Source organism: Callorhinchus milii, unplaced genomic scaffold (genome assembly GCF_018977255.1).
Source record: "Callorhinchus milii isolate IMCB2004 unplaced genomic scaffold, IMCB_Cmil_1.0 Scaffold3, whole genome shotgun sequence".
NCBI classification, from domain to species: domain Eukaryota; kingdom Metazoa; phylum Chordata; class Chondrichthyes; order Chimaeriformes; family Callorhinchidae; genus Callorhinchus; species Callorhinchus milii.
The window spans coordinates 78,486,693-78,604,296 of NW_024704744.1; the positions used below are offsets into that span (position 1 = coordinate 78,486,693).

Genomic DNA, 117,604 nt, shown 5'->3' on the forward strand with positions numbered 1-117,604 from the left:
TCTGCGCGCACCAAAACACCCATGATGAAGCTGTTAATAAAAAGCCAATGCTTTGCCGTTGACCTCAAAATGTTGGCAGATGAGCACAGCGCTCACTTTTTATTATCTCCTTCTCTTCTCTTCCTCTTTCACATGTCTGCTCTCTTCTCTCACTCAGCATCTCTCTGAAGTATTTATCAGGTTGAACAACCTGGTAAAATAACACTCTGAGAATAAAAAAAAGTGCGTAGACACTACTGCGGGCGAGGAGCGGGGTGAGGGAGTGGGGTGGGGGGGGGGGGGAGAGGAGGGGGAGGAGGAGGAGGAAAAGAAAACCAGATTCCAAGTTTTTAAAAAATCAGGACTTCAGTTCCAGACGTTCAACCTGGGTCCTGTCTGTATCTGTTCCTACGGATGTTAAAGATCTTATTGGAAAAGAGAAGGGAGTTTCAGTCTCCTGGTGTCCTGGCCAACATTCCTCTCCCATCCCCCACCCCACCCCCCACCACTCCCACCACCAGATAATATTGGTTATTGGTTATTCACTTTGGGACTGGTTGTGGGACATTGCTGCTTTACATTTTCCAGTGAAATTCTGTGAGCGTTTTGAGACATTTTGATGAAGGCTCTGTATCAAATTAATATATCTCATGCAGGGATATATTATAACAAATGATCATTGAAGAATATTTGAAGAGGATTCAGAAAAGAGCAACCAGGATCATTCCAGGACTATATTTAGAGAAGGGCTCGAAGAGGATGCCACATTTGCCCACAAAGTACACGGTCACTACGCTTCACAGTAAACCCCTGTAAAGCGCTTTGAGATGGCCAGACAACATGATGAGGCACTGTATCAAATGCAGAGATTATTTATTTATTATTTATTAAAGATAATTATTATTATAAAAGGAGCTAGGTGGCTAATGATCACAACAGTTTCTTATGGGGAAAACGCAAAATACTGCAGATGCTGGAATCTGAAACAAAACCAGAGAGAGCTGGGAAAACTCAGCAGGTCAGGCAGCATCTATAGAGAAAGGAAAGTGAGTCAACGTATCGGGTCCACCACCCTTTGTCAGAACTGGGGCAAAAAAGAAGACAAAGGAGAGAATGTGTTAGTTGAGGAAACGGTTGATGAATGTGTTAGTTGTCCATCAACTAACACATTCTCTCCTTTGTCTACTTTTTTGTCCTCGTTGTCGTCCTTGTCCTGCCTCCCCCCCCCACTCAACTTGTCCTTAAAAACCTCTCCCTCTCAACATGTCCCAGTTCTGACGAAGGGTCGGGAACCCGAAACGTTGACTCAGTTTCCTTTCTCTATAGATGCTGCCTGACCTGCTGAGTTTTCCCAGCTTTCTCTGTTTTAGTTTCTTATGGGGTATCATTGGAACTAGATAGATATCTAAAAGGGAGTAAATTGCAGGAGGCTGGGGGAAAGTCCAGGTAATTGGGACTGAAGGGATTTTGGTTTAAAACAACAACAAATTACATTTGTATAGTGCCTGTCACATCGGGAGGACTTCCCAAAACACTGTACAGTCAGGGATTTAGACCCGAGTTGGGATCATGAGGGCTGGAGGGCAGGAAGGGTAGGGCAGGCGCAGTCAAAGAGGAGGGTCTTGAGATGGGCCTTGAAGGAGGTTTTCTGGAGCACTTTTAGTAACCTGAGAGCGAGTCTGTGACGTGTTTGTCTCTTATTCGTTTGGTTTAACACGGCGATTAAATCTAAACCAAGAGGGTTTCACTGCGTAAACTGAAACCAGATATGTTCTAACAGCAACGCACGAAGGAACAACCAATTGCCACAATAATTTTTCAACACCCACACACACTTTCTTTCTCTATTCCCCAACATGGGAATGTTATGTGACCCCCCCCACACACCATTGGTTTGCAACCTTATAAGGTCACTCTCTGGCTTGCCCACAAATACGATGGAGCAGAACTTGCCAAAGCAGAGACTTCACGTAAAGCTGAAATTGATCCTAGCAGGGATGTGGGCTTTTCATTACCACGGATCTTCTTAAAAGATTTATTGTGAGTTGCTAAGACAAGACATGTGTTCCCTTGCAAGTGCAGTGTCATCTGAACTGTGAGCTTGAAAGGAGAAAAAGATACAAAACATAAGCACCTCGATGGCATCAGTTTATTTTCTCTCTCTCTCTCTCCCTGAGAGCACTTGTTTCCTTTCTTTTTAAAAAATGGCAACGTGACTAAAGAAAGCTAAAGTCAGTTTGGCATCTCCGTTTAAGATCGCACTGTATAACGTACTTGTGCTTGCCCCCAGCAATAACTGGGCTTTAGAGTTGAGCCACTGCGAAGGGCCTGAGTACATGAAACAGAAAATAATAATAATAATCCTTTCATGTCGTCAAGACGTCTCAAAGAGCTTCGCAAGATATACTGTAAAGTGGTTTGACTGTGAAAAGCGGCTGACAGTTTGCGCACAGCAATGTCTGACAAACAGCCATGGAGTGAGTGCATGCCCAGTTTTATTTGGGGGAATATTGTCCAGGACATCAGAAGAGAGAAACTCAAGATCTTCTCTTTTTGAATAGTGCCATGGGATCTTTAACATCCACCTGAACAGGAGATGGGTCCTCGGTTTAATGACTCAACCGAAGCATATCACCTCCAAGAATGTAACGCAATCGCAGCACTGCATTGGAGTGTCAGTTTAGACTGTGTGATTCGAAGTGCTGACCTGTGTCTTAAACCCACAACGTTCTGACTTAGAAGTGAGAAGCCTACCACTGAGCTCGGCTGACGCACAATCCACTCGAGAAAAATCCACTCAAGCTCTTCAATTAAACACAGCAGGAGTACCGAGCCGGTGCCTATGCAACAACAACAACCACAAAATTACATTTATAGAGCGCCTTTCACGTCGGGAGGAACGTCCCGAAGCGCTGGGACAGAGGGCAGTACACCATCAAAGCTTGATTTATTAAAATAAATCTAGGATAGGGTGGTGATGCATTAGCTAAGAATAATCATTTTTTTTAAAGTTGGTATAGATATTTGTGCCTTTTGCTTTAGTCACTCACTCCACTACTGTTTGTGGGAAACTGCTATGCACAATTGAGTGTTTTAACTGTATATTCTGCCATGCAGAAACAAACTATAATATTATTTGATAAATTCCGAAGAGCTACTATTACTTTAAGGGACTCGGTGTGGTTTGGAGACCTCTTATGCTGGCTCTCCCAGTCAGAAAAGAACTATTCAGATGACATATCCCCCAGCTTTTATATGCATTTTAAGCACTGGGTGAACCTCAGATGTGTGAATCAGCTTAGTCCCCAGTGCTTTCATTCACAAGAGGACAAGATTGGTTTGGACATTCTTTTCTCAACCACCCTTTCTGGCAATCTCTTCCAGTCATTAATTACCCTCTAGGCAAAGAAATACTTTCTGGTGTCTGTCCTGAAATTGCCCTTTATTTGCAACTAAGTCTGTATCCTTTTGTTCCACTGTCTTGGTGCATCGTAAAGTATTATTCAAGATGTCTATATTCAAGATTGAAGAGGCATGGCTTGCCTAATCATTGCTTGTAGCTTAATCCTTTGACACTGGGGATTATCCTCGTTGCTCTCCTGTAAAACCAGGAAAAGGTTCTTCAATGGGTTGTGAGAACATGGAGTGCGACAATGTGGAATGCGCCATCCTGAAAGGTCATAAGTACTGTTAATAAGTCGATGCTTAAAAGGGAGATTGAAGTGTAGAAGTATTCAGTAGGAAAGATCAATAGACACTTGGAAATTAAGGGTGTTGGTAAACGGGAAGGATCGGGGGATTTGCAATTCCTGGTTTTGATTCCCTGGCAGGGCGAAACGTTAGATGAGTTTCCTTACTCCACATGAATCTGTTTACCTTGCAGTAAGTAGGACCATGGTTGTTAGTCAATTGGCGGATTGCTTTCCGGGGCTAATAAACCCTCCTAACAAAAAAAATTGGTTACACAATCTATGACTGTTTGTGTTTTGTGCATGTTTTGCCCACAAATTACATAGTCAATCGACTTTACAGAATATTTACATTAAAGTTATGCAGCAAGCTAGGCATTGCGGAGAGTGTACCCTTTGTTAGGTCCCATCTTCGCATTGATGTTCGCGAAGCTGAGTTGCTTCCGGACGTATAAACATAGCATTAGTCAGGCTTTCAAAAACAATTAATTTCATTTTTTCCAAAACAGCAGAGAAATCGGGTCAACTTTGGGACATCTTTAGGCTGATGAGAAAAAAAAAGTAGCATTTCTCTTTCCATATTGCGGAGCAACAGAGCCAGAAACTGCTCAGGAAAAAGAAACAGATGAAATCAATCAAGCATTCTTTTATTTTTTTATATGAAGAATTTCACATCATAACAGAGATCTTTGATGCTGTCAATGCAAAAAATTACCCAGAGGGTGCAGCTCTCCATATGTCAAGCAACAATGGAAAAAGAAAATGTAAAATTCACCATCAGAGAGAGAAAAAAACCCTCTAACTATAGTCTGGTCAAAAATTTTGCAAAAGAAGGCCAACCAGTGCCTTTTTACATATGAAGTAATGGAGTGGGGAGAGAGGAGGCCAGAAATATATCTTTCTGACCTCCTCTCCCTCCATCTAATGCCATTGCTGGCCTCCTTCTTGCCCCTTGTCCCCTCCGTTCCACCATCAGAGCCACATTTCAACCACTACGCCTCGAAGCTTTGGAACTCTCTCCCCCAGTCCCTCCGCCTTGCCCCCTCCTTTCCCTCTTCGACTGTGCTTATGGTCACCCACCCCTCCCTCGTTCTCCCTCAGCTCCCCATCAGGCTCTGCCACTGTTAAATGCTCCAAGACGCTACCCCATCTGAAGGACGCTATATAAAATGCAAGTTGTTGTTATTGTAAAGTATCATTAGAAGTTAGAATTGCCTATTAAATTACATTAATTATGCCTCATTCCATTTTACGGATTATAGGAAGCTGCAGAAAAACTTTACAGTAAACAACATTTTTATATATGCTATTTCAGATCCATGCTGTTCTAACTTGGCTGTAGTGTTAAGCTATTGGCCAGCACCCAACTCTGTACTTATCAAACCTCCGACCAAAAATGTATACTATTTGACTCTTGGCTCAGAATTTTTGTGAACTTGTCAGTCTTATCTTTTATTTTGTCAAATTAGACTGAATTGCTCCCACAGTGGAAATGTGGCAAACCGAGAACCATCTGGGATATTATTAAACTGCATTGAGACAAGTACTTTAGGTGTCAGCCGGGCTCAGTCGGTAGCACTCTCACCTTTCAGTCAGCAGGGTTTGAGTTCAAGCCCCATATTGGGACTTTGAACTCATATAGTCTAGGCAGTGCAGCCAATTTGCACACAGAAATTACCCACAAACAGCCGTGAAATGAATGACCGATGGGGGTTTGTTAGCTAGAACATCAGGAAAAAATTCCCTTATCTTTATGAGTAGTGCCACTGGATCTTAACCATTCACCTGAACAGGCAGACGGCCTCAATTTAACATCTGACCTGAAGGACTGCACCTCCAACAATGCAACACACCCCCAGCACTGTCGTGATTCCGAGTCACAATATGGTGCTTGAACCCACAACGTACTGACTCAAAGGCAAGACACATACCAGCTTGACACATGAAGGGGTATTTCTAGTCTTAACAGCAAAGAGATCACAAGAATCGCTGCACAAGTGGAATGGAAAGCTGCAAGCCAGCTTGATTTATTCATTATTGAAATGACTGCATTAATATTCCTTCTCAGCATGTAAACATTATAAATCAAATTTATTTCAAGGTTAAGAATTCCACGAGGAGCTGCTTAGAACATCAATATCACTAATAATTTTGTATCCCTCTATTCTCGAACCGTTTTTTTAAACTGTTAATGGAATACTCTTACGCTAACCTGTCGTGCTTCAAATCCCAGGGCAGCTTTACAGCCCGATAATCAATTAAAATCTCTCGTTCCATTTCACGTGGATATGTTCCCAAGATTATATGATGATATACGGTGTGGCAGCCTGGCTCAGTCGGAAGCACTCTCGCCTCTGAGTCAGAAGGTTATGGGTTCAAGCCCCACGTCGGGACTTGGAACTCATCCAGTCCAGGCTGACATTCCAGCCCGATGCTGGGGGAGTGCTGCATTGTGCTGTTCTTTGACAAGACTTTAAACCAAGGTCCCGTCCCGTCTGCCTATTCAGGTGGACGTAAAAGAACTCATGGCACTATTTGAAAAGAGAAGGAAGCTCCTCCTGGCCATTTCTCTACAATGCTTCCAGTGGTCTTCGTGAGATCTGACAAATGCTCTTTCTCAGTAGAATTTTACAATGACCAGATTTGGCAAATTGTCGAATTCAGCCTTAACTTGTTTTTGCATTCGGTTTCCTCTAGTTCCTACAGGAAGCTGCAAAGCGCTATGAGACGTCTTCCCAACGTGAAAGGCGCTGTGTTCAAATGCAAGCACTATTATTTCTATTATTATTATTTTTATATTGTTAATATAATGTACACAATTATTATTATATAATAACTATATACAGGGAGGAGGGGTAGTGCTGCTTTGCCGGAGGTGCTGTTCCTTCAGATGAGAAGTTTCTCCCGGTGTCCTGGCCAACAATCCCCCAAATAAAAAAATAGTCAGTCACCCCATGGCTGTTTGTGGGACAATGCAGTTTGCAAATTGGCTGCTGTGTTTCGCCCACAAAATACACAGCCACTGGACTTTACAGTCTACGCTGAGAAGTGCTTTGATACGTCTCGATGACGTGATAAGGTGCTATATCAAATGCAAGGAGCATTATTTAGTATTAAAAAGGGAATCCACCAACACTGGTTACATTTGATGCCTCTGTGTTATTTATAACACGCATATCACAGTGCAATATCTTTCTGTTTCTCACCCAAAATAAAACAGCACACGAATGAATCCATTGTATAAGACCTCGAGAGAAATAAGATGAGCTCCTTTGGCAGAGAATACTTTTTTTTAAAAATTCCTATCATTTCTTTAAAGCTTTTCAGTGGCAGTAAATTCAAAGTTGTGCTTTCCTTTCTGGCATATGCAGTTCTATTTGCGTAGCAACCATATTCCAAAGCTTTGACAGCATTTTCTTTTATCCTTTGCTTTGCTTTCATTCCAGAATGTGTTTTCGGTAAACTATGTAGACCCTTTTGCGATGGGGAGGTTGACTGGGGTTAAGAGAATAGCAATGTGTTGCTTATTATTGCTATCTACAGTTTCACAACGTGGGTTATAAATAATTAGCAAAGGATTTACAGTAGAAGAGATAAAAACTTGCCCTGATTTGGATGACACTACACACACATAGAATTTTCCAGCTATCAATTGTAGATCTTTGGAAGACGGGAGATGTAGATGGATTGTGAAATCTGCAGGCAAACAGAAATATTGTCCTTTTATGGTCAATTTATCCAGCCTGCATGGCAGATCCGTGTGTTGTGACTAATAAGGAAGTAAAAAAAATAGCACCAGGACCTATCTCTTTCAACGGGACTGAGTCAAATCTGTCATGGTTTTAGAAGGTCTCTGTTTGTTCTGACTTCACACACGTCTCACCTACTGTTAATCGGCTTACTTTGTTTTTGGCTATCGGTGTCATAGCAGAATCTGAACCAGGCTGAGAGCTCCACCCAAAGCTGGGAAATTTTCCTGTGTCTAGATTGGAATCCTCATCTAATTCCAGAGAGTACTAGGCATAGGTTGGCAAGAGCTGAAGCTTGGGTACCCCAGAATGTGGGTTCGGGTACCTGTTGCAGTTTAAAAACAATAATCCGTTGCGTTGGTTATAGCGCATTAACACGTCATTGAGATGTCTCAAAGTGCTTCATAGGATATATTGTACAGTGGATTGACTGTGAATTTTGTAGGCGAAATGCAGCAGCCAATTGCGCACAGCAATGTCCCATAAACAGCCATGGAGTGAGTGACCAATTTTATTCAGGGAAAATTCCCTTTTTTGGAATAGCACCACGGGCTCCTTAACGTCCACCTGAACAGGCAGACGAGACCTTGGTTAATGTCTCATCCAAAGGACAGCACCCGCGACAATGCAACACACGTCCCAGCACTGCATTGAACTATCAGCTTAGAACTATGTGATTCCAAGTCCTGACGTGGGGCTTGTATCCACAACCTCCTACTCAGAGGGAAGAGTGCTACCACTGTGCCAGGCGTAACCAGCTAAAACCACATAGCTCGCCATGGAGAGCATGGGGGCAGGTTTCCCATTGCTTGTCCAGCGAGGACCATCCCACCCATTGGGGATTTGGCTTGTGTTTACAATTAACATGTCCTTTGAACTATTATCAGTATTACATTTATCTGAGAATAATTGCACAGCTCCTTGAAGTGTAAAAACTTTGTTTCAGCAGTAACTTCCTCGTGATAACACCGAGGTCAGTCTGGTAACAAACTCCGATGAGTTTAACACATTTGGGAAATGTGATTTTGTTGCAGTCATTATTCTGGTAGCAGAAAGTGATTTTATCGGAGAAAAAATAAAGCATTGGACTGAAAGACTTGTGTGGCGGGATTTTGGGTGGGGGGATACACAATCCAATATGATTTACATTTATATAGTACCCTTCACTTTGGTGGGGACGTCTCAAAGTGTTTAACACTGCTAGTTGGGCTCCGAGCTAGAGCTATAGTGGAGTGACGATGCTCCAGTTTGGAGGATTGAAGGAGCACTTTTTCCTTCAGCTCAACGTGGCTTTTCTGTCTGTTTTGCAAACGAACGTTTCGACAAATTTTAACTTGTGAGAAAAATTGGCTGTGTCACTAATTTGTGTTATTATTTGTGGCTGTAAATGCACAACTCGAGAGCATCAGACTGGCTCAGTCAGTAACACTCTCTCCTCTGAGTCTGAAGTTTGTGGGTTTCAAGCTGCACGTCAGGGACTTTGAACTCACACAGTCGAGGCTGACATCCCAGATGAGACACTAAACAGAAATCCCGTCTGCCTGTTTAGGTGGACGTCAAAGATTCTGTGGCACTATTCGAAAAGAGGAGTTTCTCCCGGTGTCCCCACCAAGCAATTCTCAATTTAAAATCGATCATTCATTTCATGGCTGTTTGTGAAACGTTGGTGTGTGAAAAATTGTCCCGCCTACAAAAGACAGTCACTGCACTTTACAGAAAAATCCTGTGAAGCGTTTTGAGATGTTTAAAATATACATACATACACACACACATACATATATATATATACATTCATACGTACATACATATTTGAACACTCAATCCACGACTCTTTGTGGGACACTGCTGTGTGCAATTGCCTGCTGTGTTTCACTCACAAAATAAACAGTCGATTCATTTTGCAGTATATTCTGTGAAGCGCTTTGAGACGTCTCATCAATATAAGGCGCTGCATCAAATGCAAGGATTATTACTTTATTATAACTCTACACCTGCTTCAACAGTTCCACTTTCTCAAGACCATTTCCTAAAACCCAAACCTTCAGTTTTTCATAAAACCTAGTAATATGAAGCAGCCCAGGCCAATAAAATGGATGTTCTTTTTCCTTTTCAAAAACATTTGGTGGCTAAAAACTAAACACTTTCCTGTGGATTTGACCTGTTAGAGACTTTATTGCGTTTCTCATTACAGCAATAAATTGCTTCCTTTTGAGCAATGGACAGCTCTTAATAACAGCCTGGGTTAAAGGAAAAGTGAAAATGCCTTTTCTTGCTGTGAAACTGACAAAGAAATTGCTGTTATTCACTCAATATTTCGGTGAGTTTAACCAGTTGTGGCTGAGCCATAGAGACCAATGTTCATGCCTCCTTCATACTCTAACATTTATTTCAACACTTAGAATAGTGAAGAGAAAATCAGCCAGGGTTTCTGATCATTCATCTAGCAATTCATCCTTCTCCCTGGCTCAGTCGGTCGCGCTCTCACAGAATATACAGAATGTACTGTAAAGTGAATTGACCGTGTATTTTGTAGGCAAAGTGCAGCTGCTAGGTAAACACAGGGGTGTGAAGTAGGGAAACTTGCCTAAGGTTTTTCCGCGCAAGGGAATCAAACCCGGGTCCTCTCGCTTGCAGGGCGAGCGTGTTAATCATACGCTAGGGCTCTCCACAAAAATATATATCATGAAATAAAAGACTTCACTTTCTAAGAAGTAAACACACTGACACGATTAGTGTGAAATGCTGTTACTCAGAAACACAGTGATGAGGTTTGTGACGGGTCAAACAGAACAGAGTAAATGGTGTGTGGGACATTGTATAGAAAATCCTAGAGGAAGAATACCACCCGGTTCCAGATTTACTTTAGATTTATTTATGTGGCATTTCAGAGTGTGCGGTTTACAGCAAATTGTTAAAAATGCACTTAACTTTGCAACCGTCAACTTTCAGCCAATTTTTTTTAATCTTTCTATATTACGGCTCCAGCTCCCAAAACATAATACCGTATTAATAAAATAATAATAATCCTTGCATTTGATATAGCACCTTTTCACATCGTTGAGATGTTTCTAAGTGCTTCACAGGCTTCACTGTAAAGTGGATTGGCTGTATATTTTGTGGGTGGAACGTAGCAACCAATTGAACACAGCAGTGACCCACAAACAGTCATGTAGTTAATCTAATTTGGGGGATTTATTGGCCAGGACGATGGGAGAAATTCCCTTCTTCTTTCAAATAACGTCATGGGATCTTTAACATCCACCTGAACACCTTATATTTATGTCCCTTGGTTCCAGAATCCCCAACAAGTGGGAACAGCCTATTTAGGCTAAAATATTTGTTACATTATTAATAGTAATGATAGTAATAATCCTTATATTTGCTGTAGAATTTTGATGATTGGAGAATGGATGTCTCGCAGTGCTGACGAGGATTTTCTGTGATGTGCAGTGTCCATGTAGTTTGCAGGCGAACGTCTACAGACTCCATGTTAAGTGAACACGGGAAGCCTTTCTTGTCCTGCAAGCACAGCTTTGGCTGTGGAAGACTCGATAAAATACCTTCTAGCAAGAAGCTCTAAAGAAATGTCGACTCAAGTCACCGAGCATAGCGGCACATACTGGGGTGAAAATTGCAATGTGTGATATGTTAATTAAAGCCGATGGTCCTAAATAATAGTTTTTCGATGAAAGCAACCCGAGGATAATTAATACATCAACTGGTCCTTGGGTGTACTAGATGTGCCCAGCCCACCCTTTTTAACGCATTCATTCAGTCACTGGTCGGCATACGTTTGATGTATAATAATGATAATCCTTGCATTCACTGTTGTTGAAACATCTCAAACCACTTCACAAAATATATAATGACGACAATAAATTGCATTTGCATTGTGCCGTTCACTCAGGGTAGCATCTCGGAGCGCAGTCAAATATAATGTAAAGTGTAGTGACTGTATATTTTGTAGGCCATCAATAAATGCACAGCAATGGCTCACAAACAGCCGTGAAACGAATGACCCGTAGCATAGTGGATAGCTCGCTCGCCTCACATGCGCTTTGAGACATCTCAATGATGTGATAAAGTGGTATATCATATGCAAGGATTACTATTATTATAGAATTACTATTGAAGGCAACACTGAAATCCTTAAGCTAACCCGAAACGGAAAAAACAATTTGCCTTTGGACTGTCGCACTAGAGCGAGTTGTGCTAATTGAACCTACTTTGCATAAGCAAACACGAGGCATCAGAAGACAGCAGGCCTTGACTTTCAAAAGTGTACGTCACTCTACTACACAGATAACGTGCAGATTAAAGCTACCACCTGCTGCTAGCTGTCACACTGCTGAACAAATGAATGTCATTTGCTTGGTAAGGAGCTCTTCACTGCTGGGATTTCTGTCTGACTGCACGCTCGCCTCTGAGCCAGAAGGTTGTGGGTTCAAGCCCCCATGTTGGGGTTTGGAACTCATATATCTAAGGTGATACCTCAACACACTGCTTAGGATGTACTGCATTAATAACAATGATAATATTAATAATAATATCCTTTCATTTGATATAGGGCCGTATTACGTCATCGAGATGGCTCAAAGCGCTTCACAGAATATACTGTATATAATGTGAATTGACTGTGTATTTTGTTGACAAAACACGGCAGCCAATTGCGCACAGCAGTGTCCCACAAACAGTCATGGATTGAGTTACTATATTATTATTTTTTAAATTTGAAGGAATTATTACACCCAAAAAGTGATCTGCCAATCGACTAACAACTTGGTTCCTACTTCGTGCTAGGTAAACAGAGGCGTGTGGAGTAAGGAAACTTGCCTAAGTTTTCGCACCGTGCCGGGAATCGAACCCGGATTCTCTCGCTTGCGAGGCGAGCGCGCTAACCGTTACTCTGCAGGACTCCACATGTCGTTAGCTAATGGTTGCTGCAGAGGCCTGCAGGGTCATTGACACGGCTGCCACTAAAGTTGTAAACCGGCCACCTTCTGATATCAGCAGCTGCTCGGCAGTCTCAGGTTTCACAGCCTGTGGCCTTTGCTGCAGCCTCTCAGATCCGTCCACTCAGCAGTTGTTTCAAATCTGGCTCCGCTGTGAACAAGTGGTCAATAACCATGAGGGGTCCCATGTATAGAAAGTGCATCAGGACCACTCAACACTGTACGTGGAGTCCTGTAGCTCAGTGGTTAGATCACTCGCCTTGCAAGCGAGACACCTGGGTTCAATTCCAAGCAGGGTGAAACCTTGGGCAAGTTTCCTTACTCCACACGCCTAATAATAATCCTTCCAAAACAAAACAATAATAAAATTGGTCATTTTCAATCCACGACTGTTTGTGGGACACTGCTGTGCGCAATTGGCTGCCGCGTTCGCCCACAAATATACAGTCAATTCACTTTACAGTCTATTCTGTGAAGCACTTTGAGACGTCTAGAAGAAGTGAAAAGCGCTATATCAAATGCAAGGATTATTATTATTATTATTACGAGGGGCGACCTCTGCAATCAATTAGAGTAAGTGTCCCATGAATTTGAGACGCACCCAAGACCCTCGTCCACGCTTTTGTCACGTCCTGGCTCAATTATGGATCAACTTCAAGATCATCTCACTCATCTACAAATGGCTTTACCCGCTCCCCACATCCCGATCATCCCAATCCACTACCCGCCTCCTTCGCTTAGCTGGCATCGACCTTCTTCCCCATTTTCAGATCGCACCTAGAAGACCTTCCTCTTCGACCGTGCTTAGGGTGTCTTCCCCCCCTACCCCCAGCTCGGTGATAGGCTTAAGTTCTCCAAAATGCTACCCCGCGTGAAGGGCAGAATATAAATGCAAGTTGTTGTTGATATAAATGCAAGTTGTTGTTCTTCACTATAAAGTGCAGTGACTTGTTATTTTTGCACATGAAAACTGAAGTCAATTTGCACACAGCAATAGCCCACAAATGGCCATGAAGCGAGTGACCTTTTTTAACTCAGGGAGGGGGTATGGAACTTATCGGCCAGGGCACTGGGAGAAACTGCCTTCTCTTTTCCAAAAGTGCAGCGGGATCTTAAACAACAGAGCATAGACAGGACCTGACCTTGGTTTAATGTATCAGTTGAAAGCCGGCACCTCACCCAATACAGTGACGCTCCCCCAACAAAACAACAAAACACAACAAAGGATTTGGACCTGAGTTGTGGGTTGGGATCAGGATGGGTGGAGGTTCAGGGAGGGTGACCAAAGGGCTATTGCACATTTGTTGCTTTTTTTCTTTTCCTTTGGAGGTCAGGGTGATTATGATGGCCCACGATCTCATTTTAACTGTGCTGAAAGTCAATATGTTAATTGTTGGGCCTCATTTATTGTTCTTCATGAGTTGTTTTCTGAAGAACCCTGTAGCAGAGCTTCTTGGCAATGTTCTGTCATTAGATCCCCAATGCTTTGGGGAACAAATTATCTCCTTCTTCATCTTTAAGAAGTCATGAATTAGATAATTTGATGGGGTATCAGATGCAATGGTTGATATAAGAGCTATTATAATAATAATCCTTGCAATTCATATAGCGCCTCAGCAGGTCGTTGAAACGTTTCAAAACTCTTCACAGAATATACCGTAAAGTGGATTGACTGTGTATTTTGTGGTGAAAAGCGGCAGCCAATTGTGCACAGCAGTGTCCCATAAGCATTGGTGGATTGAGTGACCAAATTATTATTATTTTTTGCAGGGATTGGAAATAATTAAGATAATTGGCAAAAGAACCAGAGGGAGATGAGGAGGAGTTCTTTTTTTTTACACAGCGATCTGGAATGCACTGCCTGAAAGGGTGGTGGAAGCAGATTCAATAATAACTTTCAAAAGGAAATTGGATATATACTTGAAAAGAAAAAATTGCAAGGCTATGGGGAAGAACGGGGAGTGAGACTAATTGGATAGCTCTTTCAAAGAGCCAGTAGAGGCACGATGGGCCGAATGGCCTCATTCTGTGCTGTAGGATTCTATGATTCTATTAATACGCCCAAAAAGCAATCTGCCAATCAACTGGATTCCTACTTACTGCTAGGCAACCAGAGGCACGTGAAGTAAGGAAACTTGCCTAAGGTTTTGCTCTGCCCGGGAATCGGATCCGGGTCCTCTTGCTTGCGAGGCGAGCGCGCTAACCACTACGCTACAGGATTCCTTATGGACAGATTATTATTATTATGTTAGAGGTGCTGAGTCAGGATATCAAATCAATTTCCCACCTGTGCCTGTTCGGACGGATGCTGTGTTAAAGATCCAAAGTGGTGCTTGAACCCACAACCTTCTGACTCCAAGGTGAGTGTGCTACCGACTGAGCCAGGCTGATTGCTGTGTTGCACCTTTATCAAATAAACCCGTTGGGTTAAAATGAATGTGTGCATTCTTTAACCAAAGCTTGTTCTCACTGCCTTCCTATGGTGCACTGCAGGTCGCAAGCTATCAATTGAGATTCCAGCATTCTCCAGTTGAGTTGATTAAGGATTATGCTTTCACCATGAACTCCTGAGAACTGACATGTCTGCTACCGTGTCAGTACCTCCCACAGAGGAGGCAAATTGCCAATGGTTTGTTCTCAAAGCCCTGGGTGATGTGTATCTAGTTTCTCTTGACAATTTGATTGCTCAACCGAGCACAAATCAAAGTTACCATTAATGGCAAGTGGCCTTTAGGAGCAGAGGAAAACAGGAATGGGGAGGGAATGGAAAGAGAGGCCATTCAGCTCATCAAGTCCATCCCAGAAAAGTGTAAATACATTTTAAAGGAAATTCACTGCAATCCAGAGGGATACACGTGACAGGCTGGCTCAGTGGTAGAGCTCTCACCTCTGAATCTGAAGGTTGTGGGTTCAAGACCCACATGGGGACTTGGAATCCTATCATCTAAGCTGACATTTCCAGTGTAGCCCTGCTTGTGTGTTGCATTGTTGGAGGTGCCGTCCTTCAGATGAAATGTTAAAGCAAGGTCCCATCTGCCTGTTGAGGTGAATATTAAAGGTCCTATGATGTAATCTGAAAAAAGAAGAGAGTTTCTCTCTCCCGGTGTCCTAGTCAAAATCCCCCTTTACATTTCAAAAGGTATCCCGCAAATATTACTGATCGCTCGTTTCATGACTGTTTGTGGGACATTGCTGTGTGCGAATTGGCTGCGGTTTCACCCACCAAATACACAGTCAGTTGACTGTAAATGATAGCCTGTGAAGCACTTTGAAATGTCTCGATGACATGATAAGGGGGGATATCAAATGCAAAGATTATTCTTATTAAAGGTGAGGAACGAGAAGGCTGATTTAATTGTGTATAATCTGGAGGGTGTTTATCACTGACCTGTGCAAGCCTAAGGGAACAATTGATGTTGAAGTCTTGTGGGTGCGGGGAGAAGGCGGTGGGGGAGGGGGTGTTTGGATGGGTGCCGAGCCCGCCTCATTCCAGAGTCTGCACCTGTGCTGGGAAAAGGGAGCTCGGAGGAGGGTGTACGCTCACCACAAGATGGGTGAGGAATGGTAGATTATGTAAACAACTTGTCCAGTTGAATGAGTTTCCTTGACAGGTCCCACATAGTCAAATGGCAATTGCAATACCTTGCATTTCAAAAGACACGGCTGACCGATTTCGTCTAAAACCCTCTGGGTAATTGTAGCCTTTTTTGAGGTTATGATATCTCTGGACGGAATTCAATAAAGTCCTTTTTTTTGGAATTGAAACCCAGGAATGCTGCCAGGCATGTTCCGATGCAATCAGCCCAGAGAGAATTGGATTTATCCTGTTGCTTATAACCTACTTCCAAGGTAACACATTTTTTTTCTATTTTAGAAGCTTTAGAACTGGGAGTTTTAAATGTGTTGCCAGAAAATAGAGCGAACCGGGTGAACAGCATGTGAAAAACAAAAGGCAATGGGAGGCCCAATACTTTGACCTGTGTTGAATGAAGCAGTGACAGATATTAAAGCTAATATCATGGGCTTCTTTTAAAAACTGTTGGAGGAATGATACTGTGTGATTTACACCAGGCAGTTCACTATTACCTTTTTGCAAAGGTCCTCCGGATCCAAGATTAATATATATATATATATAAACAGCAGAAATAAACTCAGAGGTAGGATGAAAGGAAGGGGGGGGCCTTATCAGGTCGTTGAGACATCTCAAAGAACTTCACAGAATATATTGTAAAGTGTAGTAATAAATGAAATAATAGTGAATACAAGCCTTATGGCTGAAAGGTTTGCTTTATGCCATTGTCTAAAAAAATGTAAATACATACACACACATAAACACATGCACATACATGTGTATATATTGTTACACTCACTCCATATGTCTATTGTCTGTAACAATTATTTATAATGATATATATTCTCCCAGATCAAACTCCCAATCCCCTCCACTCCACCATCAGCGGCCACGCCTTCACCCACCGCACCCCTAACCTCTTACCTCACCCCTTCTATCTATCTTTAAATTACACCTACGCCCTACCACTTCCACTGCGGTAAGCTCATAACAAAAGTGAAGTGAATGACTTTGTTGGGGGGAGAAAGTTGGAAGGGACTTCGGGAGAAACCTCCCTTCTCTTTTCTTTTCAAATCATGCCATCTGATCTTTAACATCAACCTGAACAGGGACTAACAGGACGAGGGCTACAATTCAACCCACCAACTGAAGGGCAGTACTTCCCACAATGTCTGCTCCCCCCCAGCACCACATTGAAGTGTCAGCCTGGACAATAAGCTTAAAGTCCTAATGTGGGGTTGGCTGACACGTTTGCCTATTATGCACAGCAGTGTCCAACAATATCATTCTAAATAGTTTTATAGTGATCAATCTTGCCAGTTATAAATGTTACTCTTAACTCTTCCCTCATGTTGACCGCTCCTTTAGCTTGACTCACAAAATGCCCGGTTACTGACTGAGCCTGTGTTCTTATCTGATATCTCAGCCTGTGATGTTATGTTCTATACCGGGTCATAATAATCAATGTAAAGCTTCAACTGGTGAGTGGCACATTTATATTTCTAACAAAAATCACAGCAGAAGTAAGCGCCTCTGAGTCAGAAGGTTGTGGATTGAATCCTCCACGTCAGGACTTTGAGCTCATGTAGTCCAGGCTGACACTCGAGTGCGGTGCCAAAGGGATTGTCAGAGGTGCCGTCCTTTGGATGTGATATTAAACCGAGATCTTGCTTGTGCCTGCTCAGGTGGATGCTAAAGGTCCTATGGCACGATTTAAAAAGAAAAGGAGTTTCTCCTGATGTCTTAGCAAAAAATCCCCCAAATAAAAATTGGTCCCTCACATCATGATGGATAGTGGTACATTTGTGGTTGAAAAATTGGCTCCTGCATTCGCTTACAAAATACAGTCATTATACATTACAGTAAATCCTGTGAAGTGCTTTGCAGTACAATTCTATGAAAAGCCTTGAGATGTCCTCCCGACATGAATGGTGCTGTATCAAATGCAAGTCTTTTTTATTGCTGTGTTATTGCTAGGACATTCTAGCTCCTTGGGACGTCCTCCAGACGTGAAAGGCGCTTTGCAAATGTAATTTTGTTGTTGTTGTTGTTGTTATCAGCTTGTTTCCTCTTGTGTAGATTTTTTAGGGTCACCAGGGTGTCTGGCACACGTGGAAACCATCACCATGCTTAGGAGTCTCCAGACCAAACTACTAAGAGTTCGCAGATGTCTGTTTGACTGGCATGGACCCCCAGAGGGTTGTTTGCATATAGAATGTCACACCTGGAACTGTGGTTGAAGCAAAATCCATATTAGCTTTAAGGAGGGAATTAGATAAGCATATTAATAACCTTTGCATCTGATACAGAGCCTTATCACATCTCCTTATCATGTCTTTACTATGAAGTGTAGTGAGTGTGTATTTGTAGACAGAGCAGCCTATTTGTACATAGCACTGTCTCACAAACAATGACCAACTTTATTTGGGGGACTGTTGGCCAGGACACCGGAAGAGAGAAAGTCCCTACTCTTTTTGAATCTAGCCACAGGATTGTTAACATCCAAGTTGAACAAGCAGACGGGACCCCGGTTTAACATCTCATCCGAAGGACAGCACTCCAACAATGCAGCATCTCCCCAGCAATGTATTGGAGTGTAGCCTAAACTATATGACTTCCCAATCCCGATTTGAACCCAGACCTTTCTGAGTCAGAGATGAGAGTGCTACCAACTGAGCCAGGCTGACACTGCTGACTGAGTAATGTGGACCCACAAGGCTCACTGAGACCAGCACAGAGGATCCACTCGAGTCTGGTCTTCCAGTGTCTGGTGTGTAACCTTGGGGCCAACTCAGGTTCCAAAGAGTCATCGTTTACCTCACCATCTGTTCTTGACTGCAGACAACTCCTCAGCGGGCGTTCAGAGCAAACTGGTAATAATAATAATTATTATTAATTAATTATTATTATTAATGACAATGATAATAATACTACTATTTCACGTTGGGAGGGCTTCTAAAAGCACCTCATGGGATTTATTGAAAAGTGTAGTGACCTTGTGTTTTGAGGAAGATTGTGGAAAAATAAATAAATAAATAATTTGTCACTCAATCCACGACTGTCTGTGGGACATTGCGGTGCACAATTGGCTGCTTCTCCCACAAAATACACAATCAATCCACTTTCCAGTATATCCTGTGAAGCGCTTTGAGATGTTTCAACAACATGATAAGGCGCTATATTAAATGCAAGAATTATTATTAATTGTTAGGCAACATAATCATCAAATCTGACACAACCTTCCATGAACTGGGACCTTAAACCGAGACGTATAATGTAAACCAGGGCTTTTTGAAGTACAAGTACTGTATATCTGGGCTTTGGTAAATATGGGCGAACCCAAGTGTGAAATGGTTAAATGAGATTTAGCTTGAAAAAGGGAAGACAAATATGGAAATTTAGCAAAACGGCAGCAGTGTAAACAGTAGGTCGGAGGCCAGACATTCCACCCTAGTTGTAGCCCGCAAGATTGTTTGTTTTACACAATGTAAGAATTGTGGGAGGAAAAAAAAATCTTAAATTCAGTCTTAATTTGGAAGCCTTTATTTTGTCTGGTGGGAAAACCGTTTCTCGAAACTGAGGCTGAATTTAAGAATTTTCCACCATTTTAAATTTTAAGACAAAACATTAAGGACCAGGTGGAATCTTTAAAGTCCACCTGAACAGGCAGATAGGGCCTGAGTTTAACGTCTCATCCGAAGGACGGCACCTCCAACAATGTAGGTTAACCCCCATCACTGCACTGGTCATTCACTTCATGGTTTTTTGTGGGACATTCCCATGCGCAAATTGGTTGCTGCATTCATCCACTAAAAACACACAGTCCACTCTACAGTATATGCCCTAAAGCACTTAGGAACATCCGCCAATGCTATCCTTAAGCTGTAAGGATTAATATTATCATTAACTTCCTTTAAATCCCACACCTTCACTGCCTTTTAATTTCTGTTGACCATCAAAGCACAAGACCAACTAGTTACAATCCTCCCTGGTGATGAAAGAGATGTAAGTGAGGTCTCCTTGTAGCTGAACTGCCTCCAAGGTGACATACCTGGCATTGGAATGTCTTGTTTGAGCCAACCCTCTGGGGTGGTCTCAGTAGTCCAATTCCTGAGCCAGCGAGTCTGCAGTATTCCAGGGGTCCACTGCTCCAAAAATAAATTTTCCTCCCTGCTGATTCCTTACACGTTGACAGATATTTTAGTTATCCTGCATGCGTGAAAGGTGCAGACATTTTATAACACAGTTATAAAAATCGATTGGCAGATCTGGGGATAATAATCCATCCACCAAAAGTTCACTCAATCCACAAATGCAATGATTATAAAAATGATTTTAAAAACTCTAACTTGGCGTGGTTGCTATTTCCAAGTGCTTTGAGATGTCCTCCCGAAGGTCATGTCAATTGTATTGCGTTTTTACTGTGGGTTAATAGCACACAAAATGTGCAGGATCGCGGTAAACATATCAGTTCTCCGTTTGCCACTTTGTTATGAATAGATGATGGTGAATCTCTGGAGAGCGGTCGGCCATTTTCACACGTCTCATACTTGATCCTTTGGGGCTCATTAAGTATTCTTTCATTCCTTCTCAAAACAGCTGGTGGCGGGGACAAAATCCAATTCCCACACATCTGGCTTTAGAGATCAACGGCTCAGAAAACTGTTGCTATTAAAGTCACCCTCTCCCCTTCATTTCTCTCCCCGTCAATCCTCCCCAGGTAAAATTGATCAATCCTTCACTTTGTGCTGTTTGTGGGCCATTGCTGCACCACAAATTGGCTGTCACATTCGCCTACAAAATACACACTCACTGCACTTCACAGTAAAACCCTGTGAAGCGCTTTGAGACATCTCGACAATGTGACAAAGTGCTGTATCGAATGCAGCCTGGCTCAGTGATAGCACTCTTGTCTCTGAGTCATACGGTTGTGGGTTCAAGCCCCACATCGGGAAATGGAACGACAGTCTAAGCTGACACTCCAGTGCAGTGCTTGGGGGAGTGTTGCATTGTCGGAGGTGCCGTCCTTCAGATAAGATCTTAAACAGAGGTCTCGTCTGCCTGTTCAGGTGGAAGTTAAAGATCCCGTGGCAATTTGAAAAGAGAAGTTTCTCTCTCCCAATGTCCTGGCCAACAATCCCCCAAATAAAATTGGTCACTTAATCCGTGATTATTTGAGGGACATTGCTGTGCGCAAAATGGCTGCCACGTTTCACCCACAAAATACATAGTCAATCCACAGTATATCCTGTGAAGCACTTTGAGACATCTCGACAAGGTGATAAAGCGCTATACCAAATGTAAGGATTAGTTGTTATTAAGTAACAGTCATCCTAGCATTTGATGCAGCATCGTTCATGTCGGGAGTTCGTCCCCGAGCGATTCACGAGTGTTTTTCCTCTGAAAGCTGTAGTGACTGTGTGTTCCGTAGGCGGAGGCAGCATCCGGTTACGTCCCACAAAGGCAACCACGAAGTGAAAGCAATAATAAAGAGTGACTGAGCGAAATTTTTTTTTAAAAAACTGTAAGATTTCCTAAATGGAAGCAGCGGCTGGTTCCTGACAGAAGATTAATGGGCAGTAATTTGATCTGAACCAATCCATTTGCCTTCCTTTTAAAAGCAGCTGAAACGAGCAAGATTCAAATGTAAATATTTAGCAATGTAAATGGTGCAGCCAAGCACCACAGTTCATCCATTATATTTAGTCATGATTTGCACAAGCAGAGAGATAGGATCGGGAGATGTGTGCAAAGTACAACCTCAGAGCAGGGCTGTTTTATGCAGCCTATTAGCTTTGATTTGGTGTCTGCAAAGGGAGAGATATATCAGCTACAGTTTAAACTCAAGTGTACCTGCTTTGAATGCCAAAGATGACAAGTCTTGTCAAAGATTAGGCCCTGATAAAGTAAGATGTTTATGTTAGTCAGTCATAACTGGTCAGACTTGTATTGCGCTAACCTGCACACTGCCCACCCTTATTGCAATCACAATGATACAAGAATGAAGGTAGCTTTTCAACAAGTGTCAGCCTGGCTCAGTCGGTAGCACTCTCGCTTCTTAAATCAGAAGGCTGTGGGTTCAAGCCCCACGTCATGACTTTGAGCTCACAGTCTAGGCTGACACTCCAGTGCGGTGATTGGGAGCGCTGCATTATTGGTTTAACGGCTTCAGATGAGACGTTAAACCAAAGCCCCAACTGATTGTTCAGTGGATGTTAAACATCCCGTGACACTACTTGAAAAGAGAATGGAGTTTCCCCTGGTGTCCGGCAACAATCCCTCAGTTAAAATTGGTCACTCACTTCATGCTGTGTGCAAATTGGATGCCGTGTTTGCCTAAAAATACAGTCACTATACTTCACAATAAAATTGTGTGAAGCGCTTTGAGTTCTCTCGACATGTGACAAGGATGAAATCCAAGGATAATTATTATTATTATTAATGTTATTATCCAGTATGATAGTAATAATCCTTGCATTTGATATAGAGCCTTATCACGTCTTCGAGATGTCTCAAAGCGCTTCACAGAATATAATGTAAAGTGAATTGACTGTATATCAGTGGCGAATTGGCTCCCCCAAAAGGGTTTGGGTTTCTGATGTAAGAATAATAATAATCCTTGCATCTGATAAAGCACCATTCACATCATTGGGACGTATCAAAGCACTTTATTTTCTGTAAACTTGTTTTGACTGTATTTTGTGAGTGAAATGCAGCAGCCAGTTGCATACAGTAATGTCCACAAACAGCCATGGAGCGAGTGACCAATTTTATTTGAGGGATTCGTTGGTCAGGACACTGAAGAGAGAGAGAAACTCCCTTCTCTTTTCGATGATAATGATGATAAAATTATAATTATAATAAAATTACTATTATTACCACCAAAGCAGCTGAGGGGCTGAAGGACACCTAAAGCAACAGCCTGGAAAATTGACGCTGGTTCAGTGAAGCTAATGCAAGTTTATAAGTGGAGCAGTCGGGGGAATATTTTCCACAGAAAACGCTCCCCCCAGACTTTGCTTCCCTTTTAATGCCAGTAAAACCAAAGCAGGTTGGTCGAAAGACAGGGGCAGGCACATAATTCATCCCTTCCCACAGCCCTCTTTTGACATCTTGGATTTATCACCACAGAACTTGTGACAGCCTGATTACACATGTTTGCATAAGCTCGAGTTCTGACCTCATACCAAATCCTTTAATAAGTGAATAGAGAGAAGACTCACACTGCTAAAAGCGTCCAACATTTGGTCCTTTTTGTGTGTGCGTGTAGATGAGTCATGCTGCCTGCATTCTGCACAGTGCTCTTTTACATATCACTTCCAGAGTGATCTTTGACACCTGTCTCAGCCCCACTGTTCATCAGCCAGCTGTTTGCTACTTTAACCCTTACTCCAAGGCGCTGCTGATGCCAGCACAGTCCAGCCTGGCTCATCAGCAGGACTTGGAAGGGCAGACTAGTTACTGGGGGGGCAGGGAGTCATCTCACTCAGCCACTGTTAACCCTGCAAGACAAAGCCCTAACAGGTCGGGTGATCCTCGCTGGACAAACAGTTAGAAAGCTTGCCAGACAGTGATATCAATGGCAAGCTATGTGATTTCAGCCAGTTAGACTCCAGCAGTTACCCCAACGCACACTCTGGGGTCCCCAAGCCTTGGCGCTTGCCAACCTGCGCCTAATACTTTCCGGAATTAGGTAAGCGGGGTGTGTCCCTCCCTCCAGGGAGAGAGCGCGCATTCCATTCCATCAATCTATCGCTGGAATTTCCATGATGCGTAGGTGGGAGGCATGAAATTCTCAGTTTGGTTTGGGTACTCTTAAGCACGGTGATGAGTTTTTGCATGTGTCAGACACCCACCCGTCTGACCAAAAAAAAAACAACTTTTGACTCCGCAAGGGCTTTGATAGCTCACCGAACACCCAGACTTTTTTCTGTGCTTGCTCTGTTGAGACGTCTTGACACCCCTTCATCGGATGATCATACATTCAAATTTTACTTGAAAATATGCACCCCGAAGCCAAACGTTAAGTAGTATAATCGAAGGCGGTGACAAATTTAATCTCAGAGGCAAAACGGAAAGTGTGCTTTTCGCTCCAGCGCCAGACAGCCGACATCAATATTCCTCCAGTTGAGATGTCACATCATCTCAAGATTTCATTCGCCTCTGTGTGACTTGTCACTAATTTTAACTGTCGTTTCAATTCACAACGCTGCCAGCTGATGGGGCTCGCCGCGTCAAAAACACATAATGCGTAAAAATAATAATAAAAGGCAAACCCATCAATTGGGCCGCGGAGGCACGAGTTAATGCATCCCATTTTCTGAGGGTCGAAATCAGTTCAGTTCGGTTTGCACTCACCGATCAAGCCACCTGCTCATTAAACTGCTTCGCAATGAAACCTTTACCCTCACTCCCTCCCTCCCTCCTCCCCACCACCCCCACATCCTTCACTCAGTCGCTTAATTCTTCTAAGCCTAACTGTTATCACAGAATCCCAGGAAACTTATGCGCCACCAAGTGTGCATGCAAACTGGCAGACGGGTCCTCGGTTTAACATCTTGTTCGAAGGACGGCAGCTCCAGCAACGTTGCCCACCCCACCACTGCATTGGAGTGTCATCTTAGATCATACGAGTTCCGAGTCCCAACATGGGACTTGGACCCACAATCTTCTGACATAGAGTGCTACCCCACACAAGCACAAGTATAATGAAAGGTTAAACTGAGCTCCAGTCTGCCTGTCCAGGTGGACTTTAAAGATCCCATGGCACTATTCGAAAAGAGAGGATGGTTTCTCCCGGTATCCTGGCCAACAATCCCCCAAATTAAATGGTCGCTCACTTCACAGTTGTTCATGGGATATTGCTGTGCGCAAACTGGCTGCCGTCTCAACGGATTGGTATGGAGCTATATCAAATGCAAGGATTATTATTATTCATTCTGCTTCAAAGCGTGCTGTAGCTGATCTGAGAATAATAATATAATAATAATCCTTGCATTTGTTGCAGTGCCTTATCATGTGGTTAACGTGCCTCAAAGGATACTCTGTAAAATGGTGTGATTGTGTACTTGTTGGCAAACCAGCAACCAATTTGCACACAGCAGAGTCCCACAAACAGCCAAGGAGTGAGTGACCCATTTTATTTGGAGGATTGTTGGCCAGGAGATAGGTAGAAACTCCCTTCTCTTTTCGAATAGCAGCGTGGGATCTTTAACGTTAGCCTGAACAGGGACAGATGGGGCCTTGGTTTAACGTCTCATCCGAAGCAAGACACCTGCGACAATACAGCGAATCCCCCCCCCCCACCCCACCAATACTGCACTGGAGCATCAGCCTAGATTGTGTGGGGCTTGAACCTTTTGATTGATTACTCTTCCGATTAACATCGCTCACAAAACAATGAGCACAGAATTCACAATTCAAAAAGAACTCCGCCGGTCACGGATGACAGAATGGGCAGCCCTGATACTTCAGCCAATTTAATTCCTAAATCGGCTGTTTAAGTCTTTTTGTCGCTATTTAATTAATTAAAAAGCCTTTCTTGTTTTTTTCCTTCCTTCTTTTCAGGTCAATGGTCTCATTGTCAGAGAAAACACCTGCAGCCTCCCAGGAATGTGACCTTATACACACACAGAGTGTCGCAGTACAAGGCGCTGGGTTAATTTTGTCGAACTACAAATAACCGATTGTGAGAACCTCAGCATATTTCAAAGCCTTTCTGCCCTCCCGGTTTGGCTCCTTTCCCATAATTCTCCATGGTTGGCCACCAGCAATGTTTACCCGACTGCCGAGTGAGTTAGCAAGAATTTTTATTCAGACTTCAACTTGTCCGCTTAATGGAGTCCTTTGAGTCCAAAGTCGAGAGGATCCGCTCACCCATCTCTGCCATTCCATCCGCTACACCGTCCCGATCTCGCCCTCCCACCCCGGCCCCTACCCATTTCTCCCTCCACACCTTCAAACCTGTCTCCCACTCCTCTCTCACCACCACTATAACACGCATGAAACTGACCACCTGCTCTCTCCACTCCATCCCTACCCCTCTCCTTACCTCCCAGCTCCACCTTCTCGCCCCTCTACTCGCAGACATCATAAATCACTCCCTGTCCACTGGTACTGTTCCCACCCCATTAAAAACTGCCGTCATCACTCCTATCCTTAAAAACCCTCCCTGGACCCATGACTGCTCTCAAACTACCGTCCCATCTCCAACCTCCCTTTCCTCTCCAAGGTCCTGGAATGAGTCATTGCTTCCCAGCTTCGCTTCTTCCTCTCCCGTCACTCCCTTCATGAACCCCTCCAATCGGGTTTCCGTGCTGCCCACAGAACAGAAACAGTGCTGTTCAAAGTGACAAGCAACATTCTGTCCATCTGCGACCAGGGCTCCCTCTGCCTCCTCGTCCTCCTTGACCTCTCTTCTGCCTTCAACACCATCAACCACTCTTTCCTCATCCACAGTCTCTCCTCTCACCTCAATCTTCACGGCTCTGCCCTTGACTGGTTCAGATCGTACTTCTCACACCGCCTCCACTTTATCTTCACAAACAGTTTCTCCTCTATTCCCTGCACTGTCTCGTGCAGTGTTCCTCAGGGCTCTGTCTTTGATCCCATCCTCTTCAATATCTATATGCTCCCTCTTGGTGACATCATCCACAGACATGGGGTCAACTTACACATGTATGCGGATGATACCCAACTCTATCTCTCTATCTCTACCCTTGACTCCAGGACCATTGCTGTCCTGACAGAATGTCTGTCAGACATCAAGTCCTGGATGAAAACTAACTTTCTTCAGTTGAATGTCAACAAGACCGAGGCTCTCCTGATTGGCTCCCGTCAGTGCCTCAACACCTCAGACACTGACAGCATCACCATCCACCTTACTAAACCAGTCTGAAACCTCAGGGTCTTGTTTGACCCTCAACTATCCTTTCTAGCCACATCTATGCCATGACCCGCTCTGCCTTCCCCCACCTCCACAACATCGCCCGGCTCCGACACTGTCTCGCACTGCAGGCTGTCGAAACTCTAATAGGCGCTTTCATTACATCAAGGCTTGACTATGCAAACTCCCTGCTTGTCGGCCTCCTCAACTTCTCCCTCCATAGGCTGCAGATCATCCAGAATTCTGCAGCCTGTGTCCTCTCCCGCATCAGGCTCTGTGACTCTATCACCCCCATCCTCCCCGACTCCACTGGCTTCCCATCACACAGAGAATACAGTTCAAGATCCTTGTGCTCACCTTCAAAGCCCTCCATGGTCTTGCTTCCCCATAACTCTCTGACCTCCCAACCACCTACCATCCTGCTCGCTCCCTCCGCTCAGCGGGCTCCGGCCTGCTTCATGTCCCCTGCCTCGCTCGCCCCATTATCGGCGATCCCAACCCCCAGCTCGGGTCCGAAACTTTGTCTGTCCAGTGCTTGGGACATCCTCCCGACGTGAAAGATGCTATACAAATGTAATTTTGTTGTTGTTGTTCAGTGTATTGGTTTGAGCACTCGCCTCGCAAGCAAGAGGACCCGGTTTGATTCCCGGGCAGGGCGAAACCTTAGGCAAGCTTCCTTACTCCACATGGCTCTGTTTATCTAGTAGATTGTTAGTCAATTGGCAAATTTCTTTCTGGGGGTAATAAACCCTTTTTTTAAAAAAAAATTGTAAAATAATAATTTGGTCACTTAATCCACGACTGTTTGTAGGACACTGCTGGGGCAATTGGCTGCCACGTTTCACCCACTAAAATAGTGAATTCACTTTACAGTATATTCTGTGAAGAGCTTTGAGACGACTGAATGACGTGATAAGGCGCTATATCAAATGCAAGGGTTATTATTATTATTCCAACAATTTACCGCTGGAATGTCTATGTGTAGGCGGGATGCATGGAATTCTCAGCTTGGTTTGGATAGCCTTTAAGCACGGTGATGGGTATCCGCATGTCTCAGACACCCGGCTGACCGAAAATACAAAACAAAACAAAATTAGTGTGAAGATGCGGGATGCCCATATCATATGAGCAAGTAAAAGCCGGCAGTAATTTTAGTGTGGGAGGATTTGCAGGGCTGTGCCTAGCGTGAGTTCATGGTCCCAGTGCTTTTGGCTGAGGTGTCGAACATGAATTGCAGTGCACTGCGAAATTTAACTCGCACCTGGGAATGTGGTGCCATGATAAATTGAGATTCCTAGCTACCAGAGCACCTCCGCCACTATTTACACACACTTCTGTCATAATAGAAATCTTTCAGCGGCTTGTCAAAGCAACCGCTGCGAGGTCCAGAAAATGATTGAGGAAATAAATGTGCCTCGGTTTCTTTTTTTTGTTGCTAATACTGTGCTCTTTGTTAATTTGGTGTGACAGAACATCGATCATCGCAGACGTCAACCTGGAAAAGTTAGCAATTGTGCTTTTCTTTGCTATTACAAAATAAGCTTCACGTTTGACTCTGTGCCTTTGATGTTGGAAGGACGCCTCAAAGCGATTCACGGGATTCACTGTAAGGTGTGGTGTGTGGGTGTAGTCAAGCCTGTGTGAGTTCAAACATCACGGGCGTGTGGAGCTTGCAACCCACAACTTTGATTCAGAGTTCTTTGGAAGCCCTAATAAAGTTTTTAAACACGTGGAGGTTTGATGGGGAATTGGTGCCCTCCCCTCCCATGACTCAATGGCCCCTGGGAATCGCCATCCCCATTTTAGGTGAAAATGGTCTGTTGGATGAGACGTTAAACCGAGGTTTCATCTACATGTTCAGGTGGATGTTAAACTATTTGAAAAGACAAGGCAGTTTCTCTCTCCCAGTGTCCTGGCCAACAATATCCCAATAAAATTGGTCACTCACTCCATGGCTGTTTGTCGGACACTGCTGTGTACAACTGGCTCCGCATTTCACCCACAAAACACACAGTCACTCCACTTTATAATATATCCTGTAAAGTGCTTTGAGTCATCACAACAACATGATTAAGTGCTGTACCAAATGCAAGGATTATTATTATGATGATTATTATTATGATTATTATGATTAAATCCTGAGCCCTTTCAGGAAGCCAGTCTGCCACTGTTCAGAGGCGAGAGAGCTGCCCACTGAGCCAGGCTGAAGTACATACACTGCGTGGATTACATTGGGTGGGATATTGAGGAACAATAGGCTTCATTTTATCCCTTGTCTGACACATCTAGGCTTGCGTGATCATGGGATATAATCTTGTTTTACACCCCCATCTGCATTAAAAAAAATAGCGCGCCATGATAACTCTACGGGTTTATTTCCGAGTAAACCATTTTCTAGAGCAGAAAATACCAGCACTATAACTGGCACTGCCCTAAGCTCTCATAGACACAATAAGCCCTGTAGCTCAGTGGTTAGAGCGCTCACCTTGCAAGTGAGAGACCTGGGTTTGATTCCCGGCAGGACAAAATGTTGGGCAAGTTTCCTTACTCCACATGCCTCTGTTTACCAACAGTAAGTAGGAACCCAGTTGTTAGTCGATTGGCAGATTGCTTTTCAGGGGATAATAATTCTTCAAAAAAATGAATAAATAAATTGGTCACTCCATCCCTGACTGTTTGTGGGACACAGTTGTGCACAATTGGCTGCTGTGTTTCACCCACACAATATAGTTAATTCACTTTAAAGTATATTCTGTGAAGCACTTTGAGACATCTCAAAGATATGATAAGGCGCTATATCAAATGCAAGGATTATTATTAGTATAGGTTAAGGAGAGAATGCTTCCAATGTTTCACAAGATCTGGTCACTCACTTCATGGTTGTTTGTGGGATCCTGCTATGTGCAAATTGGCCGACACTTTTCCCTACAAAAACACAGTTACTTCGCTTTACAGTAAATCCTGTGAAGCGCTTTGAGACGGTCCTCCTAAGGTGAAAAGTATTGTGTCTAATGTAAGGATTATTACAACAGCTTGCATTTATTTATATAACACCTTTTACGTGGAGTAGCATCTCGGAGGAACACAAAAATATTTTGACGTTGGACAATTTTACGCTGATTGATTGTGAGATCTTGGAACAAACAAAGCTCCTTTGCTCTGTCCTGAGCATTTATATACTGAATAGCAGTGTTGGTTGAATGGCTGTGTGTTGGAGACATCTGCTTTGGTGGTTCTCCAGTGAGTTGAAACATCCATTTCTCTGGAAGTCTTCCAGTGTCCTCTCCACGGCAGCCTTGCGGATCTATACGTCCCAAGCATCAGTTTCCCTGCGAACTGGCTCCTATTTGTGCACGTTATGTACCCCGGTGATGTTGGCTTTGTGCACCATTTAGTGCTAACTTGGCTGTCGCATTCTCCCACAAAACGCACAGTCACTGCGCTCAAGAGCGAATCCCGTGAAATGCCACGTCGAGAGGATACCAATAATACGTGCAGTTGTTACAGCATGTTTTACATCAGGGTGATGCCTCAAAGCGCTTGACAGAATTTACCGTAAAGTGTAGCAACCGTATTTTGTTGGTGCATGTGGCAGCCAATTTGCACGCAGTAATGTCCGACAACAATAACAGCAACTTGCATTTATGTAGCGCCCTCCACACAGGGCAGCGTCTCAGAGCGCTTGTCCCACAAACATCCATGAAGTGAGTGACCAGTTTTTATTTGGGGGATTGTTGGTTGGGACTTTGGGAGAGAGAAACTCCCTTCTATTTGGGGATCTTTAACATCCACAGGAAGAGGCACAGGCAGTAGCTCGGTTCAACGTCTCAGCCGAAGGAAGACACCTTCTAAGTCAAGAACAACAACAACAACTTGCACTTATGTAGCTCCCCTCCACGCGGTGCAGCATCTCAGAGAGCTCTGTCAGAGTGGTAGCATCTCACAACCGCACAGACAAAGTCAATCCTAGTTCAAGCTCTCTCCTCCCTTCGACTCTTCCACTAACTCCCTCCCATCACTCCCTCCTTGATCTCTCTCTCTCTCTCCCTTTCTTTCTCTCTACCCCCTCCCGCCCCCAGTTCCCCCCGCACCCTCCCCCCCACACACAAACAGACACACTACACACACACCAACTGGTGGCAGCTGTTTGTGGATAAGAAGCAGAGGCTAAGAAGCTACCAAACGGTCCCCCTGACCCTTTGTAGAATAAAATCAACAGCTAATAAATTGTGTCCATGTTTACTGAATTCCTCCATTATCTTTGTGTGTACACTGGGCATTAGGCAGAAAGAAAGCCCTTCAGTGAGGGATTAAACAGGCTGCAAACCACCTGTTTCGCTGAACCTTTCCTTAAGTAAATGAGCGCTTCTGCCCTCAGCGTGCACAATGGTGCAAGGCACAAGGCTTTATTTCCCCAGTTCTCAACCCCTGAGGGCACAGCAGTGTCCCACAAACAGTCATGGATTGAGTGACCAAATTTATTATCATTCGTGGAGTCCCGTAGAGTAATGCGCGCTCGCCTTGCAAACGAGAGGACCTGGGTTCGATTCCCGGGCGGGGGCAAAACCTTAGGCAAGTTTCCTTACTCCACATTCCTGTTTATCTGGCAGTAAGTAGGAACCTGGTTGTTAGTCAATTGGTGAATCGCTTTCCGGGGGTAATAATCCCTGAAAAAATATATGTTCACTCAACCCACGACTGTTTGTGGGACACTGCTGTTCACAACTGGCTGCCATTTTTCACCCCAAAATACGCAGTCAATTCACTTTACAGCGATGGGCTTTGAGACGTCTCAATGACGTGATGAGGTTCTATATCAAATGCAAGGATTATTATTATTATTATTTTCGTCATTAACATCATTAACATGTACACTGGAGTACTGTAGCACCGGAAGGTGGCCCTGTAGTTATTTGACAGATGGCTATTGTATTGTCACAGGGTAATGCCGTGTTGCTGAATAAAGTGGGTTGTCATTCAGCTAGTGCGTGTGCGTGCATGCGTGTGAGGGTGTGTGTGTGTGTGGGGGGGGACATTCACCCACAAAATACACACTGTCACGTCACTTTACAGCACATCCTGTGAAACACTTTGAGCCATCTCAATGACTCTGATAAGGTGCTCTGTCAAATGCAAGGATTATTATTGATATTATTGCCGTGCGCAAATTTGGCTGCTGCCTTCGTCTGCAAATTCACGGTCACTACACTTCACAGTAAATCCTGAGATGTCGCGGGGGTGTGATAAGGCGCTGTATCGAATAGAAGGATTGGTATTATTATTATTATAATGGTTGCACGTCCAATACTCAGAGACATGCTATTTCCTTTTTTTCCTTTCCTTTGTCCCATTTTCCTTTGGCCACTGCTCTCAACATTATGCAACACCCTGCCCGAAATTGAAAAACAACTCCACTATTATACCAACAAATAAAGTGTTTTATAATCCCACCCGTCTTGAACAGTCTGACAGGAATTAGAGTGAAATACTAACGATAAATCCTTGCATTCAATACAGAGCGCCTTTTCACATCGTCTCACTCTTCACTCTCAATATTGACTGTGTATTCCGGGGGCAAACAAACACAGCAACCAATTTGCGCACAGCAGCATTGCACAAGCAGCCATGGAGTGAGTGATTAATTTTATCGGGGGATCGTTGACCGGGAGAAACACCCTTCTGTTTTCCCATAGTGACAAGGGAATGCCACCGAGGTAAGATTACTACTGAGTGAGCCAGGCTGACACCTAAGTAATTGACTTAAGCTTTTATAACCATTATCTAAGTATCTTTCACTTTTCTACCAACCCGCAGGACAATATGCTTAGCGCTTATTTAATCCTGCATCAATTTTTCAAAACTGTGAACTTAGGACAAATACAGCAATGTCACCATCTCCGCTTTGAACATTCTGAGATTCCATAATAATTATCTTCACAAGAAGCACGGAGCAAACAGGCTCCACTGAGATCCTGGCCCTACACGAGGAGTTAAGATCACCTTTGAAGCTTCAATATTGTACCGAATGTTGGGTAGTAATAATAATAATCCTTACATTTGGTACATCGGCTTTCACATTGGGAGGACATCCCAAAGCGCTCGACAGTCTATGCTGTGATATAAAACAAAAACAGGAGTCGCTGGGAACACTCGACAGGTCAGGCAGCATCTACGGAGAAAGGAAAGTGAATCAACGATTCGGGTCCACACCGTTCTGACGTAGGGTCGTGGACCCGAAACATTGACTTACTTTGCTTTCTCCGTAGATGCTGCCTGACCTGCCGAGTGTTCCCAGCGACTTCGGTTTTTGTTTCAGGTTTCCAGCGTCTGCAGTATTTTGCGTTTTGTTTATACTGTGATATACTGTCACATGCAGTGACTGTGTGTGTTTTGTGGGCGACGCAGCAGCCAATTTGCGCACAGCAATTTCCCCACTAACAGACATGAAGCGAATGATCAGTTTTATTTGTACGATCTTTGGGCGGCACGTGGGGAGAGAGAAACTCCCTTCTCTTTTCCAACAGTGCCGTGGTCGCTATAACCTGCACAGGCAGCCAGGGGTCTCAGTTTAACATCTCATCCAAAGGACTGACGAGTAAAAGTCAACCTCGTATCCCTTTCGTTTTGTTCGCAACCGATTGGAGTTCATCATCGCAGTAACTCTTTTCTGTTTATTCAAGAGAAAACCATTCCACGAGTCACAAGGAATCAAAGGCACATAACAGTATCTGGCAAATGAATTACTGTAGTTTTTTTACACTCATCTGTTTGCAGAAAACACTGGCCAAGTCTATGAGGGGGGGGTGGTCAGAAGGGTCGCATGGGGTTTCGGAAGTATTCAGTCCGGGCTAGGTTCCCCGGGTCTCAACACCTGTAGGTAATGGTTTGCACATCTAATACTTGTTTTCCTTTGGTCGTCACTCCCAACATCAGGAAGGCAGGCTGCCTGAAACCACAAAACAACCCAACTGTTTTTGCCAAGAACAACAATATAAGTATTTTAAAATTACACCCCGAACTGTCTCGAACCATTTGATGGGAATTACAGTACAAAGCATTTTGCTTTGGCTTTCACAGCCACGATCCGAGTCTCTTTCCAAGCAACTTTCAGGAATTAGCTGGTGTCTCAGTTAAAGCACGACAACAGCAATGTTTGCTCTTGACAACAGCAACTTGCATTTATATCGCCCCCCCCCCTCACGCCCGGTAGTGTCCCAGAGCGCTTGACAGTGGCGGATCATGGCTCCGAGCCGGGGATGGGTGGGAGAGGGTGACCATATATAAATAAATTAGTAAGTAAATGGTAGACGGTAGGCACAGACGAAGAGGAAGGATTTCAGGCACGACTTAACATTGGAGAAATAAATTTATTTAATAATAATAATAATCCTTGCATTTGATATAGCGCTTTTCACGTATTCTAGACATCTCAAAGCACTTCACAGAATATACTGCAAAGTGAATTGACCGTATATTTGTGGGCAAAACACGGCAACCAATTGCGCACAGCCGTGTCCCACAAACAGTGGTGGAATCAAAATGACCAATTTATTTTTATTTTGTTTTGGAGGGATTATTATTTCTGCCCCTCCCCCCACTCTCTGCCCAGCCCCCAGGGGTGACCAACTCTGGTTAGATGTATTCTGGAAGGAATGGTTGCTATCGTGAAATAAGACAGCAATTACTTTCCAGTAGCATCGCAAAGAGTCGTAAAGCCTCTACGATGTCCCTAAGTCCTGCGAATTCCCTGCGATATTTCTCCTGAGTTCCTTGCAGCAGTTTCTGGAAGATTAATCTTTAATACATGGAGACTCCAGGACACTCCAGGAGGGTTGGCATCCTTTCTCTCCCCCCATGAAGATCCTGGACAATATATTTTAGCAACAAATTTTGGAAAGGCATCACTCACTGTCCTATGCTGCCATCTCGTGGCAAGCAACAGAACTCGCGTCATGACTTCAAATGCTTTTGCCAGCACCCAAGATCACTCGATAATAATCCTTCCTTTTTTTTGCATTTGATATATCACCGCATGACATCGTTGAGACGTGTCAAGGCGCTTCACAGAATATATGGTAAAGTGGATTGACTGTGTAATTTGTGGGCAAAACGCGACAGCCAATTGGGCACAGCAACAGTGTCCCACAAACAGTCATGGATTGACTCACCAATTTTTTTTGAGGGTTTATTACCCCAGGAAAGCGATCCACCAAACGACTCACAACTTTCTAGTTACTGCTAGGCAAACAGAAAAGTATGGAGTAAGGAAACTTGTCTCAGGTTTCGTCCCACCCGGGAATGGAACTCAGGTCCTCTCGCTTGTGAGGTGAGTGCTCTAAACAATATGCTACAGGACTCCACTAGATGGGTTTGGGTTGAAGAAGGTCCCTTCATCCTATTTGATATCATCCTTCCAGTGTCTCCCACCTTACTATCTTTCTATCACAATGGTATATAGCCCATACCCAATTTTAAAATAATAATAATTTGTGTATACTCTACAGCCCCCAGATAATAATAATAATCCTTGCAGATCGCCCAAACGTTTCTAAACGCTTCATAAGATTTACCATGAGTTGTCCTAACTGTGTACTTTTAAGTGAACGCAGGATACACAGAGATTCTAGTGCACAGAGGAATATCCCGCTTAAATTATGATCTACTATATAAAAGTAAGTTGCTGTGGTTAAGTGGATTCCTTCCTTTTTGACTTTTTGCAGTTAATTCTGAACATTATTGAGACAGTACTTGTCGAATATTGAGCCATGATGTACAATTTTCCATGCTTTCTGATGCTATTACTTAGATGTTTAACAATACACAAGGAATTCTTTAGAACCATAGAAAATTGCAGCACAGAGAAAGGCAATTCAGTCCGTTGTGTTTGTGCTGGTGCTGATAAGAGCAATCCTTTCAGTCCCAGTCACCTGCCCTTTTTCTGCCCCAAACCCCAGTAGTTGACTACTTTGGTGTGATCAGTAAACATAAGCTGTGATGTCAAATCACCTTCCTTCATCGTTACTATATCAACTCTCCACCTCCAACTGGAGCACCAATGGTCTTGCCTGGCTTAGGATCACCTCAGCCTGGGAATAGGACCAGGTCTTTATGGCTCACCAAAAAGGAAGTTGAAATGTTTGATATTTCCAATTCAGCCCCCATATCTGCACTTAAATCTTTGCGAGTCCCTCTTGGGTAGCCCATATTCTTCATGTTATTTTGTGACTGCACGTTGGCCAAACTATCCACAAGATCAAAAAAGATATTGGGATGAAGAAAGCTCTGAGGTCCACTTGACCTCATCCTCCCATCACAACATCAAGTGATTCTTAAATGAGTCCAGCGTCTTGACCTCAACCATCCTTCCCTCTTAAGCCATTCCAGTCATTAATAACCCTCTGGGTGAAGTAATACCCTATGGTCATGATATTGCCTCTTGCAAACCCTGAACAGGTTGTCCTCTTGCCCTGCTGCCTTGGCAAATCCGAAAGGATTGTTGTGGGTTTCCCTTTTCAATCCCATTTAAAGCCTTACATACACCTCTATAAGGTCCCCTCTGAGACTTCTCCTTTCAAGACTAAAGTGCCCCAGCTTGTCTCATTGAAATCGGATCATCATGCTGAAAACAGGCGAGAGACACAATAGTATTGTAATAAACCGGAAGGCTGGTTCATAAAAATGTCAGTTTTATTTCCTTGTATTCACTGCTGAAGACTTCTACTGTGTCATCTCCCCTTCCCGTTACTTTGCCTGGTAAATGAGAAAATGGAGCTATGCAAGGTCCACTGAGACCCAGCAAGTAATAATATCATAATCCTGTAATCCTTGCATTTGATATAGCACCTTATCACGTCGTTGAGACGTCTCAAAGTGACAGTTAACTAAACACTGAAAGTTCCCAGGCTGACCCATCATTCCAGAAAAAGAGGCTGAATGGAGTCGAAAGGAAAATATTTCTCTGTTCTTGATCACCATAGCAAACCTGTCCTGTTTAAGCACTCCGAGAGGCTACCCCACGTGAAGGGCACTATATAAATAGAAGTTGTTGTTGTTGGCCTCAGTGAGAACTGACCTCTCATTCCCTTTCTGTCAAAAAGATCCACTTTTAACCAAACCAGTTTGTAAACTGTGCAGTTGATAAAGGGCCTTTTGCGTTAGAAACAACATCTCAAAGCGCTTCGCTGGATTTCCTATAAAGTGTAGTGATTGTGCATTTTGTAGGCGAACACGGCAGCCAAGATTTGCAAAAGCATGCAACCCGGATACTTCTTAAGGGGTCTGAAGAAATGGCAGCGTAAAGGCGTTAGGGAACCTATCATGATCTAATAAACTGACACAGCAGGCTCGATGGATGGAATGGCCTCCTGATCCAACCGACCAGAGACTCCGGCTGAGCATGTACACCTAAAAATGCACAAGCGAGGACAGGCGCAGCTGTTACACCTCCCACAACAGTAACAAAGAATGACATTCGTATAGCACCTTTCATGTCAGGAGGACGTCCCAAGACGCTGGACAGTCGAGGATTTGGACACACTGTACATGCACACAAGTCGAAGGCTTTGTTTTATATGTGGACCAAATCCACTGTTGCTTCGAAAGTTTTCTATATTCAGGGAATTTTTGCTGTGGTAAGCTTTGTGTTGGCGGAGAGGAGAGCACCTACCCGTGTTTAACCTGCCTGCCGCCAGCGGCAAAAGGCAGCAGCAATTTTGCACACGCGATCCCACAAACGGCTATGAGGTAAATGACCAACTTATCTGGAGTGATGGTAGCCAGGTCAGATGAGGGAGAAACTCGCTTCTCCGTTCGAAAAACATCACGGGATCTTTCACGTCCACTTGAAGAGCTGGTGTGGATTTGAGATCTCAACGATGACAACAACTTAAATTTATATAGCGCCCTTCGTGCCAGGTAGTGTCCCAGAGCGTTTAATAGTGGAGGAGTCTGACTCCGAGCCAGGGAGAGAGGGAGGGGGCGGGAGGGGGTGACCGTAAGCACGATCAAAAAGGGAGGTCTTTAGGCGGGATTTGAAATTGGGGAGGGAGGTGGCAAGGTGGAGGGATTGAGGAGAGTTCCAAAGCTTCACGGCCGAGTGACTGAAAGCACGGCCCCCAATGATGCAGTGGAGGGGGCAAGGGACGAACAGGAACTCCAGTATTGCGTTGTAGTTATCGCCTGGAGATCTTCGAGCAATGCCTACGGTCACCTTTCCTCTCCCCCCGACTCGGCGTCAAGGTCAGCCATTGTCAAGCACTCTGGGACTCCACCTTGCCTGAGGGGCGCTGTATAAATGCAAGTTGTTGTTGTTGTTGAGACTCAGAGCTCAAGCCCCCACAATCTCCTGCTTTAGGAGGAAGAGCGACACCTATCTGAACCAACCAACGCAAATCATCTATTGCACAGTAAACTGAACAAAGAAAAAGTGTCCCCAGCACTTTTTCGCAGAAACAATCACAACGCTTCCCAATCAACACAGTAAGAACGAAAGCCCTAGCACCTCGCACCAACCTCACACACATCAGTCTAACAATTATTGATCCGCACACAAAAAAACCAAAGACTGCGCAAAATTTAATCATCGCAGAGTAAGTGATCGAAACGTGATAGAAACAGGAAACACTGCGAGAAGCAGGACATGAAAATTGCTTCCACTCCCGAGTCACGCCACATCTGGTCAGAGCAAAAACCTTTAATTTATGACGCCTCGATCACTGGGCTCGGGTTTGTCTATCCGTTTCCTTATGCTGTAGCCCATTCAGCTTTAAAGAAGTGACACCAACAAGTGGTGAAGTCGTTCGTCTCAAGGCGTTATGTCAATTGCAAGGATTATTATTTACCACTTCTCTGTTTCTATCTCTCACTCTCAATTTGTGTTGCCACAAAAAGCCTGACTTCCCTGTTTCAGAGGGAAATGCGTGTGTGTGTGTGTGTTGGGGGAGGTGGGGAGTGGAGGGAGAGGTGGGGGGGGGTGGAGGTGGGAGAACAGGAATGAGAAATCATCCATGGTTAACTACACCTGACCCCTATCTGCTTTGGGACGTCCTCCTGATGTGCAAGGATTATTACTTGATTCTTATCCGCTGATCCCAGCTGGAAGGCACATATATATGGATGTGGGGTTCACCGACAAATACTGCAAGTCACTGCACTTTACAGAAATCCTGTGCAGCGCTTTGAGATGTTTTAAGGCTATGTATCATATGCAAGGAATATTACTGCACAACAGATCGTTTGAATGAAATTGAGCATTTACACTTTACCATATATGACGACTGGGTGTGTGGGAGTGAGGGTGGGTTGGCCAGGATACCCTTTGCAGCCAAAAAATGTCCAGGCGGAATCTCGCAGTCTATTGCTCACACTTGAAGAACGATGAAAGTGGGAGAGGTGCCAGAGGGCAGTGGAATGTATCCCGACACAGAGCCTTCGGGAGAGAGAGGAGCAAGGGGAGGAGGAAAAAAAATGAACATAAGAACTTTTAAGGATGATTGAATAAGAGTTAACGTATTCCAAATGTATCATCTTGCCACTAAAGATAAGTCCAGAGATTTATAGATTTCATTCTTTGAGCTTCTTCTCCTCCTCTTGGCAAGACAATACCCAGCTGCCCACTATAGCTCCATTATTTATGCTTGAACATTAAGGGGAAAAAAAACAATAATTTTTAACTCCCTCTCAAGGGACTTGACACCAAGCTCAGCAATTGGTTCGATCGAAAACCTCTAAGAAGCTGCGCTGAAACTTCAAACTATTAGTTGAAACTAATAATAATAATCCTTGCATTTGCATATATCACCTTTTACGATAACAAAATTTCCATTGAGACGTCTCAAAGCACTTCACAGAATACACTGTAAAGTGCATTAACCGTGTATTTTATGGGCAAAACACGGCAGTCATTTGCGCACAGCAGTGTCCCACAAGCAGTCTTTCAAATTTAAAATTTTGTGAGCCAAAAACCCACCCTGAGTTTAATTTTTAATTTTAATCTTTTTTTGAAGTGTTGACTTTCCACGTTATGTACATTGGGTTCCTTGCGCATGTCATCTCACACGCTCTACTCAAGATCAAACCCCATCGCTCTACTGTCACTGAATTTGCTCTCGTTGACGACAGGCAGCCAAGCCTTTGAAAGGGCAGCGATTTCAATCGGAATGTCCAAAGCACTTACCTTATCTCGTTCAGAAGGAAATGGTGGATGACAAGATATCATTAACATTCTCAGCAAATGCGCTCACTAATTTATGTGGACTCGATCCCTCAACCCCTCCCGCCCCCCAACCCATAAAATGTCAACGTGCTATCATGTATGTGAAACAAATTGAAACGCTGTCAAGGTTGTGCATTCCTAAGAAAACAATACAGAGATAAGAGCAATGAGTCAATAGACTATCAGTTTTAATGCATCTGTCCAAAGCGCCTAGGTTCATGATGAGGACTTAGATTCCCTGAGGACCACAGTCATTACTGTGGGGGCAGCAAATACCCATAATGTTCCAGTCATCCTTGCATTTGATATAGTACCTTATGTCATCAAAATGTTTCAATGTGCTTCACATTGACGTTTACCAAAAACAATAATAAATTGGTCATTTTCAATCTATGACTGTTTGTGGGACATTGCTGTGCGCAATTGGCTGCCACGTTCGCCCACAAATATACAGGTAATTCACTTTACATTGTGTTCTGTAAAGCGCTTTGGGATGTCCTCCCGACATGAAAAGCGCTATATCAAATGCAAGGATTATTATTATTATTATATTAGTGATTGTGTTTTGTGAATAAATGCGGCAACCGATTTGCACTCAGCAATGTCCCACAAGCAGTCGTGAAGTGAGTGGCTGATTTTATTTGGGGGACTGTTGGGCAGGATAATGGCAGAAACCTTCTTCTCTTTTCATAGAGCCATGGGATCTTTAACGTCCACTTGAACTGGCAGAAGAGACCTCAGTTTTGTTTCGCCCACAAAATATACAGTCAATTCACTTTACAATATATTCCGTGAAGTGCTTTGAGAAGTCTAGAAGACGTGATAAGGCTCTATACCAAATGCAAGGATTATTATTATTAATGTCTGATCTGAAGGACTGGTACTTTTGACAATGCAGAGCACACCCCCCCCCCAAGCAGAAGTGTCAGCCCGAGGCTATGAGCTCAAGAGTACTGATATGGGGCTTGAACCCACAACCTTCTGACTCAAGAGTGCTTCCAGGTTGACACCAAATAGTAACCAGGCAGTTTACCGGCATAAAGCACACATGACCGGAGATTCATTGAGTAGGCAGATAGGCTGGTCAACTAACAATACCTCAAATGACCTTGAACTTGCCAGTACAGCCCCAAGGATAGCCCTCTTATTGCAACCCCCACCCCAGGAGATTTGAAGGTCTTCCAGATTTTATTTTGACCTTGAAAGGATGAAGCGCTGAGAGGATAGACTTGCCATCCAGCATGAAAACAATCCATATGGATGAAGAAATGGAACTGTGTTGCACAATCTTTTCAAATGCAAACTATTTGGGGAGTTGCTAGCTCCTGTCCTTTGCTGATGCCTGAATCAAGAAAGCTGGATGACTCACCATATATTTCATGCTAGTAAAGGTTAGAGGTTTGGCACAGAAAAACAGAAATGTTTCTGCTTTACATCAGGGAGGAGCAGAACACTCCCAAATGTGTTACACTGTAATAATAATAATAATCCTTGCATTTATAATAATAATAATAATCCTTCCATTTGATATAGCGTCTTTCAAGTCGGGAGGACGTCCCAAAGCGCTTCGCAGAACACACTGTAAAGTGAATTGACTGCATATTTGTGGGCGAATGCGGCAGCCAATTGCGCACAGCAATGTCACACAAACAGTTGTGGATTGAAAATGATCAATTTATTATTGTTTTTTGTTTTGGAGGGATTATTATTAGGCGTGTGGAGTAAGGAAACTTACCCAAGGTTTCGCCCTGCCTGAAATTGAACTCAGGTCTCTCGCTTGCAAAGCGAGTGCTCTAACCACTGAGCTACATGACTCCACATTTGATACAGCACCTCATCACGTCTTCAAAACATTTGAAAGTGCTTCGCACAATATACTGTAAAGTGAATTGACTGCGTATTTTGTGGCAAAACAATTCATGAAGGGAAATCTCAGTCCTGAACAACAGGAAAATGCCTGCTGAGAAAGACATGCTTTGGTGACACAGTGGTCAAGCCCAACCTTTTAAGCGACTCTCATCCATGAGAAACCATCCTGCCACTGGGGCAATTTCCAAACATCCATCCCAGGCAAAGAGTTCATGCTCAGTACCAGCTAGGACTGGGCATCGATGGGGGGGAGAAGTTTACCTGGGTCGAGACTTCATTCTTATTTACGTGTGGTTTTAATGTCCAGAATTTGGCAACTTGTTAAGTTGTCTTAGCTTTGAAGTCGGTTTTCTGTAGTTCTTAAAATAGTAATCTTTGCATTTGATATTGCTCCTCATCACATCTTTGAGACGTCTCAAAGTTCTTTACAGAATACACTGTGAAGTGAGTTGACTGTATATTTTATGAGCGAAATGCGGCAACCAATTGCGCACAGCAGTGTCCCAGTCTTGGATTGAATGACCAAATTATTATTTTTTTAAACTTTTTTTGAAGGGACTGTTACCCCTGGAAAAGAGATTCACCAATCAACTAACGACCGGGTGTGTGGAGTAAGAAAACTTGCCCATTTTGCCCTGCCTGTGAATCAAACCCAGTTCTTCTTGTTTGCGAGGCGAGTGCTCTAACCGCTACAGGACTCCACAAGACACGTGTCATGTCGGGACTTTGAATTCAGTTTAGGCTGACACTCGGATTATTCTTTTAAATCGAAGTCCTATTTGCCTGGTTTTGGCAAATATACGACTTGATACAAGAAGTGAGTCTCTCCCAGGGTCTTGGCCGACAATAAAATTGGTCAATTCACTTCACAAATGGCCAAATGTGGAGTATTGCTGTGCGTAAATTGCCAACAAATACCCAGTCATTAAACTCTACAATAAAATCCTGTGAAGCTCTTTTTGAGACATCTTGACATGAAAGGTGCGATCTCAAATCCCAGAATTATTCTTTGCTTTGATTTCCCCGCTAAAACAAAATTACAGAACTTTAACACCTGCCCAGGAAACCATTTGTTTATAACATCTACAGATGAAGGTTATTGTCAGCTAGCCCAGAATTCCTCAATACATTTATGTAACCGAATTGTGTGCGTGCGTGTAATAGACTTTAAGTTGGACATCTTAATACTTTTTGTTGAGCTCTACTGGAATCGTTTAAATATAATAAAAGTAGGGGAGAATTTGCGCCACAGTAAATTTCATATCCTTACATTTATCTCCATCCATTCTCCAGTTACAACCACCTGACTTATCCAAATTCCCTCTTTCCAACTATGCAAAAACAGCATTAATTTCCCATCTCAAAGTCAGGTCGACTTGCCACATAGGTCGGCATTGCCATTAAGTGCTAATTTTATCTTTTGGATGAGTTTTTTTTTCCAGTTATGATATCCAAAAACAGAATTCATTTATCCAAAAGCACTTAATATGTCGAGGGAAGACATAAAATACAGTGCCTCCATTTGGGATTATAATGAAAGGCAATGCCTATACAAAAGCTTCCAAAAGTAGATTTTTTCCATCTTGAGCTAAAATTGCATTTTCCCCCAGGTTTCTACTAAGGCATCAAGCAGTGGTAAATATGAATCTTAATCCAGTAATCACAATGGATGCATTTCCAGTATTTCTTCAATGTGAATGTGCTGCTGAGTATGAAGCACTCGTGGAGTCCCGTAGCATAGTGGTTATCGGGTTTTGTTCCCATGTGAAGTACTTCACATGGGGTCACAAAATCCTGGAAGGGAATATTATTTGAACGGAAGGAAAATAATATGTATGGAAAATGAAAAGGACCTGGGGATCCTGATTGACAACAAGTTGAAGTTCTCCCAACAATGCTCTGTGGCAGTGAGTAAAATAAACCAGATGTTGGGATGTATCAAAAGATCAATAGCATGTCAAAATAGTGGGGTAATCCTGCCACTGTATAAATCATTGGTGAGACCGTACTTAATGTACCACGTACAGTTCTGGTCGCCGCAGTACAAAAAGGATATTAAAGAAATCGAGAAGATACAGAGGAGGGCAACCAAAATGATTGAGGGAATGGAAGGACTGGACTATGAGGAGCGACTAAGTAAATTGGACATGTTCACACTGGAAGAGATTGAGAAGAGACATGATTGCTGTCTTTACGGTTTGTGACAGGCTGTTTCAACTTGTCCAGAATAGTAAACCAGAGGACACGGCCTTTGATTGAAGGGGGTAAATTCAGAACGAATCTACGCAAACACTATTTCAGTGAGCGAATAGTGAACCTGTGGAACAGGCTCCCTTGGGAGACGGTTGAAGCAGGAAGTGTTGATTCTTTTAGGAAATAACATTATGTGATATAGTACATAGGTAGTTTGGGATATATGTGCATGCTACCATCATAAAGGTGAACTAGGTGGACCTTGGTCTTTTTTCGACTAGTATTTTCTCAGTTTTCTCAGAAAAATTTTTTGTCACTCAATCCACGACTGCTGTGCGCAATTGGCTGCCGCATTTTGCCCACAAAATACAGTCAATCCATTTACAGTATATTCTGTGAAGTGCTTTGAGACATCTCAACGACGTGATAAGGCGCTATATCAAATGCAAGGATTATTATTATTATTGCACAAACATTGTTAGTCTGGACACACATGCAGACCCATCACTATCCATTTGTTTGATATGGAGTACTCTTCCCCTTCAGAAATGCACGTTTATTACTTAATCTCAAGAGATTTTATTTAGATACGGGACCAAAATGTGTACTGGGGCTATTGCTGAAACTCAACCAGCTAAATCCGTGCAGATGCGTCAGGCTGGCTCAGTGGTAACACACTCACCTGAGTCAGAAGGTTGTGGGTTCAAGACCCCACGTCAGGACTTGGGACTCATATTCTAAGGTGACACTAAAATGCAGTGCTGAGGGTGCGCCATGAACGTTGCGATCCAAATGTAATTTGCTGCTGCTGTTGTATTGTCAGAGATGCCATCCTTGGAAGGTGGGGCCTCGGTTTAATGCCATCCATTAAACCGAGGCCCCACCTTCCTGTTCAGGTTGACATTAAAGATCTTGACAATATTCAAAAAGCAAAGGGAGTTTCTCCTGGTGTCCTGGCCGACAATCCTTCAAGTAAAATTGGTCACTCGCTTCATGGATAGTTGTGGGACTTTGCCGCAGAATTGACTGTCGCGTTTACCAAGAAACAGTCACTCAACTTCACAGTAAATCCTGCAAAGTGTTGGGTACGATCTCCCCACTAGAAAGGCGCTATACCAAATGCAGGGTTTCTTATCTTCCATTGCAATCACTGGCAAACTTCCAACTGCGTTCCCAGCGCACTCAGATTTCTTTAATTGACAAGGTGAACAGATGGTCCACTGCTTATCCCTGTTGTCAGATGAAAGCCCAGAATTCACCTGAGGCCGATAATGCAAATGCAGTTTGGAAAATGAGCTGAATCAGGGCAGCTCTACATACAATTCAGGGAGATTGTCCTCAATTCAGATTGTCACTACAATGATAATACTTCCATTTGATATAGCACCTCATCATATCATTGAAACGTCTCAATCACTTCACAAGATATAGTGTATTTTGTGGAGGAAACGCGGTAGCCAGTTTGCACAATGTCCATCAAACAGCTAAGGAATGAATGAGCAATTTTATTTAGGGGATTGTGGACCAGGACACTGGGATAATTCCCGTCTCTTTTCAAATAGTGCCATGGGATCTTTAGCTTCCCTGTGAACAGGCAGACAGGACCTGGGTTTAACATCTCATCCAATGTCCATTATGGCAAAAAACACAATTTACAAATCTTGGCAGCGACACAATGAAGCCAGTCAGCAATGAGTCTTTGGCCCCAACTTAAGGAAGGTGGCGTTTATTGGTGAACCTTCTAATACAAGTTTAGCTCTGACTACTGATCATTGTGATTTATACAACGCAACCCGCTCACACATACTGCAGCATAGACAAAATCCAAATTGCATGTTACAGTATATAAAAAAAGTATAATGGTTAGGGTAAAATACAGCGAGGAACAAATAAAATTAAGCAGTTGTGTTAATACTGTATTTGTCGTCTCATATAGTGGCACAGAGTAAGGACTAGATCTGACCGTTACTTTATTCCACCAATCACTGTGCCCCAAATAGGCCATAGCAGCACTGGATATGGAGAAATCTACTTTGTGCTCCGCAGGCGAATTGAAACACCAATTTTGGGGAATTTCATAACATTTCTTGTGTCTCAAAAACAAGGACCCCAGCACACTGCAAATTCTGTTGCAAGTCGTGCAGTGACACTCAAACACATTTCCAAAATCTCCCAGTTCCCGACTTTCACAAATTTAACCCACTTTCTGCAAGGCAGTAAATCTCCAATCGAACAAACCATAAATTCAGTGGTTATGTCCCATCTAAAAGCACAGCAATATTATAGGAGTCAATGATATTGGCCAAACGCTTAAAAGCCGGTGGTCATGGCCAGCTTGTTGAACCATCGCAGGCTGCCAGTTCAAGTAAAGTACCAGTCACCTGGAGGAGGCACTCAATCGTGTCTACATTTAAAGAATGGCACCAGAAAAACTGTGAAGGAATAATATTGTGGTGCTTCTACATTACAAGTTTACATCCAGCGACAATGCTAACACTGGAGGTAACCCGCATGAAAAACAGCCAGTTTCCCAGGTGCTGAATTGTAGCAGATCCGATTCAGAATCAGACCAGCTGTTCTCACCATGTAGAGCTATGCTTGAAGAACCACAGCTCTGCCATGTGCTCAGTCGCTGACGTCCTTATTTGATGACAAGCTTTAAACCATCTTTCAGCAGTTGATGAACAGGCCTTTCGTGAGCACTGCCCCCACCTTTGAGCATGAGTTTCCTCTCAAAATATACAGTAAAATCACTTTACAGTATAAAGCACTTTGAGATGTCTCAACGATGTGATAAAACGCTGTACCAAATGCAAGGATGATTATTATTATGTTTGCGGTTTTAGATCACTGGTAAGTGAGGTTTTGTTTATTTATACAAATTATTTCGTTTTTTTAAGCCTTTTTTTAAAAAGCAAGGGAAGCTCCCACTCTCAGCCCACTTCATGAGAACTTTTAATTAAGTAAAGGTAAAGCAAAAGGCAAAGCTGGAAAAGCAGAAATTGCCTGTTTGTATTTCTAAACTGCAATATAAAAAACGGCATTAAAAGTGAGCAATTCAATCTTGTATCAACGACTATAAAACTGTGATTCAATGTCTAAAATTGGAAGTGAATTGGGTTATTTTGCCTTCTCAGACTTAAGATAGAAAGCTTTTCAAACACAAGTTTAAGATCGAGATCACCTTAAGGTCTTGCAACCACCAAGATCATTCCTCCCTTGACCAACACAGAATTAAAGCCATTTCAAAGTATACGAACATTACCTACCTCCACTTTCAATTTAATTTCCTTACAAAATTAACATCTCGCAGCATAATCAAAAGTGTTTCATTACGACACATTGCATAGCTTTTTTTAAAAAAAATAAACAATACTGACACCCAGTGGCACACCAGGTGGATTAATAAAGATGCTCTCATTGTTAGAATTTTTTTTACATTTTATTTTTTGCTTTTTGAATGTGGCAAAGACCTGGGTTTCCTTTTCTGCCCCCCTTCTGGCTTTGCTTCCCACAATGCATTTCGGACAATTCTGGATGCCACTCCCTTGTCAAGCCTGGAGGCCTTCTTCCTGTCGGTTATTTCTTTTACTTTATTCATGTACGTCCTTATCCGCTCCTGCAAAAACAAAGGCCATGAGAATTACGCTTTAGAGATACTGTTCTATCTAGAATCATGAAAGCAAGGATGTGGGTACACACCACACCCATTCGCACGGACTAGCTTTCTGCAAAAATGACCTTCCAATAGTATTACTCGTATCAAACAAGTCATTTGCATTACATGTCCCCTCTATCCCATGCAAGATTGTTTGCACCCTAATTAATTGTAATCTTTATCACAGTTTAGTCTCTCAGTGTTATTGCACACAAATTGTGAAGCCTGGAAAGATGCACCATATTGATTTATTTCAATGGATTGATGATTGAATTTTGCCATTTTATTGAACCAGATTCTACTATTGCAAAAAACACTTACACAAATACATAAACCTGTCGTCAATTGTGTGGGAGAAGAGAGGAGTAAAACATGAATAAAGAGACACCCATATAAAACTATCAGTAACAACTATAACCGCTTTCACTTTTATTTTTTGAAATGAGCTTTATATATTGAAATGCCTGGACACAAGGGTTTAGAATGAATACAGTATAAAGCAACAGTTAAAAATATATATTTTGAAACTTTGTTCTTAATTTCTCAAATCACCTGAACCTTTTGTTGAGATTCCTTGGACTCAATGACTTTCACTTCGATTTACAATGAGCACATTCTTCATGAAATGAAGCCTAATTTGATCTTCTGCTGTTTCAAGCAAAGGCAGTTTTTATTTTTCTAAAAAAAGGATGGATTCATATTTCTCACTCTTTATTGGGACTGAGGAGACCTCTGAACATGTACAAATCAAGTCATCCTCAGGCCTCAAACTGACCAGCATTTATTTTTAATACGATTAAAAGTACAATGGCAACACTTAAAAGTGGTTCAAAGGGCTACTGTAAAGCTGCAAAGGGCCATTTTTGGGCTGGTAACAAACACTGCCTGCATTTATATGTCAACACTGTCAATCAATGTTCTGTCCAAAAACAGAAGGTATACAAATGCAAGGAGCTGGGACAGGGAGTGACATTAAAACACAAAATATTCATTGTAAACTAACCCAATGCACCCTTGGAGCTTCGAACAATTTTACATGATCCCTGTGGAAAAAAACTACTTTGAAAACAAAGAGATTAAGTTGAATAGATCAGTTGGTTGCCTTTGGGGTGTTGGGGGGGGGGGGGGGGCAGAATGTTGTGGGTTTCAATCCTGCAAGGTCTATTCAGATCTTCTTTTTGAGACAAAAATAATAATCCTTGTATTTGATACAGTACCTATGACATTAAAACATCACAAAGTGCTTCACAGGAAATTACTGTAAAGAGCAGTGACTGTGTATTTGTAGGCAAACACAGGAGCCAATTTGCACTCAGTAATGTCCCGCAAACAACTACGAAGTGAATAACCAATGTTATCTGGGAAATTGTTGGCCAGGACACCAAGCAAAACTCTACTCTTTTTAAATAGTGCCACAGGATCCTTAACGCAAACCTGAGCAGACAGGCAGAACCTCAGTTTGATGTACTCACCCAAAGGATAATAATAATCCTAGCATTTGATATAGTGCCTTTTCACTTTACAGTATATTCTTCGAGCCGTCCCAAAGCGCTTCACAGAACATACTGTAAAGTGAATTGACTGCATGTTTTGTCGGGAAAACGCAACAGCCATTTCCGCAAAGCAGCGTCCCATAAACAGTTATAAAAATTTTTTTGGGGTGGGGGGATTATTACCCCAAAAAGCAATCCGCCAATCGACTAACAACCAGCTTCCTACTTATTGCCAGGTAAACAGAGGCGCGTGGAGTAAGGAAACTTGCCTAACGTTTCGTCCAGCCCGGGAATCAAACCAGGGTCCTCTCGCTTGAGACTCGGGTGCTCTAACCGTTACGCTACAGGACTTCATAGGATGGCACCTCTGACAGTGCGGCACTCCCACAGCACTGCATTAGAGCTTTGATTATGAGCTGAAAGTCCCGATATGGGGGTTGTACCTACAACCTTCTGAATCAAGAGATGAGAGTGCTTCCAACTGAGCCAAGCTGACATGTTAAAAGTGCCAACAGATTGCAGAGAATCACAAAAATTCAGCAAAAACTCCCGAATGTGATAGAAATCTACAAATACCAACTTTTCATTATGATGGATACTAATACTGGGTAAGGACATCACTCCAAAGAATTTAAGGCCTGAAATTTCCCCCACAAAGATACTATTGTTTATGAAATGTGTCCTTTTAAAAGTAAAAGTTAGGATGTAGTTGAAAGTAATAACTTACAGCATACGCATTAGAGTAGGAAAATCTGCAGAAAAGCACCGGTAATTCAATAACTTGTTAAATTGGAACAATTTGATCAATATTATTCAGAATGTATGGTCCTTCAATCATTTTAACTTGATGCATAACATATAAATGTTAAAGCATAACCATACCAAAATTAATTTAATAACCAAGCAATTGTTCAGACATAAACAGACAGTACTGGGTTTGACTTTTTTTTCCAAAATGTGCATTCTGAAATATTCAATCGAGAGACATGTTGTCTTAAAGTGATGAAAACCAGATGAAAATGTTGCTTGAACAGGTCAGGACAAGCATGCTGAACGCCAAAAAAGCTTTCAGCTTAAGTGCTGAACTAGATACTTTACAGCAGAGGAAATAAATATATGAGGGAGTGAAAAAGTCGCATCTGGAATAAGTAGTAGTAATTATGGCTATGTTGTACTAGTAAATCATTCACAACATGGTTTTCATCTTACTTAGGTCACTGAGAAATAAGTACAATATGAGCCTGATATCCACAAACTGTTCCAAAGTTACATTTGAAAATTATAAATTGCACTGCAAACTCCTATGTTTAGCCCATTTCATTAGTCTTCTCTCTCTTTTTCTCTCCCTCCCACTGATACTTTTATCTTCCTATGCTTCAGGGAGTCAGGGCTGTGTCAAACAGAAGTATGTCAGTCCTGGCTACAATTCTGAAACACCTGGCAGTTTTAAATTGCAATCATTATCAAAATTAAAAAGAATCTGAGCCAATGTTCCGCTTTATAATCCCTTGAAATAATCCATAAAAGTGGTTTTGAGTTCTCCCCTTCAAGGAATTGAATTTGAATCACAAAACTAGACTCAAAGAAAAAAAGAAATTAGTTTCCATAAATCCCGCAATTTCTACAAGAGAAATTAAATTCTGTACATCAAGAAGTGATGCCAACAGAAAGGAAAAGTCTTTTTGGTGAAAGTTTCCATTTAATGAATAGATCATCAATGCAAAATGGCCACAAGTTCAGTATCTGATGTCATGCTAACCAAGGTCTTATTTTTTCTTGGAGCCTAGCCAAACAAAATCCTAACAAAATTTCACGCTCTATTCCGGAAGTATACAAGAAAGCATTTAAGAGTGGGCACCGTAGGGTAAGCTAGCTCCATGCAAGCCTGCCTCGGTTCGTCAAATAACACTTGATCTGGGGCCGTGGCACTTTATTCTAGTAAAAGTTATCACACACCAACAACAGGTAGCTTTAGGTGGGTACAATGCAATGATGTGATGTAATTGAGTTTAACTAAATAATAATAATAATAATCCTTGCATTTGATATAGCACCTTATCACGTCTCCGAGACGTCTCAAAGCACTTCGCAGAATATACTGTGATAATAACAACCTGTCCAGAATTGAGCTTCCGACCGAACCAATGGAGGCAGCAAGCCAAATAATGCAATTCAACCCTCCGGCAATACCAACTACCGTCAATTCCTGGCTGCAAGCAGACAGAGATCAGATGCAGGTTAGCAATGCAGCTTTGCTTCACTGGTCTGCAAGACTTAGGACTAGGTCACACTGCTTGTGCAAGAGTCTCTACTAAGAGTCTCAGGACAATTGCAGTGCAGCTTACACCTTGTTTTGCCAGAAGTAGATGTCATAACTGATACTAACCAACCGACATGTTCCTCACATTTAAAATACAATGGGCTTTAATTTTTCCCTTACCAAGTATTAGATTCAACAGGTATTGAGATGTAGTGAAAGCCAGCTTTGCTCAGTTGGGCAGCACTCTTGTCTCTGGGTCAGAAGGTTGCAGGTTGTGCCCTACATTGGTACTTGAGCTCATATTCAAGGCTGACACTCTCGGGCAAAACTTCAATGTCAGAGTAATGTTAATATAATGTCAGAGATGTCAAACCGAGATTCCATTTAGCGTTAAGGTGAATGTTCTCATATCACTATTCAAAAAGTGAAGCAAGTTTCTCTTGACATCCTGACTGACAATCCGCAAGACAAAATTGATCCTTCATTTCAAGGTCCCGGAACCTTGCTGTGTGCAAATTGGCTGCTGAGTTTGAAATGTTTCAACATTAAATGCACAATCTCAAATACAAGAGTTATCATCAATATTAAGACCAGCCCACTCAGATCAACAGAAAAATCAGTATCCAAGTGTTTTTAATCTTAGAAGGTCAGCTGGAGACACAGGAGATTGGCAGCAGGACAGTCAAGAATTTACAAGAATTGATAAATTCTTTTGAAAACCTTACAAATTAGACCCCCGATCAGAAGAATTAATGACCGACATAAAGAGTGCAGGTCTGAGTGACAATTTATAGTGCACATGATCATCAGGCTTTCGGCACATTTGATCTCATCCTTCCAAAATGCCAAACTTGTTGTGTTTCCATTAAAGCGCTAAGTGGTTTCTTAAATTGGTTCAGTGTCCTTGTCTCACCCACATTTCGTGACAACCAAAACACTTCATTGTTGTTCTGGGTTTACGTTCTCTTTCCTGTTGAGCATTTTGTATCTCTTTTGAGTTTTCAAGAGCCCCAAATCTCCAGCTTCTCTTATTGTTTCTTATTGCTGATCCCCTTAAACGCTGAGAATGCTGATGGACAAAAAACAGGCCAAGTGCATTTCCAAATCATGAAGTCATTACTGCAATATCCAAATTATTCCTGTAAACTCAAGGCTTTGTAACCCCAGACCAATAGTTCCACATTTCCTAGCCATGATTATCTTCGGTTTCCAATTTCTAATCATCTCACTGCAATCAATTAAAACCAACATGGTTTCTGGTGCCAGTGCAAACTACAGCACAGATGACAACAACTTGCTTTTATATAGCGTCCTTCATGGGGGTGGCGTTTGGGAGTGCTCAATTTTTCTGACATGCAGAATGGGGAGTGTTGCTATCTTTAAACAATCTTTATCTTCAATGGCTATAAAATATATCACACCCATTTTTGCAGTAATTGTCTACTTATCATTAATAGTTCAGAATTCAAATACTGCTAGACCAAATGCCTAGTTTACATTGTCAACCCTGTTTTAATGACTTCTTAGGCATTCTTGGGTATAGGGGATTATATGATTTGTACAGATCATACTTATGCAAGGTTTACTGTATACACCTTAGTGTTAGATTGTTTCAAGTCATTTCAACAAGCTTCACAACTTCACAATTGGGGAAATTAAACTCGCTGCCTAAAACCCAGCTCTTCCATCACTTAGTCCTACACCAACTAACCGATTTATGGAAATGCTGGAATATTTTATAAAGCAGTACAGTATCTTGCTTGATCATCTTTCATCCCTACATAAAAAATGTGAATAATATACTTTACATTAAAATTCTACAGTTTTGGTGGTCGTGGAAGAGAGGAAATATCTACATCTGGAGATATTTCTAAATAAAACGTTTATATTACATTCAAACTTGGATGCTTGCTTCCTCCTGAGTTACTGCCTTAAGTAAAATGTTCTTCCCCCTCACAATAAGTAAGTTTTACTGAAAGCTGAATGTGTCATGGTAAGAACCAAGACAGGTGATGTCTCACAAGCCTGGGCACTATGATTGTGAATGCATCCATCACAGTTAGTTATCGTGTCTGCTGACTTTGAAATAAGTTTGACCATCTCAAGTCAGTACCTAATAGTGGAGTCCTGTAGCTCAGTGGTTAGAGCACTCGCTTTGCAAGTGAGAGATCTGAGTTCAATTCCAGGCAGGGCGAAACCTTGGGCAAGTTTCCTTACTCCACACGCCTAATAATAATCCCTCCAAAAAACCCAAAACAATAATTAAATTGGTCATTTTCAATCTACGACTGTTTGTGGGACATTGCTGTGCGCAATTGGCTGCCGCGTTCGCCCACAAATATACAGTCAATTCACTTTACAGTGTGTTCTGTGAAGCGCTTTGGGACGTCCTCCTGACGTGAAAAGCGCTATATCAAATGTAAGGATTATTATTATTATTATTATTATAATAGGTGTCAGAACAGACCAAGGAAAGAGTTGGTACTGTGGAAAATGTCACAGTGGTTGAGTAAGAGGAATTCTCTTCTGAGCCACACTCATAAAGGGAAATTTACTTTGGCTTAACTATGCATGCCTAAATAATTCCACCCACACGTTTAAACCACAGACAATTCTCTTCAAATGTAACATTGTATAGAATTTCCAAATTAAGAAGTATTCAAATTTCTGTACTTAAATTTTATTTAAGGTTAAGTCAGTCATAAATCGTCAGGAATAGTAAGCTGTTTTATTTCACAGGACTAACATCCTTTGCACTCATGAACTCATAGAACAAGAGCTGTCATAAAATGTATAGTTTTATGCTGACTTGACAGGCACCAATGAAGAGCATGTCATGGTCATGGTGCCAGCCTGGATAAATTGGGAGCACTCTCGTTTCAGAGTCAGAAGGCTGTAGAAACAAGCCCAAATCAGGATTGATGCTCCAATAAATTGCCAAGAGTGCGCTGCATTTTCAAACGTGCCATCCTGCGGATAAGACATTAAACCCAGGTCCGGAGTCTGTCTGCCTGTTCAGGTGCACATCAAAGATCCCAACGCACTATTTGAAAAGAGAAGTGGGGGTTCTCCCTGGCCAACAATCCTCCAAATGAAAAAAATGGTAATTCACTTCATATTAATAATCGAGGCATTTCGTATAGTGCCTTGTTGTTGTGGAGTCCTGTAGCTCAGTGGTTAGAGCACTCGCTTTGCAAGCGAGAGACCTGGGTTCAATTCCCGGCAGGGTGAAACCTTGGGCAAGTCTCCTTACTCCACATGCCTGATAATAATCCCTCAAAAAATAAATAAATTGGTCATTTCAACCAGGACTGTTTGTGGGACACTGCTGTGCGCAATTGGCTGCCGCATTTCACCCACAAATATACAGTCAATTCACTTTACAGTCTATTGGGTGAAGCGCTTTGAGACGTCTAGAAGACGTAAAAAGCGCTATATCAAATGCAAAGATTATCATTATTACATCGGAAGTCTCAAAGTGCTTCACAGGATTTACTGTGAAATGGTCTACGTATTTTGTAGGCAAACACGGCAGCACAGTTGCACACAGTAATGTCCCACAAGCCATAAAGTGAATGACCAATTCATTTTTATTTGGGGAATTTTTGGCCAGGACATCAGAAGAAACTCCCTTCTCTTTTTGAATAGTGCCATGAGATCTTTAACATCCACCTTTAAAATCTCATCTGAAGGAAGGCACCTCCGACTTTGCAGTACTTCATTGGAGGGTCAGCTTAGACTATGTGAGTTTCAAATTCTGACGTTGGACTTAAACCAATAATCTTCTGACTCAGAGGCGCGAGTGCTATCACTGAGCCAGCTGTTATAAAAGTTTTAATGAAAATCAGTTTTAATGAAAACTGAATGTGCCATAGTAAGAACCAAAAAAAGACAGCGTGTGTCTCACAAGCCTGGGCACTACACTGTGCGCAAATTTGCTGGGCCGTTAGTCTACAAAATGCAATTTAATGCAAACATATTTTCCAGTAAATCCTTTGAGGTACTTGAAGTCATCCTCCTGACATGAAATGTAAGCATTACATTATTACTCACCAGCTCCTGTTTGACAGCGTGCTCTTTGGGGTTGACTCCTCGTGTGATTAGATAAACTAAAAGACAAGACACAAGCTATTACAATAATGTCGGTTTACAACAACAAAATTATATTTGTACAATGCCTTTCATGTTGGGATGACGTCCCAAGGCGTTGGTTTATACAGAAAAGGGAAAATAAAAGCAACACATTAACATCAATGACAATACAGAGAATTTAGAAATACTCACTCCAAAACATAGAATTGAGTGTGTAAGCAGAAGCCAAATCCAATTTGGCTTGCTCAACGGGGTCCAACTGAAAGAGAGGGACAGAAACATGACGCAACTCATTTTACATCACAGAAAATGTTTACCATGAAAAAATAATCATTAGGTTTTGGAAATATGTTCAAACAGCACAATTCAGCTGAGATTGGAGTATTTTTCCATCAATTCCAAAAAAGATCCACAGATCATTGTACAATGCTCACACATGAAGGCCACATAGATAAGATTCTGGAGGGCACCTATACGCTAGCATCCAGAGGTCAGAACTTGAATGTCAGCTGGAATCAGCCCAGACAAGTTTTGGTCAACTGAGCGTCTGATACACAAGAAAACCCATCAACATGCTTAAAGTATCCAAACCAAACTATTGAGAGTTCTATGTATGAATGGAAATTTCAGTTTGTAGGAATGAAAGTGTACGTTCGCACCTTGGAAGGATGCATCCTGTACATCCAATCCTGGAAAGTGTTAGGTGCAGGATGGCAAGAGCCAGGACTTAGGGACCCCAGTTAGCACATTACCCTGTGCTTCAGAGAAGAGACTTCAACTGACATTTTGTCTGCCTGTTCAAGTGGAACTTTAAAGGTAAGGACAGAGGCGAGCAGCCATCAGATGATTTTTTTTGGGTGGGGGTGGGGGGTCATCCGAGTGACTGATACATTGCACAAACTCATCACCATACTTAATCATACCGGATTGAATTGGACTGAGAGCTCCAGATATATATGCAACTATACATGGAAATTTCCGTGTTTGGAATGGAATGCACTGGAGATATGTACTCTGCTTAGCCAATTCCAGGCGTAGGTCCGGTTGATGAGACAAGACTTGGGGACTTGGGGACTCCCAAGGAAGCAGCATCTCTTCTCGGCAGCTCTGGCTCCAAGGTCACGTGTTTGACGATGCAATGCCGGAATCAAGCTGATCCTCTATCAAGGTATCGGTAGTCCAGTTCCCAAACCAGGTGCGTCCACAGCCCTCCAGGGCACTGCTGAGGAGAGACTAACCATCCTGGCACGTTGGAGGGGCTTGGAGGCACAGACCAGTCCCAAAGGCCAGAAACTCTTCCCGCTTAGCTTACGTTAAAGCTCACGGTGTAAAGTGGTCCCGGCTGGACCAGGTGGGAACTACCAGCCACTACGCTCCAAAGCTTTGGAACTCTCTCCCAATCCCTCCTTCCCATTTTGAGATCACCCCCGAAGACCTTCCCCTTCGACCGTGCTTACAGTCACCTCCCCCCGGCTCGGCGTCAGGCTCCGCCACCGTTAAGCGCTCTGCGCGTGCCCGCGCGCGTGCGCGGCTGTATAAGTGTCAGCTTATTGCACGTCTCTGTTCACCGAGCGGCAGAGGAGGAACCCGGTCGCGAGCTGATTTGGCGGATCGCTTTCCGGGATGTTAACGCCCACCCCCGCCCCGCAACACAAAAAAAATGGGTTCGCTCAACACCCACCACCGCTTGCGGGACGGGACGCCCGCCCGCCCTGCGCCACTGGCTGCCCCCCCCCTCCCCCCCACCCCCGCAGAATACACCAGTCACCCCACTTTGCAGCGTATTCCGCGAAAGCGCTTTGAGACGTCTCGGCTCCTCGCGGTGAGGAGCAATACCGAATGCGAAGAGGATTATTATTATCATTATTAATTATTTTTATTATTTTTATTTAAAAACTGCTGTTGTTGCTGTTACCTTCTGGAGCAGCTCGCTCCTGGGCACCGACATGAGGCTCCTCAGCGCACCCTCCGCCGACTTGAGCGACTCCTCAAACGCCGCCAGGGGCTCCTGGATTTCGCTCGGGAACTCTTCCCGGGGCGCCGCCATCGCCGAGCCGCCCAACCGCCGTCCGCGCGCGAGGAGAGGAGAGGAGGGGGAAACCGAGGAGGTCGCGACCGGAAGCGGACGTCGGCCTGCCCGTGCGCGCCTGCGCGGCCCTCCCGCCCTCGGGGCATTCTGGGTGTTGTAGTTTCCTCCAGCGGCAGCCAATCGCAACGGCAGCCTGAAACTACAAATACATCCACTGACTGGTGGCTCAATGAGGCGATGAGGCGCTAATAATAATAATAATAATAATAATAACATTAGTAAAAAAAAGGAAAGAACAATCCGTCGCAATATTTGCAAATTCCTAACAGGCCATCGAAAGAAAGAGAAAAAGGAAACACAGACTCGCAACGATCACCGGCGGTAATTCCAGCACCGGCGCCCCCCTCGCGCGTGCGCCCTGCGTCGCTCCCGCTGGTTACCATGGCAGCCCGTTGCCATGACAGCAGCTTCGGGCCTGTTGTGAGGGTGCGAAGGGGCCCGGGCCTGGGGGGGGGGGGGGGTTGGGTGGGGGGAAAGGAGCCGCTCTCTTCCAGCCGGCTCTGGTTTGGGAGCGGCGGCTGTCTGTCTGTCTGTCTGTTGTCTGTCTGTCTGGCCGTTGAGGGATAGTAATAGTAGTTGGCAAACGCCGGTAGTAGAAGCTATGGATGACTGCACCTTAAGGAAATTGACCATCTCTCACGGGAAGCTGGACCCTCCCTTCACGCCCAACTTGACCTCCTACAAAGTGGTGGTCAGCAGCGAGATCAAGAGGATAACGCTGAACCCAGTGACCAGCGACAGCGGCGCCTCCTACCAAATCATTGTAAGCCTCCCTCCCTCCCTCCCTCCCTGGCTTTTTTTAAAAAATTAATAATAATATTAGTAATGCTTATTATCGCTTGCAGTCAGTGGGGACCCGACTGTTAGTCAGTTGGCGGATCGCTTTCCGGGGGGGAATAGTGATCCCTCAAATAATAAATGGGTCACTTCAATCCACCGCTGTTTGCGGGACGCTGCCGAGCGCAGTTGGCTGCCGCGTTTCGCCCACAAACTATCCAGTCAATTCACTTGACGGTATATTCTGCGAAGCGCTTTGAGACGTCTCGACGACGCGGTGAGGAGCAATACCAAATGCAAGGATTATTATTATATAATATTCCCCATTCCCTGCCCTCTGTTCTTTTTTAAGTAAGAACATCAGAACATAAGAATTAGGAGCAGGAGTAGGCCATTCGGCCCCTCGAGCTGCCCCGCCATTCGATAAGATCGTGGCTGATCTTCAGACCTAACTCTGATTACCTGCCCTATCCCATATCCCCTAATCCCTCTGTTTTTTAAAAATCTATCAGTCTCAGCCTTGAAGATGTTCAAGGACTGAGCATCTACAGCCTTCTGGGGTAGTGAAGTCCATCAATTCACTACTCTCTGAGTGAAGAAATGTTTCCTCAACTCTGTTCTAAAAGGCTGACCCTTAATTTTAAGACTGTGACCCCTGGTTATAGATTCTCCTACCCGGGGAAACAGACCCTCAGTGGCTGCTTTATTCAGCCCTTTAAGAATCTTATATGTTTCAATAAGATCTCCCCTAATTCTTCTGCACTCTAGAGAATACAGCCCTGGTTTATTCAGCCTATCCTCATAGGTCAGTCCCCTCATCCCAGGAACTAACCGAGTGAATCTACGCTGCACCCCCTCCAGGGCAAGTATGTCCTTTTTTAAATAAGGAGACCAAAACTGCACACAATACTCTAGGTGCGGTCTCACCAAAGCCCTATACAGTTGCAGCAAGACTTCCCTACTCTTGTACTCTAAACCTTTTGCAATGAACGCTAACATACCGTTCGCCTTCTTAGTTGCTTGCTGCACCTGCAAACTAACTTTTTGAGACTGGTGTCCAAGGACACCCAAATCCCTCTGAACACGAATACTATCTAATCTCTCCCCCTCTAGAAATTTTTTTCTACCTAGGTGAATAACTTCACACTTCCCCACATTAAATTCCATCTGCCACCTACTCGCCCACTCCCCTAGCCTATCTATATCCCGTTGCAATCTTTTTGCATCATCCTCAGAGCTTACTCTCCCACCTACTTTAGTGTCATCCGCGAATTTAAATACGTTACATTCAATGTTCTCGTCTAGATCATTGATGTCAATTGTAAATAGCTGAGGCCCAAGCACTGATCCTTGTGGCACTCCACTAGTCACATCCTACCAATTCGAGAATGACCCGTTTATCCTTACTCTCTGTTTTCTACCCTTTAGCCACTCTTTAATCCATGCTAAAATGAATACATTTATTTTATTTATTTCATTTATAAAATTAAATTGAATTCATTGTTGTTTATAAATTGTTTAAAAAAGAAAATGTAAAAAAAATTGTTTTAGTTTATGATTAAATAAATGGTGTCTGTACCCACACTCTGGAACTCCATCCCACGGTCCCTTCGCCTCGTTTCCTCCCTCAAGACCCTTCTCTTCGACCGTGCCTTTGGTCTCCCTCCCACCTCTCTGCCTTCCCTCACCCCTATACCATTCCTCCCCATTCTCAGGCCCCGACATCTGACTGTTCAGCACTTTGGGACGTCCTCCCGACGTGAAAGACGCTCTATAAATGTAATTTTGTTGTTGTTGTTGTCGAAGACACACCTATACTCAGTAGTAATAATTTGGCCACTCAATCCACAACAGTTTGTGGAACACTGTTGTGCGCAATTGGCTGCTGTGTTTCGGTCACAATCAATTCACTTCATAATATATTCTGTGATATTTATAATTTAAACTGTAATTTGATTTAAATCCTGTGGTTGAAGCAAATGGCATTAATGTATTTAAGAGAAAACTTGATGCACACAAGAGGGAGAAGGGATTTGAGGGGTATAGGTGTGAGGAATGGAGGACTCGTGTGGAGAATATTGTGTGTCAGCCTAACAGCACTGTGATCTCTGAGTTTGAAGCTTGTGTGTTCAAGCCTCACGTCGGGACTTGAAATTCTGTGGCCCATCTGTCCATTCAGGTGAACTTTAAAGATTTCATGGCAACGTTTGAAAAGAGCAGAGTTTCTCCCGGCATCCTAGCCAACAACCCCCCAGATAAAATTGGCCATTCATTTCATGTGTGTTTGTGGCTGTGCACAAATTGTCCACCATGTTCACCCACAGAACACAGAGTATATCCTGTGATGGTTTGGGACACCCTCCTGACTTGAAGCGCGTTATACCAAATATAAGGATTATTATTACTGTATTATTATAATCACTGTCATGGACCAGTTGGGCCAAATGGCTTTTTTTCCGTGCGGTGTATCTTTAGATGGAGTCCTGTAGCTCAGTGATTAGAACACTCGCCTTGCAAGTGAGACACCTGGGTTCAGTTCCAGGCCGAGCGAAACCTTGGGCAAGTTTCCTTACTGCACACGCCTAATAATAATCCCTCCAAAACAACAAAAACAATAATAAATTGGTCATTTTCAATCCAAGACTGTTTGAAGGACACTGCGGTGCGCAGTTTCGCCCACAAATGTACAGCATATTCTGTGAAGCGCTTTGAGACGTCTAGAAGACATGAAAAGCGCCATATCAAATGCAAAGATTATTATTATTATTATTATATGACTAATTCCCAGTGGACCTGTTTTTTTTGTAGGGTGCAGAGGGTTCCAAAACGGTTTTCCTCAAAGACGATAGAACTAAAATTCAAATTGAGGTTGCTGCAGAAGATGGAACTTTGAAGAAATATACGCTTGACGTTATCAGACTTGCTCCACACGTCGCATCGCTAACTAAACTGAAATTATCTGACAACCTCCAACTTGATCCAGAGTTTGCTTCAGATGTGTATGAATTCACATGTATGTACTACTTCCTATTCATGAATGCTTACAGCAGTACGTTGCCTCTGCGGGATAATGTAAATACTAGAACTGCAAAAATAGAAATGCTCAGGAAGATTACAATAATCATTAACACTGCAATTTTAGTTGAATATTCTGCGTAGAGTAGGTGCATTCTCCCGGGAGCAGACTTGATGGGCCACTGGGTCTTTTTTTTCTGTGTGACTTCTGTATGTAACTTCCTCATCCCATGAAACGAAAATGAGCAGGACAGCTGTATATAGCTGTCAACTGTATCAAATAATCTTAGTAATACCAGAGTTCCACATAATGGGGTATTTCATCAAGTCTCGTACAACAGCAACCCTCACGCAGGGTAGAGTCCCAGAGCGCTTAAAGAGCGCTTTGTAGTGATAATTATCACATCAGATGAATTTTTTAAAAAAATAATAATTTGGCCACTCAATCCGCAACAGTTTGTGGAACACTGTTGTGCGCAATTGGCTGCTGTGTTTCGGTCACAATCAATTCACTTCATAATATATTCTGTGATAAGGCACTGTATGAAAGGCAAGGATTATTATTATTATAGTTATGAAATGTCTCAGATTTGTTCCCATTCGATAATTATCGCTATGATCAGTAATCGCTTCCCCTGCCCCACCCACAGCACCTGACTTGCCCAGGTCGAATTTGGTCAGTTTTGTGCCTTTTTTAAACATCGTAAAGTTCATCTTGAAAGGTTTGTATTTGTACGTGTGTGTGCATTGATTCCGCAGTGTTTGAGGGCAGCAGGCGAGGGTAAAGATTTATTTCAGTCAGTATCCCTTCTGCTTACGTTGAAATGCTGATCCATGATCAGATGATCATTTTTCGGTGTCACGGTATCGTGGTGCAGAGTGAATAACTTCGCTGAAATTTGGCCCAATGCAGAGATCAGCATTTTACAAGAGCATGTCAGACTACATTTGTGCCAAAAAGTTTCAAGATGCTACTACAATGTTGGTAAAATAGCATACAAACAGTGGATCTCAAAGTAGGTATATGAGGAGGAGGATTACTGAACCTGACGATATTTATCGAATGGAAACAGATTTGTTACGTTCGATGTAAAACCTGTGCTCTAAAACAACTCACTGTTTTACCCTTCAATGTTTTAGATTCAGAGGAATCTGATTACAACATCTAGCATTCAAACTCCCTTAAAGTTTCTTTCCTTCCTTCCCGAAGATGCTAACTTGTACTGTTGTGTCAAGTTCCACATCTCTAGAGCCTAATTTAAGATGCCATTCTTCATCTTTGAGCCCAGAAACTGAATATCGTTGGGCTCTTTAACAGTGGGGGCTATCACAGCTGAGTCCAATCCTATCGTCACTGAATACAAACATACATAATTTCCAGCAGGAGTTATTCAAAAATGATTAGTGGTAGGACTAATCTTCTTTTCCTTCTGTGGCCCAGGTAACATCATTTTTAGCCCTCCTGCCACCATAGCTGAGATCAGCTAACACAAACAACACTGACCGGAAACCAAACTTAAGTCATTCTACTCAGGTCATGTATTTTTACACTGGGCATTTTTTCCCATTTAAGTCACCAGGGAGCATTTTGGCATATGTCTAAAAAATAATTTATATGTAATTGTTTTAGTACCTGCCATCTATAAAATGCTTCATCGACCTCCTAATCCTGGGGGAAAACCTTCATAAATAGAGAGTGCAATGAATCATGCCATTTCATTTCACACACATCACAGAATTATGACTCAACTGCAATAAAATAGCCCGTACAGTTCACTGTGATAATCAAAAATCTTGCAGGACAGCTACGTAGGAGGAGAAGATTGTAGGAACTGTTATTTAAAAGAAATTCCTCAGGGTTTGTCTCACTAAAATTCAGCACTACATAAAACATAGAACAGCATATAACGGCACATTGCCAATAATAGTAAGACATATACTGCAGGGATAGGTTTTCAGAACCATCCTTAATATGTAATGAAAGTGCAGTCCAGGCATTAGGGATTTTTAAAGAATGTTAAACTTGTGCAATTAATGACAAATTGACTAGTCAGATTGAATAGTGCGGATGCATGAATATTCTGGAGCTTTTACTTGATTACCTTTGAGGTTCTGGGAGTATTTATTCTTTCCCAAAGGAGATAGCGAATGTGTGTGTGCGGTCCATGAAAGCGTAGGTTTTGCAAGTCTGTGGAAGGACCAGGATTGATAATAATACTTGATGGACCAAATGGTAATTTCTTATTCCGAACTTTAAGTTTTAATATTGAATACTTGATCTGCGGACCGTATGCTATTTGCGCTGCATCTCAATGTTGGGGTTAGGAACTGCAAGGACCAGGAAATGCCACATTACCCTTAGTTCAGCCTGAGTATAACGTTGGTTGGACAATCATTTTTTTCCTCCCACAGCTTTAGATTCTCAAAACAACAGTGAAGAAAAGGGCATCTGGAAGGTTTCACTAGTGCAACATGAGAGATCTGTAGATAATAATAATCCTTGCATTTTATATAGTGCCTTATCATGTTGTCATGACATCTCAAAAGATATCCTCGAGGAGCAACCCTTTTGAAAATAATCCCCTGTAGATAAGGTGTATCTGGCGGGAACAAAGAATGTTACTGTTTTTAAAGTTATGTCTACTACTTTATAGGAAATTTTAATTTTACATTTAAAAAAAGGGTGGAAAGTCTGAACTTTTTGGCCAAAGAACCCTAAAACCGATATGAGAATTATATGTGACAAACTGAAGCGATATCTCAATTTGCATTGTTGTTACCTGCATTTAGCGGATAGAAGTGGCAACAGCAGTGTTTCACCTCTCCTATACTCCAAAGCTTCCAAGTAGGAATTCCAGGGAGATCAACCAGTAGCTTCAGGGAATTGTACAGTGCATTAAGAAGATACATTTAGCCCCCTTCCCAGCATTTGCACACTCATTCCAGGGTAAGTGCTCCCCGCACAAATTCCCTTGGCACCAATGTAATATGTAACATGTAAGCCAGCTTAAAAAAATGCATTTCTCTTTGCATTTACCTGCAGATATATCTTATCTACAGGGAATTGTTTTCAAAAGAGTAGCTCCTCCAGGACATCTTTTCAGATGTCTCGATAATAATAATAATAATAATCCTTACATTTGATATAGCGCTTTTCACGTCGGGAGGACGTTCCAAAGCGCTTCACAGAATACACTGTAAAGTGAATTGACTGTATATTTGTGGGCGAACGCGGCAGCCAATTGCGCACAGCAATGTCACACAAACTGAAAATGAAAATGTAGATTGAAAATGACCAATTTATTATTGTTTTGTTTTGGAGGGATTATTATTAGGCTCTGTGTGGAGTAAGGAAACTTGCCCAAAGTTTCGCCCTCTGCCTGGAATTGAACTCAGGTCTCTCGCTTGCAAAGCGAGCGCTCTAACCACTGAGCTACAGGATGACACGATGACACGATAAGGCACTACGTCAAATGCAAGGATTATTATTATCATTTAGAGATTGTGCTTGTTGCACCAGTTTAAACCTTCCAGATGATCCTTCCCTCACTGTTGTTTTGAGCCTTTAAAGCTGTGAGGCAAACAAGGATCACCAAATGTTATCGTCAAGGTGAACTGAGAGCAATTTCATTGTCCTTGCAGTTCCTAACCCCAATTTTACTCCAAAAGGTCCAATACTATAATAATAATAATAATAATTATAATAGTAATAATCCTTGCCTTTGATATAGGGCCTTATCACGTTTTGAGACGTCTCAAAGCACTTCACATAATATACTGTCAAGTGAATTGACTGTGTATTTTGTGGACGAAACATGGCAGCCAATTACGCAAGTAGTGACCCACAAACGGTCGTGGATTGAGTGACCAATTTATTATTTTTTTTAAGGAATTATTACCCCGGAAAATAATTTTGGATTATTTATGGATGTAATGCAGATGGCACATGGTCCTCATAGTAAGTATTCAACATAGAAACTTAAAGCATGGAATACGAAATGGCCATTTGGCCCATCAAGCCTCGATATCACTGGGGCATTCAGCAATTTTAAGGATTGTACTTGCCTCGTGCAACTTAAAAAGCACCTGGAGTGAAACCAACAAAAAGACCTTGCTTTCACCCACAATATATACAGTCAATTCAACAATAACAACAACAACTTTCATTTACATAGCACTTGACAGTATATTCTGTGAAGTGCTTTGAGACATCTCATCAACGTGATAAGGCATTATATCAAATGTAAGAATTGTTATTATTATTGCTGCAATCTTCCTGGATATTTCAGAAGAATGGTATGGTATTCTGCATCCATGATTGTTTACATCCTTAAAGATGAGTCCTGATTCCTCAAGAATTGTGTTTATTTGCAGAGTGGATGCTCAACTGCCCTTGGATTGTGCCAATCTTGCTTTTACTCTGTAACAGTGGAGGTCGTATTCTGGGGGAGAGGGAGCTGATAAAAGACACAGCGAAAATATTTTATTATTGAGCCAAATAACTAAAGAGGCTGGGAAGACCTTAAGTCCATCAGATTTCTCCAATTTTTAATTTGTGCATTTGGCTGTAACTTCAGCTCTGGATCTCTTTGCTGAATCCCTCTGCCTTGCCCCTCTTTGCCCAATTTCAAATCACTGTGCCTGTGGTCGGCATCCCTCTCTCCCAGGCTCAACATCAAGATCCACCACTGTCAAGCGCTCCGAGATGCTACCCTGTGTGAAGGTTTATATATGCTGTATGCTTCAAGCAGTTTTGAAATGGAGGAGGGGCATCTTGCTCCTTCAAACAAATGTGACTAATTGGTCAATGTGAGCTGCTTTTTGTTCACTAAGTTTAGCAAATTTGTCACAATCAACAACTTTATTTAAATCTTAGATCTACCATTTAGTGTTATTTAGAATATAACATTTAATTTTCAGTTGCTTATAGGCCTCAGGAGCAAATTCGCTCAGTGCCCCTCAGTAAATTTGCTATTTTTACTGAACAAAGCAGAATAATCCCCACTCCCCGATATAACTATTTTTCAATGCAGTAGCAAGTTCATTTTGCATACTAAAAATAATCTGTTTCATATTTTAGGTACAGCTCCATTCCATATGGTCTCTGTAATTGTACATCCATCCGTTCCGCACCGTAAAATGAAAGTGACTGTTAATGAGAAGGAAGTTAATCAGCCAGTTTCCCTATCTGCAGGAGATACAAAAGTGAAGGTGAAAGTTACCTCATTAGATGGCGTAAACTCACAGGTACAATGCAATAAATGTAGTCACCTAAAAGGTTTCAGGTGTGTGTACGTAGTTGCCATCAACTGCAGTAATGAGCTGGAACCACTACGACATCCCTAACAATGTTGTGAATGACTTCATAAGATAATAAATTTTAAAGAAAGGAAGACATATTATTTCTTTATGCTGCAGATATGTTTCAAAGTAATTATTTATTATTTAATTTATACTAAATTAATTTAAATTAAAGGTGCCTGCAGTCGCCTCCCCAGTCCCCCCCCCCCCCCCCGTCGACAAAACTCTGATCAAAATAGCCTTATTGACCAACATAGCAGCATTAGTTTGCCGGGGGGAGTCTTTATAATCGAGCCAGCTACAGAAAGCTATTTCATACTTCTTTTTCAGAATCTGGTCTAAAAATAATTTAAAGACCATTCAAGCGCCTGGGAATCAAAATCTCATCACTCGATAAAAATTAAAATAAAAGGTGTCCCAATTGACTGACAAACCCAAGGGAGAAACCATTATTCCCAAGTCAAGGGAACATGGAGTCCCAAAGCTGTAATTATGGCAGTTTCAGTCGATGAAGCATTCCTTAATTATCCCTGGTGATAATTAAAGAACGGAATATATTCGGGAATTCCAGAATTTTGAACCTTGCTGATCAATTTGGTCTCAGCTGCCTTCAGCATGCTTTAGTTGGTAGCACTCTCACCTCGAGGTCAGAAGGTTGAGGGCTTGTAATCCCATTTTGGGATTTGAGGCCATAATATAGGCTGACTTCAATTTAGTGCTGCATTGTCAGAAGTGCCATCCTTCAGATGAGGTATTAAACTGAGGTCCTGTCTGCCTGTTTTTCAGGAGGACATTAAGGATCCCAAGGCACTATTTAAAAAGGCCAACAATCGTACAAATTCACCTCATAGCTATTTGTAGGTTTTTGCTGAGTGCAAAATGTCTACCATGTTTCTCGCTTTGTGATCTATTGCAGTAAACCTCATTTGCGGAGTTGGTGGGGGTTGCAAACATTTGATTTTATAGGGAGATACTTGGTGGCTTCTTATTCTGTATCTTAGGGTTTGCTGAGCCAATATAATGTTTAAATAATATGAATCTCAACTAAAACAGAAACTAAGAACGATTGGATTTTGTGGTCTGGAAAACACACTGAGTGACTTTTGTTCATGCAGATAATTTACAATTTCTGTAAGTTTCAAACCCTTTCCATCCAGGGCAGCAGGTTTAAATTAAGGCTGGTTCAGAATGTTTTTCTTTATAATGCTATACTGAAGTTTAGGATCAAATATGTTTCTATGTAGCATTTCCTTTACACAGTTAAATCACAATGAACTACAAGATAACATTTTATATTTTTGTTAACTAACACTCCTTGCCCTCTGATATATAAAGATCATGTAATTTTCTCTGTAATGCCCTGTAGAAAATGAAACTCCATTTTATTGTTGCTAAAATACTTGCTCCTTCAATACAACCAGAGATTCCCAAGAGAAGGGAGTTTTCCCGATCCTGACCAACATTCCCTCAAATAAAATTGGTCATTCATAACATGGCTGTTGAGGGACATTGCTGTGCGCAATTGTGCTTCCGGGTCTGCCTACAAATACACAGTCACTATTTCACAGTAAAGTGAAATAGAGTAAAGCGTGAAGTGCTTTGAGACATCATTCTGATGTGATAATGCCCTGCATCAAATGCAAGTAGTATTATTTCAAAATGAACTACCAAGCACCCCCTAAGTAAATTTTAAATACTGTATATACAGATATTTCCAATTTAACTCATCTATCTGATTTTAATGTTGACCAATTTGAGTAGATGAACTGATTTCATTAGTGTTTTCATTAGTGACCAGAGTTGTTATGCAGAAAAAATCTTTTTGGGATGAAAAGTGATATGATATTTCATAACGTTCAATAATTATCAAATGTTATTAAATCTGTTAGGAAAACGCATTATTCCATCTATAATTTCATCCATAAAAATGGCAGCTTCTGAAATCTTCACATCCACCCTAAAGATTGCCCGTGGGTGTGATGACCATTATGTATGTGATGAGCTAATGGCCATCCGCTCATGGCCCAGATTGAAGAAATTTTTCCTGAAGCTGGTTACGAGATATTAAGTGCCAGAATCTTAGATTCTTACCTAGAGTTTGAGGTTTCTGTTCCCAGAGCCAGCAAAAAAAAAGTAAGTTTGGCCACTCAATCTACGACTCTTTGTGGGACACTGCTGTGCGCAATTGATTGCTGCGTTTCGCCCACAAAATACGCAGTCAATTCACTTTACAGGATATTTTCTGAAGCGCTTTGAGACATCTGAACAACGTAATAAGGATTATCAAGCACAAGGATCATTGTATTATTATTCGACCACCACTTTACAGAATACTGAGTTCTGTATGCTGAGATCCTACAAAGCTGCATTGAAATGCTGCATCAAGAATGGCAGCTGCTGATCTTCACATCCAATTGTGCTAAGGTAGTTCGGGTGGAGGAGGGGGAAATTCATCCGCAGCTAGCTAGTCGGTAGGAAGAGATGGAAATTCCACCAGGCGAAATTCTATATATGCAATGTGACAAGATAGGGAAATTAAACTTTCTCAACCTTGTGAGAATTAACATATAACATATATCCAAGCATATAAGTGGTTGTCCAGCAATCTACAAATCATAAATTGGGGCCACAGAAAGAGAGTAGATTTCATCCTCCTCCATATAATGTGGCTAAAAATAATTTTAACATGACACAACTAAAATAAAAAATTCCAGTGGCCAGAATAAATACAAACTCTTGATTTGTTAAAACAAACATGGTGTCAATACTGGGCTGGAGGGAGAAACCATGCTTCAGAAGTTGGAGTTGTGTTGAGCTCTAAGCCATTTGTTCAGTACTGAATAAATAACAACTGAGAATAAAGTACCTTATGATAATTATTATATCACACACTGCAGATGCTCCTCCTTCCCTCCTTCCTAGTTGTTTTGAAATCGATTCAATAACGCTCTCAGAAATTATCAAATCTGATATGAGACATCACATTTTCTACCCCTTTATTTGAATGTGTAAGATGTCTTGGGTCTGACTGCAAAATTCCACAGTAATGTGTTGGGTGCATGACGGATGCATGTTTGGCATACTGTATAATTCATTTAGCATGTGCTGTGCTTACTTCGCTCCTGCACCAGCACTGCAGAGACTCCCTAGATCTGGTGTAAAGAGAAAAACATACTTCAGAAAGGGTATCCCTCATGAGATATCATCAGCACAAAGTAAATTTATTCTGTATGCATTTGAGATATTTTTTTTGAGTGAGACTAGTATATTTAAATAATTTTTTCACTTACGCCTTGAACTCCCTACTCCATTCAACATCATCAGCCAAGAAAGAGTGGTGAAATGATCCGTATCAAGGTATTTGCCCAAACTGCTCTGAAACCTGCTGATATGACGAGCGCAAGAGTAGCCTGGAGACAACATTGTCTCAAAGTTGTTCCACTGGCAACGTTTCCACCCGTTTAAAAACAACCATCATCACTCCTATTCTTAAAACATCCTCTGGACCCATCCCTGCTCTCAAACTACTGCCCCATCTCCAACCTCCCTTTCCTTTCCAAGGTCCTGGAATGAGTCGTTGCTTCACTACTTCCTCTCCCACCACTGTCTTCATGAACCCCTCCAATCAGGTTTCCATGCCGCCCACAGCACAGAAACAGCTATGGTCAAAATGACTCCCTCTGCCTCCTCGTCCTTGACCTCTCCACTGCCTTTGATACAGTTGACCACTCTATCCTCCTCCACCACCTCTCCTCTCACCTCAACCATCATGGTTCTGCCCTTGACTGGTTCCGATCCTACCTCTCATACCGTTTCCACTTCATCTCTGCAAACGGTTTCTCCTCTACACCCCGCCCTGTCTCGTGCGGCGTTCCTTAGGTGTCTGTCCTTGGTCCGCTCCTCTTTAATATCTATATGCTCCCTCTTGGTGACATCATCCGCAGACACGGGGTCAACTTCCACATATACACAGATGACACCCAACTCTATCTCTCTGCCTCCACATTCGATTCCAGGACCACTGCTGTCCTGACCACTGTCTGTCAGACACCAAGTCCTGGATGAGAACTAACTTACTTCAGTTGAACATCAACAAGACGAGGCTCTCCTGATTGGCTCCCGTCAGCGCCTCCTCACCTTAGGCATTGACAGGATCACCATCCAAGGAAGCACACTCCTTGGTCCAAGGATGCACCCTTTGAAGCACACTTACTAAGCCAGTCCAGAACTTGGCATCTTGTTTAACCCTCAACTATCATTTCTACACTCGTTCATAACATCCAAGCCTGATTATGCAAACTCTCTGCTTGTCAGCTTCCTCAGGTCCTGGGATGCAGATCATCCAGAACTCTGCAGCCCGTGTTCTTTCCTGCACCAGGCTCCATGATCCTATCACCACCACACAGGATACAGTTCAGGATCCTGGTCCTCGCCTTCAAAGCCCTCCATGACCTTGCTCCCCTCTACTTCTGCGACCTCCAAACCCCCTACCAACCTTCCCGCTCTTTCCACTCAGCAGGCTCAGGCCTGCTTCACGTCCCCTGCCATAGGCGGGCGGGCCTTCTGCCACTCTGCCCCCACTCTCTGGAACTCCATCACACAGTCTCTCCGCCTTGCTCCCTCCCTTGCCCCCTTCAAGACCCATCTCAAGACACTCCTCTTCGACTGTGCCTTCGATCACTCTCCTTCCCCCCCTACCCTCCATCCTCCCCAATCCAGATCCCCAGCTCGGGTTTGAAACACTGATTGTCCAGCTACTTGGGACATCTTCCCGACCTGAAAAGCTCTATACAAATGTAATTTTGTTGTTGTCTTTTGATTTCTATCTTGTGCTTCTCTATGGAGAAATACTTGGCTTGTATTCACATCCCAATACTCTAAGGGCCAGTGTTTCAGTGCCCATTCCATTCTCCAGTTCTCTGAAGAAAGACTGGCAAAACCTTAGAGCAAAAAGTGCAGCATTTCATGAAAATTTTGATGTGAAAAGGAAGAAACAGTCGCTTAAAACCCCTGCTTCTCACACACTAATTTCTTCCTTTTTTTAAATAAAACATCATCTTGAAAATCAGGAGCAGCAAAGCATGTTTTTTTAAATCCTGGAGACAGTATTTGAGTGTTTTTCCCATGGTACCAACCAAGTGAAGTTGGTATCCTATTTTGGAGAGTGAGGAATATTTATTTTATATTTTAAGTATTGTTTTCCTGCCTGGATCTTTAGGTGAGAAGCAAAATTAGTGCCCTTCCTGGCCCAGAAAATGTTATTTCGTCTTCGAGGTTGAGGTTCACCTCATTAAGTTTGAAACTTAGTGCTTCCACTGAGGGGAGGGAAGAAGGATTGGGTTGAGATTCTGCCACCTAGTGTCTTATAGGAATCATAATAATCCTTGCATTTGATATAACACCTTAATCAAGTCTTTGAGACGTCCCAAAATGCTTCACAGAATATACTGTAAAGTGAATTGACTGTATATTTTGTGGGTGAATTGCGGCAGCCAATTTTGCACAGCAGTGTCCTGCCAACAGTCATGGATTGAGAGACCAAATTATTGGTTTTTTGAAGGAATTATTACCCCCAGAAAAGCGATCCGCCAATCAACTAACAACCGGGTTCCAACTTACCGATAGGTAAACAGAGACATGTGGAGTAAGGACACTTGACTAAGCTTTCGCCCTGCCGGGAATCAAACCAAGGTCTCTCTCGCTTGCGAGGTGAGTCCTCTAACCACTGAACTACAGTACAGATAGAGTGTGAACCTGAGAATGTTCACACTAAACATGGCTTATTGCAGTGATAATTAAAATGGAGTTATTTAACGCTGGTGCTATTTTAAGCTATACCTCAAGTTTAACCCAATATTTTTCCTATTTCGTTACACGGTAGCCTGGGGGATGGAGATAATCAGCAAGGATCTTGAGGGATATCCCAATCAGATGAGAATCCAACACGGCCATCTAGTGGTCAGTTGCAGAATTCAGCCAGCAGATTTTGGAGTGGGTTGTTGCCTATTCTCTTGACTATGGAATGGTGTGTGGCGGTTAAGAGGGAGATTGTATTTTTTAAAGTTTTATTTCAAACAAGTTACAAAGGGGAATGACAATGTGGCAATGCCACTAAGTGTTGACAATCAGTAGGCAATGCCACTAAGTGTTGGGAATTATTTTGCATGTGGATTCTCTGTACTTCTGTATTCCTGACTTCAGCCTTGATCTTGACCTTGAGGAAGCTGGGGTGGGGGAGCTAGGCACAAAGCTCCACAGGAGATATGTGTGGATATGTGTGGCTTCAATGAAGGCCACATATGGGCATCTCCTGTGTAGCTTTGTGTGGCATTAGCAGAAGTCTAGGAGCAGGTCGCTTTGCTAAACCAATGATCCCATAACCTTCTTGAACAGGTTTACCTGATCATAATCACCCGCGTGCAACTACCATGGTCAATCAATTTCATAGACCTTCAAGATGACTTCGAGTACGAGTGTCCAGTCACCCTCACAGCTTTCTATCAGCCAGTCTCCATCCGAGGAAGGTAAGACCATTTTCTGGTCTTTTTAAAGAGTACATTATTGACATACTGCATTTTTCTCCACTTATTTCTTCCCCTTTTAGGTTCCTCATTCCTGGCTCCTTCGTTATTGGAAGGGCAAGATGATCTAGGCCACCATATATTACTTAGTAATTGGTCTGCCAGGATTACTCTGTCAATGTATCCTGCCAGAGACAGAATTCTTGGTTGCTGCAACCAGGGCACCATCTAGTGGTTTGCCTGAAAACTGGTGAGATTTATCCAGCATGGCAAGAACTAGGATTTGAACTTGGAACATTTTTGGGATGGAGGGAAACAGTCAGTGCTTTATTGTTACGCCAGTATGAGTTCTCTGAAGAGGGCACTGTAAGAAATGAACATAAAGACACTGGGATTGAATAAAGGTGCTCGAACGGGGGGGGAAATTACTAAATAGTTGCTGGATAAAGCACCTGGGAACATAAGCTGTGTTTCCTGCAGTGAACCCCACTGTACATCACTCTGACTCACAAGATTTCAGCTCTAACCCAGATTGTCCTGGAGCTCAGATTTCGTAAGCTGGAGTAACAGACATAGGATTCTGCAGAAAATGCAGGTTACATCATGAGCCACTTTCCCCATTGCAGATCATCATTAATTTGGTGTTTTTGTCATTCAAGCAATCTCTATAAATGCCAAAACACTCCCTCACCTTTATAATGGCAGTTTCCAACCCTGGTACTATCGTCCTACATAAATATGCCAATCGAAGACAGCTGCTACTGCAGAATACCTTGTTCAATAATACTGAATTGATTAACCTAAGGCCAAGGGTGAGTGGATTTGTAATTCACAAGCTGACGTTTTTCTGACTGCTACAAAGCAGATCATTCTGTTTTTACCATTCATGTCACAATGAAAGCTATAGGATAAAATAAAATTCTTCTTAGGCTGTCATTGAAAGACGTTCAAGAGTCCAACCCTTATCCAAAACATGTAGCGTAGGTAGGTATCTGTGCACAACATAAGACAATATGCCCTGCATAGAGTTACATGCATATATCGTGGAAACAGCATTTGCCCCAATTAGTTTGTGCCGAGTTTATACCCCATGCGAACCCCAACCCCTTCTCTTGCATGAATAACCCATCCCGTTCTCCACCCTTCATTAGAATGATTTTGTAAGGCTTGTGTTTGTGCCATTAAGAGTAGTATAAAGCAGTGCAGACTGAGGTGACGTAGGATTTTTTTTGGGGGTCAGCCGGATGTCTGACACATGAGAACACCCAGCACCATGCTTAAGGAATATCCAAACTAAACTGAGATTTCCCTGAATCCCACCTACACATGGAAATTCCAGAGATAGATTGTTGGAGTGGAATGCGCACTCTCTCTGGAGGAACTCATCCTGCTTACCTAATCCCGAAAAGTATTAGGTGCAGGTTGGCAAGAGCCAAGGCTTTTCATGGGATTCAATTTATATTCCCTAAATGAATGGATAAAGTTATAAATGAGTTACAGTGGGAGGGACAAGTTGAATATAGTTCATGCCCCATAGCTGCTGAATGCATTTTTTTACACACTATGTTAGGTGAGTTATTTAAAGTTGGAACTAAATTGATATATAAAGTAAGTGCCATCTGTTTTCACTTTCAAAGACAGCAGTGTGAAATATGATAAAAAGTGAATGGCGGTGATGTCATTACATATGGTATAAATATTACTTTAACATCAGTTATTCTGAGGGTACATCAGATTGGTTTCTAATTTTTTTTCACATGTCTTAGAAGAGATTCCTTTTGTGTTTAGCAACAAATTGTCATTTTTTAGGATTGTGATTAGTTTAATTTTTATGTTAATATTATTCATCGAGAGTCCAACCCTTATCTTCTCCAAAACATGAAAAGTAAGTAGGTATTATCTGTTTCACCATATGCCCTTCATAGAATTACATAGAGTGATGCCTTATGGAAACAGACCATTTGCCCCAATTAATCCGTGTAGGTGGAAACAATCCTTGGAATTAAATGATATGTAAACTATGTGCCAAGGATTTCACTATCCTTGAACTCTGAGAACGGAAATGGCCTTTTTGCTGAACTGAACTATGTAAAGGCATTACATCTTGGTAACCTCAAGCATGCCAATTCAAGATATGCTGAGAATTAATTAAAGTTAAGTAATTTTACAGGTGCAAAGTTTTGCTTTCTTATATACCAAATAGAACTTTTATAACTTACTTAGATGCATGCAAATGTTGGCACGGACGTGCAAAACAAAATAATCTGGCCCTAGTTTTGATGAGTCAGATGTGTATTATAGAAACAAATTGCAGAATGTGTGATACAGGTAAAGAAAGTGGCATAAAACCTAGCTTTTTGTGGAGGTTTTCATGTAATGGGATTAGCTAGTGTACTGTTTGACCAGTATATTAAGCTCTTCTGTACCATTGATACTGTTACAATGGTTCTCATGTCTAGCTAAGCTGGATATCTCTGGTTCTATTTGGATCAGCTATATCTAGGCCACAGAGATATGGATCAGGGTCTAATCAACTCCACCAGTTAGTTAACAGTATTGTTTTTGTGTATGCCAGTTACCTCATAGAATTTGTTAATGTACTTTTGGAGTTCCATACCATGGTGGTTAGCATGCTGGTCTCACAAGCGAGAGGACCCGGGTTTGATTCCCGGGCGGGACAAAACCTTAGGCATGTTTCCTTAATCCATATGCTTCTGTTTACCTAGGAGTAAATAGGAACCTGGTTGGTAAGTTGATTGGCAGATTACTTTCCATGGGCAATAATTGCTCCCCCCCAAAAAAAATAATAATTGGGTCACTCAATTCACGACTGTTTGAGGAACACTGCTGTGCGCAATTGGCTGTCGCATTTCGCCCATAAAATACACAGTTAATCCACTTTACTATATAATCTGTGAAGCGCTTTGAGATGTTTCAACACCATGATAAAGTGCTACATCAACTGCAAGGATTATTATCATTTAATAGTTTTTGTAAACTGATTTTAACAATACTGTTCCTCGCTATATAGTGACCCTAAGCATACAGTGTCATCAATGTGCCTCAACCTCCTGACCAGCAAGTCAAAGACTGATCCTTTTGATGAAAGTCCCCTTGGTGAGAATTGGAGAGTGTCAGAGTACGAATTGGACAAAAAAATATCAGCTGCCTTTGTTTACTGCTGCTTCAAATATCGAGGTACCATCACAAGTTCCTATATCAGGCATTTTTTATTTTACAGAGGTTTAAGCAATATGGATTGAATGTGTCAAAGATGATCCCAGAGCAGAATTTTGGGATTGTTGCATTATTGAACGACCTGTCATTCAAAGGAGATGTTAAATCAAGTTTCTGTTTGCCTGTTTAGGTGGTCAGTAAAGATACCCATGGCACTATTTCGAAGAAAGGCAGTACATTTTCCCAATGCCCTGGACAAAAATTCCTCCCTTAGCCCAATTCATGACTCCAATTAATTGATCTTGTATCTCAGTGTTGTTTGTGGGACGTTGCTGCTGCAGATTAGCTGATGCATTGCCCATATAACAATTGAGGTATTTGTTACCTCAATTGTTATGAAAATAAGACTTATTTGAGGGCCAGCGGTGAGTTATTATTGAATTTCTCAACTCATGAAGTGATTGTAACTCCTTTGCAACTTTGTGATTGGTGCGCTGCCTAGTCAGCTTCCTTTGTGGTTATTTAATGTTTCTCACTGCTGACGATGGTATGTCTTCATGGCATTACATTTACGAGCAATTCTTTACATACTTTTCTTCTACAACCCACTCTTACATTAAATAATTTATTTACACTCAAACAGTAATCAAAACCAGGAAACGTGACGAAAAAGTTGTGTTTGTAGTAGGAATTAAACCACACTAAAAGGGAACTAATATACCTTAGTGGAAAGTTGTTTCTCATGGTATTGCTTTTCTCTTTCTATTGTATTTCCTTATTCCTGGGCTCTTGTTATAGCTTGTTATTGTTAAGTCGAGTAAAGTTATCAGAAGGTATAATACTTATCCACTTGTGTGTCCATCACTGCTTTGTGAAATGTAGGGCTTTGTTGAATTCTCCTTAGTAAACTACTTTCTGTGTCTAGCCCATGAGATGAGACAAAGTGGCAATCAGCAATGATTGGTGGATTATTCCATAAATATTCCCTCACCTGTTTCAGCAGTGTTTCTGCCGCTATCTTGACAAACTGTCTGTCTTCTAGGCTCTTAGCGGAAGCCCTTGTGCTAAGGATTGTTTAATAAAGGTGAAAGGTAATTAAAAAAAGATTAGCTTTGAGAGTGAGCAAGCTGCTTTCTACACTTACAGCCAACTTTAAACGAAAGGGCTACAGCATCATATTTTAATTGCTCAAACATCTGGGTAAAATGATGTAGCTGAGGAAATCTAGTTTAAAGCTGTCTGATATATCATCAGAATGGTGCCATGGGTATTGCAATAAAGAAAATAAAACTATTATCTTGCACCTCAGGTGACAGTAGAGTACCTAAATTACATTTTCCATTAATCAAAATCAAGATCCATTGCCCAAATCTACTGCTGCTGAGGAACTGAAAAAAAAGTCACTTGCATATCAAGCTTGGTTGAAATGTATTCCAGGCCAAAGTCATATCAGTGACTGAGATTTTCTTTTCAAGCCTTAAACACATGTTTATGTTGAACAGTCTGAATGGAACAGTTTATGTTCTCGTCTGAATGGAAAGTAGCTCAATTTGTTTTTCTGTATAAAACAATAATAAATGAGACCAGGTAGCCATTACTTGATTTCAGTTCCTTCAAGAACACAAATTTCTTTGTATTAAGTCCCTCAGCAGTTTTGCCAGTATCTGATTTCTAAGTAACTGCTGTTTTAGACCACAAATATTAACACTTACAATACTGTGGATAATAATGGATAAATGTTACCAAAGCACTGAGCTGACCAACTCACAAAGGAACCAATCTGCAACTACTGTACACTCATACCTTCAGCAATGGAAGAAATGAACAATTAATATATTTTGGGTTAATTTAGATATAGTGTCTTGGAAACTAACATTCATCTCATTTGCATACAGACAGGACTTTGCTTCAACGTTTTATCTAACGTACAGCACCTTGAACAAAGTGGCTCTCCTTTTATCCTTTATACAATGTTGGCCAAAATTATGAGCTCAGGTGCTGGTATGGATCTCTGAGCCAAAGCTGAATTACCACAGTGAATGTTTTTGTTTAATTTCTGAAGCGCGTATTTCTGCTTGTCAGTAAAATTACCAACCTTGGTGTTCTGCCCTTTTAAAGAGATTTCCATTAATGTGACTGAATAGCAGACTTTCATGGCTTGAAAATGCTGGAGAACACATTACCACTTCAAGTAATACATTTTTCACCCTATAATATGTTCAGGCCTGATGTGGAAATTCAAGAGGATCCATTCCACAAGTTCTGGATGATGATGTTCCTCAAGGGAGCTAAAAGAAGTCAGATGGTTCAATTTCCTTAAAAAATAATCATATAATGACAATAACACTAAACGGAGAGAAATCGACTCTCCGCTCAAGTACTCTCTATACTATATAGTGACAGCTTAGTCGGGGAGACAAGTTGAAGAGGCAAGCAATAATCAGGAGGTGAATAGTTATGGTTCCACTGTATATAGTTATAGCTGTCAGATTGCCCGATAGACTTGTAATACTGCTGCTTACATTTGATGTTAACAATAATTGAAACACAGCTACCAAAAATAAAATAAATCCTGCATATATGCCATGGCTCAGATCAGGAACTTGATATGTGAGTGAAAGGCAACTGTGAATCTGAGTTGAGCTCCTGGGCTTTCCTTTGCTGTATATCAATGCCCTGCAAACCAGCAGTACTGCTCCAGTACTGTTCTGCAACTGGTCACTAGGACATGTACAAGATGACTTGAATGTTGGTTCTTTCTCTTTCTGAGAGGATGCACTATTCTGTCTCTGCTCTTTGCTTCCCCATGATAGATGTCACAGCTAAGACCAGGAGCTCGATATGTGAGTGAAGGCCAACTGTGAATCAGAATTAGATACAAAACAATTGTACTCTTACTGTTGTTTGGTGTAAAGTACTACTGTAGTCCAATGTAGCTTATTTTGGGAACAACAAAGCTGCCGCCATCATAGATATTAAGAAGTTTTAAAGGTCTCCAGTTAGGCTCTGTAGTCATCATTTTACTCCTGCTTATTAAGGATGTACCAGTGTGGTGAAACTGTCAGAACTCGGATCCCATGCAAAGGAGTGTAAAAACCAACCACCAGCAGAACTGGATTCTAAGGTCAGTTGTTTGAAGGAATAGCCTCATGTTGCTTTCACTTCTAAAATTTAAAAATTTGCTAAAGAGGTCTTATTTCAACCTCTTTTAACCAGACATTTATACAGGCTTCTAGGTGCAGTCTGACTGGAGCACTGAATATGACATCTATGGATCTGCACTTAGCTGATTTTGCAGTGTAGCCGAGCATCCTGGTAGCCTTATTTATTGTTAGCTGCCTCACACTTTTTTGATATAGTGAGCGATGAATAGAAGTTTACATAGAAGCTTTCAGCACAGATTGGGGCTGGGCCATTCAACCATTATGTGCATCCAAGCTACTTTTCAGCTTTGTGGCCTAGAATTGCTCAGAGAAAATTTTGCTTCAGTTTTGGCTCCAACATTTAGACTATCAAATCTGCAAAGCTACTTTAGTGTGATTTCCAGGGATATTTTAAATTAGGCATCTGGTGTACTAGCAACCAGTAAAACAAATTAAATTTGTTTTTCTTATTTAGAACCTTTAATCTGAAAGAGGAGATTGACCAGAATCTAAATCTCATACCGCAGAATATAATGTCTTTTACATCAAATGAACACAGTTTAATCGAGATGGGGGTCAGATGGAAGAAGCTGCCCAGGCAGATTAATGCGGCAACAAACTTGTGCCATATTCACCAGACACGTCATAGTTTTGTCAAAATAAGTTGCTGATATATATTTGTGGAAACCTGGCTGTGCAGTGAATTGGACATAGGACTTTCACCTCTGGGTCAGGGTTTAAATCCAATTCAGTTTGAAAATCTCCTCTGGCGGAGGAGACCTAATTAATTTAGTTTTGGCCTTCTCGATACAAATGCTAGTGGGTTCAAAGCACAAAAATGCTCTTAAATAGGAACTGAATTGTCATTCTCACTCAGACAGGCCTCAGAAAAGTATGATAAGTAATGTAACCTTGGTGCAGTGGGGGCTTGTGCTCAGAAATTGTTGGAGAAAAGAATGGCGAACTTTACCCTGCATTTAAATATGCTCCCCCGACCCAGATTATTCAACGCTGATATTTTTCATACTGTTACGTGTTTCATTTCCTATTACACTAATCTCCCTTATCTTGATTAGCCCCCAAAACTTTTTTTTTGGATCACTGGAAAATGCACAGCAGTATTCTCTGTACGTGAACAGAGATAAAATGACGTCTTTGTTACGCAGTTTAATTCCACACAAACATTTCAACTCAAGATTTTCATGCTAGCTCACAAGTTCCTGTAGTCTTTAATATCCAGAATAAACCTTTTATAACCTTTAACTTTGATTTCTTACAGGTTGTGACAGAGGCTGTATGGTATCAAGCAGAATTTGGCATCTCAAACAAAGTAAAATATCAGCTCAATCACACTCTGAAGGTAAAACACAAGCCCGCAAGGCTCTTTTCTACTACCAATTTCCAAAACAGCAATTACTTCTACTGCAGAACAGTCTAAATAAAGAGACATAAAATATAAATTGCCTCACTATAAATATATTTGTTAAAATTAATGGGTGATTCAGAATTACGTTTTGGTGATATCCATGATATCCTTGTTTTGCTATGCTTTTGAGTCAAATTTATGACTATACATTCACTACAATATTTTAAAAAAACTCAAATCGAATTCTACTTTACCCACATTATCTCCATTGAATGAAATCCTCCCAAAGGTGGTAATGTTTAGGTCCAGTCTAACCTGACACATTACATTAGATTTCAAAGTGCCCTGTATCCACACCCACAAACATGATAGTCAGGCTTCTAAACAAACTCCAATAGGTAGATCTAAAGTGAATTGCAAGATGTGCTGTGAAGGCCACTTTTAAAGCAGACACCAGGAAGTATTTGTTTACGTAGAATCACCCGGAAGAGCGGTTGAGGCAAGGACTCTGGACTCTTAAGAAATGGTTTGATAGTGGCAATGGGAAGATGGTTGGGTAGGTATTCTGTAAGGATGAAAAAAATAAAGAAGTCTTTCTGATCCAAACCTCCTTAGTGATACGCAAGTCTCACACACTGGTTGCTTTGGTTTCATCCAAAAACGCACAAGGGTCATTTTACATATTCAGTCAGAGTGCTCAATTGTATGTAAGTTTGTTTAATCTAGCTGACGCAAGTGAACCACGACTACAACAACTATAGGGTGACCAAAAAGTTGTGATACATTACAATGTATTATAAGTCTTAAAGAAATGATGATTTTTTTTTAGATAATAGGATAAATATCATGACTTTTTGGTCAACCTGTGTAACAACAACTTGCAATTAAATAGTGCCTTTCACATGAGGTAGAGTCTCGGAGCACAACCAGGTGCTAGCTAATCCTTGTATTCTGCCCAACAATACCAAACTCACTAGGTACGGGCTTGAAACCACCCAAACTCTTGTTACTTTGTCCTTTGTTCCATCAATTTGGACTATATTTAAATGCTGAAAGAAGAAGCTGAAAGAATAGTCCCTTCAGCCAGTCCCTAGTAATTTGACCTGATTTTTATATTTATCTTTCAAAACTTTTACCTTTTTTGGCTTAGTTTCTGTTTGTACCTACAATACCACAGAAAATGTGTTGGGGCACACTTGAATATTTTGGTTGAATATGCTTGTTCTCTTATGGGTGAACCCAACATTATGTGGTGTGTAAGGATATCACTTTACAATATATTCTGTGAAGCGCTTTGAGACGTCTAGAAGACGTGAAAAGCGCTATATCAAATACAAGGACTATTATTATTATTATATTGTATTTAATAACAACAACTTACATTTATATAGCACTCTTCATCCCGGACGATGACTCAGACCACTTAATATGCCCTCAATATGTAATTACTATGTAAATCCTACATAAAAATGCTATGAATGAAGTTTGTGATGATATAGTGACCATTTGCATTATGGTCTGTCAACAATTCAACCGGTTATTCCTGTCCACTCCCTCCACCTGCTCCATGTCCCCCACCCAGCCCGCCCAACCATCGGTAATTAGGCCTTCAGCCTTTCTACCCCCACCCTTTGGAACTCCATCCCACAGTCCATTCACCTTGCCCCCTCCCTTGCTTCCTTTAAGACTCGTCTTTTCAACTGCGCTTCAGTCACCTTCCTATCCCTAACTCCCTACCCTCCCTACGCTTAACTCCTCTTGACCCCAACCCCCAGATCAGGTCCAAATCCTTGATTATCCAGGGATGTCCTCCCGACATGAAAGGTGCTATACAAATGTAATTTTTTATAGTTGTTATTCAGTGCATGAGAAGTTTGTGGACTTGGATTTGTTTCAAAGCTGTTGTTGGTTGCACATGCTGCATTGTTGAGTATTTTTGCTCCAGGAACGTGACTGGGAGAAGAAGCTTCATGAAGAGGTGAATGAGAGTAGTGTCGAGAAACTCTGCAGCTACGCTATCGAACAACTGAATATTTACCAGCAACGGCTTTCGACAGCAGGCACGTTTTGTTTCAAATAAACGTTTATCACATATATCACATTGATCTTTTAAAGACCAATACACCTTAATGTGGCATTTTTGAGATTCTCGGTGTAAATATTTGCCAAATTGAAATATTCTTGGAAAAAATGTAAATGATTGCTGTAGAAACAGCTAATAATGCTTTGCTTGTATCAGATAGACCACTGAACATTTCCTAGTGTTATAAAGTTAATTTCATCCAACTAATAATAATAATTTGGTCACTCAATCCACCACTGTTTGTGGGACTCTGTTGTGCTCAATTGGCTGCAGCGTTTTGCCCACAAAATATACAGTCAATTCGCTTTCCAGTATATTCCGTGAAGTGCTTTGAGACGTCTAGAACAAATGCAAGTATTATTATTAAAGCAATATTGACAGTATAATTCAAAAAGGCAAGGTTGCTGTTGGTGTCCATTTCTGAATTCTGAATAACCTTTTGACTGTTTTAAAGTATTATTTGAACAGGGGAGGTGATTCCATCATTAGAGAAAGTCTTGGCCCAATAAGGGAGCTCAATTAAAACAGGCAGTTATAATTGTTGAATTTGGGATGAGTGACTGTATTCCTATCTATGTTAACAATTGCATGACAGGTAAACATAACTCTGCACTCCAGTTCACCGATGAGGCCATTTTTTGGATTTTGCTTTTAAACATCGTTTTTCTTTCACTTTCCTTTGCCATTTAAAATCCACAATCTACCAGCAGGCTTTCTGACCAGATATGAATATTCCCTAATGCAGGACCTAGGACTCGGTTTGCAGAAGGAGAATCTCCTCTAGATGCCTTGCATCAGACAGCAGTGGGCTATGCATTGGCTATAAAATTGACACCAAATGATCCCGAGCTACATTTCAAACTGGGCCTAGTGCTGGAGGAGCATTACTACGCAACTGAGATGTATGGAATTCAGAAAAGTAATACTCAGGTGGGTAATGTGGACTTAAGCGGGATACAGGTATTTCACTTAGAGGACTTGTCACTTATGCCCTGCAAGTTCAGCGACAACTGAACCTTGGAACAGTAATACTGTGCAATTGTTTCCATTTTAAGCTAAGTTAAAATGTTGGATTTCCAGAAGTAAGAGAATCTATTGCTTTGCTCCATTGAATGTTATAGAAAAGCCTGTAAATTCCATGCAGTGTTGTTCCTTTCTCCAAAAGGAAGCAGTAAATAATAATCCTTACATATAACAACTTTCACGTCACGAAGATGTCTCAAATCGCTTCACAGGATATTATAAAGTATTGTAAAGTGTTATGACTGTTATCAATTCTAACTTACTCAAACCCATCTTTATTTTACAGTATGTTTTAACATAGAAATCACCTCAATCTGTCCTCAGGAAGAAGATGACGCATCATCGTTTGATGATGCAGCAAAAACTAGTAGCAGAAATGATGAGATCACGGCAATATGCAAGCTTCACGGTTTTCCAGACCAGTCCAACCTTGAACAGCAGCTGAAGGCACTGGACATGGAGTATAACCAGCTGAAGGAACGTGGACAGTCAGTAAAAGCTGACTATGCACAGACACTTTACATCTGGAAATCTAAGCAGGCTGGGAAGGTACAAATCTTATAGAGCAGCATATTTCCTAAGATAAGGAAATAGATTCATACCATCCAGCGAAAAAATAAACCGTACAGATCGGAGGGTCACAGATTTGAATCCTTGTGTGGGTTGAGTTAACTAATCTCAAGCGGCGCATCAATTGATGCTCTAAACTTAGCTTACAGTTCTTTTTCTGATTGTGTGCCATTGAGATAGTGAAAGAAGGGATTATCATCCAGAATTCATGGTCCAGAGGTCCAAAATTCCACCTGGTCTTAGCCGGTAAGACCATTTTGTCTTAGGATAAATTGCATAGAATTGTGATAAACTCTCAAACCCAATGTTAATTTGGAACACCTTTCTTTCTAAAAAAAATGAAAATTGGTTTCCCAACTAAAACTGAATTAAATTTTTTCCACAATTTTGTGCAATCTCAAAAAATATAAGACCAAATGGTCTTGCAGGTTCACTCCAGGTGGAATTTCGGGCATCTGATTGCATCTTCTGATCTTCTGCTGGAGAGTACTTGTAGGGGCATGCGTTTGAGGAGGCTGTGTCGCCTTCGTGGTTAATTAACCTGCCGACACTCATTGTAAAGTTGCTTCATAAATCGTGGCAAAGTACGTCATGGGAATTATTGTAAAATGTAATGATTGTGGATTTGTAGGCAAACCATTGTTTCCAATTTTATAACAACAATAACTTGCATTTACGTAGTGCCCCATAGTGTCTCAGAGTGTTTGACAGTGGCGGAGCACAACCCTGGACTTATATTAATATTACATTAATAAAATTGTTGGCGTTTTTGAAATAGTTCTAAGAATAAAGTGAAATAGCCTAGCACTCTGCATTGTTAACTGGTTGTGTCATTTAGGATGTTAAAATTAAAGCATTACCCAGTGAAGAGCGCCATCGTGATTGGGCCTTTCTAAAATACATGGATGCTTTGTCCCTCCAACTTGAGAACTGGCAGTACAATTTCCATGTCGGATTCTTGCTGTTACAAAAAAAGGACAAAGGTGCACTGAGGTACTTACAGACAGCGCTGGCACAGAAACCAGAATCAGGATACATTAGGTGAGCAACTTAAATTAGCCGAGCTCAAATTAAGATTTTATTATTGTAATACACTAAGCCTTGCATAAGTCATATCATTTGGGACCAAACATTTAATATGACTTATGCAAAGTATGACTTATGCAAATGAACGACTTAGGCGATTATACGATTTTTACAGATCAGAGTTTTACTATAATTTAATTAAATAATTCCAATTACGGTCTCTTTTACATAATGTGGCAAATTATTTTCCGTGTAGGCTTCCTGTGTATTGTGCAGAATTCATCACCTGGAAACATAGGCAAGCCTGGGTCATTCTACAAGGTTCCCCAGTATATTTATATAAACATCCATTAGACCCCAGGAAGTGTACATGTGGCTGACTTGTCCATCGAGCCCTCCCTTGTGACCCTGACACCTTGGTTGAACCCCTCTGAGGCAGATTCTACTAGGAACAAACCTTGACAATTCATTCATCTTGATTGGTACCCAGTGGATGCAAGTCCATGACATAAAATTACCCATAATTTGATCACTGTAAAATAGGTAGCCTAGGCTGGACCTGGATAGAATCTCATTCAGGGCAAGATAACAGGAATTTTGCTCTGGTTTCCAAGATGATAGCTGTAAATACATATTTAACAAGAAAACATAATGTTAAAAGCCAATCCAGCAGCTAGAATGTATTTATTAACCTAGGCAAGCGACCTTGCAATTAATAAATCCTTGCGTCAAAAAAAGGTTAAACCCTTTTCTGGAAGTCAGTTTTCTATTGTTCTGCAATTAAGCATTTGCAAAATTCCAGACAAACTCTACACAAATAAAGTAAATCTCAACTCAGGTGGAATTTCTGCCCATTGATGTGATATTTAGCACATCAAAATCTGTTATGAAACATTACATTTTTCTTCCAACATTACAAGAAATACTTCGCACCCAATCATTTGTGAATAATATGAACAGCACAGACCACTGTGATTTTAAATGGAATCAACATTGTTATCTGTGGATAATTTGCACCTTGTGGATGTAATCTTGGTTTCCTCCTGTGCTACCAGATTTTACACAGGGCTGGCTATACTCGATCAGACTGGTGAATCAGCTCCGCAAAGAGTAGAAGCCATTCAGTACATCCAGCAAGGCTTAGAAGAGCTGTTATCTAAGCTTATCTTTCCAGGAGGCAAGGATCCAAGGTTAGATTTTACTGTTTGAAATAATTGTACAGTAAACCTGGTAATCAGAATTCGAATTCAAACCTGGCTGCACTTGGCCAGAAACTTAATTTTTTTTTGAAAAATCCCCGTTCTCATGTGCGTGTAGATTCCAACCAGCCTAACTCTCCCAGTACCAACTAAGCAACTCAAACTGTTTGAATCCCGTGAGCAGCAGACAGCTTTTTCATTATATTCTGTTCGCAGGATTCGCACAGCTCACACTGCTTCCTTATCAAAAATCCAATCAAAAATCCCAGAATATTTTAAGTAGCCTCCTAGTGTGTTGCTTGTCGGACTACCCAGCTCTTCCCTACACGAGCTGCAGACCACCCATAACTCTAGTGCCCTCATGCCATCTCCCACACCAGGCTCCATGATCCACCAACCTATTCTTGTTTGGCAACACTGGCTCCCTATCTGCCAGTAGATTGCACTCAAGATCCTTGTCTGCATTTTCAAATGACTCCAGCTTCTCCCTGTCCTACCTCTGCGACTTCTATTGTCCCAACCACTCCGTCTGTTCAGCAAATACCGATTTGCTTTATGTCCATCACCAACTCCACCATCAGGGAGCGAACTTTCAGCCACTCTGCCCCACTTGCTGGAACTCCATCCCAGAGTCCTCCACCATGCCCCTCTCTCCAATTTTTAAATCCACCATAAAACCTAAAATCTTTGATCGTACTTTCTGCCACTTTTCCCCTCCCGTCCTAAATCCTCCCCCTCCCACTCCAGTTGTGTAAAGCGCTTTGAGATGTGAAAGATACCATATAAATGTTTTGCAAATATGCTATGACATTGTGATGTGTCAGATGTACGTTTGATTGTGTTATGAATCTTAAAGTGTTTGTATCCACTCATTCTTCCAGTCAAGAAGCCTTACCTCTTCAAGCTTCACATGTATATTGCCTGGTGAATCCCCAATTGCCCGGAGGAATACTGCAGCTGGGAAAGGCTCTCAGCACACCACCCTCAGGGCTGCCTGAAAAAACAATGACTGCTGAGCAGGTGTTTCACTTGTAAGTTGTGTGCTTCATTTGTTTTGATAATCTTTTAGGATTTAATTTCCAATGATAATGATAACAACAACAATAATCCTTGCATTTGACATAGCGCCTTATCACGTCTGCGACTTCACAGAATATACTTTAAAGTTAATTGACTGTGTATTTTGTGGGTGATATGCGGAAGCCAATTGCGCACAGCAATGTCCCACAAACAGTTGTGGATTGAGTGACCAAATAAGTATTTATTTTTATTTTTTGGAGTGATAATTGCCCCTAGAATAGCAATCCGCCAATCGACTAACACCGGGTTCCTACTTGCTGCAAGGTAAACAGAGGCATGTGTAAGGAAACTTGCCTAACTTTTTGCCCTGCCCGGGAATCAAACCCAGGGTCTCTCGCTTGCAATGCTAGTGGTCTAACCACTATGCTGCACGTCTTCACATGGGAGTCCTGGGGATCAAAGGTACTGCAGGGCACTGTTGATAAGCAACCAGCCAGCCTGCCTGGCTCCTTAGCCAGACTTGGAAGAGCAAAACAGTTACAACCGGTAGGGATTGATCCTATTTGTGTCCTGTTAATCTTGCAAGCTAAAACCTTCACGGGTTGTATGGTTCTAGCTGGACAAGCAGTGAGAAGTTTGTCAGACATTGCTTTCAATGGCAAACTATGTGGTTTTAGCTGGTAGCTGCACCTAAACACACACTCTGGGTTTCACAAACCTTAGCTCTTGCCAGCCTGGGAGAGAGGTCCATTCCAGACACAGGGTAATTTCCATTTGTAGATGGCATACACATGTGGAAGTCTCAGTCTGGGTAGGATGCTCTTAAATGTGGTGATGGGTTTCTGCATGTAAAATAAAAATTCCAAATAAAAATCCATCTGCTAGACCATGGGTTAGGTCTCCACATCAAGATAGAGCTGCAGAAGCGATGGTTTAGAATGAAATGTTGGCAAAACTCTATCGTTGCCATGTATGAACACCTTGTCAAGTGTACAATTTTTTAAGATTGTGAACCGGCAGGGTGAGGTAAGTCTGTTAATTTAATTTGATCAAAATGCAATATAGGATGCTGAGAGAGACACCGAGAAATTCAGAGACACATAAAGTTGGAGAGAAAACCAGAAAGACAGAGAAAGAGAGGGATTAAGTTAGAGAATCAGAGACAGAAAGAGTTAGACACTGAAATAAAAGTATAACTCCTTATGAATGTTTTGCTTTGTGTTGTAGCCAATTTGTATTTTGGATATCCCCACTATTTTCATATCCACAATGGAGAAAGTTGCTATTCGTGCAGATATTGGGGTCTCTATTGCAGTTGTATTCAATAATAGTGGTTGGACTTTTACTGGAGATAACAACTAACCATTTCCAATGCGGATATCATCATAATATGAGTTATCCTGAGTGACCTCCCATTTGTAGCATCAAGTTGATTTATAGATGAATCCAGGTACTCACTCTTTCTAAAAACTTGCTCCATCTGATTTTCTGTGAAAATAAGTTCTAACTGCAGTCTGTTCAAAAATTGCCCTTTATGATTTTGAACCACAAACGGAAGGGTTATTCTAACCTGTGCTTTCTTGATGTGCTGCTATAGTGTCTGTGGATGTATTATTCTGGGTTTATGTTCGCTATCCCATTTAGTATCTTGCGTAGTATAATGTTTGGTCTGAGATGTCTTTTAAGATTGAAATTGAAGGGGGGTAAATTCAAAACAAATTTGTGAAACACTACATGGAGTGAGGAATAAATGTATTGAAAAGGCTGCCTAGGGAGATGTTGGAAGCAGAAAGTGTTGATTCTTTCAAGAACAAATTAGATAGATTATGTTAGGAAATAATATCTTGGGATACAGTATATAGTTTGGGACATGACATCTGCTTGTGACTGCCAGGATAATGGCAGGTGAACTGGATTGAGCTTGGTCTTCTTTCATCTAGCAATTCTTATGTTCTTATGAAATTATGCAATAACCCACTGAACCGTCAGAAATGCTCAGTAGATTTACGTTACTGTGTATGTCCTTTCTGAATTTTGGTATTAGTGCTGTAAAACTGGTTGCCCAAGGACTGTGCCGGTGCCCATACCGAGGATCTATATTTCAAGCGCTTGAGTGGCTACTTCTTGAATCCCATTTACACCTCCTGGACTTGCTTGTCCAACAGCCAGATAGGCAGGAACGCAGAATCAGTAAAAGGTGCAACTCTTTGTCTTCACTGATAAAGTGCAGTTCCATTCCAGGCACAGATCATCTACTGAACATGAAACGAAAGGTAAGGGACCATAATAAATCTAATATCATAGTAGTCATTTACAAAAACTGCTGACAATCATTGGCAAGACTTGCACATGACCAGGAAACCCCCCTTGGGAAGGGGCAAGCCTTGTGGGGGGAGGGTACCTGAGAGCGTCCAACTTCAGTGGAACTGCAGCACCAGCAAGAGGGGACCAGACCAGGAGCAGATAGTGAGGAGGAAATTATGACAATTTCCACATGAAATATTTTTAATGAGAGAATTTCACTTGCATTTGCTATAGCGCATTATTACGTTGTTGAGAAAAACACTTAGTCTCAAAGGTCTTCACAGGATATATTGTAAAGTGGATTGACTCTGTATTTTGTGGGCGAAACGCAGCAGCCAATTGCGCACAGCAGTGTCCCACAAACTGTCGGGAATTAAGTGACAACATTTTTATTTGCGGGGGGTTACTGTAAATAATCCAATTAATAATAGTAAGTAATTCATATGAGGCATCGCAAATTGATTAACATTGGTATTAATTTACGACAGCTCTAATGAAGGAACACTCAAAATGTCACTGAATCACTCAAAGAATAGAGTGCACCAACATTATAGTCTCAGACTGAAGGGTTCAACAACAACAACTTGCATTTATAAAGCACCCTTCATGCATGGTAGGGTTCCTGCGCTGAAGGGTTACCGCACTGGGAGATTTTCTATTACAGTGTGTAGAAATGACTTGGTCACTGAGCAAACGTTCTCTAATGAATTTTACAGAAAGCTCTATGCAGTTTCCACTGTGGAGATTTGGGTGATTATCTGATTCTCTTTTAAAGACATGTTGTTGGATATACTCTGCATAATCATTTTCTAATTTTTGTTTAATTTGATGATTTGTATCTCTCCCATAAACAAGAGTTGTGCTTTTTTTNAACTGTAGGTGTGCCAGCTGGCAGTGGTAACCTCACCTTGTGATAGTCATGCTCTATACATGCTCGGCCTGGAACAGTTAGATGAGTATGACAATGAACCTTCTTCTTCTAACCGGACTGAACAATTAATTAATGATGCCTGCCGTAGTTTCCGAGCAAGCATCAACCTTGAGAACAAACCAATGGTTGGAAATCCACCAAATGAGCTGACCGGTAAGTGTCAAGCATTGCATACGTGTTCACTCTTGTGATAGGGCAATATATAATAGTATTTCCTACTAGCCTATTAGTCCCCATGGTTACTCATATAAGACCACACTCAGAGGGGTTAGGAGCCTGGGAAGACTGAGTGAGAAGGTTATGGGTTCAAGCCCCACGTCGGGACTTAAAACTTATCCAGTCTCAGCTGGAACTCCAATGCATTGTTGGACTTTCCATCCTTCAGGTGGATGATAACGATCCTGTGACGTTATTCGAAAAGAGAAGGAAGATTCTCCCCATGTCCTGGCCAACAATCCCCCAAATAAAATTGGTCACTCACTTCACAGCTGTTTGAGTGTTATACAAATTGGCTGTGACATTCGCCCATGAAACACAGGTTCACTCCACGTTACATTAAATCCTGTGAAGCGCTTACAAAAATTACAAAAATAATCCATTTATTCGGCAAAGTTTGTTCCAGTAAAGCTGCAGAATTGAATGGTGAATGTAGTTTAAATACTTTAAATACTGTTGCATTCAGTGGATGTTGCAAGATTACTTTCAGTGACTGATATTCTGTCTGTTTTGAACGGTATAGACTCATGGATTAAATGCATGGCTAAATTGCAGAAAGCCATTGTGCTTAGTCTCTGAATTAGGATGTAGTCTCTTGGTTCTCAAGTATTGCGAATAAGTAAGCATTTTGCATGCAATGTAATTCAAGCTGAAATCAAACAAAAGACACACTCAACAGGATACAATAATCAAATTGTTTGGCTATTATTAATCAGGAATCTTTTGATTTAATTGGGGGGGGGGGGTTAAAAAAAATCTTCACAGTAGCAATCCTAATTAAATTACATTGTAATTCAATAGATGTAAATGTTTCAGTCACCCAGTCTGAAAGTTTAATTACAATCTGACTCAGACATTCTGAACATTATCCAGAAAGGTTTCAATTGTGAACTGCTTATGGAATGCAAATTCAACTACTTATGGAATGCAGATTGCACGAATCACAAGATCGGGAGCAATGTGCTCATTGCTAAGGTTGTTAGGAACCTTAACACAGTATTAATTAGTTAATGAACAGATTTGACTGCATTTCTTAACCTGTTCATAGTCTTAATTAGACAAGGAATGTGTTTAAGGAACACTGCAAATTTTTAGCTTTGTGCTTCTATCATATGAGGTAGTGACAGAACATAGTGTTAGGGAAATAACAAACAATAACATTTATGTAGAGATGGCCTTTTTTTTAAGAACAGGAATGGTGGCAGGATTGGAAGGTTGAACAGCAAGAAAAAAATCTACTAAAACCCTTGCAGAAGCCAGCTCCGAGAGGAGGAGCAGCAAACGTAAGAGCCATGCCACTCAGAGGGATTACCACTAGGGCAGGTGGTGTGAGAGGAGCTACAACCAGGGGAGGTAGAATGGTATACTGGCCAGCTGCTGCCAATCCCAGCACTTCAGCTGGAGGGGCCACCCCACCTTCTGCCAGGTAACCAACATACAGGCCTACAGTGTGAAACAGGGAGAAATTGTTTATCTTTTAAACTATTGCCTTTAGGTGTATGGGTGCCAAATCCCAACATACCATGAATAATAATAATCCTTGCATTTGATATGGTGCCTTATCACATCTTCAAGACGTTTCAAAACACTTCACAGAATATGCTGTAAAGTGAATTGACTGTATATTTTGTGGGCGAAACACTGCAACCAATTGCGCACAGCAGTGTCCCACAGTCGTAGATTGAGTGACCAAATAAATATTATTTTATTTATTTATTTTGAGGGGAGTATTACCTCTAGAAAAGCGATCTGCCAACCGATTAACGTTATTAGGGAAAATTGGGGTAATTGTCACTGAAACAGAGAAAGTTAAGGGGGAGTACATTAACAACAATTTGCATTTATATAGTGCGCTTCACTTGGGGTAAAGTCTCGGAGCGCTTAAAATCACGGAGCTTGACAACCAAGCCAGGGAAATTGGGGAGGCCACTGTAGGCACAGTCAAAGAGAAAGGTCTTCAGGTGCGATCTAAAGACAGGCAAAGAGGGAGTAAGACGGAGGAATTGAGACAGGGAATTTCTGAGCTTCAGGGTGTAGGAGTTGAATACACAACTATCGATGGTGGATAAGGTTTTGAAACAATAAACAGTGAAAGCTTATTCCTGCTAATTGATAACTAAGGAGCATGAGCTCAAAAACAACAACAAAATTACATTGTCATTAAAAAATTAGAAAAAATAGATGATTGTTAGAATATGGAATGCTTTTTGTCAGGAGTAGTTATTGAGGCTCAGATACATAAGTGGATAAACCTTTGAAGAGGAATGATATAATAATGTGTAGACAGCATGAAATTGGGATTGAAGTGGTTATCTTCAGTGAAGGAGCTGGCATTGGTGTGGGCTTGGTGGGCCAGATGGCCTGCTTCTTATCATGATTTCTACGATTCTATCTACAAAGTACTGCCAAAAAGGACACTTTTGGCTCAAATCCAGTTCCAGAGAAATATGATGAAGATCTATTAAATCTGCTTCTCAGAACTTGGGTTTTTCCTATTATTGTGAGCCAATCTGAAATGAAACAGAGTCTCCCTACTTTGGGGTGCACTGTGACTAAGTTCTCCTGTCACTAGCAGCAATAACGTCAGCTGGCAAAGATTAGGACCAATATTGTAGTGTTAGCAATTCTAGTTTGAGTATTGTTCAAGGTGTAGAGCTTTTAATTTTTGGTTTTAACCCCGCCCCCCTCCTGAACACCACAGATCCAAAAAAAATGAAATCTGTGTTTATTTATTTTTTGGACAGTCAGATGTCTTAATACATGTGGAAACCCATCACTGTGCTTAAGTGTATCCAAACCAAATTGAGAATTTCACGCATCCACCTACATGTAGAAATTCCAGATGTGGGAATCAACATAACCACATTACTGAATTCCCTTTTCCTACTGCAAAGGGGTCACTAAGCTCTCATTGTGATTATAACAGCTTACACTTGTACAGCTGCTTCCATGGAGGATGAACAGAGAGAAATTACCTACTCTTCTTTGAAATAGTGGCATTTACCACAATCGTTCCCAATCGTAAAGCAGGTGGAATCTAGGTTTAGCATCTCGTTAGAAAAGGGGATGAACTGGAATAAAACAATAATGAATAATATTTGCATGAAAAATAGTGCTTGTAGGATCAGAACGTGACAACGCCCTTAACAGAAAGAATTACATGGAAGTGGGTTGTAGGCATACAAGTAGATTATAACATTCACAAGGGAACCCTATATGATGAGTGTTTGATTATGGGGAATCCCTGTAGAATAAAGTAATTAGATGCAACTTTACATGATCCCACCTGTGACTACTTGGCATTGAGTCAAAAAATCTCTGGGACATGTAATAAATAGGCACCAAAAGGAGTAAACAATAGCATGTGAAATGGATATTGCAGTAACCTAGTTCTCTTTAATCACTGATGATACTTATTCATGATAAGCTTCATTTTCAAATTATTATATTCATCTCAGTTAGAAAGTTTAAATCTGCTCAATTTGTATCCATGTGACAACCCGATCAGAAATTGCACAAATATCGTCAGTAAGTTAATTTTGCCGTTTATTAGCATATTACGTAGTATTTACCCATTAAAGGATTTATGGCCTGAACTTCTACCTATTCTTACCTTGGAAAACCAATTTTATGTTCAAATTTGGACAGAATTGTGAAAAAAATTTACAAACATTTACAGATTTACAAACAATGAACAGCAGTTCCTCTTAAATTCTCTTTTAGATCAGGTTTGATTTAGAACAATTTAAATCAGTCTTCAAATGAAAGCTGATCTTTTTATAAACTGCAGAAAACCTGTTTCTACATTAAGAGTTAATCTGAGAACTTTCCACAATTCTGTGCAGTGTTATTTGCTCTGTGTGGTCTTTATACTTTATGTATGCAACCTTGCTTGATGGAATTTGAGGCTTCTGCCTCTTTTAAATGGACTGCCTTCATGGTGGGGTGTTGACGTATTTCATCATCCACTTCTACACAATCACTGAGTATTTGCATAGAAATCTCTGACGGAGGCTCTGACCCCCTGCTTGTCCCTCGTCCCCTCCTCTCCACCATCGGCAGCCGTGCTTTCAGCCACTGCACCCTGAAGTTTTGGCACTCTCTCCCTCAATCCCACCATCTTGCCCCCTCCGTCCCTTCTTGTAGATCATGACTGAGGACCTTCCTCTTCAATCGTTATATAAATGTAAGTTATTGTTTTTGATGTGGTATTGATGTCGTGTAACAATGCAATTTGAATTTTCCACTAGGGGGCGTGGTGCTGGCACTGCACAAACCAAGCCCATTGCCAAAACAGAGATGTTTCTACCCCAGACACCTGGCACATCCCGTGGGTCGGATGTAAAATCTGTTGCAGAGAAAAGTAGGGAAGAAAGCATTTTCTGTACCTCTTTATTTCCCTGTAACCTATGCAGCTGAATGAATGAATGAACTAAATATCTTATGGTTCATCACTATATTCCAAATTGTAAGAAAAATGCAGATGATTCAGAACCAGAATGATATCTTTAAATACGTACACTGCTGGTCTGTACCTGATTAACAGTGGACCATAACAGCTCCTTATTTATGAGTTAAATTTCAATCTTGCGAGTGAGAGTTGCAGGGTTCATAAAGACTCCTGATAATAATCCCTCAAAAAAATAATGATTCAATCCACGACTGTTTGTGCGACACTGCTGTGCGCAATTGGCTGCTGTGTTTCGCCCACAAATATACGGTCAATTCAATTTTCAGTATATTCTGTGAGGCGCTTTGAGACATCTAGAAGACGTGAAAAGCCCTATATCAAATGCAAGGATTATTATTATGTTATATAAATTCAATTCTAACTAAGAGTTCTGAAAATGATCATGGTCTTAGGTGTAAAGAGCTCTGTGGCTGAATTTAACTATTTTCCAAAATTCTGCATTGCCTTGCATTTCAAGACAATGGTTTTTATCTAGAACCGTGATAAATTTTAGATCTCTTAAGTTTAAATCATAGAATCATAAAATCTTACAGAATAAAAGGAGGCCATTCAACTAGTCATACCTGTGCCAGTTCCCTGAACAAGCTATCCCATTAATCACACTTTCCTGCCCTTTGCCAATCCCCTCCTTGGATCTTATTTTTCAAATACTTTTCCAATTCCCATCCTCAAAACTATTCTCAATCCTACTTCAACCAGTATTTTTTGTAGTACATACAGTGGTGTCCTGATAATCCACTGCGTTATCTTCTATTTCCACCCTCTGAGTGTAGATTTCCGGGTGCAAATGCAGGTAGGAAATAGAAGGAATTCTGTAACAAAGCTACATTTTAGGCAAACTGAGTTTGAGCTGTGAGAGTGTACAGGGAGACCACAAAATGGGAGATATTGAAAAGAAATTGGGGAAGTTTTAAAGATTTCATTTTTAACATGCAAAAGGATATTTTGAGAATGTACAGTATTCCAAAAATAAATTGGGGGAGTGGGGTGGTTACAGAAAAATAGAACCAGGGGTAGCTGATCAAAAGAATAATGGAAGGTATTAGGAAAAAACTTAAAAATATTTTCTTATTCAGATAATAAATATGAGAGGGTTTATAAAGATTGTCGGTACTTTGAATTCATTAACCTAAGCTGACAATCTAGTGCAGTGTTGAGGAAATACTGCTTTGTTGGAAGTGCCGTCCTTCAGATGAGATGTGAAACAATGGTCTTGACTATCAGGACGTTAAAGATCCCATGGCACTATTCAAAAAGAGAGGGGATTTGCTCCTGGGTTTCTGATCAAGAATCCACCAGATACAATTGGTCATTCACTTCATGGCTGTTTGTAGAATACTGTTGTATGCAAATTGGCTGAGACTAGCATTAACAATCGCAACCTAATTATTCTAAGTTTATCGAGAAATAATCCTCGATTGATTACCAGGTAACCAGCAGGTTATTTGCTGTAAAATCCTGCACTGGCATATTACATCTACAGCCGGGTTTGCGTCTCTATGCTGCTATTTATGATAGGTGATTAACTTGTATTGTGTGCACTAAATATTTGTGATCGACACAAGCTTAAAGTACTTTTTAATCACTTTCAGTTGAAAAGTAGAATTCTAAAGGAAAAGATTTTAGTCTGTTTAATTATGATATATCTGTTTTATTAAAATAATACAAAATATGATGGCTTGAAATAAACAGTTATCTAGTAACAGGTTATAACAAAAATACCTATCAAAGTATATATTATAATTATAATTATTAGACATAGACACTTGTGTTAGATAAAATTGTCCTTGAACAAGAAATACAAATGAGCTCATAAAATGTCAGGTAACCAATATTTTTGAATATTTGTTTTCTAGCTCGCAGTATCGCTCAGGATTCAAGTGGGAGACCAGTGCCCATAAATCGCACTTCATATACGTATCGTTTGGGCTTGGCGCGTGCTCTAACGCGCATAAATGAAATTTCAGAAGATGCTCAAAAGCTTTATCATGAAGTCATTATAATGGCACCCGAGGTACAGCAATTTAATTCTTTCATCATTTTGATTCTGAGTTGAACATCCGCCAATTGGAGTTCTGTAGCATATTGGTTAGAGTACTCCCCTCGCAGGCTTGATTCCTACCTAGGCAGGGCAAAATCTTAGGCAAGTTTCTTTACTGTTTACCTAGCAGTGAATAGGAACCCGGTTGTTAGTCGATTGTCGATCGCCTTTCTGGGGGTAATAATCAAAAATAATAATAATAATTTGGTCACTCAATCCATGACGATTTAATATGAAAATAATTGTCCTTAAGATTACTATTTCTTTGATAAACATGAATCGTTGTCTAATTTATGGAAATGAAATGCCACTGGATTAGCACAAAGGTCTCAATTTACTCTAAACAGTAAGGGGAAGTGGTTCAATAGCAGTGAAGTCTGTTAGCAACCCTTCTAAAGTAATGGATCTGGGTCAGTGAGGGGACATGGAGTTCGGGAGTGTAGTCTAAATATAAATCGTATGCCCTCTGCTCATCAATTTGGTATTTGGATTTTAAACTGCTGAGGGTAGAAAACTTTCAGTTCCACTGACTCTACCAGGTAGCTGATAGTTCTCACTGATGTCAGACAGGCTCTCTTCCCGTGTTCACTGAATTTGTTGAACCCGAAAAAAAACAAGCAAACTGGAGCAAAATTCCAAATAATTAGCTGACGAGTGATTCCTGAAGTTCTTTCATGTATGTGAAATTGGATAGGTCACACTTGGGAACAGAAGTGAGCAGGGTTCGTTTCTCCACACATAGCCCTGACGGGATAAGTTAGGACGAGTAGATATTTATCATGAGTGACTCCCAGCAATGGCGTATTTTACTTATGATCATTTTGAATATACAGGGTGACCAAAAAGTTGTGATATCATTACAATGTCTAATAAATCTTAAAGAAATGATTTTTTTAGTTAATAAGGTAGCTAAAAATTAACACTTTCTGGTCACCTTGTACAACATTCCTAAAAATGTCTCCAGAGTTCACAGGTTATGTGACAGGTTATGGAGCTCGCCTCCACCCCCAAAAATATTTTCCCATGTGCATTGGCTTTGATGTGATAAGTGTTGAAATATCAGAGAAGCTGGAAGATTAATGTGCAGTCCTAAGGCTGTCTCCGTCAAAGCAAATAGCAGGGCCTGCCCTCAGCCTTAATTTTCACAGATAGGCATCATTGAAATAATGTGCTTAAGCTGTTCTCTCTCTTCAACCTCCTGTCTCTAAAGCTTTTAAAAACTGCTTGGAACTTCAAATAAGATGAGCCCACTTGAATTTATCACTCCATCTCAATGAAATTAATTCTGCTTTCGTACACCTTCAATACATGCAGCATTTAGGACCCTTTAACTTACTGAAGTGCTCCATATTAATCCGATGGCTATACCATGCAGTTAAAATATCACTGTCTGTACCTGGATTTAGAGTTTGCTGACTTGTATTCATTGGCTTTATTTGCAAACTTTTATTTTAACTATTTTACTCCTGGAAAACTTCCACAAATAACAGCTAAAAAAGAAATTCTTGGGAGTATTGATAAGTCACGGACCTAGAATCTTAAAACTAGTTCATGACAATTTAAATTTGATGAAGTGTGGAAAACTAAAGCTCAAAGCAAGTTGCCCTAATCCAGATGAACACGTACTTGATCTGAATGAACAATTTGAATGCATCATTGTTTCCCATCCAATTGCATTGTATAGACATTCTGATTCAAGCATAGCTCACATAAAAATTCCTGATTTGGGCACAAAATCGTTATTAATCCAGCTTTTATTTCTTAGTGCATTAAATGCGGTCAAATCCAAAGCCAAATTTCACTAAAGCCAGAAACACACTTTAAATGTCTAATCTCATTTTGTGAAGGAAAAAAATTGGCAGTGATATGTTCAATTCAGCATTTCAAAGACTTCCTTAATGTCTACAGCTGCAGTTCGAAGAATTCCTGATGAAAGCAAAACTTCTTCGAAAACATTTACAACTATGAATTATGTCTCTGTAGGGAGCCATATTCTACATGCATGTAGACTAAAAGGGTTAGTGTAATATATGTGAGAAATATACCAGGTGGCTAGAATATTATGTATTATATCATGTAACAAAACCCAAATAATTTGGAGCAACTTTGTTGATGATAGAGCTATAGCTTATGGGAACAGGAGTTCACTGGTTCGAATCCTTGCCTGAGTTTTCTGTGTTCGGCTATGGTAGCATCGGGATGCTAATCCCGATCTTCCCAGCGTTAGGTAGGAGAAAGCTCGCCAGGCTTCATGGTCTTGGGCCACTCTAAAGCACCTTCAACTGGTTGTTTGCGCATGTGGCAGCCAGGTGAGGATAGGTCAAGCTTGGCTGTGATACCCTCTGCAATCGAGCAGCCTGCTGACACTCACTGCCAAGGGTCATTGTACAACAGTCACTTGGGTGGGGTATTAATGGGGGGCAGTCAGCACCATGTGGCACTGCAACACAGCAAGAGGTGGCCAGACCAGCTCATACCAGAGGCTCATACCATTGGGGAAGAATTTAGAAAAAAAGGACATTTATTTGGTAAACTTCATATTCTCAACTTGAAATGTTTATATATATAATTCATAACTGGTTTATGAATTATATATCTAAAAATACATCTATATTTTGAGTTGTTAATAGGAAGAACTGACACACAAAACATTGATGTAGTAGATGAAAAGGTTTGTCAAAACCTTATCAGCAAGAAAGAGAAAAAGATTGCCAATTCAACCTGATAACATTCTGCAGGAAATGTTGGCCTTTTTCATTTTACTAATTGCTTTGAGAGGTTTTGAAAATATTACATCAATTTAAACACACACATTTCGCCCACAAAATATGCAGTCAATTCACTTTATAGTATATTCTGTGACGCATTTTGAGACGTCCCAATGACGTGATAACCGAATCAAATGCAAGGATTATTATTAATAATAATGACACTGATCTAAGTATGTGACACAAAGGTAGATTAGGCATCAATTTGAGAAACATCACTGTATATATGGTTATAGTGCTGAAACATATCCCAACTGAAAGGTGAAATAATTTGAATTTTGCTTTGGCTAGATGTATGAAGGCTATATTGAGTTAGCCAACATCCTCTTGAAGACTGACCCTCTGGAGGCTGTGGAAATTTATTGCAGATTTCCCTTGAAACCAGTCGAAGAGCAAACTTTTGATGATGCCTTCATTACCGGAGAGATTGTTCGGATTTTAATGAAGCAACAAAAGTTTGACGATCCTCGCCTGGGCCCAAACATGATTGCATACGGCAAAATATTGGGAATAGGTGAGCATCTGAGCTAGTTGTAAAACAAAACTAAATAACATGTTAACAGCCTCTACTTGTAACTTCAACATTGTACATATTGAATTGGAAAGTTATTCACAATACAGTGTTCTCTCTTTAACATGTCATAATGTTTAGGATTGTCACCTGACAACTGATGAATGGATCACATATGTTGGGTAATTCTACAATATCACATTATTATTATTGTTATCATCACATTTATTTGTAACCAGGTGTCTGCATATTTTAAGATGATAACTAATCAACTTAAAGGGACGCGGGAATTTAATTGATGTTTATGGCAATTATTCATTACATTGTATTTTAACAGACACACAGAGAAGTGTGCATATTTAGGAATATGTAGCAATTATCTGAATTAATAACCTTGTTTTTAACCTCTCTAGCTTTCCCCTTATTGCTAACCTTTAGTTTACATCCGAAAACCAATACAGCAATGTAAGATGGTAGATTTTGTGCTCCTTTTCCTGGAACAATAACAAGGACTTTTTTGTGTGTGTGTATATATATTAAATATATATAAATAAAATAGTGCCTTTTACCTAGATGGACCTACTCCAAGCAGGGATGAGTGGAAGGAGAATTTAAGTGTGTTGACCAAAGACATGCTTAAAGAGATAGGTTTATAAAATGATTTTGAAGCCAAGGAAAAACTACTTTGAACACATCTGCTGTAAGAATTAGGTGGTAGGTAGAATGTCAATTGTTCCCAGACAATATTTCATACTGAACAAATCGTGATCCAATCATAAATAGTAAAGCTGAACACTGCACACAAGCTCACCTATTGGCTGAGCAAGTTTATCCAGCAAGTAGCTAAATCATACAGAAGCTTTGATCATAGTCAATGCTAAGTTGATTAATCTCAACCAAGAAATTCAGTCAGTATTTCTGGCTTTGATCTATCAACCACTACTAGAGGTGGGCAAGTGTTGGTATCAGGTGACTAGTGATTTAGACTTGGCCATGATGCCCTCAACAATCAAATTGCTTGATTCATTCACTATTATAGACGTGATAAGGCACTATATCAAGTGCAAGGATTATTATAGTTCAACTTTGACTAATGGCCACTTGGACAAAGTACTATAGGGCAACCAGCATCCATGGAACCATAACCTACTAAAAGGTTTAGAAAAGAGTTAAACCCTTTCAGTGAAACGAGGAGTGATAGATAAAATAGAGATAATTAGAAAAAATATTGTTTACCTATCCTTTACATAGAACATTTACAGCAAAGGAAACCAAAATATCCTTTTTATATTTCAATCTAAATTTATTCACCTCACGATCTTGTCTATAGTAAGATTACAATGTAAATGGGTCAGCACTGTAACCTTGTCACAAAAAGGGAAGATCTTAAATTTTAAAATACTTTATCACTGTCAGTGTCTCAAAACAATTCATAAGTATTGTCCTAAAACATAGTGACTGTATTTTTGTAATAAAGCAGCCTCCACATAACAAGCAATATGTATTTGCAGAGGCTTTACATTCCTACATCAATACTCTTAATCAAGAGTTCAAGACTGACCTTTTGAAGAGAATCTATGCTGGAATCCACAACAGACCTTTGGAGGACCCAGATCTTCAAGTATTCTTCAGTTTCAAAAATTGGATGTAGAGTGTCTTGCTATCAGCAAAAATATAGGTGACGTCTCCAGAAATATTTTGGGAATATTTTACCTTTTTTCAACAAAATGTTATCAAAACTATTCTCAAAAGGAGGGCTTAAATGTAACATCTTGCTCATCATAAAATCACTTTGTTGAAGTCCTTTCACCCAAAATACAAATTCTCCCACCTGGCCATGAACCATCTAACTGTTGTTGAAACGTCTAGAATCCTGGTCTTAAAACAATTTGTGATATCCTGTTCCAGTATTAATTAACCTGTGTGACGACATACTCCCTGGTGTCTGTAAAACCTTGCCTTTCTTAATCTTGTACTTATGCCCTATCGGCCTGTTGCCTTAAACACATAGAAGTACGTTTCTATTAGTAACCAAGTCTTGGATTTTAAGTGACATTCCTAAGTCACTCTTAAGACTTTAGGAAGTTATATCAATCCCATGAGGTATTATTGCCTTGCAACATTATCCAATGGTACATTATTACCACATTCAGATAGATTTACATCGGAAAGCATCGTTCTGGATGCAATCTCTGCAATGTTAAACATCTAACCAGCTCCTCTCCGAGAGCTACAGGGATTTCAAATGTGGTGATGTTAGCTGGTAAATCTTGCACTTATTCCTGTAAAGAATTCTTGTGCCAATTGCATTTTCACTGATAGCTCCCACAGTTGCTAAATCTGCATTTCATTTCTGTGCTTAATTTCCCTACCTTTTTAAGTTGAAACCTTATTCTTCAACATCAGTATGGTTAACATCATAACTGATAATGTACATTATTGTGTAGTGTGCTACAAGATGCAGTAAAATCAATGCCATTATGAGCAAATGTTTGTTTTAAGTTGGTTCTTTACTGTCAATTCTTACATGATTAAAGTGCGTGTGTTTTGCAATTGCGAAATTTGTCTTTCTCCCTCACCATCCAGACAATACACATCTTTTTAGGCGCATGCAACACCCATCAAGTGAGTAACCCACTGTAAGACCAATACCAATTCACTGCCAGGAAGTGTGCAGTTCTAAGATATAGTCAGTGCTCAAATCACAAGTTCAGGTAGAGTAGGGCAAACAGAAAAATAATAAGACCTGTGCAGCCTTCCTCTCAGTGTTAGGTGTTCCAATGTGCTGGACCATTCCTAAAATGCAACACGTGCTTCAAATTACAAATATTGAATGTTAAAAAATTAAGCTAAAATATTTATTTTTCTTAACATCAAGATTTCAAACAGTAAGCATGAGTATTTTAAGTTTAATCTAAAGAAGTTATTTTGTTTTTTGTGCAAATGTTGTTGCTTGGATGTTCTTACACAAAATCTGCATAAAGTCTACATCTTTATTTCTGCTTGTGAAACTTGAACAAGTAAAGCAACAATGGAATGAGAAAAAACATACTGCTTTCCCTATGAGGAAGTAAACACGAACCCTAACCAACGTGTGTAGATGTTTGTTGTGGATAAAACACAATGCAGGAATTACTTCTTAATAGTCTGAAGTGCCTCAACTGAAGCAAATTTAAATGCAATAAAAGTTTGGTTTGTACATTTTTTTAAAGAAATTTACCACAAATAGGTTTTCGTTGAACTTTTCTAATGCAAATGTACAAAATAGTAATTTTATAATGCATGGCCAAAAAGATCATTTTTGGATAACAATAAACATGAGTCTTTAAATAAATAGTAAAGCAGGAATCATCAGAAATGTATTTTGGATTCAGTTTATTACAGATAAATATATCTATATTTTAATCCTGTAGTGGACTTATTCCATCAAAAAAAATGGAAATGTATTACTCCTAAAACAGAAATAAACATTAGCTTTCAGATCTGTTCAATCCTTTGCTTGTAACAAAGCCACAAAGTAACAAAGTTTTTATATTGACAAATATCTATAATATATAAACGAGGGATGTTATCAGTAACATAGCACTACAGGAAGGAGTTAAGTGGTGTAATCGCTGGTATTTTCTTTCAGTGAAACAGTCACTCAACTTCACTGCTAACTGTCACACGTAGTAAACAAAATGTGAAGGAGTGCATGTCCTAACAATATCTGGGATTTAAGTCACACTTGTGTTTCACAATGTTATCTGAATCCCTTTAGGTATTCTTGTTTTGCAGCATTATCCAATAGTACATGAGAATGTAACTGCTTACGTGTCTGCCATAAGCTATACAGTAAAAGTTCTAAGTGGATGTCTGGTCATTAATAATTTTAATAGGATATTCAGCCTGAGGTGGGGTGGAGGTTTCTTGTTTTTCAAAATGATGGAGCCAAACTTTAGAAAACTACACGTCAAAAAATAGAGCATGTTCCCAATATTGGAAAACAAATACTGTTTAAAATAATTTGGGATCCCATCATAATCCCTTATTACGTTGTGGAGTCTTAACACATTGTAAACTGAGAATTGCCATGTGTAAGCACATTCTATGGGGGCTCTGTAGCCATTGAGTGCTTAATTAAGCTCCAACGAGAAGGTTCTGAGCTGCAGCTCTAGAGATGCCTGCCACTGAAGCTTACTCATTTTGCTTGGAAAATATCCATCCATTCTCAGTGAGGCCACGAGATGGCGTGCTGTCAGAAGTAAGTGCACCTTGAGGGTGATTACACGACCCAGTTGAAGGCTGCCTTACACTGTGGTTCATCATACTGCTGCAGTACCGATTACAGATTATCCCTCTCCTTAGAAGCTAATAGGACCACGTGTGGCATGAGGGTCAATTTAAAATAATTATTCTGCAATTTTTTTTTAACCATTGTAAGCGTCTCCAGCGTTCTTCTTCCTTACGTTGTCTCACAAGATATATTAAGGCATTAGCAATGGTAGATTTCCAGCTTCATAGGAAATTGGTTTATCCTTAAAGTCTGTTGAGTTTAGTTGCAATTAGAACTCGCACTGTCTGGTCAAATGCAGTGCACACACACAGGCCCTGCTTGTCTGAACTCCAGTCAAGGCTTGATATAGGCAGTGTGGAGATTGTGACATTCTGCAAGAGGGAAACTGTGCCAGCAACTCCCATGTCAATGTTTTCAGAGTCTTTCTTTGAGCGTTGAACAGGGTATTCACTAGAAAAAGTGCAAGCAGAAAAATACCTTAAGTCAGTACTTTAAGCTTTGCAGACCTTTTACATTTGAAATTATTTCCAGTTTTCATCTATACTAATGTAAAAGTGTCGATTTCAAACTATGTAATCATCAATAATAAACAGAAGTTGTTAACTAGTAAAATAAATTAGAATATCATTTCTAGGCCAATCACATGGTACAAAAAGCAGGAGCCAACTGTCTATTGCTGTCACAATATTTCCATCAGAAAAACATAACTTTAAGGAATCAACACACAAAATAATCTAAATGACCAAAGATTTGTTGCAACACTGATAAACTGCTCAAATTTTGCCCAAGGGTTTGGGATCTCATCACAATCTTTCATTGCCAATTAGGGATAGGGTTACTCATGTGTAATTGAGTAAAAATAAGTTTATTTTTGTAAGCCATTGCAGTTTTCTTCTCTTCCCCCTCCTCTGCTCTCCCTCCAGCTCTCCGGGTATGCTAAAGCCAATTGGAATAGGAGGTGTGCAAGAAGTAAACTTATCCAAACTTTCCTTTCCTTGGTTCTGCCTACATCATGCCTGATCAGGAATACTTTTCAGAATCCGTATAAAGTAATAAGCATTAACCTGTTTCTAATGAATCCATGGTAAAGCATCAGCCTATGCAGTGTATGGTAAACTAACCTAGAGTACAAAAGTTACACTGAACTAAAAGCATTTTCAAGGCTTTCAAGGCTAATTGTTCGATAACAATTGATTCTAATCAGACATGTGATAATCATTTCATAAGGGAGACTTTGAAGGGGTGATACTAATACAATGGATTGAATTGCCTTTTACTGTGTCGTAAATTTCAATCATCTTTATTATTTTGAAATATCGCATCCCATCCAACCACCAATTTCTTAACTAATAATGGAGTCCAACCCGGGCTAAAAAGCTATGTACCCTGTGTGCTAACATCTTGGGTTCCTGCTTAGAAAACAACCATTCTGTAGTTATGCAGGGCAGGACATAGCAACCTAGTTCAAATTGAGGTAGGGCAGTAACTCGTAAATAAGTCCAGAGTTGTTGTTTTACAGGCTTGCAGAAAGAGGAGCAAAGGAAACAAAAATCTTGCTTATAAAATTTGGATTATATTACTGCAGTCAGCACCTTGGGACGTCCTCCTGACGTGAAAGGCGCTATACAAATGTAATTTTGTTGTTGTTAGTTGAGCTCAGAGACGATATGATTTTCTGATCTGGTATTCCTTTCCCTAGCCCACAGACAAGGATATCAATTGTTATTGCTGCAACCTGTGCTCTGGCTCAGATCAATTAAATGAACACAAGAACAATGATTAAACATGGGACCTTCCTTGGTTGTATGGATCAGAACCACACAACGCAGTGAAATTACCCAATAAGCCATCAGGAAACACTTAATAAAATAGAGCAAAATCATTTTGTTCGTATCCAGGGATGTGTTGGAATGAAATGCACTCATCGTTAAGTATGGAGCCGAGTTGTCGTGTGGATTTGACTGGATGTACAGCAGACAAGTTATCATTATGATTCAAACAAGAAAGTTACTCACTATTTCCAAAGGTGTAGGTTACCAGCCCCTCCTGCTGTCATGAAGATATCTCTGTTTTGTGGCAAGTGTCGAACTTGCCAGATGGTGGATTTATAAGCCTGAGGAGAGCAGCAGACACACAAACATACTGTGTTTAGAAAAGTAGGCCAACACCACCTGTCGCACTAATTTACAGCGACAGTGCAAGCTCTCAATAGCTAGAGATCTGGGTTAAAAGTGACACATTAAAAACTTCACTGAAAGTCATTGCCGACTTTCAAAATATTATTTCCATCGTAGAACTTGTGCAAAGATTTTTGGGGGAGTTGTTTCCCCGTGATGGATTACAGATTAGTTTTTGAACAAATCTGAAACTAAAATGTCATAAACTATAAATTCCCACTCCCTGAAGTTCATTATCCGACAAGCACATGAAACACACCGTAAATAAGCAGTCACAAATTTGGAACGTCAGCTTCTTATGACTAGGTGAAAGCTTTAAACTACAAACTGTATATTCACCCACAAATACAGTCACTGCACTTCAAATTAAAATACTGTAAAGCGCTTTGAGGTGTCTTGACAACATGTTAAGGTGATATATCAACTGCAAAGATCATTATATATAATAAAATCTAGAGCACTGTTCACACAGTAAAGATATGATGAATTTGAGGAACTGATCAGAAATAATCCATAGAAAAAGATTAAATAGTAAATGAACAGAAGAGAAAAATAAGTTTTGAATGACTAACAAGAACCGACAGAAATAATGAGAAGATACAAAAGCCTGTATTAAAGCAGGTATTACAAGAGTGGCTAACATTTTAATTCCCCAATACAAAAGAGACAAAAAGGTAATCAATATTGTGTAATATAAGGAAGAATACTCGTGTGCGCAAGCTGCCTACAAACTGGCACACCTAGGGTGATTTAGATATTCTTGTGACCCCTCCATAAAGTCAACATCACCAAGAATAAACAGCACTAAAATTGCTAATTATATGTGCCAATATCTTGATATGGTTCGCCCATAAAGCACAGTTGTTGAATTTGAATTGAACACCCAAGCTGAAATTCTCTTTTGTACTTTGCATTTCGTATTTTGTTTTCCCCACAAAAACACAGTCAATCCCCTTTACACCCTGTGAAGCACTTTGAGACGTCTGAATGACGTGATAAGGTGCTGTATCATTATATTATTTGTTGCGGAAAGTTTAAAAGATCAACATTTAGGAAAGAATGGTGTGGCTGATGAAATGTAAAATAGTTATCCAAAGTCTACAAGAGGCCCCCCAAAATCATACAATTCATTCACATTTGAAGGATGCAGTAGGACCATCTGAAAGTAAATGCTTCAAATGAACATGTTCACTGTGCAAAACTGGTACCAAACACTTATGCTTAGTGGATCACCATTCTCCACAGCAACCTACGTGCTTGGTGTTTAAAGTGCGAAATTAAATTGAACTGTATTGAGGTTGATGCCAAAGTAAAAAAAAAAATCTTTCCCTTATAACTGATTTCTCTCAAAAATAAAATACCTTTTCAACGACTGATGCAAAACCTTTGGTTGGGTGTTGGGTCCTCATATCAAAAACGTGGAATTTCCCCTCCAAGGTTGTGGCTACCAGTTTATTCATGCTGATATCTTTCCTGTCAAATTCAACGCAACAAACCTGCAGAATCAAGAAAGGATCAATTTTGGTTATTGTTTCAAAAAAGGAAATAGAGCATCGTGAAAGTAACCATTTTGAGAACAGGTTACAACAGGGGAATAGTTTCTGGGTTTTTAGAAGAAGAATCAGGGAAAAGAGGAGTCTCCCTCACTCAGAGGGTTGTTAGGCGGAGATCTCAACACGACAGTTAACTATTGAGGGTGAATCAATAGAATCTTAAAAAACGCAACAGTTAAGCATCAAAAAAGAAAACGTGTTTAGGGATATCTGGAAAGAGGCATTCATAAGAAATTGTGACAGAGAAAACATTCCTGGCAGAAAATCAATGAACTGAATGGTTGAAAAGGTCCAATAAACTGAATACTATTCCCGTAGAAAATAAATCATACTGCTATTATCATAATAGCTACTAAAAAAATTAAATAGAAAATTATATTAATCTTTTCTCGGCTTGGCAAATGACCACATAAATATTTGCTGCTCATTAAATTTCAAAATAGAATGGAAATAACATAAAACAGGACTGGTGTTCATTGCTCAGAACCCAATTGAAACGCTGAAAAGGCTTTTGCAGGGCGCTATCTAGCAACTTGGCAGACCTTCTCCTGAACCAGTTGTCACTATTGGATGCTCTGAGATAGAGCTTTAACCTCAGGATATTTGAGAAATGCAACAGTATGACTATGTAGTCTGTGTATTCACAATGCTGAATATATTCTGCCACTCAAATAGATTTATCAGGTTTTATGCTGATTTCTATTGCTTCAGTTTTGTTTCTTACCCCATTTCTGATGTTAGTTTCCCAACGGAGGGACATAGATCTTAGGTCAAATAATTTTATATCTCCATTATCATACCCAGCGCAGACACAGCGATCCTGTTGATTGTACGCATGACCTGTTCACAGAAGCAGCATAAAACGAGCAAGTTAGAAAAGCGGGTCAATTGAGCCAACTCCCTTCACAGCCAGGATTACAGTGGTACCATGTGTCTCATATTTTATTTAACAGCACTCAATCCCTGTTGAATAAAACATGTATAATAGATGCATTACATTTGTATGAAAACAGATTCTTCCACGCTACTTCAACTTCCACATACTACTTGGATTTGCTGTCATCCAGAGTAGCGTGGGATGGGTAGAGGAAAACAGCTTGGGAAACTGTCCTCTTGGACAGGCGTTCTCTCCCGCCTCTGTACAGTTTTAGTTATTTTTCTCCATCATTAGCAACACTTATCTGCAAACAAACTGACGGAGGAATGAGGAGTTCCTCTGGCTCCACAGTGATATGGTGGTAAAGGAAGAGTTGATGATTGATCAGATTACTTGGTTCATCAATGGAACTTTTGAGTGGGAGATGAAACATACAAATATTGGTAATTTCATGTTCTTTGGACATAGACAAGTGGGATGTGGGTTCCCTACTCTGCCGTGGACGAGGAGAGAGAAAAGTGATGATTGCACTTGCAAACAGAAGCTGTGCTTCTCTGAATTTTCAATAATAGGAACTAAAGGATTCCCAATAGTAGGAACTAAAAACACCAGCACAGGCCCGAAGGGCTGAATGGTCCGTTTCTACCCCAAGCTCACCACCTCACCGCACATAAACACATACACCCAGAGAGAGAGAGAGACACACACACTCATGGAGAGAAAGACGCACACACACGGATACTCACAGAGAGACACACACACTCAAGGACAGAGAGAGAGACACAGATTCACAGAGACACACACATTTACAGAGGAGAGAGAGACACACACAAACAATCACAACAGCGGGGCCTTGGGGTGATCGAAACATCTGGAGCTGCTCCGTCCTTAGTAGGAGCGTTGAGTAAACAGCCAGCAGCAACGAGCAGAGGCCAGGGATCGAGCACACTGTTTTTATAAGTTTGTAGTGGAGGGTGTTTGTAGCGGGTGGGACGGGGGACAGGGGGGGTATAGAGGATACCACAGAAGAATTGGGGCCCCGCTTTTCTATTGGCCCAGGCCATGATCCAGTAGAATGGCGGAACAGGCTTGAGGGACTGAATGGTCTACTCCTGTTCCTATATTTCTACGTAAAGGTCACTGCTGCCTTAAATACTTGTGCCACCAGGATCTGGCAAGCCTCGGACAAGTGGTGCGATTGGAATTAGTCAAGTAAGAGTTCCTGTTATAAATGGCCTCAATACAACAGCAACAACAAATTTGTACAGCTCCTAACAAGCACATTTCAGATATGACGTACCAAATGCCACAGTCCAGCAGTCTCGTTTGGTATCTCCATCTGCAGGCTGCATATTTGCCACCGGAGTGTTCTTTTGTCTTGGATCCCAGACTTTAACCATCCCTATGAAAAACAGTGCAATCTGTAAAATCCGTCACGGATTAACTTCTGTAACAAATTGCAGCCAAACTAAAATTTTAGATTCAATAAGGAATAAAGGAGCAAGGCTTACCCCTTGGTCTGAGCTAGAGTTGAAATATAGATACGCTATCTAGGCTGAACACTCTTACGGCTTCAAAATGTATTTTGACAAATTTTGTTGCGTTTGTTGTAAAGCAGTGGACAAATTAATTGTTGCAAAAAAACAAAAAAAAGACAAGCAAATTTGCCGCTCATCACTGAATGAAGTTCTTAGATAAGAATTACACTTATTGCATAGAGCATAAAAAATTTAATTACCTCCCAAAAATAATAAAAACTTTAAAATGCTTTTGTAAAATGCTTCACTAATTCAAATTGCCTTAATGCTAAGCATGTTATATAAAGAAACCAAGTCATTTCTAGACATTCACTTGAATGTTTCAGGCTTTGGAGCTGAAATAGTCATCTTAAGAGGACTGATCTCAGCTCACGAACATTTTGGGAATGGGAGAGTGAAGGACAAAAGAAAAATCATTTAAAATTCATACTTACCATCTCTGCTTCCAGTTACTATTTCTGGAGCTCCTTCTCCAATCCCCAAGCCTCCTACACCATCAATGGTATTTATGATCTCCTTGTGAGCTTTTACTGAGTACACTGGAAACTCTGCAGCCTCCAAATTCCTATAAAAATGATATCAAGAAAATTAGCAAAGCTTAGTTACCCATTTGAAGGCAATGTTAACTTTAAGAAAGTTTCCTTACTCCTCACGCCTGTTTACCTAGCAGTAAGTACGAACCTGTTGTTAGTCAATAATATTCCCTCAAAAAAAATTTGGTTCTCAATCCACAATTGTTTGTGGGACACTATTGTGCGCAATTGGCTGCTGCTTTTCGCCCACAAAATATACAGTAATTTCACTTTACAGTATATTCTGTGAAGCACTTTGAGAGCTATCGACAACATGATAAGGCGCTAATTCAAATGCACGGATTATTATTATTATAAACTTAATATTTATTCTGAAGGGTTGAATATCTTGCCTATCATAACATTGAAAGAAGACCATTTGCAATAGAACCATTTTTCAAACTCTTACCATATGTTCAGGTTTCCATCAAAGTCCCCGGTAGCAAAATATCTCTGCTGCAATGTAGTGGCTCCAAAAGTCCCACATTTAATTGGTTTAGATTTTTCAATCTGAAAAGAGACAATTTATAAATTATGAACAAAAAAGCGTTAAGTGTTACTGTAGTTACAACACTAGAGCATAGTGGTTTCATTTTGTAGGCAAAAGGAAAGGTATCTCAGGAGAGGATATCTGTGTCACTGAAATATACTCCTTGGAGCTGCCTGGGAATGAGCTGCCCTCCAAATGATGCGTATCACGTAGAATTCACTAGATGATGAATGCAATAGTCAATCTTCAATTCATTACTTTGTGGGTACAATATATTAATAAATAATATTAATCCTTGTATTTGATATAGTGCCTTAGTACATCATTGAGATGTCTCAATGCACTTCACAGAATATACTGTAAAGTGAATTGACTGTATATTCTGTGGGCAAAATGCGGCAGCCAATTTCGCACAGCAGTGTCCCACAAACAATCGTGGATTTAGTGACCAAATTATAAGAACATAAGAATTAGGAGCAGGAGTAGGCCATTCGTCCTCTCGAGCCTGCCCTGCCATTCAATAAGATCATGGCTGATCTTCTAACCTTCCTCCATCTGCCCATATCCCTTAATTCTGCTATTCTTTAGAAATCTATCAATCTCAGTCTTGAATATGTTTAAGGACTGAACATCCACAGCGTTCTGGGGTAGAGAATTCCACAAATTCATTACCCTCTGAGTGAAGAAGTGTTTCCTCAACTCTGTTCGAAAAGACTGGTCCTTTATCTTAAGACTGTGACCCCGAGTTATAGATTCTCTTATCAGGGGAAAAGTCTCACACTGTCTGCTCTGTCAAGCCCCATAAGAATCTTATATGTTTCTATAAGATCACCCCTAATTCTTCTATATTCTAGAGAATATAAGCCTAGTTTACATAGGTCAACCCCCTCTTCCCAGGAACTGATCTAGTGAATCTAAGGCGAGTATGTCCTTTCTTAAATAAGGAGACCAAAACTGCACACAATATTCTAGGTATGGTCTCACCAAGGTCCTATACAGTTGCAGCAAGACTTCCCTCTCTTGTATTCCAACCCTTTTGCAATAAACACCAACGTGCCATCAGCCTTCCTAGTTGCTTGCTGTACCTGCATACTAACTTTTTGTGACTAGTGTACAAGGACATCCAAATCCCTCTGAACACTAACACTATCTAGTATCTCCCCATCTATAATCTGCTTTTCTGTTTTTACTACCTAGGTGAATAACTTCACACTTCCCCACATTACAATCCATCTGCCACCTACTCGCCCACACCCCTAGCCTATCTGTATCCCTTTGCAATCTGTTTGTGTCATCCTCAGAGCTTACTCTCCCACCTAGCTTAGTGTCATCCGCAAATTTAGATATTTTAAATTCTATGTCCTCGTCTAGATCATTGATATAGATCGTAAATAGTTGAAGCCCAAGCACTGATCCTTGTGACACTCCACTCCAAGAAGGGCCCGACTTCTCAGTATCCCTACTCTCGGTTTTCTTCCCGTTAGTCACTCTTCGATCCATGCTAATATATTGTCTTGAATTCCATGGGCCCTAATCTTGTGTAGCAGCCTTTTATGTGGCACCTTGTCAAATGCCTTCTGAAAATCTAAATACACTACATCTACTGGTTCCCCCTATCTAACCTGCTAGTTACATCCTCAAAGAACTTCCCTTTTGTAAAGCCATGTTGACTTTGCCTAATCATGTTATGGTCTTCTAAGTACCCCACTACGAGGTCCTTAATTAAGGATTCTATAATTTTCCCTACCACCGATGTCAGCCTGACTGGTCTATAGTTCCCCAGTCTACAGACTGGTGTTATGTTTGCAATCTTCCAATCAATGGGAACCGTTCCAGAATCCAGAGAATTTTAGAACATCAAAACAAGGCATCCGCTATCTCAGCAGCCACCTCTTTTAAAACCCAAGGATGCAGACTATCATGTCCAGGGGATTTGTCATTTTCCAATCCCAACAGTTTCTCTAGTGCTAATTCTTTACTGATGTTAATTTCCCTAAGTTGCTCACTAACATTAGCTTCTTGGTTCCCCTCTGTTTTTGGTAAGTTTTCAGTGTCTTCTAACATGAAGACAGAAGCAAAGTATTTATTTAATGACTCTGCCATATCTTTATCCCCCATTATAATTCTTCCTGTCTCTGCATGTAATGGACCCACATTCACTTTTGATAGTATTATTTATTTTTTTGAAGGGATTATTACCCCTGGAAAGCAATCTGCTAACAATCGGTGCGTGGAATAAGAAAATTTACCTAAAGTTATAAGTTATAGGTGTAGTGTATCCATATGAAACCCACCAACTGCTCCCTTCACCCCATCTCCTTACCACTCAGCTCCAGCTCCTTGCCCCCTCTATTCACAGACATCATCTACCTCTCCACTGGCACCGTTCCCACCCCCTTAAAAACAGCCGTCACTGGTAGCATCACTATCCATGAATGCACACTCCACCTCCCCGAGCCAGTCCAGAACCGTGGTGTCTTGTTTGACCCTCAACTGTTTTTTCTTTCCCACATCCGTGCCATGACCTGCCCTGCGTTCCCCCACCTCCACAACATCGCCCGGCTCTGCCACTGCCTCTCCCCTCAGGCCGCCGAAACCTTCATCCACGCATTTATCCCACCGAGTCGCGACTGCGCCGACTCCCTACTTGTCGGCCTTCCCAACTCTTCCCTCCACCAGCTGCAGATCATCCAGAACTCTGCAGCTCACGTTCTCCCCCGCACCAGGCTGCGTGACACCCTCACCCTCGCCCGGCTCCCCATCCCAGAGTTCGGAATCCTTGCCCTTGCCTTCAAGACCCCCCACGCACGGCCTTGCTCCTTCCTACCTGCGCAACCTGCTAACCCCGTATCAACCTGTCTGCTCAGCAGCCTCTACCAAGACATCCCGCCGATGTGATCAGGAGCTATGTCAAGTGCAAGGACTACGATAATAATTACAGTAACGACCGATCGGGAATCAGAAAATCCTAATGGGGGTGCCCAACAGGTAGACTGGATCCGCTATCAGAGGGGGGGGGGAAAGGGACGAAGAAGAACGAGCACGCCTCGGGCTTGGGAGCGGGTTCACGACACATCAGCAATACCTTTTTTTTAAAAAAAAATACAAAAACTTTACATTAAAAAAAAGTTGGAAGACTCAATGCACCAGTTTGGGGGTTATTCCTCCTCTCCCCTCCCACAACCCCCCCTTCCCCAACAACACACACACACACAAAACCATTTAAGATAACTTTTGGGGGGGGGGAGAAGGGGAGGGGGGGGGAGAAACAAAAAGAAGTTCAAACACAAAAAAAAAACCTTGGTTTGTCATTCGGTTCTCGCCGTTTGAAGTTTAAAAGCGCAGTGGAGTTGCTGGCGTCGCCATAGCAACGGACGGGCCTAGCGGCGGCGGCGGCGGCGGGAGAGGTGAGGGGAGGGGAGAGGGGTGGGGGGGGAACATGGCGGCCACACGCACCTCTTTAACCAGCACCACAGCCCCGTGCGACACCTCGTAGACCTGCAGCACGCCGGTCCCTCTGGCGAAGTTGCCCACGCAGACGAACTTGGCGCTGCAGGGAATCCATTTGCTGTCGAACACGGTGTAGTTCAGCCCCTTCTGGATGTGAGCGATGATCTGCGGCTTCTCCAGCGCGGAGCTCATGGCGGCGGTTCGGACGCGGCTCCCAACGGCTGCGCTCGAGCCCGGCGGCGGCGGCGGGGGGGCGGGGCGGGTCCAGCGCATGCGCACATCCGCCGCTCCCCATTGCACTCCTCCACCTGGGAGGGAGGGAGGGAGGGGGAGGGCTTCCTTATTCGGCAGAGGGTCACCCAGTGGTATGAACCACATCCGGGGAGACCTCTAATACCGCATATTAAAACACAAATGCAACTCACCGCAATTCTTGATGCCGGCGCGTCTCACCGGATTGAGCGTCTTGTTGGATTGATGGCAGTGTTATTTCTCCGATGAGTGTTTCTGTTTTATTTCGAATTGTTACTGCTCGGTTTGTCGCTGGACTCCATGCATCTGGCCCCCAGGGACACAATTCCTCATCCGGCGACTTGTCCCCAGAAATCAGGGATGTACGGTCAACCGAGTCCGTGCACAACCCGCAGTGAACAGTATGGGTCATCACAGCAACTTGCATTTTTGTTAGTGCCTTGCATGTCGAGAGCGCCCTCCAAGGCGCTGGATAATTGAGGGTTTGCACCTGAGCTGGGGGTGGGGGGGGTTGGAGTTAAGAGGGCTGGAGGGAAGGGGAATGGGGTGGGGATGGGAAGATAACCAAATGCCCGGTCGAAGAGAAAGGTGTTGAGATAGGCCTTGAAGGAGGCAAGGGAGGGAGGGAGCGAGGCGGAGGGACTCCAGGGTAGAGTTCCAGAGGGTAGGGACGGAAATGCTAAAGGCCCAATTGCCGATGGTGGGGCGAGCAGGGCAGGTTGTTTGAACCAGGCCACTGCCCGCAGAGGGAGCGAGCTGGTTGGTAGGGTTTTAGCAGGTCGTAGAGGTAGGGAGTCGTGCAAGAGGGCCTCTATTTTGTTGACTTGCAACTGGAGGAAGTTAGCTCTCATCCAGAGCCAAGGAAAGAGCCCTGAGGAACACCGTGCTTGAGGGTGCGGGGGCTGGAGGAGTTGGACGCAAAGTTCATGGACACAAAGTGGAGATGATGGAAAAGATGGGATTTGAACCAGGCAAGGACAGGACCGTGAAGATTCAGCTGAGAGAAGAGATGGTGGAGAAGGATAGAATAGTCAACATCGCCGAAGACATTAACGATCCTTTGGCGCTACTTGAAAAGAGAAGGAAGTTTCTGGCCAGCAATTCTGCAGATTTGTTTTTAAAAACAGTTGTCATTCACCTCATGACCATTTGCAAGACATTACTGTGGGAAAATTTATGTTCTCTACAAAATACAGTCACTGCATTTTACAGTTAAAAACATCCTGTAATAGCGCTTTGACACCTTGTTAATAAGTTGCTATAT

General features: G+C 41.4%; 3 protein-coding genes across 4 annotated transcripts; 1 reads left to right on the plus strand and 2 right to left on the minus strand.

The window, feature by feature from the left end:
* Positions 1-46,884: 46,884 nt before the first annotated feature.
* On the minus strand, positions 46,885-57,745 carry c1d (C1D nuclear receptor corepressor). Its single transcript, XM_007892270.2, has 4 exons — positions 57,519-57,745; positions 55,796-55,862; positions 55,565-55,620; positions 46,885-47,719 (listed from the first exon to the last, which is right to left on the minus strand). The coding sequence occupies exons 1-4, from the start codon at positions 57,648-57,650 to the stop codon at positions 47,543-47,545; spliced, it is 432 nt and encodes a 143-aa protein (XP_007890461.2). The 5' UTR covers positions 57,651-57,745; the 3' UTR covers positions 46,885-47,542.
* Positions 57,746-58,152: 407 nt separating this feature from the next.
* LOC103177898 lies at positions 58,153-104,007 on the plus strand. Of its 2 annotated transcripts, XM_007892271.2 has the most exons (20): positions 58,153-58,455; positions 61,278-61,482; positions 66,565-66,731; positions 73,179-73,309; positions 76,338-76,504; positions 79,522-79,607; positions 80,906-80,986; positions 82,938-83,052; positions 83,821-84,005; positions 84,423-84,647; positions 85,507-85,709; positions 86,750-86,884; positions 87,775-87,924; positions 89,958-90,186; positions 91,097-91,301; positions 92,553-92,790; positions 95,615-95,727; positions 97,692-97,849; positions 100,936-101,158; positions 102,667-104,007. In XM_007892271.2, exons 1-20 carry the CDS (start codon positions 58,294-58,296, stop codon positions 102,804-102,806), a joined length of 3,318 nt encoding a protein of 1,105 aa, XP_007890462.1. In that variant the 5' UTR covers positions 58,153-58,293; the 3' UTR covers positions 102,807-104,007. The 2 variants fall into 2 exon arrangements, with proteins under 2 accessions (XP_007890462.1, XP_007890463.1); XM_007892272.2 differs by lacking the exon at positions 100,936-101,158 and having other exon boundaries at positions 102,667-102,760.
* Positions 104,008-104,513: 506 nt separating this feature from the next.
* On the minus strand, positions 104,514-116,329 carry dnaaf10 (dynein axonemal assembly factor 10). The gene is made up of 8 exons (XM_007892273.2): positions 116,095-116,329; positions 112,558-112,658; positions 112,011-112,141; positions 111,339-111,440; positions 109,886-110,001; positions 108,970-109,104; positions 107,447-107,544; positions 104,514-105,881 (listed from the first exon to the last, which is right to left on the minus strand). The coding sequence occupies exons 1-8, from the start codon at positions 116,278-116,280 to the stop codon at positions 105,674-105,676; spliced, it is 1,077 nt and encodes a 358-aa protein (XP_007890464.1). The 5' UTR covers positions 116,281-116,329; the 3' UTR covers positions 104,514-105,673.
* Positions 116,330-117,604: the final 1,275 nt, after the last annotated feature.

Bases quoted from the DNA above. Each gene is read 5' to 3' on its own strand.
- c1d (XM_007892270.2), bottom strand. From the start codon at position 57,650: ATGGCGGCGCCCCGGGAAGAGTTCCCGAGCGAAATCCAGGAGCCCCTG. The intron at 55,621-55,795 runs GTGAGTATTTCT...CTTGTCTTTTAG, and splicing joins ACTCAATTCTATGTTTTGGA to TTTATCTAATCACACGAGGA. The intron at 47,720-55,564 runs GTGAGTAATAAT...TTGTTTTTGCAG, and splicing joins ACGCTGTCAAACAGGAGCTG to GAGCGGATAAGGACGTACAT.
- LOC103177898 (XM_007892271.2), top strand. From the start codon at position 58,294: ATGGATGACTGCACCTTAAGGAAATTGACCATCTCTCACGGGAAGCTG. The intron at 73,310-76,337 runs GTAAGACCATTT...CTCGCTATATAG, and splicing joins CCAGTCTCCATCCGAGGAAG to TGACCCTAAGCATACAGTGT. The intron at 76,505-79,521 runs GTACCATCACAA...CTGCTTATTAAG, and splicing joins CTGCTGCTTCAAATATCGAG to GATGTACCAGTGTGGTGAAA.
- dnaaf10 (XM_007892273.2), bottom strand. From the start codon at position 116,280: ATGAGCTCCGCGCTGGAGAAGCCGCAGATCATCGCTCACATCCAGAAG. The intron at 112,659-116,094 runs GTGCGTGTGGCC...GTCTCTTTTCAG, and splicing joins CTGTGGTGCTGGTTAAAGAG to ATTGAAAAATCTAAACCAAT. The intron at 107,545-108,969 runs GTATTTTATTTT...TGCTCTCCTCAG, and splicing joins TTGCATCAGTCGTTGAAAAG to GCTTATAAATCCACCATCTG.